The following is a 144,179-nucleotide window of genomic DNA, read 5'->3' as shown; positions in this document are numbered from 1 at the left end:
CATGTATCAATGTTGAGGAGATACCGTCCAGATCCAGGTCACATTATTCAGGTTGAAGAAGTAGAGCTGAGACCTGATTTTTCATATGAAGAGGAACCCATTCAGATCTTAGAGAGAGATGAACGAGTTCTTCGGAATAGGCGAATTCCAATGGTCAAAGTTCAGTGGAGTAATCGAGGCCCCTCAGAAGCTACTTGGGAGACATTGGAGTTAATGGAGACTCAGTTTCCTCAACTATTCTCATAAGGTAAATTTCGAGGACGAAATTTCTTGTAGAGGGGGAGAATTGTAACAACCCGACTATTTACAAAATAATATTAATTGAAATTGGAAGTAAATTGTGAAAATGGGTGAAATTAAGTGACTAAAGTATAATTTATGAAAACATGTATGCCATTTTCAAAGTAAAGGAAATTCAGGGACCAAGCCCTGAATTTCCCCTAAAAGTGTCGGCAGGTTTGGTTATAACTAACGTGTTTTCTGATTTCAATCAGAAAACACAAGCTTTTCTTAAATTTTCACTCCTCCCGTACCTCGACTTTCAAGTCCGATTCCGACGCCGTTCGACATCCGATCGTCAAATTGAAACCACCATCGTGTTCGTTATCGAGTCAGGAACAATCCCCTTAAATTAATTAAAGCGAAATGCTGCTAAACGTCGGGAATTTCAAGTCAAAGCATCGATGTTTTTTTTTAGCTCTATCGCCGAGAAAATCTCAAATTCACCGCCGATCGTTGCTCAGTTTACGACACCTCCTGCACCATCGTGTTCCTTGTGTCGTTTCGAGTTCACCGGTGTCAACCTTGTCCGCCGTAGACGGCGGCGCGTGAGGAGGTGGTGCAGTCAAAGATTCGGCCGATTTGAAATCAAGCTCTCCGCCGTTTAAAAATTTGAACCGATCGTTGTAAGTATCTCGAAATCGCTCAAAATAATATTTAGAAATTTTTCCAGGATTTGTAGGGCCCCGGAGGACGCCTCACATGCCACACGCGCCGCCGCAGGGCGAGTGGCTGCTGGAAACCGGTTCTGACCGGTTTCGACCGGTTCGAACCGGTTTGACCGGTCTGACACGACCGACCGACCCAACCCGACCATTGACCCGACCCGACCCGACCGTTGACCGTTGACTTTCTTTGACCAAAACTTAAAATGGCTTTGACCGAGCATTAAACGACCGTTAATCTTTTCTGAGTATACCTATCCTGATAGTTTTCGACGTGCCAAATCCGTTTCCGCTGTCTGTTTCATCAAATTCGAACCCGAAGGACTCCAAATCGATGGTCAAAGTAGTTGACTTTGACTTTGACCAAGAATCTGAATTTTCGAAAAGTCATACTTTATGTTTTTTGACGTCCTGATTCCGATTCTGCAATTCGTTTGGCCAAATTCAGACTTGAAATACTCCAAATTGATAGTCAAACCCAAAAAATGCTTATATACTTAAGAAGTCTAGTTTTGAACAATTAAATAGGATTTGGGACTGATAGATTATTATTGTTTGAAGGTACAAGAGACTCTCCGGATCGTTCGACAACTCGACCCAGCTCTTCTAGATTAGTTAAACCACGTGTGCCATTATTCACGCATTTGAAAACTGTAGCAGAGCGTGGTGAAACCAGCAATCAGTAGATTTGCTATTTGAACCTATTGTCGAGGTCTGTTCCCTACTTATTACTGAACTGTTTTATTGGTTTTAATATGTAGTACACCGAATTCATTGGTTATTGTTTTATGGATGCACCAATTTAATGTAACAATTTATGGAATATGGCTGCTATCTAATTTTTGTTTTGAAATGGTATATGATTACCATGTTTTTGGATTTATGGAATTTATGTCACGGTGCAATTGAATTTTGGAATTGAATTACGATGGAATAGCTCTGATCAAGCTAAATGGGCCTAATGTGACTCTTGAGGGCCCCAAGATGTTTCATTAGGTCGGCTTTCCTTTGCTGTGTGCTTTGGGTAAGCTATATGGACTTATTGACTTGGGCTTAAGGATACAAGCTTCAGAGCCTATCCTTAAGTCGGCTTTCTTTTTGCTATGTGCATAAAGTAAGCTATATGGAAAATAATTTTGGGAACTACTGATGGTGTACTAGAAAATGGTTTAAACTATGATTTTCAAAAGTTAAACTCTTTTATGAATTTGTGAGATTACTGGACTATGATTTGTACCTATTGACATTTTATGGAAATGTTGGGACACACTGAGCCTAGCTCATCTTTTGAAAATGTTTTCCCCCTTTCAGATACTGTTGGTTAGATACCTCGGTTCGAGCACTTGGAGGATCAACATATCTCTTGAAGTAAATCAGATTGTAATGCTTTTATCTTGCAAGTTGACTTTATTTTAGTGACATGGACCTTATTTTAAATATCGGATTTTATAATGATGACTCTTTTGCTATTACTGCTCGATTTATTGCGATTTTGAATTTGAAGACATGTTTTAAATTAAATTATTATTTATTGGTACTATATTTACGAGTTGGATTTTGATAGTATAATTTGTTTATAATTTCACGTTATTTATAATGTGATTTAATATTGATAGAATAACGATTTCGGAAAATGTCTTTAATAATCATAATGTGATCCACTAGACTTAGTCGAAACGCATAGGCCGGGTCTAGGGGGTTACACCCCCACGTTAGAATTTTAAATATGTTGTAATATTGTGGTATCATTGTCACAAATTAAGAATCTTGGCCAGTTATTGTTACTATTATTTATTGATCAATATTAAAATTTAAATATTCTTTATTTTCAAAAATTGTTTGTTTCAAAACAACTTGAAGTCAACTATACATTTTGAGTCAATCTTAGTTTCGTTATGAAAAATTATTTATTTTTTAATTTATATTATTTTGTGTTCCTTAGTAAGAAAGAATCATCTAAAATACATAAGAACTTGAAATAAGGATGATCATAACAACTTATTTCCATATTATTGAAATTCAAGACGTTTGTAGCTTTTATTTGTAACCCCCTAGACCCGGCCTGAACGCTAGACCCAAACCTAAGCGGTCACATATTTCATCCAAGGATTCTTTTTAATTTTTAAAAACAACATATATGATTACATATTTTAGAAAAAAACATATAAAACACATACATATCAAAATACCACAGAAAACCATATAAAACATTTACGGAACAAAATATCATTAATACGGACATATCCAAAACGATAGCAAAATAGATGTAACTAAATACAACAGGAAAAAATATAGATATATATGTTCGTACAAAGTAAAAGTAGTTGATCTCCCCTGGTGCTAAATCTGCTAGTTTACAGTCTGCTCTTATCTAAAAAGCCCAGTGTGCTCCTTACAGTGTATATATAAAAAACATACAGATAAAATATTTTAGTAAAATTAGTTTATCAAACATGTCTTTAAAATTATGAACACTACCCCCATCCGATCACTTCAGAATGTGTAGGTTCTCGAGAACCATACAACCCCTGCATAATAGTAAGGCTCTGAGCACAAAGCCGAGGAGCCTGCGTATATACTTCCTCCAACAATACCCCCAATGACCATGAATGTGTTCAAGTGAAAACGATGATTAATCCTTTAAAACATGAAAATGTTTCATGCTTGGAAATCATATACAGAAATACGTTAATTAGAAGTCAGACCAGTAACGTACGGTAAATCATATATCGGATAAGCCATATTCAGAAATCAGGTATAAAAATATACCGTAACCAAAAATCATATCAGAAGTGTGCCGTAAATAAGATATCAAATAAACATTATTCATATATGTATTTTAAAATAGTAAGGTAACAACTTCAGGAAACACACCTGTAACAGTATGAGAAATCAGATAGGGAAGCCTACTACTAGGTTTGTTGATCACGCTCTGTTGCAGCGCTAGATCCTACGAATCGGAAAAATCCATTTTTGAATCCTAATATGAATAATCTTAACCTTTATTTAAATAATTTACTGAAACCTACGGGTAATTATCGTAGTACGTGGTTTGGTCGGATCTGACGAACAGACAACACTGGACCTAACGGATCCTCGCTTAGGTGAAACATGAGTACCGTCATAAAATATCTTATTGGATCAATTTCATAATCATATCTCAAATAAATAATAAATTATGCTAAAAATACTAAGCATTTTTGGGTTAACGATCTCGATTCGGGGATTTTGGGTTAGAATATGGCAAAACGGACTTCGAAATCAAATTTAGGTCGTCGAAAAACATAAAATATGACTTTTCAAAAATTTTAACTTTTTCAGTCAAAGTCAACAGTCAACGGGTCAGGTCGAGTCAACAAGTCGAGTCAGATGGGGTCAACGGGTAAAACCAGCCCACTGCCCCAGCTGTTTCGAACTCCCCCAAGCGCAGAGGCGGTGCGTGGGGGCGCGTAGTACCTCCTACGAAATCGGAAAAATTACAGAAAAATTTTAAAAAATAATTTAAGCAATTTTGAGACACTTACGAAGCTCGGTTCAAAATTTTTAATATTGGAGATCTCGATTTCAACACGTTGAAAACCTTGATTGCTTTACCTCCCTCACGCGCTGGCGACGACGAAGACAAGGAGGATATCGGCAGACTCAAAATGACACAGGGAACACGATGGTGCGGGAGGTGTCGAAAACGAAGCAACGATCAACGATGAATTGAAGATTTTCCCGGTGGTGGTGCTAAAAAAAGTCAAAACTTTGAATAGAAATTCATGACGTTTGACAACATTTCACTACGATTGGTTTACGGGGTTTTGTTCATCGGTCTAAGATTAACACGATGGTGGCTTCGAATCGATGATCGACAGTCCGACGGCGTTCGAGATCGGGTTTGAAAAGAGGGTGCGACAGGAAGGAATTTTGAGCAATTTGTTTCTGATTTCAATCAGAAATGAATTGCACGCATATAATGCATTCATGCCAACACTATTTGGAAATATTCAGGGCTTGGTCCCTGAATTTCCTTCAACTTCTAAAACAACCTACAAGTTTTGGAAGTTTTTAATTTAATCCCCAAATTTCACCAATTTTCATAAATATAATTTTTCCTCGTGTTGTTACATTATTTGTTTTAATAAACACATTTTTTATAAACAAATTATGCTTGTGATACAATGATTTATACATAATAAAATTACTTTTTAGACCATCAGTAGTTTCAAATTTTGTGTTTCGTACTTATTAAAAAATATACAGTTGGTGTATATTATTTTAAAAAGATTTTTCAGATGAATATTCAATATAAGACCGGTGAATAAACTAATAAAGGAACTTTGAAACAATTAAAAATTAAAAATAATTGTTTAAGGTAAATGTTTCAATTCATATGATGCAAGTTAAGCAAGATGTATTAAAGAAATACAAATTTTAAAAACTAAAAATAGATTTACTAGTTGATGTTTTTCTATTATGTAAATTAATTTTATTCTTATACGACAAAATGGTAATAATAATTCTCAATATAATTGGAGGATAAGATTAGTAAAGCATGTTGGAGTGTAACGATGGTATATTTCTTAGCTTATCCTTATAATAAAAAAAGTTAAGTTATACGAAAACAAAAAATTGTTTGTACATTTAGTATCGATAAAAATATCTATAGGAATATAGTATTTGAATAGTAAATGCTAAATTGACAGTCCGAGTCAATTCCTCTTATGTTAAAGTTTTGTTCAATACACAAAATTAATTAGTTTTAAATTTTAAACCTCACATAATAGTTTTAATAAGGAAAATATGCTAAGTTTTAAAATTAATTCTAAAAATAATAAATAAATATTTTATTTTATGCTTCACATCATTTTTAAAAATAATGTTGCATCTTTTAAAGAAATCAGGCCCTAAAGTGATTATTTATGTTTGGTGATACTTATCCAATACTAATTCTAGTATGAAAGGTTTTAGTTTTGTCTTCACTTAAATTGCTTCGAGAATGTTATTAAAAATCTAAATCCATAATCAAAGTTGTGTGCTATTAAATCAAGATTACTAATATTTTGTTTTTCAATCACTGTATTCCCTTATTAAAATGTTTGTAGTTTATTGTGTACATAATTTTCCTTAACACGTTTTTATAGAGAATCAAACGAAAGATGTAAATGCCATTGCTTGACCCAATTCTATAGCTAAAGTAATTCAATAAGGATAAACAAATGGTGGTTAAATGTATGTTTTTAAATTATAATGTTGTCGTGTAAGAAATAACATTTAATGCAATTAACCTAAAATATAGAACGTTTTCTTTCATGCCCATGTCCTTTAGCTCTACCTATAAATGATAGTTTTCTTGCTAACATACCTCATTCGAAATTAATCTTGCGACCCACACTAAAGGAACAATACCATTCTTAAGACAACATGGCAATCCTCAATACTTTTTCTTTCCTATTGGTTTTGTTCATAAAGATTGGTGTAGTGATAGCCGTAAACAAGAATGATCGGATAATTAAGGAGAATAATTGTAAAGCTAAAATGGGCATGTCATGCGTCTTGGAAGTTTTTGATAGTATATTCGAAAAGGGGAGCGTTTCTAACAAGTGTATGAATTTTCATATAAAGCACTGAGTGTGCTAAAATGATAAGGAAATCATATTGAATATATGGATTTCCAGATAGGGCATTATATGTGCTAAAATGGTAAGGGAATCATACTGAGTGTATGGATTTCCAAATAAAGCACTAAGGGTACTACAAGGATAAGTAAATCATACTAATGGTATGGATTTTCTCATAGGGCATTTCATGTGCTAAAATGGTAAAAAAATCCTACTAATGGTACGGATATTCGAATAGGGCACTTTGTGTGCTAAAATGAAAGGGGAAGTATACCAAGTGTATGATCTTTCAGATAGAGCACTGAGAGTGCTAATATTAAAAATAAATTTCATGAATTGTATGAATTTCTTATGGAATGTATGGATTCCATTAATAATTGATAAATGAGGTTAATGGCATAAGTAATGCAGATTATAGTATATTCATTGGAATTAAAGATTCTGTGGAGATTAAATATCAGAACATAAATTGTAGGTAGAAATGTTATTTGTGAATAATTATGCCTCACTAAGTAATACTTAACATGTGTTTATTTCACGCGTAGGTTGAATACATCTTGTAAGGAGATATTTGGATATTCGGTCAAGATCGCCTCATCAGTAACCATACGACATAATAGATAGTTTTAGTCATAGTTTAGTCGACATGTAACATATTTTAATAATATAAAAATGTTTTAAATAAATTTAAACGTATATATGTAAATGGTAATTTTATACTGATGAAAGTTTAAGTTTTTATGAATTTATGTGTATTCTACGAAAAATACTGTAGCAGTGCATCGATGGACTGTAGCAGTGCATCGATACATAATTTTGATTCGAAATTTTTGTGCATCGATACACTGTTCACGTTACTGTAACAGTGCATCGCTACACTGTTCAATGTTCACGGTATTGTTCATTATTGTTCATACTGTATAGTACTGTTCATGAAAACATACTTTTTTTAAAATTTGTTTTATTGAAATATAATTCAACAATATATGATTGTATTTTCTTAATATAAGTTCAAATGTTCTTCTATTTGGTAAAAACGGTTTTAATAATGTCAATGTAACATCTCGGACTCGTATCCGGGTCAGATTTGGGTTGGGGTGTTACATTTCCTTTTTACAACGCCTCTCATACCCATATCCTTTAGCTCTACCTATAAATGATAATTTTCTTGGTAACATACCTCGATCGAAATTAATCTTGCGAGCCACACTAAAGGAGCAATACCATTCTTAAGACAACATGGCAAGCCTCAATACTTTTTATTTCCTAGTGGTTTTGTTCATAACGATTGGTGTAGTGATGTCCGTAAACAAGAATGATCAGATAATTAAGGAGAATAATTGTAAAGCTAAAATGGGCATGCCTTGCGTCATGGATTTTTTCGATAGTATATTCGAAAAGCGGAGTGTTTCTAACAAGTGTTGCAGTGAACTCCTATTTTAGGAAAAGTGTGCCACTCGGCATTGGTAAATATCACCCTTGAAAATCATGTAGTCAAACACGTGATGTAACCCCCTCATACCGATGTGGGTAACCCGATTCGATCTGGAGTTTCACATTAGGGCCACCGAAGTGACCCAATGTAAAAATATCAGAAAATTTAAAACTTTTATTAAAACATGTAACTCATAAAATGATTTATGAATACAAAATAAAATTTATCAGTATTCATAAATAAAACAGATTTTTAGACTCATATATAAAACAAAATACAATTACATGTCCCCTAATAACATGTACCATACACTACATGCAACCCCATAAGAACTTCTTTACTGATGTATATTGATGCATAGGTACGATTGTAGTCAAACACATGATGTAACCCCCTCATACCGATGTGGGTAACCCGATTCGATCTGGAGTTTCACATTAGGGCCACCGAAGCGACCCAATGTAAAAATATCAGAAAATTTAAAACTTTTATTAAAACATGTAACTCATAAAATGATTTATGAATACAAAATAAAATTTATCAATATTCATAAATAAAACAGATTTTTAGACTCGTATATAAAACAAAATACAATTACATGTCCCCTAATAACATGTACCATACACTACAAGCAACGCCATAAGAACTTCTTTACTGATGTATATTGATGCACAAGTACGATTCTTTTAATCTAAAAAGGTGAGTAACAAAGTGAGCTTTGGAAAGCTCAGTAATACAGAACTACCAGATGATACTGAAGAACGTGCAGATACAGATAAACATATATTTCCTTATTGGATCCAACATTTACATATTTTTATGCTAAGCGGAGATCCTACTGATATTTCAGGTGGTAACGGACAATGAGATTTCAGTTCAGAGAAACATTTCGGATGACTGAGTTCATGAGATCATAATAGGTTATCTAGCATGTTCCCATAAAACCAATAAAAACAAACATATCTTTTTTAAAATATATTTTTACCCCCCATCATTTCACAATCTGTTTGTGTAGGTTCCTCAGAACAATACACCAAACCTACACAACCTGTAAGGCCCTGAGCACAAAGCTGAGGAGCCTGTAGAAATACTTCCTTCAACAATACCTCCCAATTAAAACATTTTTCTGTCAGTAAACGGAGATATCAGAAATCAAAACAGAATTCAGATAAGATATCAGAATAGAATCTAGATCAGAAATCAGAACAGAATTCAAATAGAAAATCAGATAAAATATTAATGTAAATAGGGAACACACTAGTGTTTACAAATACTATTCAGAGATACTTGATAATCTTATTAGGTAGAGAAACAATGATTTTCAGTTTACCGATTGAAATTCGGAAGTTAGAATCACTATAGGAAGAATTCATTAACTGACGGAATCATCAATTATTCAGAATGAGATTTATCAGGATTATATCTTATTCCAACATTTTTCGTAAACTCTACATAATTAGAAGTGTATTCAAAATCCTTTACATCTGTGTTTCCTATGTTTTCAGATGTGACCAAAGTGATTTGAGTTGATAAGGTAGAACAAAGATTCAATCTATGTTGATTAATCAGATTATTGAACAACTCTGGTTGAACAACTCCAGAACTGATGCTTGTCGACTGGTCAATTCATTGTTTTTCCAAGGTATTCACTCTTTAATACCAAAATGCATATGCATAGATTATCTCCAGAATCATTGTTGAATAGATCTTCCAATGGTTTTTATTTCATTTCCACATTTTAATGATATCAAGAAATGCTGATATATTTGATTCGTGGTTTAATACCCATAGTAATTGTACACTATGTAAACTCGTCAGAGTTTCCAGATTTTTCCAAATCACTCACTTAATCCTCAGTCATTGAGTTTACTTAGTTCATTTAGCAGTCAAGTCCATTTTATTTACTTCGGGGTTTTTCAGAGTAAATCAGATGTTTCTGAATTTCTTATACATATAGTACTTTCGTTCAGTTCAAATTGGTCTTCGTGGTTGATTTGTCTAACAAATATCAAATTATTAGTACTGAATGCGATCTAGAGTTGAATTGAGCTGAATACTTCCAAAATTATCATCGAGCCAAACTTGAGAATATAAACACGCATTCAAGTGACATCTATGTCATACAGGTACTGATATAACACTAGCATTGATTGCTCGTCTTAATATGCGATCTATAACTTTTAGGGGTAGTACAACACTCATATTTTCTTGGATTCCTTAATTAATCCAAAACATTTACTTAGTCTAGGCCATAAGGGTATTTTGGTCATTTTGGTGTTTAGTTTTATTCAATTAATTCCAGAGCTCGAGGATATCCAATCATTCATGAGTTTGGTGTTATTCTTGGTCATTTCCATTGTAACACCCCAATTTAGGTGCTAAATTTTAGAATTATAATGTGGTGGAGTTAATTGGTATTTTGGGAAGAAAATTGATGATTAAATTGAAAATTTTCAAAGTTGGTAGACCGTAGCATCCTAATTTAGGGGCTAAATTTTAGTAATTTTAAAGTATTGGATTTAATGGGTATTTTGGAAGAAATTGGGGATTAAATTAAAAAATTTCAAAGTTGGCAGAATATTTTAAGAGGTACAGGAAATTCAGTGGCTAAACTCATAGTTTAACCATTTTTCTTATATGTTGAAAATATAAACTCATTTCCCATATGTTTCTACAGAAAATTTTCCCAATTTCCCTCCCCATTTGGCCCTAATTTGATCTCCGATCTACTCACCGTCCGGCCTCCATTTGACAAACCGAAACCACCATCATGTTCGTTGTCGACCGATGAACAAAACCCCTCAAACCTTTTGTCGTAAATCATCGTCGTTCGTCGTTAATTTCAATCAGAAGTATCGTCGATTTTAACTCAATTTCTGTTGGTTTTCCGTCGATTCACGTCGATCCAACCATCCATTTTTTACACCTCCCACGCCATCGAGTTCCTTGCATCATTCCAAGTACACCGGTGATCTCTGTGTCTTTGTCGTTACCAATGCATGAAGGGTAAGAAAGTAAAAGTTTTCGATGTTTTGGAATCGAGCTCTCCACTACTCAAAATTGTGAACCGATCTTGGTAAGTGTCTCAAAATGCCATAAAATAATTTTAGAAATTATTTTGGGAATTTTTGGAAACCCCACGACGCCGCAAGTGCCCTACGTGCATCTCCCTGCGCGTGGGGAAGTCTTGGCCGCAGATAAACAAAACTTGGGTACTAGTTTTATAAATATTTTTGTAATGGTGCCTAATATGTAATTAATGTATGTTAGGGTGATATTTGTGTTAAATAGTTTACCATTGACTGCGTTGATCGTTGACCGGCGTTGACCACCGTTGACCAGAATTTTGTCCTGCGTTAACTAGGCGTTGAACGCCCGTTGACTTTTTCTGGGTATACCTATCCTGACATTTTTCAACATCCTGAGTCCGATTCTGAAGTCCGTTTCATCAAATTTGAATTCGGTAAGTTGTTTTTCCCTGATTTATCATCTGATTCGATCCATTTTTCAGAATTAAGTCCCGTTTTTCGACGTGTATACCTCTTTATGCTTTAAGGAACATGTTGATAAGGGATAAATGCATGGACATATATATGATTGGTCTATTATGTATGTTTGATTATGGATGGATTCGAACCAAATACGGTTTAAGTGATAAATTAGTTAAGACTCTATTGAATTACAAGTTCTGTGATTGAGTGATAAAGGGATCAATCATGAATATGTAAATTATAGATGTACTTGGATGATAAATTATATGAATACTTCGATTAGGTAAAATTACAAAAATACCCTTATATTGTAAAACGACAAGAATTTACCCTGGAAGTTGGATAAGAAGTTGTAAATAAATATTGATATGATGAAACTACTGTTATGCATGGAAAATACTAGTTTTTCTTAGGAAATCTGGATAACTGATTTCTAAACCCAATATGGCTTGTACAAGATACTATAAGTTTGATAAGGAATATTTTAAAGTTTGAAGATTATCCAGAAAAGAGATAAACCCTAGAATCTCTTAATTATAATTATCTTCTTTAAGAATTTTAATACCGAAATTATAAGGTTGATAAATTAATAAATTACCCTTGAGAGGGAAAAGTAGCTCGAATTGACCCTGAATGGTAAAGTACTCAAGAAGTCATGCTTAAATCGATGAATTACTAGTTTCATCGTTAAGTTATACATTTATACAGAAAATTTCTGATAATCGGAAAATCTCTAAGTTATGAGTAAATACATGAAGAGTAATTTATCGATGGTGCTGTTTTGACATAATTATTCGAAATGACTGAAATAAATGATAATTTTGAATTTAATAATAAGATCAGATGGATAGAAAGGATTCAAATACACTAGATCTGTAAAATGACCAAATTACACCTGTAATGGAAATGACTCAAGAATATCATCAAGCCCAGGAATGAATGGATATCCTCAAGCTTTGAAATGAATAGAAAAATATTGAGCACCAAAATAACCAAAATACCCTTATGTCCTAGACTAATTAAATGTCTTGGATTAATTAAGAAATTCAAATAAACATGGATGTTTTACTGCTCTTAAAAGTTATGGAACGCAACTTAAGCCGGTCAACTAATGCTAGTGCTATAACAATACTTGAATGGCATAGGAACCACTTGAATGCTTGTTCGTCTCCTCAAGTTTGAATTGATGATAATTCTATAAGTACTCAGCTCAACGCTAGAGCACTTTCAATAGTAAGAAATGGATTTCCGTAAGATAAATCAACCATAAATACCAGAATGATTCTAGGATATGATTAAATTGAACTGAAAGGAAATGCAATGTGTATTTGAAATTCAGAAACGTCTGAATTCATCTGAAGTAACCGGGATATACTTGATTGTTAAACGAACTAAGTAACCTCAATGGCTGAGGATTAAATAGGTGATTGGATGAGTATGGAAACACTGTTGAACTTATACGATGAATTGTCCTTATGGGTCATGAATCATGAATCAAGTACGTCAATATTTTTTGATATAGTTGAAACATGGAAATGAAATAAAGACCATTGGAAGACCCATTCAGTGATGATTCTAAAGGTTATCAATGGACAAGAATTGTTAGTATTAAAGAGTGAATACTCTGGAAGGGTACTGAATGGACTTATCGACATGCCTTAGTTCTGAGAGTTGTTCAATTCTAATAGTTCAATAAACCGATTGATCAACACGGATTGTGAATGTCTTGAATCTCCGTTTCCCCTTTATTAGCTTAAATCACTCTGGACATTCCTGAACGTTTTCCTAATGCACATGAGAACGTAGCGGAATTCTAAAATATCATCCTTAAATGTCTGATTAGATCGGTTCGTAATCGATTCTCTTCAATAGGATATTGTTCCTGGAATCTGATCAAATTGCATAAATTTCCTATTATCCATACTGATGACTACAAAATGCCTCTGAAGAATACTTGAATCCTCTAGTGTGTTCCATATGAACTACATGACGATTTTATATGTTTTGAAATGAGTTTTAACGAAATTATTGATTTACTGGTTTATGAAGCATGGCATCATGGTATGTGATAACTAATTATGGTTTTCACCGAAAAATATGATTTTTTTCTTGATTTATGGAATCATGGAAACTATTGATTTATGAATTATGGTTACCTGAAATGTGTTATCAGGTTTCACTGTTTTCATTGGAATAAAATTATGGTTATTGATTTATGGACCATGAAATATACTGGTCACTAATGAAACTGTTTTATTGGGATATTATATGGGTAGACTGGAGGTACAGCTCTGATCAAGCTGGAAATTTTTTACGGACCAAAAGTGATCTTTGGGTAGGCTCTCGGGCCCCAAGGTACTCTTTTGGGTTAATCATTTGACTACTTATGGTGTACAGGTGGAAATTGGTTATACGCTTTATTTTATTATCTTGGTTAGGATATATTATTGGATCACGATCTATGTATTATGATTTACAGATAAAACTAATTTCTACTGGATTTTTATATGGATAGGAATCTAGAGTATGGAGACACATCCCTGATCCGGCTGTAAGTCCTTACGGACCTAAGGATATCTTGGGTAGGCCTAAGGCATATCCTTAGGTTGGTTCCCTTTGCTGTGTGCATGAGGTAACCCTACGGATCTAAGGATGCCCTTGGGTAGGCTCAAGGCATATCCTAAGGTTGGTTCCCTTTTGTTGTGTGCTTGAGGTAACCCTACGGATCAAAGGATGTCCTTGGGTAGACCCAAGGTATATACATAGGTTGGTTCTCTTTTTGTATTGTGCTTAAGGTAACCATACGGATCTAAGGATATCCTTGGGTAGGCACATAGGCCCAAAGGTATATCCTTAGGTTGGCTCCCCTTTTGCTGTGTGCTGAGGGCAAGCCCTATGGATGCAGTTCTAGGGAACTGCATAATGGAGTTTGGTTGGGGGTTCAACTATGGTTTTAAAATATTTATATCTTTTCACTAGTTTTGATTGGAACACACTAGACATTCTATTCGATCTCCTAAAAATGTCATACTTTGAATGCTTCCTATGAACTGTGATCTTCATGGCTTTTACTCGATGAACTACCAGTGAAAGCCTAGATTATCCCAAAAATGGTATATGTCTGATTCAATAAGGAAATTATATGGCTTTCCATTTATACGCATGTCCTATAGCATCACCTAGTAATTCTATATTACTGAACTTTCTGAAGCTCACTATATTACTCACCATTGCAGGTTAAAAGAATTGTACTAGTGCAGCCATTGACATCAATAAGGGAGTTCTTCCGGCGTTGCTTTCAAAGGATGGTACATGTGATTTGGGGGCATGTAGATTGTATTTTGTTTTATAGTTGAGTTTGAAAAACCTGTTTTATTTCTAATTAATAATAAATCATTTTATGATTTTACATGTTTTAAGAAATTTTTTAATTTTTTCGCTATTTTTACTGTGGGTCGCTCCGGTGGCCCTAATATGACACTCCAAATCAGATCGGGCTACCCGCATTGGTCTGAGGGGGTTACATTTAGTGGTATCAGAGATTAGGTTTGAGTCAAAATTTTTCCAAATAGACCGGCCGATCGAATTTAAAAAGATGTATGATCAGTACATGCCCCTAGACTACAATTGTACTTCTCTGAGCTAAAACTCCAAGGTTGAGTCCCTATCTGCAACGAGCAAACCAATTTTTTTATCCGTAAAGGCTTTACCTTTGCATAAAGGAATACCAGTAGAGTCTATTTGAATTCTGGAAAGTACCTCACGAGCCATGTCCAAGTTACTAATATGAGAAATTCCAAACCAACTCCAGAAATGAAATTTGGATATGTTACAATCCCATGAGCCTATTTTCTCAACCAAGGCTGAATTGATTCTTCAAGGAAATTATCGTTTGGATTCTTTTATTGAAATGAGGAAAAGTTCTGATAAGAATGTATGCTCAGCTGGTTAAGGATTAGTAAAGAACTCACATTTTTGTAAAAGTTACTTGAAAGTATGAAAGAACATATGGAAGTTTTATTTCTGCATTTCTGTGACATGAATGAATTTCGAGGATGAAATTCTTTTAAGGATAGGAGAATTGTAACATTCCAATTTAGAGGCTAAATTTTAGTAATTTTAAACTATTGGATTTAATTGGTATTTTGGAAGAAATTAGGGATTAAATTGTAAAATTTCAAAGTTAGTGACCATTTTAAGAGGTGTAGGAAATTTAGCAGCTAAACTCATAGTTTAACCATTTTTCTTATATGTTGAAAATATAAACTCATTTCCCATATGTTTCTGCAGAAAATTTTCCAAATTTCCTTTCCCCTTTAGCCCTCGTTTGATCTCCGATCTACTCATCGTCTGGCCTCTGTTTTACGAAACGAAACCATCATCGTGTTAGTTGTCGACCGATGAACAAAACCCCTCAAACCTTTTGTCGTAAATCGTCGTCGTTCGTCGTTAATTTCAATCAAAAGTATCGTCGATTTTAACTCAATTTCTGTTGGTTTTCTATCGATTCACGTCGATCCGGCCATCCATTTTCGACACCTCTCGTACCATCGAGTTCATTGCATCGTTCCGAGTCCACCGGTGATCTCTATGTCTCTGACATCTCCGGCGCGTGGAGGGGTGAGAAAGTCAAAGTTTTCGATGTTTTAGAATCGAGCTCTCCACCATTCAAAACTGTGAACCGAGCTTGGTAAGTGTCTCAAAATTCCATAAAATAATTTTAAGGAATTTTTAGGGAATTTTTTGAAACCCCACGACGCCGCACGCGCCCCATGCGCCACCCCCTATGTGTGGGGAAATCTTGGCTGCAGATAAACAAAACTTGGGTGCTAGTTTTGTAAATATTTTAGAATACTGCCTAATATGTAATTAATTTCTATTAGGGTGAAATTTGTGTAAAATCGTTGACCGACGTTGACCACCGCTGACAAGAACTTTGACCGGCGTTGACCAGGCATTGAACGCCCGTTGACTTTTTATGGGTATACCTATCCTGACGTTTTTCGGCGTCCTGAGACCGATTCCGAAGTCCGTTTGGTAAGTTGTTTTTCCTTGATTTATCATCCGATTCGATCTGTTTTTTTGGATTTAAGTCATATTTTTTTTATTAATTTTATATTGTTATGTATTTGAGGAATTATTGGAAGTTGAATTAAGGATCGAGGACATTTGAATGGAATTTAATGGTCGATCAGTATGGCATGAAAATCGAGGTAATACATTACTACCTCTTTATACTTTATGAAACGTGTTGATAAGGGATAAATGCATAGACATATATATGATTGGTCTATTATGTCTGTTTGATTATGGATGGATTCAAACCGAATACGGTTTAAGTGATAAATTAATTAAGACTCTATTGAATTACAAGTTCTGTGATTGAGTGATAAAGGGATCAATCCTGAATATGTGAATTATAATTTATCTTATTGAAGGTACTTGGATGATAAATTATATTAATACTTCGATAAGGTAAAATTATGAAAATACACTTATGTTGTAAAAAGACAAGAATTGACCCTGGAAATTGGATAAGAAGTTGTAAATACATATTGATATGATGAAACTACTGTTGTGCATGGAAAATACTAGTTTTTCTTAGGAAATCTTGATAACCAATTTCTAAACCCAAGATGGTTTGTACAAGATACTAGGAGTTTGATAAGGAATATTTTAAAGTTTAAAGTTATCTGGAAAAGAGAGACCCTAGAATCTCTTAATTATAATTACCTTTGTTAAGAATTTTAATACTGAAATTATAAGGTTAAGAAATTATGAAATTACCCTTGAGAGGGAAAAGTAACCCGAATGGACCCTGAATGGAAATGTACTTAAGAAGTCATGCTTAACAAGATGAATTATTAGTTTCATCGTTAAGTTATATGTTTATTTAGAAAATTTCTGATAATCGGTAAATCTCTCTGTTATGAGTAAATACATGAAGAATAATTTATCGATGGTGTTCTTTTGACAGAATTATTCGAAATTACTGAAATAAATAATAAGTTTGAATTTAATAATAAGATTAGATGGATGGAAAGGATTGAAATACACTGGATCTGTAAAATGACCAAATTACCCTTGTAATGGAAATGACTCAAGAATATCATCAAGCCTAGGAACGAATGAATATCCTCAAGCTTTGAAATGAATAAAAAAATATTGAGCACCAAAATAACGAAAATGCCCTTATGTCCTAGACTAATTAAATGTCTTGGATTAATTAAGAAATTCAAATAAACATGGATGTTGTACTACTATTAAAAGTTATGGAACGCAACTTAAGCCGGTCAAACAATGCTAGTGCTATAACAGTGCTTGAATGGAATAGGAACCACAAATACTTTATCTTTGCCTTTCGTTTTGCTAAATTCAAATTAAATGTCCTCAAGTTTGAATTGATGATAATTCTGTAAGTACTCAGCTCAGCTCAACACTAGAGCACTTTCAATAGTTAGAAATGGATATCCGTAAGATAAATCAACCACAAATACCAGAATGACTCTATGATATGATTAAATTGAACTGAAAGGAAATACAATATGTATTTGAAATTTAGAAACGTCTGAATTAATCTGGAAAACTATGAAGTAACTGGGATAGACTTGATTGTTAAAAGAACTAAGTAACCTCAATGACTTAGTATTAAATAGGTGATTGATGAATATGGAAACACTGTTGAACTTATATGATGAATTGTCCTTATGGGTCATGAATCATGAATCAAGTACATCTATATTTTCTTATATAGTTGAAACATAGAAATGAAATAAAGACCCTTGGAAGACCCTTTCAGCGATGATTCTAAAGGTGATCAATGAAAAAGAATTGTTAGTATTAAAGAGTGAATACCCTGGAAGGGTATTTAATGGACTTATCGACATGCATTAGTTCTGAGAGTTGTTCAATTCGAATAGTTCGATAAACAGATCGATCAACATGGATTGTGAATGTCTTGAATCTCCATTTCCCCTTTATTATCTTAAATCACTCCGAACATTCCTGAACGTTTTCCTAATGCACATGTGAACGTAGCAGAATTTTAAAATATCAACGTTAAATGTCTGATTAGATCGGTTAGTAATCGATTCTCTTGAATAGGATCTCGTTCCTGGAATCCGATCAAATTGCAGAAATTTCCTGTTATCTATACTGATGACTACAAAATGCTTATGAGGAATACTTGAATCCTCTAGTGTGTTCCATATGAACTACATGACACTTTTATATGTTTTGAAATGAGTTTTAATGAAATCATTGATTTACTATATATAAACCCTAGCATCATGGTATGTGATATCTGATTATGGTTTTCACCGAAAATTTGAATTTTTCCTGATTTATGGAATCATGGAAACTATTGATTTATGAATTATGGTTACCTAAAATGTGTTATCAGGTTTCCCTATTTTCACTAGAATAAAATTATGGTTATTGATTTATGGACCATGAAATATACTGGTCACTAATGGAACTGTTTTATTGGGATATTATATAGGTAGACTGGAGGTACAGCTCTAATCAAGCTGGAAATTTCTTATGGACCTAAGGTGATCTTTGGGTAGGCTCTCGAGCCCCAATGCACTCCTTTGGGTTAATCATTTGACTACTTATGGTGTGCAGGTGGAAATTGGTTATATGATTTATTTTATTATCTCGATTATGATATATTATTGGATCATGATACATGTATTACAATTTACGGATAAAACTGATTTCTACTATTTTTATATGGATAGGAATCTAGAGTATGGAGGCACAACCCTGATCCAGATACAAGTCCTTACGGACCTAAGGATATCTTGGGTAGGCCCAAGGCATATCCTTAGGTTTGTTCCCTTTGTTGTGTGCATAAGGTAACCCAACGGTTCTAAGGATGCCCTTGGGTAGGCCCAAGGTATATCCTTAGGTTGGTTCCCTTTTGCTATGTGCTTAAGGTAACCCTATGGATCTAAGGATGTCCTTGGGTAGACCCAAGGTATATCCTTAGGTTGGTTCCCTTTTTTTGTGTCCTTAAGGTAACCCTTCAGATCTAAGGATATCCTTGGGTAGGCCCATAGGACCCAAGGTATATCCTTAGGTTGGCTCCCCTTTTGTTGTGTGCTGAGGGTAAGCCCTATGGATGCAGTTCTGGGGAACCGTATAATGGAGTTTGGTTAGGGGTTCAACTATGGTTTTAAAAGATTTATTTCTTTTCACTGGTTTTGATTGGAACATACTAGACATTCTATTCGATCTCCTGAAAATGTCATACTTTGAATGGTTCCTATGAACTGTGATCTTCATGGATTTTACTTGATGAACTACCAGTGGAACCCTATATTATCCCGAAAATCAGTATACGTCTGATTCAATAAGGAATTAATATGGCTGTCCATTTATTTGCATGTCCTATAGCATCATGTGGTAGTTCTGTATTACTGAGCATTCCGAAGCTCACTCTATTAATCACCATTGCAGGTTAAAAAAATTGTACCAGTGCAGCCATTTACATCAATAAGGGAGTTCTTCTGGCGTTGCTTTCAGAGGAATGGTACATGTGATTAAGGGGTATGTAGATTGTATTTTATTTTATAGTTGAGTTTGAAAAACCTGTTTTATTTCTAAATAATAATAAATTATTTTATGATTTTACATATTTTAAGAAAAGTTTTAAATTTCCCATTATTTTTACGGTGGGTCGCTCTGGTGGCCCTAATGTGACACTCCATATTGTATCGGGCTACCTGCATCGGTCTTAGGGGGTTACACAGACCGTTTTATAAATTGTAGGAAATTTAGTGGCTAAACTCATAGTTTAACCATTTTTATTTTAGAGACAATTATAAGTGTCTTTCCCCGTGTATTTCTACAGAAAAATTCTCATTTTTCCTATCCCGATTAACGACCGACCATCCGTTTTTGACACCTCCCACACCATAGTGTTCCTTGCATCGTTCCGAGTCCACCGGTGATCTCCATGTCTCCGTTGGCGGCGGCGCGTGGATAGGTGAGAAAGTCAAAGTTTTCAATGTTTCAGAATCGAGCTCTACGCCGTTCAAAATTGTGAACCGAGCTTGGTAAGTGTCTCATAATGCTTTAAAATAATTTTTAAGAAATTTTCTGGGAATTTTTTGACACCACACGCGGCCCACCCGCTGCCCTCTGCGCGTGGGGAAGTTCTGACCGCAGGTAAATAGAAAGAAAATAATTTGGGTGCTAGTTTTGTAAATATTTTTAAAATGATGCCTAATATGTAATTAATTTCTGTTAGGGTGATATTTGTGTAAAACCATTGACCCGTTGACCAGTGTTGACCATTGACCGTTGACCACGTTGACTGGCATTAACTACCATTTACCAGAACTTTGACCGGCATTGACCGGGCATTAAACGGCCGTCGACTTTTTTCAGGTATATGTATCCTGATGTTTTTCGGCATTCTGAGTCCAATTCTGCTATCCGTTTTTTGAAATTTGGACCCAAAAACCTCAAAATTGTCAGTCAAACTCGTTGACTTTGACCGGAAAGTCAAAATTTTCAAGAAAGTCATATTTTATGTTTTTCAACGTCCTAAATTCGAATCCAAAGTCCGTTTCGCCAAATTCGAACCCGATTAATTATTTTTCACCTATTTATTACCCGATTTGATCTATTTTTCGCAATTAAGCTCCGTTTCTGATGTAATTTCTGTTGATATGTACTTGAGGAATTATTGAAAGTTGATTTTAAGATTGGGGGTGTTTGAATGGAATTTTTATAGTCGATCAGTATGGCATAAAAATCGAGGTAATACATTACTACCTCTTTATGCTTTATAGAACATGTTGAAAATGGAAAAATCCATGGATGTATATGATTGGACTATTATACATGTGTGTTTATGGATGGATTCGAATCGAATATGTTTTAGCGATAAATTATGAGAAATCTTCGATTAGGTAAAATTACGAAAATACCCTTATGTTGTAAAAAGACAAGAATTGACCATGGAAGTTGGATAAGAAGTTGTAAAGACATATTGAACTGATGAAACTATTGATATGCATAAAAATACTAGTTTTTCTTAGGAAATTTGGATAACTGGTTTTTAACCCCAAGAGGGTTTATGCAAGATACTATAAGTTTGTTAAGGAATCATTTCAAGATCAGAGAATGTTCAGGGAAGCAATAAACCATAGGATCTCTAAATTATAAGTATGTTCGTTAAGAGTTAATACTGAAATTATCTAGTTAATAAATTACGAAAATGCCATTGAAAGGTAAAAATAGTCCGAGTTGACCCTGAATAAGAAAGTACTTTGAGGATTCGTACTTAACTCGATAAATTTTGGATTTAATTGTTAATATCCTGTCTTTGTATAGAAAAATTCCAGATAAACTGTTAGTAACTTCTAAAAAGGCATTTGACTTGAAAATCTACGAGTTAAGAATAAATTTTTGAGGGTGCTCTTTCTGTCAAAATTGTTCGAAAGGACTTGAAAAGATAATACGTTTAAATTAAATAATAAGATTAGGAGGAAGGAAAGGATTGAAATACGTTGGATTAGTAAAATAACCAAAATACCCCTGTAATGGAAATAACTAAAGAATATCACCAAGCCAAGGAATAAATGGATATCCTCAAGCTTTGAAATTAATGGAAAAACATTGAGCCCCAAAATAACCAAAATGCCCTTATAGACTAGATTAAGAAAATGTCTTGGATTAATTAAGGAATCCAAATAAACATGGGTGTTGAACTACCCTTAAAAGTTATGGAATTCAGCTTAAGTGAGTTGACCAACGCTAATGATATGTCAGTACCTGAACAACATAGGTATCACTTGAATGCGTCTTCGTCTTCTCAAGTTTGGCTCGATGATAATTTTTGAAGTATTCGGCTCAGCTTAACTCTAGATCGCATTCAGTACTAAATATTGGATATTTTTCGATAAATCAACCACGAAGACCAAATTGAATTGAACAGAAGTACAATATGTATCTAAAATTCAGAAATGTCTGAATTACTCTGGAAAATCCCAAAGTAACTAAAATAGACCTAACTGTTAAATGAACTAGATATCCTCAAGGACTGAGGATTAAGTACGAGATTGGAATAAGCCTAAAAACTCGGATGAACTTACGTGATATATCATCCTTATGGATTATAAACCACAATCAAGTACATCGACATTTCTTGGTATAGTTGAAACATGGAAATGAAATAAAGACCATTAGAATATATGTTCGTCTACTTATGATCTGTTTAGTGATGACTCAGAAGATGATATATGGATAAGAATATTTGGTATTAAAGAGTAAATACCCTGGAAGGTTAATGAATTAAAAAGTTGATAAGTATTAGTTATGGGAGCTATTAATCTAGAGTTGTTCGATAATCTAATTAATCGACATAGATTGTAAAGGTCCTAAACCTTCATTTATTCCTTATCAGCTCAATTCACATTCTGAATAACTGATGATTTTGTCAGTTAATGAACTCTTCCAATAATGATTCTACCTTTTGGTATTCTATTGGTATATTGAAGATCCATGTTTCTCTGCCCAATAAGATTATCCAGTATCTCTGAATAACCTCTAAAAACTCTAATATGTTCCCTAATTACATGAATGTTTTATTTGATTTCCAATTTGAATTATGTTCTGATACCTGACCTAGATTCTATTCTGATTTATAATCTGGATAGTGTTATGATATCTGATCTAAATTCTATTTTGATATTTGATATCCCCGTTTATCAAAAGAAAAATGTTTTATTTAAGGGGGTAATGTTGGAGGAAGTATTTCTGCAGGTTCCTCGGCTTTATGCTCAGGGCCTTACAGGTTATGTGACTTGGGTGTATGGTTATGGGGAACCTACACAAACAAATTGTGAAATGATGGGGGTAAAAATATATTTAAAAAGATTTGTTCTTTTAACTGGTTTTATGGGAACACACTAGATAACCTATTCTGATCTCCTGAACCCAGTCATCCGAAATATTTCTCTGAACTGAAAGTTCACTGTCTGTTACTACCTGAAATATCAGTAGGATCTCCGTTCAGCCTAAAAATTTGTAGATATCTGAACCAATCAGGAATTGTTTGCAGAGTATGGTACATGTGATTAGGGGGTATGTAATTGTATTTTGTTTTATATACGAGTCTAAAAATATGTTTTGTTTATGCATATTGATAAATCTTTTTATAAGTTACATGTTTTAATAAAAGTTTTAAATTTTCTATTATTTTTACAGTGGGTCTCTTTGGTGGCCCTAATGTGACAACCCAGATCGGATCAGGTTACCCGCATTGGTCTGAGAGGGTTACATCCATTCCAGGGGTATTTTGTTCATTTTACAGATCCAGTTTACTACAATCATTTCCTTCCGTCCGATCTTATTATCGAATTCAAACTTATCATTTATTTCAGTCATTTCGAACAATTCTGTCAAAATAGCACCATCGATAAATTATTCTTCATGTACTTACTCATAACTCGGAGATTTACGGATTATCAGAAATTTTTTGTATAAACGTATAACTTAACGATGAAACTAGTAATTCATCGATTTAGGCATGATTTCTTGAGTACTTTTTCATTCAGGGTCAATTTGGGCTATTTTTCCCTCAATGGTAATTTTGTAATTTCTTAACCATATAATTTCGGTATTAACTCTTAACGAAAATAATTGTAATTTAGAGATCCTATGGTCAATTACTTTCCCGAACATTCTCTGATCTTTAAATGATTCCTAAACAAACTTCTAGTATCTTGCACAAACCCTCTTGGGGTTAAAAACCGATTATCCAAATTTTCTAAGCAAAACTAGCATTTCTTATGCACATCTGTAATTTTATCAGATCAATATGCTTTTTCATATTTATTAATCAAATTCAATGGATAATTCTTGTCATTATACAACATAAGGGTATTTTCTTAATTTATTACTTAAACCGTATCCGGTTCAAATGCATCCATAATCAAACAGGCATAATAGACCAATCACATATATATATCTATGCATTTATCCATTATCAACAAGTTCTATAAAGCATAAAGAGGTAGTAATGTATTACCTCGATTTTCACACCATACTGATCGACCACTTAAATTCCATTTAAACACCTTCGATCTTTAATACAACTTCCTATAATTCCTCAAATACATAAAAATAGAAATTTCATCAAAATCGGGGCTTAATTCTAAAAAACGGATCGAATCGAATGATAAATTAGTGAAAAACAACTTACCAGGTTCGAATTTGGCAAAACGGACCCCAAAAACAGACTCAAGACGTCAAAAAATGTCAAGATAGGTGTACCCAGAAAAAGTCAATGACCGTTCAATTTTCGGTCAACGTCAGTCAAAGTTCTGGTCAATGGGTCGGGTCGGTCAGTCGAGTCGGATCAGACCAGACGAAGCCCACTCTGAGGGGGTGGCACGTGGGGCACGTGAACAGTGTTACGGTGTCTGAAAAATTCCCAAAAAAATTCTAAAAATTATTTTAAGGCATTTTGAGACACTTACTAAGCTCGGCTCAAAATTTTGAATAGCGGAGAGCTCAAGTCTAAAACATAAAAACTTTGACTTCCTCACCCCTCCTTGCTCTGACGACGACGGAGACACAGATGACACCGGTGGACTCAGAATGATGCAAGAAACACGATGGTGTGGGAGGTTTCGAAAACGGGTAACCGGATCGATGTGAATTGACGGAAAACCAACGAAAACTGAGTTAAAATCGATGATACTTCTGACTGAAATTTACAATGAATGACAACCATTCACGACGAAAGGTTTGAGGGGTTTTGTTCATCGGTTGACAACGAACACGATGGTGGTTTTGATTCGTCAAACGGTGGCCGGACGGTGAGTAGATCGGAGATAAAAGAAGGGTAAACGGGAGAGGGAAATAGGGATCATCTTCAGAAACTCACGGGAAATGGGGGTTCATGATTCTCTCCAAAATAAAAATGGGTAAATCAAGAGTTTAGCGACTGAATTTCCTGCACTTTATAAAATGGTGTAATATTGTGAGAAATTTAAATAACCCCCAGCCTAGAATTTTAAATATGTTGTAATATTGTAGTATCATTGTCACAAATTAAGAATCTTGACTAATTATTGTTATTATTTTTTGTTGATCAATATTAAAATTTAAATATTCTCTATTTACAAAAATTGTTTTTTTTCAAAACAACTTGAAGTCAACAATACATTTTGATTCAATCATAGTTTCGTTATGAATGAAAAATAATCTAATTTTAACTTATATTATTTTTGTGTTCCTTAGAAAGAAAGAATCATTTGAAATACAAAAAAACTTGAAATAATGATGATCATAACAACTTATTTCAATATTATTGAAATTCAAGATGTTTGTAGCTTTTATTTGCTTTAATAAAAACATTTTTTATAAATAATTGTTGCTTGTGATACAATGATTTATACATAATACAATTAGTGTTTAGACAATCAGTAGTTTCAAATTTTGTGTTTCATACTTATTAAAAAAAATATACAACTGGTGTTTATTATTTTAAAAGATTTTTTAGATGATTAATCAATATAAGACCGGTGAATAACCTAATAAAGGATCATTGAAACAATTGAAAATTCAAAATAATTGTTTAAAGTAAATGTTTCAATTCACATGATGCAAGTTAAGCTCGGTGTATTAAAGAAATAGAAATTTTAAAAACTAAAAATAGATTTACTAGTTGATGTTTTTCTATTATGTAAATTAATTTTATTCTTATACGACAAAATGGTAATAATAAATCTCAATATAATTGGAGGACAAGATTAGTAAAGCACGTAGGAATGTAACGATGATATACTTCTCATCTTATCCTTATAATAAAAAAAAGTTAAGTTATACCAAAACAAAAATTGTTTGTACATTTAGTATCGATAAAAATATCAATAGGAATATAGAATTTGATTCGTAAAAGCTAAATTGACAGTCTGAGTCAATTCCTCTTATGTTAAAGTTTTGTTCACTATTCAAAATGAAATAGTTTTAAATTTTAAACCTCATACTATAGTTTTAAAATTCTTTCTAAAAATAATAAATATATTTGATTTTATGCTTCACATCGTTTTTAAAAATTATGTTGCATATTTTAAAGAATTTGGGCCCTAAAGTGATTATTTTTGTTTGCTCTTACTTATCCATTACTAATTCTAGTAAGAAGTAGAAAGTTTTTAGTTTTTTCTTCACTTAAATTGCTTCAAGAATATTATTAAAAATCTAAAATCCATAATCAAAGCTATGTGCTATTAAATCAAGATTACTAATATTTTGTTTTTCAATCACTATATTCCCTTAGTAAAGTGTTCCTAGTTTGTTGTGTACATAATTTTCCTTGACACGTTTTTATAGAGAATCAAATGCAAGATGTAAATGCCATTGCTTCACCCAATATTATAGCTCAAGTAATTCTATAAGGATAAACAAATGGTGGTTAAATGCATGTTTTTAAATTATAACGTTGTCGTGTAATATATAGCATTTAATGAAATCAAGCTAGAATATAGAATGTTTTCCTTTTTACAACACCTCTCATACCCATGTCCTTTATCTCTACCTATAAATGATAGTTTTCTTGGCAACATACCTCGTTCGAAACTAATCTTTCGAGCCACACTAAAGAAACAATACCATTCTTAAGACAACATGACAAGCCTCAATACTTTTTCTTTCCTAGTGGTTTTGTTCATAACGATTGGTGTAGTGATAGCGTAATCAAGAATGATCGGTAATTAAGGAGAATAATTGTAAAGATAAAAATGGCATGCCTTGCGTCATGGAAGTTTTCGATGGTACATTCGAAAAGGGGATATTTTCTAACAAGTGTTGCAGTGAACTCCTTATTTTAGGAAAAGTGTGCCACTTGGCATTGGTAAAGATGACCCTTGAAAATCATGTAGTCAAACACGTGAAGTCGAAGACAATCATGAAAAAGGGTGTTAGGATTTGGAATGACTGCCTCCAATTGACCCATTCACCCTCACCGTCCTTTTAAAGATATTCACTTGCTCTAGTTAACAAAGGATTATAAGACATAAAAACATCAAATATGTAATTTTGTCTTCGATATTGTTCCATGAACTTACAAAGTAAAGTTTAATTTAATTCATGCCATCAAATGGTTCTGTTGAAACTTATACTTAATAAAATAATATTTATATGTCAACAACATCTCTATGTGGCCATAAACAATATCTTATACATTAGCATTTGAAACTATAAACCATTCCAAGTTGAGTATTGAAGTTTTTATTGTGTGATTTTTATTTCCAAAAATATCAAGATTATATGTTTTTGATTTATTCGTATAAAATGAAATTAGTAATTCGATTAAATGCTGAGAAATTTAAATAACCCCCAGCCTAGAATTTTAAATATTTTGTAATTTTGCGGTATCATTGACACAAATTAAGAATATTGACTAGTTATTATTACTATTATTTGTTGATCAATATTAAAATTTAAATATTCTCTATTTACAAAAATTGTTTTTTTCAAAACAACTTGAAGTCAACTATACATTTTGATTCAATCATACTTTCGTTATGAAAGAAAAAGAATATATTTTTTAATTTATATTATTTTTGTGTTCCTTAGTAAGAAAGAATCATTTGAAATACATAAAAACTTAAAATAAGGATGATCAGAACAACTTATTTCCGTATTATTGAAATTCAAGACGTTTGTATCTCTTATTTGTTTTAATAAACACATTTTTTTATAAACAAAGTTTGCTTGGGATACAATGATTTATACATAATAGAATTACTTTTTAGACCATCAATAGTTTCAAATTTTGTGTTTCGTACTTATTAAAAAATATACAGTTGGTGTTTATTATTTTAAAAGATTTTTCAGATGATTAATCCATATAAGACCGGTGAATAACCTAATAAAGGATCATTGAAACAATTGAAAATTCAAAATAATTGTTTAAGGCAAATGTTTCATTTCACATGATGCAAGTTAAGCATGGTGTATTAAAGAAATAGAGATTTTAAAAACTAAAAATAGATTTACTAGTTGATGTTTTTCTATTATGTAAATTATTTTTATTCTTATACGACAAAATGGTAATAATAATTCTCAATATAATTGGAGGACAAGATTAGTAAAGCACGTAGGAATGTAACGATGGTATACTTCTTATCTTATCCTTATAATTAAAAGTTAAGTTATACGAAAACAAAAATCGTTTATAGATTTAGTATCGATAAAAATATCTATAGGAATATAGTATTTGATTCGTAAAAAGCTGATACTTATCCATTACTAATTCTAGTAAGAAGTTGTAACACCCCAATTTAGGTGCTAAAACTTTAAAAATTATAAAGTATTGTATTTAATTTGGTATTTTGGAAGAAATTGAGGATTAAGTTGTAAAATCGTAAAGTTAGCAGACCATTTTAAGAAGTGTATGAAATTTAGTGACTAAATTCATGGTTTACCCATTTTTACTTTGGAGAGAATTATAAACCCCCATTTCATGTATGTTTCTGCAGATTTTTTTCTAGTTTTCCTCCCTCTTTGACTCTCCTTTCAACTCTGATCTTCTCACCGTCCAGCCTCTGTTCGACGAACTGAAACCACCATCGTGTTCGTTGTCGACCGATGAACAAAACCCCTCAAGCCATTCATCGTGAATCGACATCGTTCATTGTTAACTTCAATCGGAAGTATCGTCGGTTTTGACTCAATTTCCGTTAGTTTTTTGTTGATTCACGTCGATCCGACCATCCGTTTTCGACACCTCCCACACCATCGTGTTCCTTGCATCATTTTTAGTCCACCGGTGATCTTCGTGTCTCCTTTGTCGTCGGTGCGTAGAGGGGTGAGAAAGTCAAATTTTTTTATGTTTCAGAATCGAGCTCTTCGACGTTCAAAATTGAGAACCGAGCTTTGTAAGTGTCTTAAAATGCCATAAAACAATTTTTAGAATTTTTTTTCAGGATTTTTAGGGGCTCGGAGGACGGCGCACGCGCCACCCCCTACACGTGGGGATGGTTCTGTTAAGGTAAACATAAAAAAAAGGAAATAACCAGTTTGACCAGTTTGAACAGACCCGACCCGACCCGGTCTGACCCGACCCTACTGACCGTTGACCGCGTTAACCGTTGACCACCGTTGACTAAAACTTTGACCGGCGTTGACCGGGCATTGAACGACCATTGACTTTTTCCGCGTATACCTATCCTAACATTTTTCGACGTCCTGAGTCTGTTTCACCAAATTCAAACTCGGTAAGCTATTTTTCACTGATTTATCATCTGATTTGATCCGTTTTTCAGAACTAAGTCTCGTTTTTTATGAAATTTATATTGTTATGTATTTGAGGAATTATTGGAAGTTGAATTAAGGATCGAGTACATTCGAATGGAATTTAAGGGTCGATCTGTATTGCACAAAAATTGAGGTAATACATTACTACCTCTTTATACTTTTTGGAACATGTTGATAAATTATAAATGATAAATGATAAATGCATGGATAAATATGATTGGATTATTATGTGTGTTTGATTATGGATGGACTCAATCCGAATTCGTTTAAATGATAAAATATGAGAATAATTTGATTAGGTAAAATTACGAAAATACCCTTATGTTGTAAAAAGATAAGATTTGACCATTGAAGTTGGATAAGGGGTTTTTAGAGACATATTGATATGATGAAACTACTGATGTGCATAAGAAGTACTAGTTTTTCTTAGGAAATTTGGATAACCGGTTTTTAACCCCAATAGGGTTTATGCAAGATATTAGAAGTATGTTAAAGAAACATTTCAAGATTAGAGAATGTTCGGAAAACAATTAACCATAAAATCGTTAAATTATAGTTATTTTCGTTAAGAATTAATACAAAATTATTTGGTTAAGAAATTACGAAAATGCCCTTGAAAGTTAAAAATAGTCCGAGTTGACCATTAATGAGAAAGTACTTTGAGGATTCATTTTTAACTCGATAAATTACAGAATTCATTATTAAGATCCTGTATTGGTATAGAGAATTCCTGGTAACCTTTGTAACATCTGAGAAGGCAGTTGACCCGAAAATCTCTAAGTCATGAATAATAATTTGTCGAGGGTGATGTTTTGTCAGAATAGTTCGAAGGGACTGACATAAATGATAAGTTTGAATTTAATAATAAGATCGAACGAAATGAATTATTGTAATACACTAGATCTGTAAATTGACTAAAATAACCCTAGAATAGGAATGACCAAGAATATCACCGAACTTAGGAATGATTAGATATCCTCGAGCTCTGAAATTAATGAAATAACACTGAGTACTAGAATGACCAAAATACCCTTATAGCCTAGACTAAGTAGATGTTTTGGATTAATTAAGGAATCCAAGTAAATGTGGGTGTTATACTACCCTTAAAAGTTATGGAACAACTCAAGTGAGCCTATCAACCATAATGATATGTCAGTACCTGAACGACATAGATATTACTTGAATGTGTGTTCGTCTTCTCAAGTTTGTCTCGATGATAATTTTGGAAGTACTCACCTCAGCTCAACTTTAAAACACATTCAGTACTAAGAAGTGGATATTAGTTAGACAAATCAACCATGAAGGCCAAATTGAACTAAATGGAAGTACAATACGCATCCAAAATTCAGAAACGTCTTAATTACTCTGAAAAACTCTGAAGTAACCATGATAGGCTTGACTACTAAGTGAAATAAGTAACCTCAATGACTAAGGATGGATGAGTCTGGAAATGTTAATGAACATACATGATGTAATGTTCTTATGGGTCATGAATTACAAATCGAGCACGTCAGTATTTCATGATATCGTGGAAGTGTGGAAACGAAATTAAGAGCATTGGAATATTTGTTAGTTTCCTTAAGATATATTCTACAATGATTCCGAAGATGATATATGGATAAGAAATTTTGGTATTAAAAAGTAAATATCCTGGAAGGATAATGAATTTACCAATCGATAAGCATTAATTCTGGGAAATATTCATTTGGAGTTGTTTGCTAATGAAATCAATCGACATAGACTATAAATGTCTTGAACCTTTATTTATTCCTTCTCAGCTCAAGTCATTTTTTGAATAACTGATGATTATGTAAGTTATTGAACTCTTCTTATAGTGATTCTAAATTCTGATATTCTATCGGTATACTGAAGATCCGTGTTTATATGTATGTTAAGATTATCCAATACCTCTGAATAATATCTATAAACTCTGGTGTGTTCCCTAATCACATAAATATTTTACCTGATTTCTGATTCGAATTCTGTTATGATACCTGACCCGAATTCTGATAGGATACATGACCTAGATTCTGATCTGATACTTGACCTAAATTATGTTTTGATTTTTGATATATCCGTTTACGGATGGAACATGTTTTATTGGGGGGTATTGTTGGAGGAAGAATACTTGCAGGTTCATCGGCTTTGTGCTCAGGGCCTTACTGGATGTGACGAGGTTGTATGGTTATGGGGAACCTACACATTTTGTTCGTGACGGATGGGGGAATTATTACGGTTTTTGAATTTTAAAAATATGTTTTAAAAAGATCTTTATCTTTTCACGGGTTTTGTGGGAACACACTAGATAACCTATTATGATCTCTTGAACCCAGCCATTCGAAATATTTTCCTCTGATCTGAAAACTTATTGTCTGTTATTATCTGAGATATTAGTGGAACCTAAACTCAGTCTAAAAAAATCTGTAGATATTTGAACCAACAAGGAAATATATGCTTATCTATATCTGCACGTTCTTTAGCATCATTTTGTTGTTCTGTATTGATGAGCTTTCTGAAGCTCACTCTATTACTCACCAATGTAGGTTAAAAGAATTGTACCAGTACAGCTATCGACTTAAGTAAGGGAGTTCTTCTGGCATTGTTTGCAGAGTATGGTACATGTGATTAGGGGACATGTAATTGTATTTTGTTATATATATATATGAGTCTGAAAATCTGTTTTATTTCTGAATACTGAAATTTTTTTTATAAGTTACATGTTTTAATAAAAGTTTTAAATTTTTCGCTATTTTTACGGTGGGTCACTCAGGTGACCCGAATGTGACACTATAGATCGGATCGAGTTACTCGCATCGGTCTGAGGGGGTTACATAAGTAGAAAGTTTTTAGTTTTGTCTTCACTTAAATTACTTCGAGAATATTATTAAAAATCTAAAAACCATAATAAAAGCTATGTGCTATTAAATCAAGATTACTAATATTTTGTTTTTCAATCACCATATTCCCTTATTAAAGTGTTTGTAGTTTATTGTGGACAAAATTTTCCTTAACACGTTTTTATAGAGAATCAAATGAATGATGTAAATGTCATTGCTTCACCTAGTTCTATAGCTCAAGTAATTCCAAAAGGATAAAAAATGGTGGTTAAATGCATGTTTTTAAATTATAACGTTGTCGTGTAATAAATAACATTTAATAAAATGAAGCTATAATATAGAACATTTTCTTTTTTACAACAAGCAAGTTAAGCACGATGTATTAAAGAAATAGAAATTTTAAAAACTAAAAATACTTTTACTAGTTGATGTTTTTCTATTATATAAATTAATTTTATTCTTATACGACAAAATGGCATAATAATTCTCAATATAATTGGAGGACAAGATTAGTAAAGCATGTAGGAATGTAACGATGGTATATTGCTCATCTTATCCTTATAATAAAAAAGTTAAGTTTTACAAAAACAAAAATTGTTTGTACATTTAGAATCGATAAAAATATCTATAGGAATATAATATTTGATTCGTAAAAGCTAAATTGACAGTCTGAGTCAATTCCTCTTATGTTAAAGTTTCGTTCACTATTTAAAAGAATTAGTTTTAAATATTAAACCTCATAGTATAGTTTTAATAAGGAAAATATGCTAAGTTTTAAAATTCTTTCTAAAAATAATAAATATATTTGATTTTATACTTCACATCGTTTTTAAAAATTATGTTGCATCTTTTAAATAATTCGGGCCCTAAAGTGATTATTTCTGTTTCCTGATACTTATGCATTACTAATTCTAGTAAGAAGTAGAAAGTTTTTAGTTTTGTCTTCACTTAAATAATATTATTAAAAATCTAAAATCCATAGTCGAAGCTATGTGATATTCAATCAAGATTACTAATATTTTGTTTTTCAATCATTGTATTCCCTTAGTAAAGTGTTTGTAGTTTATTGTGGACATAATATTCCTTAACACGTTTGTATAGAGAATCAAATGCAAGATGTAAGTTCCATTGCTTGACCCAATTCTATAGCTCAAGTAATTCCATAAGGATAAAAAATGGTGGTTAAATGCATGTTTTTAAATTATAACGTTGTCGTGTAATAAATAACATTTAATTCAATTAAGCTAGAATATAAAACGTTTTCTTTTTTACAATGCCTCTCATACCCATGTCCTTTAGCTCTACCTATAAATGAAAGCTTCCTTGGTAACATACCTCGTTCGAAATTAATCTTGCGAGCCACACTAAAGGAACAATACCATTCTTAAGACAACATGGCAAGCCTCAATACTTTTTTTTTCCTAGTGGTTTTGTTCATAACGATTGGTGTAGTGATATCCGTAAACAAGAATGATCAGATAATTAAGGAGAATAATTGTAAAGCTAAAATGGGCATGCCTTGCATCATGGAAGTTTTCGATAGTATATTTCGAAAGGGGAGAATTTCTAACAAGTGTTGCAGTGAACTCCTTATTTTAGGAAAAATGTGTCACTTGGCATTGGTAAAGATGACCCTTGAAAATCATGTAGTCAAACACGTGAAGCCGAAGACAATCATGAAAAAGAGTGTTAGGATTTGGAATGAATGCCTCCAATTGACCCATTCACCCTCACCGTCCATTTAAAGATATTCACTTGCTTCAGTTAAGAAAGGATTATAAGACATAATAACATCAAATATGTAATTTTGTCTTCGATATTGTTCCATGAACTTACAAAGTAAAGTTTAATTTAATTCATGCCAAGCTAGAGCATATTTCCAACTGTAAAAAAGAATAAAATGGTTATGTTGAAACTTTTACTTAATAAAATAATATTTATATGTCAACAACATCTCTATGTGGCCATAAGCAATATCTTATACATTTGTATTTGAAACTACAAATCATTCCATGTTGAGTATTAAAGTTTTTATTGTGTGATTTTTATTTCCACAAATATCAAGAATATATGTTTTTGATTTATTCGTATAAACTAAAATTAGTAATTCGATGAAATGGTGAGAAATTTAAATAACCCCCAGTCTAGAATTTTGAATATGTTGAAATATTGTAGTATCATTGTCACAAATTACGAATCTTGACCAGTTATTGTTACTATTATTTGTTGATCAATATTAAAATTTAAATATTCTCTATCTACAAAAATTGTTTTTTTCAAAACAACTTGAAGTCAACTACACATTTTGATTCAATCATAGTCTCGTTATGAAAGAAAAAGAAACTATTTTTTAATTTATATTTTTTTGTGTTCCTTAGTAGGAAAGAATCATTTGAAATACATAAAAAACTTTAAATAAAGATGATCATAACAACTTATTTCCATTTTATTGAAATTCAAGACGTTTGTAGCTTTTATTTTTTAATAAACACATTTTTTATAATCAAAATTTTCTTGTGATACAATGATTTATACATAATAGAATTACTTTTTAGACCATCAGTAGTTTCAAATTTGTGTTTCGTACTTAATAAAAAATATACAGTTGGTGTTTATTATTTTAAAAGATTTTTCAGATGATTAATCACTATAAGACCGATAAAAACCTAATAAATGATCATTGAAACAATTGAAAATTCAAAATAATTGTGTAATGTAAATGTTTCAATTCACATGATGCAAGTTAAGCACGATGTATTAAAGAAATAGAAATTTAAAAAACTAAAAATAGTTTTACTAGTTGATGTTTTTCTATTATCTAAATTAAAGGAATGTAACGATGATATACCGCTCATCTTATCCTTATAATAAAAAAGGTAAGTTATACGAAAAAAGAAATTGTTTGTACATTTAGTATCGATAAAAATATCTATAGGAATATAGTATTTGATTCGTAAAAGCTAAATTGACAATCCGAGTCAATTCCTCTTATGTTAAAGTTTCTTTCACTATTTAAAAGAATTAGTTTTAAATTTTAACCCTCATAGTATAGTTTTAATAAGGAAAATATGCTAAGTTTTAAAATTCTTTCTAAAAATAATAAATATATTTGATTTTATACTTCACATCGTTTTTAAAAATTATGTTGCATCTTTTAAAGAATTCAGGCCGTAAAGTGATTATTTCTATTTCCTGATACTTATGCATTACTAATTCTAGTAAGAAGTAGAAAGTTTTTAGTTTTGTCTTCACTTAAATAATATTTTTAAAAATCTAAAATCCATAGTCGAAGCTATGTGATATTTAATCAAGATTACTAATATTTTGTTTTTCAATCACTGTATTCCCTTAGTAAAGTGTTTGTTGTTTATTGTGGACAAAATTTTCCTTAACACGTTTTTATAGAGAATCAAAAGCAAGATGTAAGTTCCATTGCTTGACCCAATTCTATAGCTCAAGTAATTCCATAAGGATAAAAAATGGTGGTTAAATCCATTTAATTCAATTAAGCTAGAATATAAAATGTTTTCTTTTTTACAATGCCTCTCATACCAATGTCCTTTAGCTCTACCTATAAATGAAAGCTTCCTTGGTAACATACCTCGTTCGAAATTAATCTTGCGAGCCACACTATAGGAACAATACCATTCTTAAGACAACATGGAAAGCCTCAATACTTTTTTTTTTCCTAGTGGTTTTGTTCATAACGATTGGTGTAGTGATATCCGTAAACAATAATGATCAGATAATTAAGGAGAATAATTGTAAAACTAAAATGGGCATGCCTTGCATCATGGAAGTTTTCGATAGTATATTTCGAAAGGGGAGAGTTTCTAACAAGTGTTGCAGTGAACTCCTTATTTTAGGAAAAATGTGCCACTTGGCATTGGTAAAGATGACCCTTGAAAATCATGTAGTCAAACACGTGAAGTCGAAGGCAATCATGAAAAAGAGTGTTAGGATTTGGAATGAATGCCTCCAATTGATCCATTCACCCTCACCGTCCATTTAAAGATATTCACTTGCTTCAGTCAAGAAAGGATTATAAGACATAATAACATCAAATATGTAATTTGTCTTCGATATTGTTCTATGAACTTACAAAGTAAAGTTTAATTTAATTCATGCCAAGCTAGAGCATATTTCCAACTGTAAAAAAGAATAAAATGGTTATGTTGAAACTTTTACTTAATAAAATAATATTTATATGTCAACAACATCTCTATGTGGCCATAAGCAATATCTTATACATTTGCATTTGAAACTACAAACCATTCCATGTTGAGTATTAAAGTTTTTATTGTGCGATTTTATTTCCACAAATATCAAAAATATATGTTTTTGATTTATTCGTATAAACTAAAATTAGTAATTCGATGAAATGGTGAGAAATTTAAATAACCCCCAGCCTAGAATTTTGATATGTTGTAATATTGTGGTATCATTGTCACTAATTACGAATCTTGACCAGTTATTGTTACTATTATTTGTTGATAAATATTAAAATTTAAATATTCTCTATCTACAATTTTTTTTTTTCAAAACAACTTGAAGTCAACTGTACATTTTGATTCAATCATAGTTTCGTTATGAAAGAAAAAGAAACTATTTTTTAATTTATATTTTTTTGTGTTCCTTAGGAGGAAAGAATCATTTGAAATACATAAAAAACTTTAAATAAAGATGATCATAACAACTTATTTCCATTTATTGAAATTCAAGACGTTTGTAGCTTTTATTTGTTTTAATAAACACATTTTTTATAATAAAAATTTTCTTGTGATACAATGATTTATACATAATAGAATTACTTTTTAGACCATCATTAGTTTCAAATTTTGTGTTTCGTACTTAATAAAAAAATATACAGTTGGTGTTTATTATTTTAAAAGATTTTTCAGATGATTAATCACTATAAGACCGATAAATAACCTAATAAAGGATCATTGAAACAATTGAAAATTCAAAATAATTGTTTAATGTAAATGTTTCAATTCACATGATGCAAGTTAAGCACGATGTATAAAAGAAATAGAAATTTTAAAAGCTAAAAATAGTTTTACTAGTTGATGTTTTTCTATTATGTAAATTAAAGGAATGTAACGATTGTATACCACTCATCTTATTCTTATAATAAAAAAGGTAAGTTATACGAAAACAAAAATTGTTTGTACATTTAGTATCGATAAAAATATCGATAGGAATATAGTATTTGATTCGTAAAAGCTAAATTGACAATCCGAGTCAATTCCTCTTATGTTAAAGTTTCGTTCACTATTTAAAAGAATTAGTTTTAAATTTTAAACCTCATAGTATAGTTTTAAAAAGGAAAATATGTTAAGTTTTAAAATTCTTTCTAAAAATAATAAATACATTTGATTTTATACTTCACATCATTTTTAAAAATTATGTTGCATCTTTTAAATAATTCGGGTCCTAAAGTGATTATTTCTGTTTCCTGATACTTATGCATTACTAATTCTAGTAAGAAGTAGAAAGTTTTTAGTTTTGACTTCATTTAAATAATATTATTAAAAATCTAAAACCCATAGTCGAAGCTATGTGATATTCAATCAAGATTACTAATACTTTGTTTTTAATTCAATGTATTCCCTTATTAAAGTGTTTGTAGTTTATTGTGGACATAATATTCCTTAACACGTTTGTATAGAGAATCAAATGCAAGATGTAAGTTCCATTGCTTGACCCAATTCTATAGCTCAAGTAATTCCTTAAGGATAAAAAATGGTGGTTAAATGCATGTTTTTAAATTATAACGTTGTCGTGTAATAAACAACATTTAATTCAATTAAGCTAGAATATAAAACGTTTTCTTTTTTACAATGCCTCTCATACCCATGTCCTTTAGCTCTACCTATAAATGAAAGCTTCCTTGGTAACATACCTCGTTTTAAATTAATCTTGCGAGCCACACTAAAGGAACAATACCATTCTTAAGACAACATGGCAAGCCTCAATACTTTTTTTTTTCCTAGTGGTTTTATTCATAAAGATTGGTGTAGTGATATCCGTAAACAAGAATCATCAGATAATTAAGGAGAATAATTGTAAAGCTAAAATGGGCATGCCTTGCATCATGGAAGTTTTCGATAGTATATTTCGAAAGGGGAGAGTTTCTAACAAGTGTTGCAGTGAACTCCTTATTTTAGGAAAAATGTGTCACTTGGCATTGGTAAAGATGACCCTTGAAAATCATGTAGTCAAACACGTGAAGCTGAAGACAATCATGAAAAAGAGTGTTAGGATTTGGAATGAATGCCTCCAATTGACCCATTCACCCTCACCGTCCATTTAAAGATATTCACTTGCTTCAGTTAAGAAAGGATTATAAGACATAATAACATCAAATATGTAATTTTGTCTTCGATATTGTTCCATGAACTTACAAAGTAAAGTTTAATTTAATTCATGCCAAGCTAGAGCATATTTCCAAATGTAAAAAAGAATAAAATGGTTATGTTGAAACTTTTACTTAATAAAATAATATTTATATGTCAACAACATCTCTATGTAGCCATAAGCAATATCTTATACATTTGTATTTGAAACTACAAATCATTCCATGTTGAGTATTAAAGTTTTTATTGTGTGATTTTTATTTCCACAAATATCAAGAATATATGTTTTTGATTTATTCGTATAAACTAAAATTAATAATTCGATGAAATGGTGAGAAATTTAAATAACCCCCAGCCTAGAATTTGAATATGTTGTAATATTGTAGTATCATTGTCACAAATTACGAATCTTGACCAGTTATTGTTACTATTATTTGTTGATCAATATTAAAATTTAAATATTCTCTATCTACAAAAATTGTTTTTTTCAAAACAACTTGAAGTCAACTATACATTTTGATTCAATCATAGTTTCGTTATGAAAGAAAAAGAAACTATTTTTTAATTTATATTTTTTTGTGTTCCTTAGTAGGAAAGAATCATTTGAAATACATAAAAAACTTTAAATAAAGATGATCATAACAACTTATTTCCATTTTATTGAAATTCAAGACGTTTGTAGCTTTTATTTGTTTTAATAAACACATTTTTATAATCAAAATTTTCTTGTGATACAATGATTTATACATAATAGAATTACTTTTTAGACCATCAGTAGTTTCAAATTTTGTCTTTCGTACTTAATAAAAAATATACAGTTGTTGTTTATTATTTTAAAAGATTTTTCAGATGATTAATCACTATAAGTGTAACAACCCGATAATATCAAAATAATAGTTAAATGGAATTGAAGATTTAATTTTGAAAATTGGTAATTTTTAGGGACTAAACTGAAAGATTTTAAAACTTGTAGCTTGTTTTAGAGTTAAAGAAAATTCAGGGACCAAACCCTGAATTTACCCAAAAAAGTTAGGTATTTGGTTTTATATATGATATATGCGTAAATTGGGTTCTGAAAATCAGAACCCAATTCCTCCCAAATTTCCATTTCCTTACCTCAACTTCCGACGACGATTCCGATCGTCGTTTTGAAACCACCATCGTGTTCATCATCAAGCGAGGAACAAACCCTTCAATTAATTGAAGCGAAACGCTGCCAAACGTCGTGAATTTCAAGTCAAAGCATCGACGTTTTTTTTAAGCTCAATCGCCTAGAAAATCCTAAATTCATCGCCGATCGTTGCTCCTTTTACGACACCTCCCGCACCATCGTGTTCCTTGTGCCGTTCCGAGTCCGCCGGTGTCATCCTCGATCTCCGTTGACGGCGACGCGTGGGGAGGTGGATCAGTCAAGATTCGGCCGAGTCGAAATCGAGCTCTCCGCCGTTCAAAAATTTGAACCGATCTTTGTAAGTGTCTCGAAATCGCTCAAAATAATTTTTAGAAAATTTTTCGTGATTTTTAGAGCCCCGGAGGACGTCGCACGCGCCACACGCGGCACCGCAGGCGAGTGAACGCTGAAAACCGGTTTTGATCGGTTTAACCGGTTTTGACCGGTTTGACCGGTCACGACCGTTTACCCGTTTACCTGACCCGTCGACCCGTTAACCCGACCCGACCCGTTGACCGGTGACCGGTGCTATTATGGGAATTAATTCAGTTTTGTGCTATTCTGGGTGCTATTTGTGTAAAATGTTTGACAGTTTGTTGACCTCCTTTGACCAGAACTTTGACCGGCTTTGACCAGCTATTAAACGACCTTTGTTTTCGACCAAGAATTCCTATCCTGATAGTTTTCGACGTCCCGAATCCGTTTTTGGGGTCTGTTTTGCTAAATTCAAACCCAAAAGTCTCCAAATCATCAGTCAACCCCGTTGACTTTAATTTTGACCAAGAAATCGAAATTTCGGAAGGTCATACTTTATATTTTTCGACGTCCTGAATTTGATTCCGAAGTTTTTTCCAAATTCTGACCCGAAATTCCCGAATCGAGCTTGTAAACCCAAAAGGCTTAATATTTTAATATTTTGATTATTTAAATGAGATTTGGTCAATGATTTTTTTCAATAAAATATTTTATGAAGGTACTGTGTTTCACCTAAGCAAGGATCAATTAGGTCCGGTATTATCCGTTCGTTAGATCAGCCTGAACCGCGTACTACGAGAATTACCCGTAGGTTTCCGTATATTATTTAAATAATATTTAGATTATTTATATTAGGATTCCAATATGGATTTTCAATTCGTAGGGTCTAGCGCTGCAGCAGAACGTGATCGACATACCCAGTAATAGGCTTCCCTATCTGATTTCCCAGACTGTTACAGGTGTGTTTCCTAACAGTATTATTACTGATTTAAATAATTTATCTGAATACCGAGTATTTGATATTTGATTTGCTGTATATTCTGATATAATTTCTGAATTAAGGTATTTCATACCGATTTCATACCGATTTCCGTATTTCTGCATATGGTTCTAAGTATGAAAATTTGTTATGTTTTAAGTGATTAATCATTGTTTTCAATTGAATACATTCATTGTCATTTGGGGGGTATTGTTGAAGGAAGATTATCTGCAGACTTCTCGACTTTGTGCTCAGGGTCTAAATGGCATGTGCGGTTGGGTGTATGGTTCTGGGGAACCTACACAACTATGATGTGAACGGATGGGGGTAGTGTTCATGTTTTAAAAATAAAAATAAAAACATATTGCATAAACCGATTTCATTGAAAGATTTTATCTGTATATTTTTCTTATATACTGTATGGAGCACTGAGCTTTTAGCTCATTCTGTAGTTTTTACCCTTTTTCAGATAGTAGCAGACAGTAAGCTAGCAGATTTGGCATCAGTGGAAATCAACTACTTATTTTGTACGAAACATATATTTCTATGTTTTTTCAGTTATGTTTGGTGACATGTATTTGCTACAATTTTCGACATATCTGTATTATTAATATAATGTATTGTAAGATATTAAAAAAAAAACCTCTGAATGGGATATGTGACCACTTAGGTTTGAGTCTAACTACAGACCGGGTCTAGGGGGTTATATTTGGTGGTATCAGAGATTTCGGTTTTAAACATTTAAAGTTTTCTCGAGATCCCGGATGCTAATCTGACACATGTTTCAAATTTTTTCTGTAGAGCCTTATAGATCCAACGATGAATGCTGCTAGAGGCCGTAGGACAGGACGTGACGTGGTAGAGGGCGAGTCACTCGACCTTCTTTATGATAGACGATCCGATGTCAGCACGTGATCCTCCTGTTCCGCAAGTAGATACGACTCTTTCTCATGATGATCAGTTTACTCCCGTGAGAACCCTCCCGTCACTGAAGATGAGGATATGAGATGAATAAAGACGCCATTAATAGAGCTATCTTCCGCATGTTTCAGAGAGCTGCTAGAGCCCTAGTAACATGATTGCAGTGAGATTTCAAATTCTCTGGTTGCTGCTAGTGTAGTACCATTTGAGGGTATTACTGGTGGACCTCCGACAGACGTTGAGTATTGGCTGGAGGACACAGAGGATTATGGATGAGATGGACCTCAGACCTGAGCAAAAGATAAAGGGGGCCCTAACTATGTTAAAGAAAGAAAGCTTCAGATGGTGGCAATCCATTTATGGTAGTATTCCGAGGAACCAATTAACATGGGATCTTTCAGACGCGCTTCCGAAGTCGCTATCGGAGAGAGATATTGCAGGAGCGACGCCAGGAGTTTAGAATCTGGAGCAGGGTAATATGTCTGTATGGATTATGAGGTTGAATTTATCCGATTGAGCCGATATGCTCCTGGACTTGTGGATATTGAGACAGATCGATGCTTGAGGTTCGAGAATGGACTCAGGTATGAAATCAGGAGTCGAGTCGCTACTCACGAGAGAGGAATTTTGATGCTTTGGTTGAGATAGCCAAGACTGCTGAGGAAATAGAGCGACTGGGTATGGAGCACAGGAGAGATAGTGATCGAGCTCAAACCCGATTCAGGAGGCCTTCTGGTTCTGTTAATTCTTCTGCACATCCTAGCAAGAGAGGCAGGGGTGATTCCTTTCAGAGAGGCGGTGCGAGTGTCAGACCTGTTGCACTGGTGCTTCAACTTTTCAGTCTACTAGACAGGTGGATCTTCTGGTTGCAACCTTTGCAGACATGTGATTACTGTGGGAAACATCATCTTGGGAATGCAGAAGAAAATTGGGCACATTTTAGATTGGTTCTAGTGACCATATTATAAGGATTGCACAGTGTCAGTTTCTACAGTTCATACACCAGCTCGTACTCGCTCGTACTCAGAGTACTGTTCAGACTCCTGCGGGTGGTCGTACTAGGAGAGAGCACCTGGATCAGTTAATAGGGTCCGAGCATCTCAGAGTAGGGTCAAGTCAGATCTGAGGCCAGACAACCTGCATTGGTTTACACTGCTAGACTTCGACAAGATCGTGATGGGCCAAATGTGACTGCAGGTACTGTTACTATCATTCAGTTCCATACTTTGCATTGTTTGATAGTGGCTCTACAAATTCCTATGTATCACATTCCGTTTCTGAGGTCTAATATTCCTGTTGAGAATACTGAGCGTTCAGTGATAGTTCAAAGTCCCTTAGGCCAATCCATCGTGTGGTCGTATTTTAGAGAGTCCCTATAGATATCAATGGGGAGATTTTTCTGGCTGACCTGATGGAGTTACCCTTTAAGAGTTCGATTTGATTCTCGGCGTAGATTGGTTGGACAAACACGAGTAAATATTGATTTGAGACTAAGAGAGTTGTTTGAAGACCTCAGATAATCAAAGATTGTAATGATCGGGGAACGACGTGGATTTCTGACGAATGTGTGTCTGCTTTAGTAGCGGAGAAGATGTCAGAAGGGTTCCGAGGCGTTTCTTGCTTATATTTTGGACACTAGGAGATGCAATCCGATATTGAAGGCATCCGAATTGTCAAGGAATTTCCGATGTTTTTCCGAGGAGTTGCCTGGATTACCTCCAGATAGAGAAGTCGAGTTTGTGATTGAAGTCTATCTGGTTCCACCCCGGTTTCAATGGCTCCTTATCGTATGGCCCCAAAGGAGCTTAAAGAACTGAAATCCAACTCCAGGAGTTGTTGGACAGGGGATTTATCCAACCAGTGTATCACCGTGGGGAGCTCCAGTTCTCTTTGTCAAGAAGAAAGATGGGACATTGAGACTCTGTATTGATTATAGAAAACTAAATAAGCTAATTGTTAAAAATAATATCCTCTGCCCAGAATCGACGATCTATTTGACCAATTCGAGGGGCTTCTATCTTTTCAAAGATAGACTTAAGATCTGGTTATCAATTAAAGTGAAAGATTCGGATTTCGAAGACTGCTTTCGTACTCGATAGGGCATTATGAGTTTTTAGTGATGTCATTCGGGTTAACTAATGCCCCTATGCTTTTATGGATCTGATGCATAGAGTGTTTCGACCTTATTGGACCAGTTTGTAGTTGTATTCATTGATGATATACTGGTGTATTCTAGAAGTGAAGTAGAACATGAGGAGCATTTAAGAATTATTCTTCAGACTCTAAGGGAGAATAAGCTATACGCTAAGTTGAGCAAGTATGAGTTCTGGCTCAGCGAAGTGACTTTTCTTGGACATATCGTCTCTGCTGATGGTATTCAGGTGGATCCGAGCAAAGTGGAGGCTATTATGAACTGGAAGTAACCAGAAACGTCTCTGAGATCCGTAGTTTCTTGGGCTTAGCTGGTTACTACCGTCGTTTCGTTGAGGGGTTCTCCTTATTGCAGCTCCTCTGACGAAACTTGAGGAAGATGTTCCATTTGTCTAGTCTGGGACCAACAAGCTAGCTTTGAGAAATTGAAGACTGTTTTAACTCAAGCCCCAGTGTTGATTCAGCCTGAATCTGGGAAGGATTTTTCTGTCTACAGTGATGCTTCTCATCTGGATTAGGATGTGTTTTGATGCAAGAGAAGAAGGTTGTCGCTTATGCATCACGTCAGTTAAGGTCACATGAGCGTAATTATCCTACTCACGATCTGGAATAGCTGCGGTGGTTTTTGCTTTAAAGATCTGAGACACTACCTCTACGGAGAAAAGTGTTATATCTATACTGATCATAAGAGTCTGAAGTATCTGCTTACTCAGAAAGAATTAAATTTGAGACAGTGTCGCTGGTTAGAGCTTTTAAAGGACTATGATTTTGAGATAGAATATATCCAGGGAAGGCTAATGTAGTGGCAGAGCCTTGAGCCGTAAGGCGATATAGACCTCAGAGCCTTATTTCCAACTTGAGCTTATTTGATGATAATAGTTTGTTAGCAGAGTTACAGGTTAACCTACTTTGGCCGAGGAGATTAAGGCTAAACAATCCTTGATAACTCGTTGCTTCCCATTATTGAACAAGTTAAGCAAGGATCGAGTTCGGAGTATACTGTGGATCAGGATGGTATTTTGTGTTTTCACGGTCGTACTGCGTTCCTAAAGATGATGAGTTGAAACGGGTTATTCTTCAGGAGGCTCATAGTAGTCTTTATGCTATGCATCCTGGTGGGGACAAATGTACAATAATCTCAAAGAGCGCTACTTTTGGACTGGTATGAAGAAGAATATTCAGATTTTGTGGCAAGGTGTTTGACTTGTCAGCAGGTTAAGGCAGAGCACCAGCATCCGTCTGGATTATTACAGTCAATTAAGATTCCTGAGTGAAATGGGAGCGTATTACGATGGACTTCGTTACTGGTCTTCCTCTAACTCTTCCAAAAAGGATTCTATCTGGGTGATTGTTGATCGACTCACCAAGTCAGCGCACTTTATCCCTATTCGGGTTAATTATTCTCTGGATAAACTGGCTAAGTTATACATTTCTGAGATCGTTAGACTTCATGGTGTTCCGTTGTCTATCATATCTGATCGAGATCCGAGATTCACTTCTAGGTTCTGGAAAGCTTTGCACGAGGCTCTGGGTACTCGTTTGAATTTCAGTACAGCTTTTCATCCTCAAACTGATGGACAGTCTGAGCGAGTGATTCAGGTGTTGGAGGATATATTACGGGGTTATGTGATGATTTCGTGGTAGTTGGGAAGATTTCTTGCCGTTAGCTGAGTTTGCTTACAATAATAGTTATCAGGCGAGTATTCATGGCACCGTACGAGGCTCTATATGGCCGTAGATGTCGTACTCTATATGTTGGACAGAGTTACATGATAGAAAAACTTTGGGTCCAGATTGGTTCGAGAGACTGAAGATACTGTCAGACTGATCCGTGATCGTTTAAGAGAGGCATTTGATAGGCAGAAGTCATACGCAGATAAGCGACGTAAGGATATCGAGTTTGAGGTTGAAGATCAGGTTTTTTCAAGGTATCTCCATGGAAGAAGGTATGAGATTTGGACGTAAAGGTAAACTGAGTCCGCGATTATTGGGCCGTATCGTATTCTGAAGAAAGTTGGACCTGTTGCTTATCAGCTTGAGTTGCCTTCCCAGCTCAGTAGTATTCATGATGTTTTTCATGTTCTATGTTGAGGCGATACCGTCCAGATCCAGATCACATCATTCAGGTTGATGAGGTAGAGCTGAGACCTGATTTGTCATATGAGGAGGAGCCTGTTCAGGTTTTAGAGAGGGAAGAGCGAGTCCTTCGGATAGGCGTATTCCAATGGTCAAAGTGCAGTGGAGTAATCGTAGCCCCTCAGACAACAGGCGCAAAAATTTACTGAAGTAATTAAATGGAATTGAAGATTTAATTGTGAAATTGGTAATTTTTAGGGACTAAACTGAAAGATTTTAAAACTTGTAGCTTGTTTTAGAGTTAAGAAAATTCAGGGACCAAGCCCTGAATTTACCCAAAAAAGTTAGGTATTTGGTTTATATATGATATATGCGTGAATTGGGTTCTGAAAATCAGAACCCAATTCCTCCAAATTTCCATTTCCTTACCTCAACTTCCGACGACGATTCCGACACCGTCCGAATTCCGATCGTCGTTTTAAAACCACCATCGTGTTCATCATCAAGCGAGGAACAAACCTTCAATTTTGAAGCGAAACGCTGCCAAACGTCGTGAATTTCAAGTCAAAGCATCGACGTTTTTTTTAAGCTCAATCGCCTAGAAAATCCTAAATTCATCGCCGATCGTTGCTCCTTTACGACACCTCCCGCACCATCGTGTTCCTTGTGCCGTTCCGAGTCCGCCGGTGTCATCCTCGATCTCCGTTGACGCGGCGCGTGGGGAGGTGGATCAGTCAAAGATTCGCCGAGTCGAAATGACTCTCCGCGTTCAAAAATTTGAACCGATCTTTGTAAGTATCTCGAAATCGCTCAAAATAATTTTTAGAAATTTTTCCGTGATTTTTAGAGCCCGGAGACGTCACACGCGCCACGCAGGCGAGTGAACGCTGAAAACCGGTTTTGACCGGTTGACGGTCACGACCCGTTTACCGTTACCTACCCGTTGACCCGACCCGTTAACCCGACCCGACCCGTTGACCGTTGACCGGTGCTATTCTGGGAATTAATTCGTTTTTATGCTATTCTGGAATTAATTCGAAATGGGTGCTATTTTGGTAATTTTTTAAAAGGGTGCTATTTGTGTAAAATGTTTGACAGTTTGTTGACCTCCTTTGACAGAACTTTGACCGGCTTTGACCAGCTATTAAACGACCTTTGTTTTGACCAAAATACCTATCCTGATAGTTTTCGACGTCCCGAATCCGTTTTTGGGGTCCGTTTTGCTAAATTCAAACCCGAAAGTCTCAAATCATCAGTCAACCCGTTGACTTTAATTTTGACCAAGAATTCGAAATTTCGGAAGGTCATATTTTATATTTTTGACGTCCTGAATTTGATTCCGAAGTCCGTTTTTCCAAATTCTGACCCGAAATTCCCGAATCGAGCTTGTAAACCCAAAAGGCTTAATATTTTAATATTTGATTATTTAAATGAGATTTGGTCAATGTTTTTTTTCAATAAAATATTTTATGAAGGTACTCGTGTTTCACCTGAGCATTGATCAATTAGGTCCGGTATTATCCGTTCGTTAGATCAGCTGAACCGCGTACTACGGAATTACCCGTAGGTTTCCGTATTATTTAAAATATTTAGATTACTTATATTAGGATTCCAATATGGATTTTTCAATTCGTAGGGTCTAGCGCTGCAGCAGAACGTGATCGACATACCCAGTAATAGGCTTCCTATCTGATTTCCCAGACTTACAGGTGTGTTTCCTAACAGTATTATATTATTGATTTAAATAATTTATCTGAATACCGAGTATTTGATATTTGATTTGCTGTATATTCTGATATAATTTCTGAATTAAGGTATTTCATACCGATTTCTGAGATCTGCTTATCTGATATCTGAATTATTGATTTGAATTTGATTTCCGTATTTCTGCATAGGTTTCTAAGTATGAAATATTTGTTATGTTTTAAGTGATTAATCATTGTTTCAATTGAATACATTCATTGTCATTTGGGGGGGTATTGTTGAAGGAAGATTATCTGCAGACTTCTCGGCTTTGTGCTCAGGGTCTAAATGGCATGTGCGGTTGGGTGTATGGTTCTGGGGAACCTACACAACTATGATGTGAACGGATGGGATTTCATTGAAAGATTTTATCTGTATATTTTTCTTATATACTGTATGGAGCACACTGAGCTTTTTAGCTCATTCTGTAGTTTTTACCCTTTTTCAGATAGTAGCAGACAGTAAGCTAGCAGATTTGGCATCAGTGGAAATCAACTATTTTGTACGAACATATATTTCTATATGTTTTCAGTTATGTTTGGTGACATGTATTTGCTATAATTTTGGACATATCTGTATTATTAATATAATGTATTGTAAGATATTAAAAAAAAAACCTCTGAATGGGATATGTGACCACTTAGGTTTGAGTCTAACTCACAGACCGGGTCTAGGGGGTTACAACATTCTTATATCATCTTCTTTTGATTCTCATGTCATTCACGTTCGAATGGTTCTCGAAGTTCTTCGACGATAACATTTATATTCTAACATGGATAAGTGTGTGTTTTGCAGTGATAAGCTTATGTTTTTAGGCTTTATAGTTAGTGTACAGGGTATTCATGTAGATATAGAGAAGGTTAAGGCAATTCAAGAATGGCCCACGCCTACTTCCATCACCGAGGTAAGATCTTTTCATGGTTTGGCAAGTTCTACCGTCGCTTTGTCAAAGATTTCTCAACCATTGCTGCACCATTAACCGAGATCATCAAAAAGTCAGTTGAATTCAAATGGGGACCACTACAACAAAAAGTTTTTGAACTTCTTAAAGATAAGTTATGTTCTGCCCCTATTCTTCGTCTTCCAATTTTTCTAACACCTTTGAGCTAGAATGTGATGCTTCAGGCATAGGCATTGGTGCCGTCCTCATGCAAGAAAGACAACCTATCGCTTATTTTAGTGAGAAGTTAAAAGGTTCACAATTGAACTCTACCTACGACAAGGAACTTCTTGCACTCGTCCGAGCACTCGAAGTGTGGCAACACTATCTTCTCCTAAAGAGTTTATCATTCACACGGACCATGAATCACTCAAATGGTTAAATGGACAAGGTAAGTTAAACAAACGACATGCTCGATGGGTTGAGTTCATTGAATCTTTTCCTTACATCATCAAATACAAACAAGGGAAAGATAACATCGTAGCTGATGCATTATCCCGACGATACATACTTATCACTCGAATGCATGCTACTGTTCTGGGTTTGCACATATCAAATAACTTTATCCTAACGATCCAGATTTTTCTGAGATTTATAAACAATGTGTAAAAGGTGCTTTTAACAAGTTTTATCTTGTAGATGGCTTTCTTTTTCGCATGAACAGGTTGTGTATACCACAAAGCTCTTTGCGAGAATTCTTGGTTCACGAGTCACATACCGGAGGACTTATGGGACACTTCGGTATTCACAAACACTTGATATGGTCATGGAACACTTCTTTTGGGCCGCACATGCGTAAAACAGTGGAAAGATTTGTGCATCATGCATCACGTGCAAACAAGCAAAGTCAAAGGTAAATCCTAATGGTTTGTATACGCCTTACCAATTTCTTCTTCTCCTTGGATCGATTTATCGATGGATTTTATACTTGGCTTACCCCGCACTAAGAAATGACGAGATAGTATTTTTGTGGTTGTGGACAGATTCTCAAAGATGGCACACTTCATTCCTTGCCATAAAACGGACGATGCCACACATATTGCTAATTTATTCTTTCGATAAATAGTCCGCCTTCATGGCATTCCTCGCACCATTGTGTCCGATCGTGACACTAAGTTCATAAGCCACTTTTGGAAGGTATTATGGGGTAAGATTGGCACAAAACTTCTCTATTCCACTTCTTGTCATCCTCAAACCGATGGACAAACCGAAGTAATAAATCGGATTCTAGGATCTTTGCTAAGAACTGTGGTAGGTAAGAATACCCATAATTGGGAAGAATGTTTACCTTTTGTTGAGTTTGCTTATAATCGATCCATTCACTCCACAACAGGTTATTCTCCATTCAAAATAGTTTATGGTTTTAACCCACTAACTACTTTGGATCTTATTCCCTTACCTTTAGATCAGGTTGCCAGTTTAGATGGTGAAAAGAAGGCTGCCTTGTCAAAGACATTCACGCCAAAGCCAAACTCAAGATGGAGAAAACCTACGAGGCAATCGCAAACCGAGTTAACAAGGGCCGACGACATGTCACCTTTGAACCAGGAGATTGGGTATGGGTTCACATGAGAAAAGAAAGGTTCCCGACAAAGGAAATCCAAGCTAGACCCACGAGGCGATGGCTCATTCCAAGTTCTTGAACGAATCAATGACAACGCCTACCGCATTGATCTTCTCGGTGAGTATAACGTGAGTGCATCCTTTAATGTTTCTGACTTATCTCCTTTTGATATTTCAGATTCGAGGATGAATCCTTTTAAGGAAGGGGGAGATGATACATGCACCACATTCCCTAAAGCTAAGGATGATGAATTTACTATACCACTTGGCCCTATCACACGAGGCCGGACCAAACTTCTTAAAGACAGCTTCAAATCGCAGTTCAAGCATTCATCCGGAAGGGTCTAATAGCAGCAGATTTGAAACAACTTTTTGAAGGGGATCCAGTTGTTATCCGGTCGACATGTCTTCTGGTGATACAACCGTCTGTCTCTTATCTTTCCAACGGTTCTTGAATCGCATCAATCCGATATCGGGAACTCAAGATATGGTCATTTTACTGAAGACGGTGCATGCAGGAAATCCTATACGGGATTAATACGTTATTTTGTAAATATTACGAATTTTCAATATTTATATTGATTATTTGTAATATAATTTAATATAGGATGATTAATTATCTTTTAGGATCAGATTTATTATTTTATTAGGAATTAAGGTTGGGTTAAAACAATTTTTAGTTATTATTTTATTAGGAATTAGAGTTAAAACATGTTTAGTTTATTAATATTTTATTCTTTAGTTATTTAGGACCTTTAGAATTTAGCCCCTATATAAAGGAGGCTTCATTCAACTTTGTAAATCAGATTTCTTTGATCAATAATACAACAAGAATTTGTTTTTGCAAGTGCTGATTGCCTTGTGCCTTCGAATCTTCTTCTCCTGGAGTTCTTTCAAGTTCTTGTGAGGGAGATTAATCTTCACACTCCAATTTGCCTTTTCATCGCGACTAGGAGGGTTGGTTAGAGCCATATTATCGTGTTTGCCTTTTCATTGCGACTAGGAGGGCTCGATAGGACATTATCCATCGATTTTCCACATCCATCCACGCCATCAATCATCTTTACCGTTCACTTTCATAAGGGAGATCTTTGATTCTTGGTTATTTCTCTTTTTAATTCCTTTATCTTTTGTTTATCTTATTTTAATCTTGTTTCTTTTCTTGTTTCCAGCACTAAAAGAAACCCTAAAGAACCCTAGCTATTGCCGCCACCTTCCTCATTCATTCCTTATTGTTCTTCATCGAGTCTAGAGCTTTTCTAGGTTTGATTCTTCAACAAGAGCAACGTTCATCAACCCGCCACCGCTTCCCTATCAGTATCCTCAGTCGATGAAGAGCATAGAATACAAGTCCCATGGTTGCACTTACTCAGCTCGCTATCACCAAAAGTTCGATCACTTGGAAGCCAAGCAGTCCCCAGCCCCACCCATGAATAGTCCATGGGGTCGAACCATGCTGGTGTTGACTGAGTCATAGACTTGTGTCAAAACTCCTCCTTGGAAAACAAGCCAGTGAAAATCAAACCCCAGGCACCACATCCCCATGCAACTGTGTAGCCTCTAATGGGTCATCGAAGTTCAGTTTAAGTGCTAGCATATTTATCCCAATCAAGACCCAAGCTGCGATAAAACCGCAAACGATAGCAGCCCACGGCTCAACAACTGCACAGCCCGATGTTATCGCGACAAACCCTCCTAACACTCCATTGCATACATCGGGTGCATCCCAATGGCCCACTAGTAGTCTTCGACTGAACAACGTTACGATTCCGGCCATCGATCCAGTTAATGTGGTTGTGACCGTTGTCCGACCAATGGTGGTCCAATTACCCTGATCGGTTGTACTTGGATAGGCCACAAGAATTTTATCAAATGAGCCTGGATTGAACCCGAACTACAACGAGAACTTTCCGAGAACTACTAGCATTGCATTATGGCCACGCATCTGCATAAGCTTGCCAAACGCATTGAACCGACCCACTCTTGGACCTTCAATTAATGAACCCCAAAACCCAGCAACCGCACCCACCATATGCACCACGCCACCCCCTGCAAAATCAATAGCACCAGAAGCAAACAGTGGACTGCTTGAAGTAACACTGAGCCACCCACTGGATGACCAAACCCAATTAGGTGTGTTCACTATTCGGTTTTAACCGAATTAGTTCGGTTAATTCGGTCGACCACTGAATTAGTTCGGTCGGGGAACAATTAATGTTTTTTTAATATTCGATTAACGGTTAATTCGATTCGAAATCGGTTAATTAACCAAATTAACCGAAATTGTTAAATATTATATATATTATATAAGCTCAAACCCATTAAAATTAATGCCCGATTGTTTTTTTAATCACACTAGATTCATTAAATTATTAATACCTAATTAATTTGTAAGTCAAATAAAAAATATACATATATATATTTAAATTAATCTAATTAAAAAATTTCGGTTAGTTCGGTTAACCGACCAAAATAACCGAAATTTGTTTAGTTTGGTTAATATTTTCAAAGAAAAGTTCGGTTTGGTTAACGATTAAAGAATATTTTTTGTTAATTCGGTTAATGGTAATTCAGTTCGGTCGGTGGCCAAATTAACCATCTGAACACCCCCTAAACCCAATGAGCCACAACAGGGTAAACGAACCCACTAGGGAAAAATGAGAAAACTATGTAAGCACTAAATTGGGTTCTCTCAGCTATTGAACCACTGGTATCCGAAATGGCAAAAGCTCATTGGTAAGAAAGAGTAGTTAAATGAAGCATTAGGAACATCTCTGAGGGCAAAGAAGGTGGTGCCAATAAAAGGGTTGGAGTTGTCGCCAAATGCTAAGGCAAAGCCGAACAGATAGTAAGAGATGCTACCGACGACGGCATTTACAACACTAGTGAGCATAATGTTCATGGCATTCTTGGCACGGACTGAACCGGCACTGAGCATGGCAAAGCCAAGCTGCATGACGAAGACTAAGTAGGCAGAAAATAGAAGGTAAATGGTGTTGATAGAATAGGTGACTCTTTGCTCCCAACTGATCTCCATGATCGTTGGAGAGAGGCAGTGACTAGCGAGAAAGAGATGGTAGTAGTATTGGTTGGTTCTAATGGAAAAGGGAAGATATAATGCCAGTAGTTTTGGATGTAGTTGGTACTTGAATGGTAGATATGCTTGTAGAGATGTGGTGGTTGAGGGCAAATTGGGATAATGGAGATGCAAATTGCCATCTCGAAAACGAAGGGAATTCCATTTTGAATTATTATTGATGTTAGAACCTGGTGCAACTTGAATTATTAATGATGTTAAAACTGGTGCAACAACAAAATACAATAAAGGTCCTAGGTTCAAATAGTAGTGTACGTGCTAGGTTCAAATAGTTGTGTATGCAAAATGTGTATCAATGACTAAGAAATATTCTGAATAGATTCTACCTTATAATCATACTTGAGTATTCACATACTACCTTGCATTATGTCATTAAGGAACATATGCAACATAATTGCAAGTTTACATGGATATATATGAAGAAGTACAACTGACCTCAGTCATTGATATTAAGTTTTGATGCCGTATACTTGGCATGTTAGCTATAAATATGTATTACAAGTGCGGCGTGGATAGTTGTATGGGACTAATAGGCTTCGACGTATTGGCTCCGATCTTCAATTCGACTGTAAGTGAAGAGCCTCATTGTTACGATAGCAGATTCATTAGCTCCAGCTCTTATAGCAGCCCTTCCAGCTTCCAGGAACCTCTTGATTGCATCCTCTACATATTGGTTGGCTTCACCTACTCGCATGCTTTTCCCGATATATGGGTAAGATTTGAGGACATGATCACCATTGAGCTGTGATGCAAGCTGAACAAGTTCAACTTGGAATTCCGACAGGCTAGCATCTTCTTTTGGTCCCCATGGCCTCAATGATGTCGTCACCTCGGGAAGTGTTCTGCATCCGAATTCCAGAATATTGTAAACTATTTCAGGAGAGGTACAATCGGTTGAACTCTATATCTGACAATTCCGAGACAAGATAGGCTTTCAATAGTCAATTGGTAGCATCATACCGCACCATCAATTACTAATTTTCTTGCTTTAATTTGGGAGGCCTATGAGGATGAAGGGGGGCCATATTTCATGGATATATTTGATAGGAAGTCGATGGATTAATAAAGTGCAAAAGCATCTTGCAAAGAAAATCCAACTCTATGATCAAGGAAATTTGAACATACCAGGGCAGTCAGTACGAGGATACTCCTCAGTTTAAAATAATTCTCGAATGTACCACCCACGCATCCCTCTTTGTCAAGAAATTCGAATTCAGGTTGAAAAGCTTCTTCACCGTTGCAGGAATGGAAGAATGTTCAAACTGTGAAATGGTGTTGTCCAGTTGGCTCATGGATTACTGGTACCAAAACAAGATGAGTTAAACAGATGAAAGGATCAGAATTGCAACATAGTAAAAAAAACAGAGAAGAGGAGCAAAGAATTGAAGTAGCGACAGTGGAATGGAAAGGGTGTTTTGGGACATGCATTACTCAAACACCAATTCATAACGAAAACCAAAGAACAGGAACAATGGCATTATTGGTTTTACATCATTATAAAGGATGGCTCGACCTACTGAATAAGGGTTCAACTTCAGAACTGCTTCAGGTTGACTGCTCAAGTAACTTCTCTCTCTTATAAGGTCAATATCCTCATTTATTCTATACGAAAGATGCCATGTTTTGTGGATTCAACATGAGTTGAGCTACTGTTTTCACTTATCAACAAGAATCAGCAAGTGGAAACCAATTCCAAAACAATTTGTCGACCAGAAATAGACTGCAAGAACTTGCTATCTGCAATAACCCAAAGTGACTATCTCAAACCCAACCTGCTCGCTCTCGTCACACCTCAACTAACATTGTACTTAACGCAAGGCATCAAGGAGAAATCATACTAGATTTAACCATAGATCAATGAAAAACAAAGCTAGAAATTCGATTCACCCCGTGCCAACTTATCAACTAAATAATAATCCTCAATAGTCACTACTAATATAAAGACAAAAAATATCCCACCAAAAACATGGTATTATTAGAAGCAAAGCAATGTTCTCTCAATTATCACAAAAAAGACAACTTTAAAGCATACTTCTACGCAAAACATTAAGGGATAAACTTCCATCCAAACCTTAAAGACAACATTTTTCCATTGCCTTCAATTAGAACTAAATAGTTTTATCTTTGATTTGTTCTTTGAAAAGGACAACAAAAAATCAACACAATTAGGAAAAATATCTAAACTAATTTGTTCTTTGAAAAAAAAAAAAGGACTTACCCGTGCCTTGTCGATCCAGGAGAGATCATAGAGTAGGGACCCTAACACCGAGCCTACTGAACTTGAAATAACGGGTCGGGTCCAACTATTCCGTCCGGTTAGGCACACCTGAGACGGGAGTGGGCACGTGATCATAAAACCCCCGTGCTCATCGTAAGTAATCAAAAGAGCCATCTCTTTCCACTGGGACTACTCCTCAGTATCTCGTACACCTCCTTCACGAACCTCTGCCCAAGCGCCACGTCATGCGACGGGTGGTCGTCGTTCGCCGGAACAATCGACATCGAAGTAGCGTTGCTCCACCACCACGTAATTGGGATTTCCCGAGCCGCGCGTGGAGCCGGAACTTCAAAGCGTAGCTGTGGAATTGATCAAGAACTTCAATTTCCTTAGGCTTTTGAAGAAAAGGGTAGCCGGGATATTTTGGTAATAAATGCCGAAGCTGAGGCCATTGTCGTCCAACGAATCGAAAATCGTCTTTTGGGAAATCCATTGATGAGGTCTTTCCTCACATTACTCATCGCCCCAAACGACGTAGCTGAATGAACGTAAAATCGGTTCGGTTGAGTCGAAGCGGGAACCGAAGCGAACCACCGGTCGAAAACGCCGAACTCGTTCGCTAACTTCGAGTAAACCGGTAGCCGACCCGGTTTAAATCCCTCATCACGGTTTTGCTCATTCCTTCACCCATGCTCTCCGCTTGCTGGGCAAAGCCGTTCATCGGAGCCGGGTCAGCCGAGCTATCATTCGATCCAAAAATCTGTTCTCGGATCGCTTGAAATGAGTGACCTGGGTCGGAATCCCGAAGAGAGCATCGTCGGTGACAGATATGTAGGGGGGTTCGGTCGGTGAATTGAGTGGGTTTGACTCCTTGCCGGAGAGGCCGTCTATATCGGGTCGGGTCGATTTGAGCCAACAAAAGATGGTCGAAAGAACGGTTTTCCATGACGAGCACAACAAGAGTTTTGATGGGTCCTTTGATTTGTGTTTCTTTCGGAAGTTGTAGTTCGAACTAAGAGAGTTAGATGAAATCAAAAGGAAAAAGAAGAGAACAAGGGTGAAGGGTATTCGCCGGAAGGGACTCATATTCTGTTGACCGGAAAAAAACAGGGTTGCGGCTGTCGGCGTACGGTGTGTTATACAATCCTTTTGGCAGTTATTTGGTAGAAGACGAAACTAGTTTTTTTTTTAAAAGAAGTTTTGTTTTGGTACGCAATTCATTTCTGGGTGTTGAAAGAACCACAAAATGCCACGTGGTCAAATTTTATCTTGTTTGCATCCATATGCTTTGACTTTCTGATACTTCATTGAACAGGTAGAAACTTGTTTGAATTAGTCTCTGCAAATCCCATCTATTAATAAATGTTAAATAATAGTAATTAGTAAAAACTAGGGTAAACAACATAATCACATGGTCGGGATCACTATTTTTAAATTTATGTCTATATGACCATTAAACTATTAAAATAGTTTTAATATAGTCACTCGCCGTTAATATTTAACGAAAATGTTTGTGTGGTAGCTAATAAAATTTGTATAATTAGGGCACGAGTCCTTGTAAGTACATATTTACTGCACTGGCACCCTGCTTTGTTTTCTTCCATTTTGGCCACTACTTGTATATGATTTCCTTATATTTTCATTTAATGCAATTTGATTTCATAAAGAACATGATTAAAAAAATCCACTCGATCGTGTCGGAACTGTCAGGTTCGGGTCCCATGCCCATCCCTACACGTAAACACTTCCGTTAAATGTTAATGGCAGGTGGCTATATTGAAACCATTTAAATAGTTCAGTGGCCATATTGACGCAAATTTGAAAATAGTGGTCATTTTGCGACCCGACACTTAGTTATGTGGTCATTTATGTAGTTTACCCTAAAAACTAAAAATGTAATAATATTAATTTAACCTAATTTTGATATGATTTTATATAAAATTATCATTTTATATATAATTACTTGTGAGAAATTTTTTAAGGATTGTCTTATATGATCATTCTAGTCACTCAATATAACGGGTCGAGTTTAGGATGTTATGGCATAACGATTATAACATGGTTTATGTATGTCGAACAACAGCTTAATGCATTCAAGATGGCGAACGATCTAGGGTTAGTGATCGAGATGAGATTGGACTATAGGAATGATAGTGATGACCGATGCCATCAAGAAAACTTTGGAGAGGTAATAGACGGAGAAAGTGAAGTGAGAAAGAAAGTTGAAGGAAATGACAGAGACGACAAGAAAGAGTATAAATGGAAGGTGGATCTTCATTCAATTCACTTGCTTGTCTTTCATTCTTTTTATTTCATTTTCTTTCAGTCCAAACATAATGTAAGAATGGAATATTGCAGGGATACATGAGCATCAGAGTTAATGTTGTCCTTTTGTTAGTCTCTGGACACTGGAAATTGGTATCCATCAGGTTGTCTTGTTCTTGAGTTTCTTGGTAATTTCAGCAACATATTTACCTTGGTGAAAGGCCTGTTGGAGCTCTAGCTCGGTCAGTTCACAGGATCCTTCGGCTGCGAAAGTGCAGGCACCGTAAGAGGATCCACCCTTTACCTCGTTCATCTGCCACTCCCAAAAGTGTATCCAAGAGGCACATATATCATACCAAATTTGAACTTCTCTTTGCAGTTCCCTCGCCATGATCTCAACATGACGGTATAACGAGTAACACCTATCCGAGGTTATAGAATTCAAGGACGGAAAAACATAGAAGAAATTCATAGCAAATATGAAGTAATGCACATGGGTTGAGGGATCAACACTCACACTACAACACCTTGGTTGTTGCCATAGCTGCAATTGCGAAGGAAGTTGGGGTGATTCCAATATTTCAATCAATCCAGAGGATCTGAATAATCTAAATGATTCCCTTTGGAATCTGTGAAAATCGTAAAACCTTATGAAATTGAAAATTATCATCAGGACTTGAGATTTTACAGATTACTTGGGAACTTATAAAAACCTCCCCCCCCCCCCAATTAACACACAACTTAACCTTCAAAGTCAGACCCAGAATTTGAATCCAAAAAACAAAGCATCTTTATGATAATCAGCCAAAACACACAAGCATACCTTACCAAGTAAAGATGAAACTACCCATCTCCAGAAATACACACACACACACATATATATATGCATGTATGAAAGCTGCATCATAAGCATCATTATCAAGAATCCAAGATATTCCAAAGTCATCAACAGAAAACCAAGAATTAGAAGAGAAGAACAAGTTGAGAACACTTTACCTTAGTTATGTTGAAGAAAGAAAGAAGTGTGTCGTGAGCCTACACGGTGCCGTAAGGGAGATAAAGATGAATTTTGCGTGAACGACATTAAATGAATGGTTTGGATTTCTAATTTACGTGGCAATGACAGTGTTAGCTGTTGAACAAACAAGATTAAAATAAATTGTGATGATGATGAATTTATGATTTAAAAATGTGGTGTACAAAATTTATATGAGGGTAGAAAAACACACGAGGTAAGTACAGAACACATTGAATTCTTGTTTCTGATTCCAAGCGTACGAGGCAGTGACAACAATATATTTTAGCTGTTGAGGAATTATAGATAAGGGTTGTACAATTATGAGTTTGCCAATGTATTAAAAAAGCGGCTTCTTTGTAGATATTGATTTTTTACTTTCAATCAATAATTAAATAAAAATCTTAAGTGGTTGTTTTTCAAACCATAAGAAAATTGAAGGGACTGTTTTTCAAATTTTTATTAATTTTTTAAATTAATGATTTATTAAATTCAGAGGACGATGTAATGAATAACCAATCCTTTGGTTTGTTAAATAAATTTAATTTATGTCAGGACGATAATAAAAAAATTTACATTTTAATCTTGATTGACAACTAATAATCATTTTCCTTTATTTATATATGAAGAAATATTGTGGAAATGTAACACCCTAATCCAGTTAGACTCGAAGATCCATAAATTACAATGTTACATGGGACTATTGAATTAATGGCCCATTTTTTTTTTAAAAAAATTGCTTGTAATATATAAAATATAGGCATCCTAATGTAATAATAAACATAGTAATAAACGGGGTTTATAAATAATGGGGAGCTCCCAAAATACATCCAAAAAATAATAAAAAATATTGAGTTCCAAAAAGAGTTACGACTGAAATATAATACGGTCCATAACAGTACATGCCCTCTAAAGATGACTCAAGACATACTCTAAAAGGCCTTTGGGAATCTGATCTGCTATAGTAGAATGTCTGATGACAATAGCTCCCCACGATCTGCTCCCTATGAATATATGCACGAAAACACATTCCGAACGCTGAGCTTACGAGCTCAGTGCCTCACGAAAAAATGTACTTGTAACATCATCAATACCGGGTTAGTGACTAAATTGTAAAACTTCAGAATTTGGTGACTAAAGCATAATAATTGAATAGTATTGTAATTGGTATAGGGTTAAATTGCAAGGAAGAAGGAATAGAATGATAGATAGTTATTTGCATGGAAAGAATTAAATAAGAGATATTTTATATTACTCCACGTGGAATAGAAGAAAGAAAAACAAGGTTCCAGAGTTCTTTTCTTCTCTTCTTTCTCCACACGTGAAGAAGACAAAACAAAGGTGAGATTTCTTAATAGCTAATGGTTTGCTGAAATTTAAGTCTGGTTTTGATCCTTAGATGTTAATTAAGCTTATGGAAAGCTTAATTTGTTTTAAAGTAACAAGATGAAGAAGTTATAAGAGATTAAAGAAAATAGGTTTTTAAATGAATTTATGAAAAAGAGTTGATAAGTTGAATTTAAAGATAAATTTGACTTGTCATCATGCTAATTAAGGAATATGAAGTGTTAGAATTGTATTCAGAACATATTGAAATTTGAGTATGATTCTTGAATTATATAAGGGATAGGATTTTGAGGTTAAAGATGATTTTCATGGATATAAGTTGGTTTAAGTAATTATGGTTGAGTTTAATGACATGATAGGGTTTAAATAGAAGAATTGAGTGAAGAATTGATGATTTTTCGGGCTTAAAATACAAATTCTGGGTTGTGTGCATCGATGCACATTCAATGTGTATCGATGCACTATCAAATAATTGAACATCAAATGCAATTAGTGCATCTATGCATAAGGAGTGCATCGATGCATAAGGAGTGCATCGATGCATGAGGAGTGCATCGATGCACCTACTTAAAATACAAACTTCGAATGGGATTTATGCACCGATGCATAGATAGTGCATCGATGCACCCGTCAAGGGATGCATCGATACATGGTGTAGTGCATTGATGCATACATTCATTACAAGATAAAAATAGCTTCTTTTAGCCTAAGGAGTGATAGTTTAGAATATATCAATTAGTATATTGATATGTATCAATGTATTACTATATAGATATAGAACGTAATCTCGTTCCGGAACAATCGAGAGATTAGAATTGAGTCAAAGCAAGGCTAAGGTGAGTGCTCATACTGGATAGAATTGTATGGAGATAAGACTTGCGAAGTCTATCTCTTATAGTTGAATCCCTGATTTCATATTCATGTACATGTTCCATATATATATTGGATACAGTGATTCATTTATAGTTCATGTATGCTTTAATATGATATTATATGAAAGAATGAAATTGTCAGAGATCAATCCAAGTATGTGAAATAATGAAAGTGATCACATATGTGTATATGAAGTGAAATACATGTTTATATGAAAAGTGATGAGAAGATATGAAAATGAGAAATGTATTCATATTTAAGCCCATGTGAGTTAATATGAGAGTGTAGGTATAATTGGCATGCCAAGAGTCGAGGGTTCTATGTGGTCCTTCGGGACATATGTAATTCTGTAGAACATATATGTGGTACTTTGGTACACTTATTTGGTCCATTGTATTATGTATATGTTCTTAAGGAGTGGTCCTTCGGGACATATACAGTGGTCCTTCGGGACATAGTGGTTCTTCGGAACAATCAGTGGTCTTCGGGACAAATATTTAGTTCCCCTTGAGGGAATTATACGAGCTGTGGTGAATCATAGTGCACAACCTCTATGTACTCACATACGTTTGTTCTCAATAATGTACATGGGCAATTCAAAGATAAATTAAAGCGAAATTAGCATAAAATATGTCTTATATGTGCATACCATCATCATATATGTTATAGTATAATAATTATATGCAAGTTAAGATGTCATGATCAATGGTAAGGATGCATGTTCATAAATTCATTGTATACATGCGTATACATATATTTATGTTATGCCTTACTAAATCTATAACTTAGCGTGTAAGTGATTTATACGTAGGTACCAAGAATCGAGTAGAACCGAAATAGGAGTGGCAATAACAGCAGCACTGTCAGAAGATTAGATCAGAAGTAACTGATAAGTATGTATTTTGTGTGTATAGTATGTTGGCATGTAAGTAAAGTGTCAGTTATGATGCTCTGATCAATTTTGGTTGTTTTAGTCATGTCATGTAAGTAAACCGCTTTTATGTTAATGAAAGTTTTCAATTTCCTTGATTTTCGTCAAGAGTCAAAGGTTGAAAAGTCAATGTGACACCTCAGACTTGTATCCGGGTCGGGTACGGGTTGAGGGTGTTACATTTAATGGTATCAGAGCCACGGTTTAGTGATTCTCGGCATAAACCAAAGTCTAGAGTGTCCTATAAAGTGTACATGCCAACAAATAATGAAAACTTCTGATCTGATACAATAGTAAGTATGTTGTTTTGCTGATAGAATGATATGGGTATGTTTTTATAGATGTCCGGACATAGTAGCTCTAGAAATGAAGCGGGAGACAATAGACCCGCTGAAAGCAGTAATTCACCTGCCCTGGCAAGGCAGAGTGAAGATCAGGCACCCTTTAGAGTGCCTATAAGTGATCAAGATGTGTTCTTCAGAACACTAGACGCGGTATTGGCGCGTTTTCAACCTTCTGTTACTTCAACTCCGAGAATGAATGTTGCAAAGGAGTTGAAGGATTTAGGAGCACCAGAGTTTAGAGTGAAGCCGAACTTAATGATGTAAAAATAATGCTTGAGGGACTTCATTGTTCCGATCCAGAGAAGCTGGATGTAATAGTCTCATTGCTCCGAGGGCAAGCAAGGATTTGGTGGACCAACGTTACCTTGAGAATGCCCAGTGATCAAGTAACATGGTCTTTGTTTTTAGAAGAATCCAAGCATAAGTACATCGGAGATAAGTTCATTCGATAAATGAAGCAAGAGTTCACGAAATTGAAGTAATGAAATCGTACAATGTATGAGTACGAATGTGAATTCAACAAGTTGAGCCGCTTCGCTGCGGAATTAATTCCTACAGAGAATGATGTTTGTGATTGGTTTGTTGAGGGATTGCGACCTCGTCTGAAAGATATGCTTATTGTGTTGAATTTAACCTCATTTCAAGAAGTGGTAAATCGTTCTAAAGCTCTGGAAAGAGCTTAAAATGAGAGGTTTGGGGATTCCGAGTTCATACTTCAAAAAGATCAGACACATCATCGAGTGTTGCACCATCAAAAAAGGCAGAGATGTGAGTTCTCGACCCCAAGCGAGATCAGAATCGGTTGCATATTCTGCAAAGGGATCAAATCAGATGAGGGGTCAACAAACAGAGTCAGTGGGATCTGGAGCTAGGAGATCTAACCTGAGCCAAGTCAGACAATGTTCACATTGTGGAAAGAATCACTCGGGATATACAAGATGATTTCTGCATCCTGTTTTAAATGTGGGGACACTGGACATTTTGTTCGGGATTGTCCCATGTTACCTGGTGAATCTGCTCAGCAGAGAGGTCTGCCTCGGCTACCCAGAGAGGAAGAGGTAGAGGCAAAGGAAGAAGTCAATCAGAGTCGTCAGCTCCGCAAGAAATACGTTCTACAACTCGTGTGTATAATCTCAGGACTAGCGAGGATAGAGATGACCCAGAGATAATAGCAGGTATTTTCCAATTATATGACAAGAATGTGTTTGTATTGATTGATTCGGGGTCTACATATTCTTATATTTGCAGCAAGTTAGTGAAAGAATTGAATATTTCGTTAGAATCTACTAGCAGTAAGATAATAGTGACTAATCTGTTAGGACGTAGTGCTCGAGTCAATATGGTGTATCGAGGGTGTCCTATATGATTCAGGGAATTGAATTCCCTGCTAATCTGATGGAATTACCTTTTGACAAATTCGAGGTGATACTGGGAATGGACTGGTTATATCGTTACTATACTAATGTTGACTGTAGACTGAAAAGAGTAACGTTGAGAAGTTCAGAAGGTATAGAAGTTATTGTATTTAGTGAAGGATAAAACTCGTTGGTTAATGTAATATCAGTGATGTCGGTAAAGAAGTTATTGCTACAGGGATGTCAAGGGTTTATTACACTGGATGTGAGAGCAAAAGAGAGGGGAATTGAAGAAATTCCTATAGTCAGAGAGTTTTCTGATGTTTTTCCTGCAGAGTTACCGGGTTTACCTCCAAACAGAGAAGTCAAATTTCAGATTGAAGTCATGTCGGGGACTGTACCTATTGCCATGTCACTATACAAAATGGCCCCAAAAGAATTACAAGAATTAAAGATTCAATTACAAGAATTATTGGACAAAGGGTTTATCAGACCGAGTGTTTCACCATGGGGAGCTCCAGTTTTGTTCGTCAAAAAGAAGGATGGATCCATACGACTTTGCATTGATTATAGGCAACTCAATAAAGTGACCATCAAGAACAAGTATTCACTCCCCCGAATTGACGATTTATTTGATTAGTTAAAGGGAGCTTCAGTGTTTTCAAAAATTGATTTACGTTCTGGTTATCATCAATTGAAGATTCAAGATAAAGATATTCCAAAGGCGACATTCAGAATGAGATATGGTCACTATGAGTTTATCATAATGCTGTTTGGAGTTACGAATGCACCGGCTGCTTTCATGGATTTGATGAACTGAATATTCCAACCCTATTTGGATCAATTCATTATGGTATTCATTGACGATATTTTAGTGTATTCGAAGTTGGAAGAAGAGCATAGTTCACATTTGAAGATCGTTCTACAGACTTTGAGAGAAAAGAAGCTTTATGCCAAACTCTCTAAATGTGAATTTTGGTTGAAGGAAGTGACGTTCCTAGGACATGTGATTTCTGCAGAAGGAATTCGAGTGGATCCTCAAAAGATCAAAGCCATTTTAGAATGGGAAGTTCCAAAGAATGTATCAAAAGTTCAGAGTTTTCTAGGGTTAGCTGGCTATTACCGAAGGTTCGTTAGCATTACCCCTAACCAAGTTATTGAGGAAAGAGGTAAAATTTGCTTGGACTCTAGAGTGCCATGAGAGTTTTGAAAAGCTAAAGATGATTTTAACAGAAGCTCCAGTATTGATTCAACCCGAATCTGGCAAAAAATTATGTATGTACAGTGATGCGTCTCATAACAGGTTGGGATACGTGTTAATACAAGAAGGAAAAGTGGTGGCATATGCTTCGAGGCAACTAAAACCGCACGAGAAGAATTATCCAACGCATGATCTGGAGATGGTTGTGGTAGTTTTCGCTCTTAAGATTTGGCGTCACTACTTGTATGTGAACGATGTTATTTGTATACAGACCATAAGAGTTTGAAATACTTGATGACTCAGAAGGAGTTAAACTTAAGACAGAGAATATGAGTGGAATTCCTAAAGGATTATGATGTAGTGATTAGTTTTCATCCGGGGAAAGCGAACGTGGTAACGGATGCCTTAAGCCGAAAGACGTTTGCAGCTTTACGAGCTTTGGATGCTAGACTATCGTTAAGAGGAGATGGTGTCATATGTACAGAATTGACTCTCAAGCCATCATGGCTAGATCAAATTAAAGAATTGCAAGCTGGAGAAGAAAAGTGTTTAAAGAAGTTACAACAGATGGAGAGGCCACGAATTATGTAATGAAATGGGAACTTATATTATCAAGGGAGGTTGGTGATTCTCCAGTTTTGTTCGTCAAAAAGAAGGATGGATCCATACGACTTTGCATTGATTATAGGCAACTCAATAAAGTGACCATCAAGAACAAGTATCACTCCCCCGAATTGACGATTTATTTGATTAGTTAAAGGAACTTCAGTGTTTTCAAAATTGATTTACGTTCTGGTTATCATCAATTGAAGATCAAGATAAAATTCCAAAGGCGACATTCAGAACGATATGGTCACTATGAGTTTATCATAATGCTGTTGGAGTTACGAATGCACCGGCTGCTTTCATGGATTTGATGAACTGAATATTCCAACCCTATTTGGATCAATTCATTATGGTATTCATTGACGATATTTTAGTGTATCGAAGTTGGAAGAAGAGCATAGTTCACATTTGAAGATCGTTCTACAGACTTTGAGAGAAAAGCTTTATGCCAAACTCTCTAAATGTGAATTTTGGTTGAAGGAAGTGACGTTCCTAGGACATGTGATTTCTGCAGAAGGAATTCGAGTGGATCCTCAAAAGATCAAAGCCATTTTAGAATGGGAAGTTCCAAGAATGTATCAAAGTCCAGAGTTTCAGGGTTAGCTGGCTATTATCGAAAGTTCGTTAGCATTACCCCTAACCAGTTATTGAGGAAAGAGGTAAAATTTGCTTGGACTCTAGAGTGCCATGAGAGTTTTTGAAAAGCTAAAGAGAATTTTAACAGAAGCTCCAGTATTGATTCAACCCGAATCTGGCAAAAATTATGTAGTGCACAGTGATGCGTCTTATAACAGGTTGGATACGTGTTAATACAAGGAAAAGTGGTGGCATATGCTTCGAGCAACTAAACCGCACGAGAAGAATTATCCAACGCATGATCTGGAGATGGTTGTGGTAGTTTTCGCTCTTAAGATTTGGCGTCACTACTTGTATGGTGAACGATGTTATTTGTATACAGACCATAAGTTTTGAAATGCTTGATGACTCAGAAGGAGTTTAAACTTAAGACAGAAGATGAGTGGAATTCCTAAAGGATTATGATGTATGATTAGTTTTCATCCGGGGAAGCGACATGGTACGGATGCCTTAAGCCGAAGACGTTTGCAGCTTTACGAGCTTTGGATGTCAGACTATCGTTAAGAGGAGATGGTGTCATATGTACAGAATTGACTCTCAAGCCATCATGGCTAGATCGAATTAAAGAATTGCAAGCTGAGAAGAAAAGTGTTTAAAGAAGTTACAGCAGATGGAGAGGCCACGATTATGTAATGAAGTTTATGGGAACTTATTATCAAGGGAGGTTGGTGATTCCAGATGATGATGAGTTAAAGAAAGACTTGTTAACAAAAGCTCATTGTAGTCCTTGACTATGCATCCGGGAGGAAATAAAATGTATGGATCTCAAGAGTCGATATTGGTGGCCTATAAAGAGACATTACGGAATTTTTATCCAAATGTTTGACTTGTCAGCAAGTCAAAGCTAAATATCAGGTCCTATCAGGATTATTGCAACCAATGTCTATTCCTCAGTGGAAATGGGAGAATGTGACAATGGATTTTGTAACGGGGTTACCTTTGACTCCAAATAAAAGAGATTCCATTTGGGTGATTGTAGACAGATTGACTAAGTCAGCTCATTTTATTCCGGTACGAGTTGATTTTACCATGGACAAGTATGCAGAGTTGTATATCAGGGAGATTATACGTCTACATGGAGTACCTGTTTCTATTGTTTCCATCGAGATCCTAGATTTACTTCACGGTTTTGGAAATCATTACATAAAGGGTTAGGCCCGGTTAAATTTCATACAGCGTTTCATCCTCAAACCGATGGGCAATCGGAGAGAACAATCCAATTTTGGAAGATATGTGAGCTTGTGTTATCGAGTTTAAAGGATCATGGGAAAGGTACTTGCCTCTTGCTGAATTCTCATATAACAATAGTTATCAATCAACCATCAAAATGGCTCCCTATGAAGCTCTTTATGGAAGAAAATGTCGTACGCCTTTAAATTGGTTCGAGCTTAAAGACAAAGAAATTATGGGTCCGAAGTTGATCCAGGAAGTGGAAGAAAAAGTTCAAGTAATTCAAAGTAATCTCAAAGCAGCAGCTAATAGACAGAATCATACGCGGATTTAAAGAGAAAAGAGATAGAATATCAAGTTGGAGATAAAGTGTTTCTCAAAGTATCTCTATGGAAGAAAGTTTTGAGGTTTGGACGTAAGGGAAAACTTAGTCCTAAATTCATTGGACCGTATAAGATCGTAAAGAGAGTTAGACCAGTGGCATATCAGCTGGCGTTGCCACTTGAAATGGAGAAAATTCACAATGTCTTTCATGTCTCAATTCTTCAGAAGTATCAATTTGATCCATCCCACATTGTGACACCATAAGAGGTTAAGGTTCAACCGGATTTGACCTATGAGGAGGAACCGGTTAAAACCTTAGCTTACGAGGTTAGGCAACTAAGAAACAAGACCATTCCATTAGTTAAAGTATTATGGTGGAATCACAAGATAGAGGGCAACGTGGGAACGTGAAGGGACATGAGGATCCAGTACCCCCATCTCTTCGTGAAATGAAAATTCAAGGACGGATTTTCTTTAGGGGAGATTTGTAATATCCTCATACCGGGTTAGTGACTAAATTGTAAACTTCAGAATTTGGTGACTAAGCATAATAATTAAATAGTATTGTAATTGGTATATAGTTAAATTGCAAGGAAGAATAAATGATAGAATAGTCATTTGCATGGAAAAGAATTAAAGAAGAGATATTTATATATTAACTCCAAGTGGAATAGAAGAAAGAAAAACAAGGTTCCAGAGTTCTTCTCTTCTCTTCTTTCTCCACACGTGAAGAAGGCAAAACAAATGTGAGATTTCTTAAAACCTAATGGTTTGCTGAAATTTAAGTCTGGTTTTGCTCCTTAGATGCTAATTAAGCTTATAGAAAGCTTAATTTGTTTTAAAGTAATAAGATGAAGAAGTTATAAGAGATTAAAAAAATGGGTTTTTAAATGAATTTATGGAAAAGAGTTGATAAGTTGAATTTGAAGATAAATTTGACTAGTCATCATGCTAATTAAGGAATATAAAGTGTTAGAATTATATTTAGAACATATTGAAATTTGAGTATGATTCTTGAATTATATATGAGGGATAGGATTTTGAGGTTAAAGATGATTTTCATGGATATAAGTTGGTTTAAGTAATGATGGTTGAGTTTAATGACATGATAGGGGTTTAAATAGAAGAATTGAGTGAAGAATTGATGATTTTCGGGCTTAAAATACAAATTCTGGGTTGTGTGCATCGATGCACATTCAATGTGTATCGATGCACTATCAAATAATTGAACATTGAATGCAATTAGTGCATCGATGCATAAGGAGTGCATCGATGCATGAGGAGTGCATCGATGCACCTACTTAAAATAAAAACTTTGAATGGGATTTATGCACCGATGCATAGATAGTGCATCGATGCACCTGTCAAGGGATGCATCGATACATGGTGTAGTGCATCGATGCATACCTTCACTAAAAGATAAAAATAACTTTCTTTTTAGCCTAAGGAGTGATAGTTTAGAATATATCAATTAGTATACTGATATGTATCAATGTATTACTATGTAGATTTAGAATGTAATCTCGTTCCAGAATAATCAAGAGATTAGAATTGAATCAAAGCAAGGCTAAGGTGAGTTCCCATACTGGATAGAATTGTATGGAGATAAGACTTGCGATAAGTCTATCTCTTATAGTTGAATTCCTGATTTCATGTTCATGTACATGTGTCCATATATATATATTGGATATAGTGATTTTATGTATAGTTCATATATGCTTTAATATGATATTATATGAAAGATTGAAATTGTCAGATGATCAATCCAGGTATGTGAAATAATGAAAGTGATCACATGTGTGTATATGAAGTGAAATACATGTTTATATGAAAAGTGATGAGAAGATATGAAAATGAGAAATGTATTTATATTTAAGCCCATGTGAGTTAATATGAGAGCTGTAGGTATAATTGGCATACCAAGAGTCGAGGGTTCTACGTGGTCCTTCGGAACATATATGTAATTCTGTAGAACATATATGTGGTACTTTGGCACACTTATTTGGTCCATTGTATTATGTATATGGTTCTTAAGGAGTGGTCCTTCGGGACATATACAGTGGTCCTTCGGGACATAGTGGTTCTTCGAAAGAATCAGTGGTCCTTCGGGACATAGTGGTCCTTCGGGACATAGTGGTCCTTCGGGATATAGTGGTCCTTCGGGACAAATATTCAGTGCCCCTTGAGGTAATTATACGAGCTGTGGTGACAGCATAGTACACAATCTCTATGTACTCACATACCTTTGTTCTCAATAATGTACATGGGCAATCCAAAGATAAATTAAAGAGAAATTAGCATAAAAATATGTCTTATATGTGCATACCATCATCATATATGTTATAGTATAATAAATATATGCAAGTTAAGATGTCATGATCAATGGTAAGGATGCATGTTCATAAATTCATTGTTATACACGCGTATACATATATTTATGTTATTCCTCACTAAGTTTATGACTTAGCGTGTAAGTGATTTACACGTAGGTACCAAGAATCTAGCAGAACCGAAATAGGAGTTGCAGTAACAGCAGCACTGCCAGAAGATCAGATCAGAAGTAACTGATAAAGTATGTATTTTATCGTGTATAGTATGTTGGCATGTAAGTAAAGTGTCTGTTATGAATGCTCTGATAAATTTTGGTTGTTTTAGTCATGTCATGTAAGTAAACCGCTTTTATGTTAACGAAAGTTTTAAATTTCCTTGATTTTTCGTCAAGAGTCAAAGTTTGAAAAGTCAATGTGATACCTTAGACTCGTATCCGGGTCGGGTACGGGTTGAGGGTGTTACAGTACTATACTATATGCATTAACTAAATGAAATGACAAGTGACACAGGTCTGAGTATACAATTGTTGGGCTGTTAATCTATGGCTGGCATCAGAGTGCGATTGAGAGATTCTGCATCTCGGAGCTCTCACACCCCTCTAGCACTGCCGAAGCATCAACTTTTGGGTTAGATATGGAATTCTGCATCAGAAACGTGCACCCCATCGACTTACTCCATCGAGTCTTAGGGCATATGGTGCCCAGTCGGCTGTTGTAGTGTCGTGGCATTGACTTGGATCCACTGACTGTCATATTTCTGCTAAAAGGAACTCGGATGTCCTGATTATTCTCGAGCGTCAACAATGCTAGTTTTATGTAAACCTAGCTATTTTTGTTTCTATTGTTATGATATTAATTATTGTTCTTGCTTGAAGTCTTATTTGAGGATATACTGAAGTGTTAGGGTACCTCGAGTCAAATTCCCTTAAAAACTGGCCTTTTTGTCCAAAACAAACTAAAAGTATCGATACTAGCCCAAAAGTATTGATACTCTTGTAACATTTTTGATATATTATGTAAGTATCGATACTTTAAAGCGGCCTGTAATGCCCTGTTTCTATACTTTCTGGGAGTTTCAAAATTATGACCCAAAGTATCGATACTCTTGAAAGATTATTGATACTCTTGCCTAGAAACTCACGATTTTACCCAAGAAGAACAACAAGTTTTGATACTATCCCTCTAGTATTGCAAAGCACATAAAATAGGTACAAAAACTCATATTATACTATCCCAAAGACATTAGTGAGGTCCCCAAACATTATTAATGTTTTATGAAAATACAAAAGAGCATAATTAGGGCTTTAAAAATGTTTATAACTCTAAAACATGAAATCTACCATGAGAATGCTTCAAACTTATGCAACCTACTATATTTCATCTAAATGACATACATATGGTATAGTTGAGTCAAGAGTGAGTTATCTTAGATGTAAACTGCTGAAAACACCCAATGCTCAACCAAGTGTAATTTTTCCTTCCATTTTGCTTTAAAGTTCTCTCCAACTTCCCTCACTACAAGAGAATCAAATGCATTGATTACTAACTTATTTTAGGGGTTAAGGAGGGTTTAAAAACACTTCTTAAGACTAGAAATATATGAAAAATGGGTTGTAACCATCTAGTTTCTTAAACCCCTCTAAAACTAGTTCTTGAAACTATGGTGAAATGGGTGGTTTGAGAGCTTGAATCAATGCTTGAGATGCATGGGTTATGATTCTTACCTTTAGAATACTAATTAGGGACTAGAAAATGATAAAGTTCACACCTTTACCTTGCAAGGGAGGAGAAAAACGGGAAGAAGAAGATATGAAGAATACAAGGAATGAAGAAAACGATGAAGTTTTCTCAGACGGTGATATCATCAAATTTTAATGATATTCAGTTTTAATTTTGAGAAAGGGTAAATTGCTTTAGTCCCTCCAATTTTGACTGCAGATTAAAAACACACTTTTTAGTCACTATTTGGCTAAATACAAGCCCAATTTCACTTGTTTTTGGCTCAAAACTTCCTACAAACTAGAAATTTAATCCAAGACTTATCTCAAATTAGCCTAAAATTCCTAACACGAGATTTGGAGCGTTACAGGAAATGAGGAGTTGAAATCTCCCATGTGTATGGTAAAGCTAATTGATTTGAAGGGCCATGAATGTACGAAGAACCAGATTCTTCTGTCCATACCCTACCACTAGGGATGTAAATGAGACGAGACAGATAGCGAGTTAATTGAGATCGACTCGATCAAGGCTCGATAAATACTCGGATCGAATGGACTTGACTCGAACTCGAGCTCGACTCGAATTCTTAACGAGCCGAAACGAGCTACTTGATACTCAACTCGAAAAGCTCGTGAGCAACTCGAAAATATAATATATTAAGATTTTATTTTTTTTAAATTAAATTATTAATAATATTATTTGTGTGGATTTTTTTTAAAAATACAATAAGACTTTCATGTATTTAAGGTTCAGGTTCGAGTTTGAGTTTGAGAATTCAATCTTGTTAAGTTTAAGATTTTTTTTTTTATTTCGAGCCTTTTCGAGCTGCTCACGAGCTTTAGTTTAGGATTTCGAGTTCGAGTCGAGCTTAAAAATTTTAAGCTCGCGAGTTTTCGAGTCGAGTCGAACTCCATTTCATAGTTTTCGAGTCGAGTTGAGCTCAGGAATACTCGAGCTCGACTCGACTCGTTTACACCCTTACCCATCACATGTTTGGCATACTTTGATGCATTACGTGTCACTTTTCACACAATTGTACCTTGATTCTTTCTTTACTTTATTCATATTTATTTAATATCGGTAAATTATATTATATTTTTTAGAGAGTCTCTTTCATAGTAACATTATTTATGATAGAATAAAAGTTGTTTTATAAGTTGTTTTAATTAATCTCATGATTATAAGTTGTTTTGATTTGGTACCGATCATTGATTACCACGTTGTTACCACTTTTGGATTAGGGTTTGTTCCGTTTCCCACTCCATGATAAACATGGATAGTTTACAGTAGCCCTTTTTTTACTTATATGGTGCGCCTTTTGAACTGATCTTAAGGTTGGAGCTCCAGCACGTGTGGGTCTCGTTGCTCCAATTGATGTTGTTTTGCCCCTGGCAACACTGGCCTTGATCCTTCTCAAACATCCTTCTTTCAGGTATATATATATATATATATAAAGCACTTGATTTATGTTTGGATTTTCACAAGTTCTGATGTATGCTGTAATCTCACATATGTGACATCCTCTCATCAGGTGCTCAACATTCCGACCAAGATCAACAAGGGCACGGTCGAAATCGTGACAGCAGTGGAGCTGGTTAAGAAGGGTGAGAAGGTTGGATCATCTGAGGCGGCCCTGCTTTCTAAGCTTGGGATAAAGCCATTCTCCGACGGACTCTCCGTGGTATCCGTTTACGACAATGGAACGGTGTTCAGCCCTGAGGTGCTGGACCTAACTGAAGATGATCTTATGGAGAAGTTTGCGGGTTGGCTCTCCAATATCGCTTCCCTTTCGCTGGCGGTTTCGTTCCCGACTATTGCTGCCGCGCCTCATATGTTTATCCATGCCTACAAGAATGCTCTTGCTCTTTCTGTGGCTACAGAGTATACTTCCTTCAGGCTGAGAAAGTCAAAGAATTCCTCAAGGTTGATTTCTTACCAATACATTTCTTTTAGTTTGTTTCTGTTTATGCCTTGTGATTGCTTGACATTGCTGAGGTGGTTTTTTATGATTAAACGATAGGATCCGAGCAAGTTGCAGTGGCGGTTGGTGGTGATGCAGCTGCTCCGGCAGATTCAGGTGCAGCCAAGGAAGGAAGGTAGAGGAGGCAAAGAAGGAGGAGTCGGAAGAATCCGATGAGGATCTTGTTGCTGGTCTTTTTGACTAAGAAATGATGAATGAGTACAGATACTAGTAGTAACTAAACTTAAGAGGTAAATAATGATATGGGTTTTGCATCCAATGCTCCTCTTGATCCTTTTGAATATTATAGTAAGTTTTAGCATTAGCATTTGACTTCATTTGGTACGTACTCAATGTGTTTTTATTATAAAATAAACAAATAAAAGAACCAATATTACACATGAATCCCATCATTAAAGAAAGAAAAAAATACACACTATAATTGGAATTTACAATTTGTATCAAATTGCCAACAATTGCAAGTCCTGCTGGAAACAGTGGCCGAATAGCCAATAGTACCTTGTCACTCCCCTTACAGGTTGACATGGACTTAACCGTTGCAATGCTGAAGCGCACTAAACTTGACCACCACCTACGATTAATGACTCTTGTCTGTGCCACCATATCAAAGCTATCACAAGTCCTATATTACGTTTCTGTAAAACTACTGAAGACAGTTCCAAAATAATCGAACTCCCTGTTCAAGATAAATGGTTAATGTTAAGAATTAGGTCAATTATTCAACAAGTTAGAATCTTGTCTGTGCTGAATAATGAATCTATACCTGCAAAGCAAAGGATGTCAGCTTCATCAACTTTTAGCGTTACTCGTTTCAACTTATCATCACGAGACTGGCCCAGTTTAAACATCCCCTGTATTATGGATGAATCATGTCAACCTCCCTTTCAATATTTGGTCCAGTTAGATATAGTTTATGCCTCTCGCGAAAGGTACCTTATGAGCTAAGTTCAAACCTTAAGAGTAGGTATACTTATGTTACCTGGTCTTTTAACACTCTGCACATGCTTGAAAATTCCGAAATTCCAACTGGTGGGATCAGTGCTGATTTGCAGATATGATTTATTTAGCTGTAGAAAAATACAAACTATGTCAATTAATCAACTACTCAGTGAATCAGCACATCACTGTCAAACATTAAGAAAAACACACCTCCCCAATAGTTGTATCCTTCTTCCCACCACGGAAATACTTCACGGCAGAGCAAAGTATAATCTGCAGGCAAACTTGACAGCATTAGATAAATTGAAGCAGCAGAGACATGACTATAAGATGAACTATTGGATTGCTGTATTCCTTATTGGCTCCAAGCTTACTTGTTGATGCTGAGGAAGAGACTGTATGGTGTCAATGATAGGTGATCTGAATGTATTCGATAATGCAAGTGCCATATGATCAATCCTCACCTGAAACAATCACCTCGTGTAAGCAACTGTAGGAGCAGTGACGGGGTAAGTACGATGTGTAAGACAGATGTAACAAGCTCAAGCTTGGAAACAATAACATTAAGCTGTTGGACACACTTACAATACTATTTCTTGTGATGGACGGATTTCAAGAGCAGGTAGAGTCTGTTGACTGATGAGCTCCCCCTCTACTGATGTCAAACTTGAATTACTTGCAGCTTCCCTTAATTCTGCTTCAAGAATTTCAACCGCACCTCCTGGAACAACTTAAGAGCATTAGCTAATAATTTAAAACACCTACTCTATTCAAAGCAAGGAGGGAGATAACATATACATATCTCACAAAAAATTAAATTCCTGTATCACAGTCAATTTTAATATCACTTCTAGGCCTAATTGGCTAAAACTGAACTATATAATACTTCAGATTATTGTTAAGTTCCGGTAAAACACTGACCTATATAATACATATCTCACAAGAAATTAAATTCCTGTATCAGCAGTCAATTTTAATATCACTTCTAGGCCTAATTGGCTAAAACTGAACTATAATACTTCAGATTATTGTTAAGTTCCGGTAAAACACTGACCTACAAACAGAAAGAGCTTTCCGCATATCTCCAGATGCAGCTGCAACTTTCTGTTAATTTCAAGCAATTAGCAATTGATAGATTGATTGAAGGTGTGAAGAGGTTTTCAAAAGAAGCCGTATAACTCACTGGCACAAAGTTCTAATGCTTGCTGATGGAATACGATGTATGGAAGTGCCTGTTAGAGTAGAAAGCCATTAAAATAATAGTGTCGAGACGTTTATTTGCCCGGCGAAAAAACAAATTTGTACACACAAGTGTAGCTGTCTCGAAAAAATATAAGTGTTTATCTTCTGACATAAGATAAAACACTAATTTGAAGAGTCACCACCAATCATATATCGAGGTGTGATTGGTCACCAAAATGTTATGTTATTTAATAAAATTCATAAAAATAATATTAAAATAACAAAAAATGGTCTGGTTACCAGAAATGGGTTTGGGAGTTGGTTACGTGTGAGGAAGGATTAACACCCCACAACGCCCAAAATTAGTACATTTGCTTATTAATTATATCTTTGCAGTAAACTAATAAATTTGTATTTAATTTAATCATAAATTATACAAATAAAAAAATATTACTGGAAATACCTAATATATTAGATATTGTAAATATAAATAATCCTTAGTTATTTATATTTAAAATATTAAAGCTTAGGGAATAGATTGTAAAATATCCAAATTGAAATATCATGAAATATAGTTACTATTAGTGCAATTTTACCTAAATATTAATACAGGACTAAATATAAATTATAAAATAATAAGGACTAAATTTTACCTAAATATTAATACAAGACTAAAATATAAATTATAAAAATAATAAGGACTAAATATGCAATTTTACCCTAAAATATATGTAAATATACAGTTAGAGACTAAAATGAAAGTAAATAAAATACGGAGAAACCAAATTAAAATGCGTAAAAACTTGATTCATGACCAAAATTGAAGGATTACAAAAAACAAATGGATCACGGACAAGGTTAAACCATTACTGAAATTACACAAACAATCCTCCCCAAAACGACACCGTTCGGGAGGGTATTTATAGCCCAAAATCGGCCCAAGGGCCATTTCTCTCATTTGGCTTCTCTCTCTTAAATAGAGAAGCTCTAACCTCTCTCTAGGATTCCCTCACCGGAGGGAATCCGTCCACCTATCGCCGTCGCCGACCACATCCACGGTGGTTGAAAATTACCCAAATACACCAAAATGCTTGCCGGTTTTCTCTCAACCCAGATCTGGCCCTTATTCTCCTAAAAGCCTTTAGATCGCCCTAGATCTAAATAAAACCGAAGCTTTTACCTCGGTTTGTAACAACGTCTCCGTGGCGCGTGGAGGCTCCAGCGATTAGGTAAGTCTTCTCTCTCTCTTTGCTCGTTATTTCTTTATTTCTTTCTCTCTCTCGTTTTTTGTTCCCCTTTTTCTTGTAGGATCGACGACCTTTTATAGGGCTTGGAAATCGACCGTAAATATGGCTTTTCGTCACTGGAGCTATGGTGGTGACTCACCCTAGATCGATGAGCTTTGCGACTGTCTTCCATCTTCTGGATCCTTTCGTTGAGGTGGTGGTGGTGTGACAGCGTTGGATTGAAGCACCTGGAGGCGGCGGCTGGAATAGATCCTAGGGTGTAATGATAGGGTTTCTACTGGATAATCTATGGACCGTTGGATCTCTCCAGATCCAACAGTGATGGTTGCTGGCGGCTACTAGAGAAAGATGATAAAACCTAGATGGATCTTGGGCTTTTTGGGCCTGAATCTGCTTTTGGGCCTTCTGGATCATCTGTTGGGCTCTTGGGTCTGGACTGGATCGGTTCTGGGCCTGATGCGAGTTGGACTTGTAAAACGGGCTTTCGGGTCTTGTAATTAGGCCTTCGGGTCTTGTAATAATTTAATACTATAATAATAATATAATATAATATGTAATATATAATAAAATGAGAACGGATGAAAATGACTGTCGACAGCCCCTCTTTACTCATTTTTGTGTTAACAAGGATAGAGGAAAGATAAAAAGATAAGAAATTTTCATCCAGTTGACTTCATACTTTGATGAGAAATCTGTTCCACTACTTTCATGGAGATCAATTTTAATATGATCTTGCTTTCACTACTCTCCATGAAGGTTGGGTTGTTCTACTTCACTACTCTCCCGTGAAGGTTGGAATTGTATTACTTCGCTACTCTTTCGTGAAGGCTGAGAATGATTTAACTTCAATACTTTCCGTGAAGGTTGAATTGCATTACTTCACACTCTCTTCCGTTAAGGATAGGAATGATTGACTTCATTACTCTTCCGTGAAGGCTGAATTGCATTACTTCACTACTCTTCCGTGAAGATTAAAATTGCATTACTTCACTACTCTTTCGTGAAGACTGAGAATGATTAACTTCACTACTCTTCCGTGAAGGCTGAGAATGATTGATTCTTACTCTTTCGTAAAGATTAGATTCGAGTTTTTGCTTTTGCTTCAGGTATTTAGATCAATTTTTGAAGATGTATCTGTTCTTATTCATTCAGAGAAGATTAGACTCGAAGTTGATTTGATTCGCTACTTTTCCAGGAGGACCAATCTCGTTGTTGACTTCTCTTCACAAGGAAGTCAAGGATTGACTCTACTAGGGAGTCAGAAATAACAAAGGTTTGACTTCTATTCACAAGGAAGTCAATGACTTAATCTATTGAGGAGTCAGAGAAAAAATGTTAACTCAAGGAATAAGATTGAGTTTCCTATAAAAATGTTCCCAAAAAGCTATACTGAAGATTTTTAGGAAACAAATCAAAGAGAGACAAAAAGTCATCCAAACATATTTGCATGTATATATGAAATGTTTGATGCAATGACATGTATTATGTATAAATGCATGTTTTCTTGATCTGTGAAGGGATGGTAGTAAAAGTGATCTTCATTTTTTCCTTGTTTACTTTAATGAACGTTTTCGCCAGTATTGAACTGTGTCAATTTCTTCTTGCCCCAACAAATTCTTTCCCTTGATAAGATTGTCTTTCCTTTCCTGAACTTGTGTAGAAATCCAATAAAGCTCCTATCTTTGAAATAAGAATCCACCCTCTTGGGAGAGCATCATCTGTTCTGATTTGACTCTTGAAACACATCACAATGAGTATTTATCCTAATTCCTTTCATGTCTCCACATCTAATCAGATCTCAAACAAGGTTATTTAGACCATATCATGTCGAGATGTTTAACAACAACCTATGTTTAATCTTAGTTGGTTGCACTAATTTCTTGTTGTTAAAATTCAAGTGCCCCTTCTTTGAAAGAAATCTTCATCATTTTTTATTTCTAAATCTTGGGGTTGAAGACAAACTTCATCTTGAGTAATAGGAATACCATAGGACCGCAATGGGTTCAACATCATAATCACTTATTCGTAAAACATTTGACAACACTCATTTCATGTGGCTTCTGCCCAAATTACTTCAACTAGTGAAACTCTTTGCATAGTGTTCAGAGCTTTGTATGACATCATAAAGACACTAAAGAACAAAGCTCGTTGGGAATACAAGTGGGATTCTTTGACTTGTCAGCTCAATGTAGGTGAAATCACCAGAATAATACAACCATATGATGAATAAATGATCATATATGGTTAGTTCCATTGTCACTATTTCCATTTTCATTCTTCATACCTTTCTATTTCATTGGAAACATTTTTTCAAATCAATGATCTTTATGAATGATGATAGTCCTTAAGCATACCCAACAATTGCTGATATGAATGTTTAAAAATGCACTCAACATTTTCATACTGATGTGATCGTTCAAAATACCCTTCTTGGATCATTTTTGTCTAAAATAGGCCTTCAAAATGCCCCAACATTCTATTATGGTTGACATGGGCTTCCAGTATATCCCCAACATTTCTTCTGTTTATTTAATATGTCCCAACATTCTAAGTTGTAAGGTTCACTCTCAATGTCTGTTTGATTTGAATCTCGTGATCCACGAGATCTAACTTTGATAATGCCCCATCATGGGTACTCGTGTCTCTATTCGTGCCAAAATCTCTTAATCTTGAATGCCCTCATTCTAGTGCTACTAAACAACAATATTATTAAGTAACTTGAGGGATTCTTTTCCTTTTTCTTGACTGGTTACATTATTTCCTTTTTGCTATGCACTGAGATATGTTCCCCTCTTGAATAGGGTAATCCTTTTTGATGGGTTATCACAAAAGGAATGTTATAAGTTTAATTCTCCAGACTTTTTGGTTTCTCGGACCACTTGCTTCAAAGAATGTGAAATGCTTTATCATTTAGCTCATTGTCTTTCTTCCTTCCGTAGGGGTATAATGAGCATCAACTGCTTTAAAAGTTTTTTCATTTGAGACTGTCCTGTTTGAAAATGTTTTTCCTCATTTCTTTATCAAAGAATGAAAGAATTTTGTAAAAGATTGCCTCTTACAGTTTCACAATAGAATCAAATCATAAGCATGAATTCAAAAAATATCAAAAGAATCAACAACTCTTTAATGTTTAAGAGACATAATTCTTTGACAAGTATCAAGATTTATGGGTTAGTTTCAGGTTGACTTTCCTATTTCTATGGTTACATATTTAAGATGTCACTCTTCTCTCACTCTTATGAACATTGCCACATGCCTCACTTTCTTGACTTGGTATTTTAACCGGATGTAGACAAAATGCACTAGCATAGCCAGTTACTAGACTTTCTAGAATACCTCTATTTCGGTTCTCTAAAATCTTCCATGTAGACTCCTTTAACCAAGGTAGTGCAAAAATATCGGTCTAAAAATGAAATTTCTGTGTGCACGTGTGTGAAGTTGACTATAACAGGTGTTTCTCAATTCCCTTACAACAACTTCTTATACAGTAACCTTTTGCCATTTTGGCTAGCTGAATTTAACTTTATTGAAACTTGCCTTTATTGGGCTAGCTGAAGGGTTTATCTCATCATAAGTCTTCGACTTGACAATCACAGTGGAGCAATACTTGAACAATATCATGTTTTGAACATAATCTATTCATAAAGTTGGGGTTTTTGAGTTTCCTCTAAAACCAATTGCCTTAGTGGAATAGCTATGCTTTATTGAATATACATGGGTATATGGCTCCGACTTCTTAAGCTGTTAAGAAGAACCTGTTATAGTCTATGTGTTTGTTGAAAGTCAAAAAATCTCATCGTTAGAGTTCAATTCCCAAGCAACTGGCATCTAACGTCATCAATAGAAAGTAGTCTAGCAATGTTACACAAAAGATGCCCCATGTTGTCTGCTCCTATATGTAAATACCAAGTCATTTTTTCCTAATTCATTGCAATAGAGAAGGCTTTCTCATATTTGTAGGGTGGCATGGTGTTTGGTGTATTTCTTCTAAGGTAAGGTCAAGGTCCTTGTTTTACCAGTTTTCAATCTTGATACTTTGTCAAAGATTTGTATAACTCTAATCATAAAGAGTTTTTAATCCAGTAATATTCAAAGAACTGCAAGATTTTATTCAATGCTCATAACCTTAAAAGCAATATAAATTTATTTATTACAAAAAAGAAAGAGAAAGGAACAAACACTTCAAACAAGATGCTTAAAATGAAAGGTATTATAATGGTAGATAACAACTTCTACTTATTTATCTAACTGCCTCATTACTCTTAGAATGTTAGGTGTGTAATCGGACCAGGATCTTTGTTGCATTTACCCCCATTTCTTAATCATTCCTTGGGTAACATCTCTGAACAAACCTTCATATGCACAAATCTCTACTTCTTAACACTTTTTGATCAAATCCCATCATTATCTTTTCCTTCCCCGACTGGAAATTAGGCTCAAGTTTAGTTCCAAAAAATTTTCTTTGGTGATGATAGTTGTGTCCTGGTTCTAGACGCTCATCGCGGCTACAATCGGGTATTATTCAGCAGACTCTAAATTACCCCCTACCTCACTTGTTTTCAAAAAATATGATGGTGTTGAGGTGTCTTCAGGGTTGCATCCGCCCCATTTCTTCTCATATAGGCCAGTCTCGAATTACCACTTCTTCTTAATTTTGCCTTTTTTCTTTTCAATACATCTATTGTATGAACTTCACTTGCGTTGACCTTATTTGCTTCATTGTGGGGGTTGAATCCTAATTGTCTGACCCAAATGGATTGACTGTTAACATCTACTTCTATGATTCTATGAACTAAAAGGTCTCGAACTCGTCGTTTGAAGTTACCACAATTCTCAATGGAGTGTCCTCGGATTCCAGCATGATATTCACAAGAGATTTTCTCATTATACCAACTCGAGTAAGGAAGAAACAATGGTTTAGCCAGACATGGGGTAATAAGTTGGGCTTTGAGTAACTCGGGGTATAACTTGCTGTACGAGATTGAAGTAAACTTGGGTAGAATCTCTTTTGACATTACTGTCTCGTTACAATTGTTTACTTTTCTTTCTTGAAGACATTGTGACTGATGACCAAAATGTTTACTTTGAATGTTTGACTCTTGACCAACATCATGAGAGAGATGGTGATTTGAAGATCTCTTTTCCTCGACCAGTTTTGAGCTTCTGATGAGTTTAGGTTTTCTATTTTCAAAACATAACAACCATTCTGCAATAAGATTTTGGACCTTTAATCTTAGAATTATACAATTTTCCGTAGAGTGGCTAAAATCTCCAGAATGATAATTGCATGAATTTTTGACATCTTGGCACTCTGAACGCAAATAAGTAATAGGAGGAATGAGTGTTACAAGATTATTTTCAAAGAGAAAGGGTAACAATTCTGAATATGAAATAGGAATTGGAATAAGATGTGTCATATATTTTTTCCTTTTTGCTCTTTTTAGCATTCTTCAATGGTATTTGGTCCTCTTCCATGCTTCTTTTCTTTGACGCCAACTCAACTGTATTAAAGGTTTCACCCTTAATTTATGTTTTTTCCAATTTGATTTCTGTCGCATTTTCTGAGATCATACCCAATTTTTGGAGCTGTATTGGATTTCCACGTTCTTCTAAAAGTTCCTTATCATTTATCTTCCTTACCTTTGTTACACACCATCGTTTATAATTTCATCCAAATCCTTTGTAACTGGATCCTCTAAGGGTTTTCTCCATGAATCACGATATTCACCATGTCCATTAATTTGATCATTTGTTCTCTTGACTCATTCTGGAACTTTTCTGCTTGATCAATCATCTCTTGTTGAGTTTTTACAAGTTGCTTTTGGATTTTCTCAATACTACCCACTCGTGCTGATATTTCATTCACAGCTTCAAATCTTTTATCGATATGCCCCAGGAACTTCTGTCATATCATCTTTCACAGATTACTCCCATGTTTTCATGATTGACACATGTTATGCTTGTTATACAATAACTGTGAATGTAAATGCAAAAAATGCATAAATACAAAAATTATAATGCAAATTATGCAACACAAAAGGGTGTCATTCAAGAATGATCATCTTAAAACAGCTTTCATTGAACACAAAAGGTTTTTAGTACATCCAAAATAACTTTACATATAAGGGATAACTTTTCCTCCTAACTTCTCTATCTCCTTAAAAAGCCAAGTTAATTTCCATTCATGATCAAGAGTTGAGTTGTCAATCTGCTTCAATTCCCTTGTAAAGTCAGCCAAGTCTATCAGCTTGTGGGCCACATTGCTTGCATAGACAACAACTTCCTTCATGTCATTATCTTTTTCCTAAATCTTACATGCCATCTCTCGGAGTTGTAGACAATATTGTTCATTTTCCTTTATAAAAGAGCCTTTGTGTTCAAGAAGTTCTTGTACAAGATCTCCATAATCATTTACCATTTTCATCAATGTGTGGTTTTGGGCTCTATTGGCTTTTAATTCAGCATCAATCTTAAACTGGCAAAACTGATATGAAGCTTCCACATTATCTATAGTCTTCTTCATTATATGATTTTCAGCTTGACATTTTCCCAAATTGATGATGGTTGTATTGCGCATTTCTTCTGCAATCTGTAAGTCATAAGAGAATTTCTTTACTTGATCTTCATGTATCTTTTCATTATTTCTCCATTGCTCAACATCATTTTTCAGTTTACTGATCCCTGTTGTCCATTCTTCCGGGGTATTTCCTATGCCATCATTTTCAAAGGCTTGAATGACCATTCAAAAATCATTACGCATGGCTTCTACCTCTGTGTTCAATTTCTTGTTTTCATTCTTCCAAAAACGGGTTTGAGCTTCATAAAAACTTTCTTCTTTCTGAATGATTCTATTGATACTCTTACCGTAGAATACTTTTGGTACAAATCTAACAGGATCTTTAGGTACATAGCTTTCCACTTTTAGAGTTTCCTCAAGATACCAGTCCTTGGTTGCGTTATAATTTATTTGATAATGAAACCCTTTATCCATAATGAAAACCTTTGATTTCGATGATCACTCTTGAATCAACACTCTTGATTATACTATGATTATGCAATGCAAACAAAAGAAATCAATATAAACAATGTAGAGGAAAATAAAATGTATTTACATAATATATAAAAATAAAAAAAATGGTTAGTACCAATTAATGGAAAGGAAAAATTTTATCCATCATGGTATCTATACATTTATGCTTTCTAGTTCCATGCTTCGTTCAGAAAAAAATAAACCTAACCACATGATTTTAGTTCGCATGCATTTATTTAGAAAATAAAGTAATACTAAGTAAATTAAAAGACTCAACATGCTTTTCCTTGGGTGTTAACCTTACAAGACTCATTTGGGTTAGGCTCCGCCTAGATTCAAGTTCTAGGTTTACTACATGCTGAGTTATGACTCTAAGGTAAAAAGGATCAACGAATTGTCCTTTGTTGGTGCCCCCTTGGACTGCCAAGCCCTCAATTCTGGTCCATTACAGACTTTCGGATCGAGTTCAATTTGAAGGAACACACTTCCTTATGTCTATACGGAGGTCAAAACCACACGAGGAACATAAGGTGTGAGCTCAAGGAATGGTCCCCTATCCCATACGGAGGTGAAAACCACACGAGAGAATATTTTCTCATTCAAGCTAAATAGGATAAGAGCGGGGTTTTAGCTCATGTCATGAAATGCAGTGCACAGTGTGTGAGGAAAAACATAAAAAGAAAAACAATATACACCCTACTAATTTATTTTAAAGACCCTAATTAAATCTGAAAACATAAAAAACAAGTTAGTACAACTATTTATACAAAAATGGTTATTAAAACAATCAAGAGAAAAAACTAAATTAAAACAAATTTATAATTTAATTGCAAAGACAATTAATTAATAAACTGGTGGCTTGACTCTATTTTCCTGACAAAAAAACAAATTTGTACATACAAGTGTAGCTGTCTCGAAAAAATATAAGTGTTTATCTTCTGACATAAGATAAAACACTAATTTGAAGAGTCGCCACCAATCATTTATCGAGGTGTGATTGGTCACCAAAATGTTATGTTATTTTAATAAAATTCATAAGAATAATATTAAAATAACACAAAAATGGTATGCTTACCAGAAAATGAGTTTGGGAGTCGGTTACGTGTGGGGAAGGATTAACACCCCCACAACGCCCAAAATTGGTACATTTGCTTATTAACTAATTTATTTGCACTAAACTAATAAATTTGTATTTAATTTAATCATTAAATTATGCAAATAAAAAATATTATTGTAAATACCTAATATATTATATATTGTAAATATAAATAATCCTTTAGTTATTTAAAATATTTAAAATATTAAAGCTTAGGGAATAGATTGTAAAATATCCAAATTGAAATATCATGAAATATAGGTACTATTAGTGCAATTTTACCTAAATATTAATACAGGATTGAAATATAAATTATAAAAGTAATAGGGACTAAATATATTTTACCTTAAAATATATGTAAATATAATTAGAGACTAAAATAAAAGTAAATAAAATGCGAGAACCAAATTAAAATGCATGAAAACATGATTTGGTGACTAAAATTGAAGGATTACAAAAACAGAGGGACCACAGACAAGGTTAAACTATTACTGAAATTACACAAACAATCCATCCCGAAAACGACGCCATTCGGGGAGGATATTTATAGCCCAAAACCGGCCCAAGAGGGCCATTTCTCTCATTTGGCTCTAACCTCTCTCTAGGATTCTCTTACCGGAGGGAATCCGGCCGGTCACCTATCACCGTCGCCGTCCGTCATCGCCAGTGGCCGAAAATTACCTAAATACACCAAAATGCTTACCGATTTTCTCTCAACTCATATATGGCCCTTATTCTTCATACAAAGCCTTTAAATCACCCTATATCTAAATAAAACCGAAGCTTTTACCTCGGTTGTAACAACGTCTCCGATGGCACGTGGAGGCTCCGGAGGTTAGTTAAGTCTTATCTCCTCACTCGTTGCTCGTTATTTATTTGTTTCTTTGTCTCTCTCTCTTTGTTTTTTGTTACCCTGTTTTACTTGCAGGATCGACGACCTTTTATAGGGCTTGGAAATCGACTGTAATGATGGCTTTTCGGTGAGTCACCGGAGCTACGGTGGTAACTCACCCTAGATCGATTAACTGTGCGGCTGTCTTCCATCTTCTGGATCCTTCCGTTGAGGCGGTGGTGGTGTGACAGTGTTGGATTAGAGCACCTGGAGGTGCAGCCGGAATAGACCCTAGGGTGTAATGAAACCCTAGGGTTTCTGCTGGATGATCTGTGGACTGTTAGATCTCTCTAGATCTAATGGTGATGGTTGCTGGCGGCTACTTGAGAAGATGATGAAACCCTAGATGGGTCTCTGGCTTTTCAGGCCTGAATCTACTTTTGGGCCTCCTGGATCATCTGTTGGGCTCCTGGGTCATCTGTTGGGCTCCTGAGTCATCTGTTGGGCTCCTGAGTCTGGACTGGATCGGTTCTGGGCCTGGTGCGGGTTGGACTGGATCGGTTCTGGTCCTGGTGCGGGTTGGACTGGATCGGTTATGGGCGTGGTGCGGGTTAGACTAGTAAAACGGGCTTTCGGGTCTTGTCCTTTGGGTCTTGTAATAATTTAATAATAATAATACTAATACTACCACTAATAATATAATATATAATAAAACGAGAACGGACGAAAGTGACTGTTGACAGTTTGAGCAAGCGTCACAAATCAAACTCCAAGTAATTAAGAACCAGGAGTGAAAGTGGGACTAGTAATTACCAAGAGACTCTCCTGAAGCATTGAAAGGATTTGATCTTTAGAATAAGCACGGAAGGTTACCACCGTACGCTTGCCTAACATAGAGAAGTGGTAGTTTAATAAATTAGAATCACATCCAGAACAGCTAAGTATCCAATATTGCATCATTGCAAGTAGCTACTAATATATAAGGGACTAGAAAGCAATCGTTGAGGTTAATATCAGCAAAGCAATAAAATAACAGTAACAATTTAGAAGTAACCCCATAACCCCAGACCAGTAAATATAAGACCATACTCTAGATGCTTTCATTCTTAGCTCTGGTTCTTAGGAGGGATAACTAGGAAGAAGCCAGATGACAATTCACAATTTATAGTTGAACAAATAAGGACAAGCTAAAGTTATAGCTACTTCAGAAGAAAGGATAACTTCAAGAAAATAAAATTTCTATCATATAATCAAACTTTATATCAGTGTCAGCCAAAGTAATTAAAGTAAAGAACTCACAGTTCAATGATTTGAGTCTTGGAAGAAACCTATCAGCTAGATCAATGGAATTTGCTATTCCTGCAGCAAATAAATAAAAATAAAATCTTGAATGAATGTCGGCATGAATCAAGACAAGCGACATAGAAATAAGCATCTTCATAATGCATAGTTGGAATGAATGTAACCTATCAATATACATCTTGAGAAGGGAAAAGTTGTAAACATGAAAAGATCATGAAGTACTGCCCTATCCCTTGTAATCAAATAATCCAATTCATCAGCAATAATTAACCTGCAAAAAATAAAGGGGGAATTAAAATGCTTCATTCCAGAAAGGGCATTTTTCTCACATCATCTTTGAGTCCGATGGCACCTGCTCGTTAGAATACAGGTTTTGTAGATGTTGTAACGGTGATGTTGAGCCTGTAATTTTCTTCTTTGATTGGTGCATCCCAAGAATCTGCCAAGACAATCATCAGGCAAGAAAGCTTTAAATATTGTTAAGGTCTTGAAACAATACCTTACTAAAAATCACAGATGTATTTGCTAAAGAAGTGCAACTCAATGCTAATATTTCAGGTGGCTGCAAACCTTCCTGTTACAAAAAGGAATAACTGAAAATGATAACTCACTTCAATAATAATTCAAGGTAGAAGAGGCTATATACAATGAGCTTACCATTTTTGCCCAATCAATAACTCGCTGTTTTACTTTCTCCATTGATAAAAATTTCCCGGTCCCCGGACAGCCACATACATACAAGCTCCCAGCTTTCTCGTGTTCGACACATGGCTTGCAAAATCCAAAACCCTTTTTTGCTCATCTTCACGGCACACAACAGTTGATGGAGCTGTTGAAACATGTAGAGCTTCCTTCACAGCCCTCATTTGCTCAACATCTTGAAATAAAGTAAAGAAAAACTAATTCAATATTATTCATTGATTGCTCAAAATTAAAAAGGCACATTGGGGGAAAAGTAGCTACAAAGTTACCTCTCGGAGTCCAGCATTTTTTTCACCGGTTTTACGCTCAGATCTTCCTTAATTTGCTGTTAATACATGAAGGTAAAGAATATGAGCAATCTTTTAAACCTTGTCCAGTGCTTTTCGAGAACACGGATTTCATCAAACACTAGAAAGGAACGAAGCCATAAATAACTAGTTCTTATTTCAGTTCTTATATTAGCAATCTTTCTCGCATTTATAGCTTGTTGATTCCGGTTTTGGAATTGGGACAAGAGCTGACTTGGGCATGTAACAATGCTAAAGGATTGTGAGAAAAAGTATCACATAAAACATGAACGTACTACTATTATTCTTCATTGGGAATAAGCTTTTTGCACTCACACAATTTCTCATCTTATTTTGTATGATATGTAATGCATACATGTGATAAAAGTATTCCATTGATCATATCAATTATATATTTAGTTTACATAAATAATTCATGATAATAAAAATAAACAAGATTTGTATGTTATATGAGACAGATTATTTTATTGTTAAATCTATTTAATGTAATAGATATTGATGGATACCTTGCAAATTTTAATGAATAAGATTTCTTGATGACCAAGTAATATATTATAAATATATATTTTTTGAATTTAAGTAAATATTATCTTATTTTTTGTGTACAACCTAGAGACCAGGAGACGGTAGATTAATGGATCTCAACCGTTCCTTGACGGCTCCGAATTGATGAACAGCTTGATATTACATGCAAAAGGAGGGTTTGAGATTTTAGAAACTAAAGAGAGAAGAGTAGAAAACTCATTACTTGACGAGAAAGCATAAAGAAAAAAAGGGATCAAATTAATTGTTCTCTCTCTGTATATTATAAATAAGCTGTTGTTTTTATACCCCTTTTTTCAGTTACGACTCAATAACGTACTTCCGTTGTAAGGGTATCAAGTGTTCCCCCCCCCCATACTTTTGGGGTCTCCGATGGCGGCAATCGGTGTTTTAGAAGACAGAGGCTCCGTTTGGAGGAAACGGAAACGTATGAGAATTTCTGAAAGAAAGAAATTTGATATTAACGAAAAAGTTGAGGTAATGCGGCTATTCCCATTATCGTTATTTTTTTTTCTTCAGATTCTGGGTTGTAATTTTCTTGGGTCTCATAGAGTTTGCTTATTGTCGGGTTTTTTTTATTGATTTTTTTTTTGGAATGGTAGAATTGGGATGTATTCGGTTTTCTCTATTGATGAAAGTTTCGGATTCTTTTAATCTGTGTTATTAGAGCAGCATTCTGCTGTTTAATTGTTTATCTCATTGATAATGCGCGCATAAGCGTGGCTTAGTGTCTGTTTGGTTGCCATGCAATGTTCATTAGCATATTGTTTCAGATTTGAGAATTCTCGAGTCCTTGTTTTGATCATTTAAATTTTGAATATGAATATCTAATTGTTTCAGAATATGAATATTGTTTTGATCATTTAAATTTCGAATATGAATTTGAATTTTGTAGGTGAGGAGTGTTGAAGAAGGGTTTCAGGGTTCATGGCATCAAGGAACTGTTATTTCATGGGATAAGCGAGGGTGTCACGTAAAGTATGATCATTTTCTTCTTGATGATGGTTCTGATAGGCTTGTCGACATCGTGACTGTTTCTCCTGTAATGAATGTATTTTCTTGTCCGTGTGAGACTCGCCATAACTGTCGGGCAACTATGAGGAAATTGCCACCTAAACTAGAGTTCTGCAAATGGAATCTTTCCTACGGGCTCTGCATTGATGTATGGTATAACGATGCTTGGTGGGAAGGTGTGATTTTGGACCATGAATATGATTCAGAGAAGAGGAGAGTTTTCTTCCCTGATTTGGGTGATGAAATGACTGCTGAAATCGACAAGTTAAGGATTACTCAAGATTGGAATGACTTCAAAGAGGAGTGGCAGCAACGTGGAACCTGGTTGTTTCTTGAGTTGATTGAACAATATGGGCAAGAGTGGTTTCTTTCTGTCTCTGTGAAACAATTTTGGTATGATTTACGGGAGAAAGAGGATTTTCACAATGTTAGAGAGTGGACATTTTCTTGTGAATCTTTGTGGAAAGAGTTGGTCCTGGAAGTAATAAAAGATAACCATAAAATCACTGTGGATCATTTGGTCAAGGTATTAGGCCTTCCTGGTTCCTCCCAACCAGAATCAGAATCGCAAGAGGAGCTTGATATACCAGATGCAGATGTTAGTATGGGTACTGATGCAAATTTAGGTGACACTTTTGTTCTTGTTAAGAATCAAGTTAACATTACTTTGTTGAGTCCAGACACAGCTATAATTCCGCCGAGTCAAAACAAACCTAGTTCTGGTCAGTTGATGCACGTTTTCAAGGATGGTAACAATGTTTTGGCCAAACCTAACGAACCCTGTGTTGATAATTCTGTCTGTAGTTTACCTGAGGCTTTGATGGTCTCACCTTCTGTTGCAGATGGAATTTCCTGCATCTGTTCTGTAACTAGCAATGAAGAATTTTCTGGAACTGATACAGATATGGCTGAAAGGAGGGCTAAACATGCAGGGCTCAATGTAACTGCAACATGGATGCCTGCGGACACTGAGCTTGTTTCTAAAGCAGAGTCATGTCCTGATGCCATTGCCAAATACATTCATGCTGGTAAGAAACCCAATAATTCTCTGTTAACTAATGTTAGGAAGCATCTTCTATATCAGGGATGGAAAATGGAGTCTAAGCAAGATGGAAAACTTATCAGATGGCGATACGTCTCACCTACTGGGCACCTTTATTACTCTCTTTATCAGATCTGTTTAGATCTGACCGATCACTCAAGAAAGCATATTTGTTCAAACACCAAAGATGTTGAACCAAACATCAACCATCTATGCGATATTGAACCAAACATCAGGCGACTTTTTGTTGAACCAGAATATTGCCCTGAAGCTGTTTTGGACTGGTCTAAGGCTGAATTGGATGAGATTCGCAGATGCAAGAGAAGTCATATGACAGTAAAGGCAAAAAAGCATCTCTCATGGTTGGGTTGGGTGGTTCACTATGCTTCCAGTAATGGAAGGCTCTATTTGTGCTACACTTCACCAAGAGGAAGGACGTACCAGTCACTTCGGGAAGCCTGCAAAAACTGTATAAAAGAAGGTGTAGTTTCTCAAACTGATGCTACTCCTAAACCAGTGGAAAAGATTAATGCTGTTGAGGAGATTGAATGTCAGTTAGCAAGTGAAAAGCTTTCTTCTGCGCTTGCAATTGTGGATATCCAGAGAAGCTCAATGCCATCAAATACTGAATCTGGAAACTGGTCCAAGAAGTATTATTCAAGATTTGAGAGAAGAAATGTTGTTGAGAAAAGTAGAGTCAGTCAGAGAACTCAAAAGCCTAAAAGGAAGAGAAGGGATAGTTCATCATTTCTTGCATTTGACTTAAAAAAAGGCCGAGCTGACTTACCTGTTAAATACACTAGCATCTCAAGATTGAAAGGTGAAAAGCCACCTGCGACATTGGTCAAACTAAGAGAGAATCTTAAAGGTAGTCAACATAACCGTGTGCTACGATCAACCAAAAGAGTGCAGCAGATTGTAACTCCTAGTTCACTGCATCAAAATCCACGAACTGCGCTGTCTTGGTTAATAGATAAAAAATATTGTTTTGCCACGGTCAAAAGTACATTACTGGAGGAAGGGACAGAGGTTAAAAGCAGAAGGGAGGATAACTCGTAATGGAATTATGTGCAAATGTTGTGGCAAGGTATACACTCTTGGTGGTTTCGTAGCACATGGTGGCGGTGACAACCACAGACCAGCTGCCAAGATATTCTTGGAAGATGGAAGGTCTCTATTGGACTGCCAGATGCAAGTAATAGAAAACAGTAGAGTGAAGTTTGGAAAAAAGATGAATTCCCAGTTGACACGCAATCGCCGAATGGACAAGAATGATGACATTTGTTCTGTTTGTCAATATGGGGGTGAACTAATTTTATGTGATCAATGTCCATCCTCATTCCATAAAAACTGCCTTGGTTTAAAGGTATCACTTTTGTTTTTATTATCAGTTCATTCTCATTGTAATATGCTTTTATTCCATTCTCTTAAATCCTACAGATCTTTGATTTCGTGTTTTGAAATTGTCTGTCAGACTGTTCCAGATGGTGATTGGTTCTGTCCATCATGTTGCTGTGGGATTTGTGGTCAACACAATCTTAAAGATGGTGCAAATATGGTGGATGACAGACTTTTCATGTGTGCTCAGTGTTCGCATAAATGTAGGTTAATTCTGTATTTGTTGATAACTCAAAGTCCATTAGTTTATTTATAATTTTTTTTGTGGATTTGATGCAGATCATGTTGGCTGCATAAGCAGTGCACGGGCAGATAGGTTGGGAATATGTGCAAAAGAAAATTGGTTTTGCAGCAAAAAGTGTGAAGAAGTACTTTCAATCAGCTTTATTTTTTTAATTTGTGTAGTGCATCTTCGAGTGATGGCTACTGCTATTTCTTTCTTTCTTGGGGCACAAGTTATTTCTCGTCTTCAGTAACTTTTTGAGTTCTTACAATTGTTTTTTCGTTGCAGATATCTTTGGGCCTTAGTGAGCTTTTAGGGAGACCAATTCCTATTGGATCAGACAATCTAACATGGACATTAATTAAATCCGTGCAGCCAGAGAGTCATGATCTTGATCCTTCAGATAATGAAACCATGGTTGAGAATTATTACAAACTTAGCAATTCGCTTGAAGTGATGCATGAGTGTTTTGAGACTGTCAAAGACTCTCGCACTGGCAGAGATCTTGTTGCCGATATTATATTCAGTAGAAGGTGTCTTATTCTTCTGCAAATCATTGCTTTAAACTTTGCATTCATTTGCAAGTCACATTTTTATGTGGTTAAACTTGAGTGTTTTAAATTTATGGCTGGAGTGACTCGTAATAACAAACAGTGGAGTATGATGTCTATGTCGGCACCCAAGGGGAGCAAAATTATCTCCTCTGTGTGATTCGTTTGATAGTTTGAATTAGCTAATTTTAAAGATTTCTATTAAATTAACTGCATTTAATCTTTCTTACAGCTAATCTGGTAGCAATTCAGTTTCTATGCCAGTAGGCCATAATAACCTACCGCTGATACTTGAGCTTCATAATGTTTTATACTGTAGTTTCTTATGATTTATTCGAATTTTGTTTGTTTAATGCAAGCAAGTGGCTTAAATGTCTGATCCATTTGGTTTCTGAATTTTACAGCTCAGAACTTAACCGCTTGAACTTCCGAGGCTTCTACACAATACTTCTTGAAAGACACGATGAACTCATTACTGTTGCCAATATTAGGTAAGCTTCTTTAAGTAACAGTAGTTTGTTGTATAGGAACGAAGGCCTTGGTTAAGAATTTTTTTACATTTTCCTTGTTAATAATGGTAGTTTTTATTTCTATTTTCCCACTCAAGGGTTCATGGAGAAAAGGTGGCTGAAATGCCTTTGATTGGTACCAGGTTTCAACACCGACGACTCGGAATGTGCAGCATTTTGATGAACAAACTTGAGAAGGTTAGCTATGTCATGTTTGGATGGTTTCTTTTACTAATGCTTTATATCCACTATTGTTCAAATTTCTGGGATTAGATATCATCCATCCTTCCCATGCTAAAGGCATGAATCTGAATATTTCTAACCATTGCTTCTTGCATGATTTCTTCAGATGCTTATGGAATTAGGAGTAGAGAGGCTGATATTACCTGCTGTACCCGATGTGCTACGCACATGGACCAGTTCATTCGGATTTTCAGAGATGACGCCATCCGAGAGATTAGAGTTTGTAGATTATACATTTTTAGATTTCCAGGGTGCTACCATGTGCCAGAAGCTTTTGCTCAAGAACCCTTTACCTGAATCAAGCATATCATTTGGTATTTCCAATTCCCTACACACCTAGTTCAAGTATCAATTACTGCAGTGAGTCACATTTTAGTTTTCACTATTTTTTTCAGGATCCCAGTTTGAACTTCATAGCGATAATGTTGATGATGATCGGTCTGATTCAGTCCATGAACTAAGACAAATCGAGGAAACCAAAATCATGATTCAAGCACTACTGCAGTACGTCTCGCCAGATTATAACTGCTTAAAAATCTTAAATCATTAAATTCAAGTCCTTATGACTTATGACATGTGCAAGATAACAATCCTTGTAGAAATGCTCTGCACTAATATTGCTTTTAGTATTTGGAAGAAAAATAAAACATGTATTTGGTGCATATGCTTTGCCATAATTCTCTGTATATCCTCTTATACATTGGATTGTGGGGTTTAATTGCAAAATTGATGACTGCTGTTCCTGACCCTGTTTTCCAATTGCAGGTAAACCAACAGAGTGCTTAGTGGAGGGGTAAAAAAGAAAAGGGGTTCATGGCAACTTTAGCAGGCTGAGTTTTGGATTCATGGATACTCAATGTGGCATAAGGTTCTTGGTAAATATGTGGAGAGCTGGTTACCTTTTAAGATGAATAATGTTGTGGTCATTTTGAGTATCCTGTATCCATATTAATGGTTGTGCAAGTTGCAGGATCACCAGTAAAACAATATTTTCCATCTATTTATGGTGCTGCCATTAATGGTTGTCGCCACCAGTCTACTCTGGACCCTCCCTAACACCTTTGTTTAGTAGATAATTCCCCCAACTTGCAATACAAGAAGCTTATAGGTTTGTATGAACCAAACGACCTTTAAAGGGTTGATTATTATTCCTAAAGATTTCAGGTTTTAGCACCTCGTTTGTAGAGATGTATGAGCGGTCACTATCAAATAGTAAGTTTTTCCGACCTTATCATCATCAAACTAATAAAAAAAAACCCATACACATTTTCAAATAGTAGAGATATATTACATTTTCAAGATAAATGTCAAGATTTGAATCACACGAAATAGAACAATACGAACATCCTTGATCACTCTATCAATTAATTAATCTCGAGATTTGTCATTCTTTAATAAAAAGTTGAAAAAAAACACAACACATTGCTTTGGTTAATGGTATTGATAATAAACTAGTATCTTCTCTTTTGACAAATCATCAAACAACATTCAAATTTGTTTCAATTTAATCAAGGACTAAAAACACAAAATTTAAAAATATAACAACTTTAAGCATTAAATGAAAAATTTTGTTAAAAAATATTAATAGTTTGTAAAAACCTTTTTAACTGAGAAAAATTTCGTTTTTTAGTACAGGGACTAAAATGCAATTTTTGCTATAATATAGAGAGATTCATATAGTACTTTTACCATCTTTTATGTGAGTTTTCTAAATTTGGACGATTTTAAACAACAGTCATGATTTAGCCACGATTGAATTATCAAAGAACCCAAGAAAAATAAAAAATAAAGACCGTGTGGAAAACACAGAAATTAGGGGACCCCGTGAAAATGGAACAAGATAAACTTGCAGAAAAGGAAGGGTCTACGATAAGAAGCAAAGAAGCTGCAGACATGGTTAAAAAGTGTCTAAATCAAGCAACCCATATTGACTTTCACCGCAAAGTTAAGCTCACCTTCCCCTTCACATGCACACCCTTTTTATCTCCTATAAACAAAAAAAAAAAAAGACTCCCACTTTCTTTTCATACATTGTCTTCTTCTGGCTCTTCTCTTACAGGACTCTGCAAAATGCCCCTTCTTTCATGGCTACTACCCTTTGTTTTACTAGCCTTGTTTCAGTTTCCGACAGGTTGGAGCTTGAAGAACCACCATGGAAAGCGAATGTTCCAAACGAACCAAACCACCTGTGCATTGTTCTCCGGCACTTGGGTCCGTGATGATACTTATCCGTTGTACAAATATTCCGACTGTCCACTCATTGATGCTGAATTCAACTGCCAAATGTACGGGAGACCCGATTCTGATTACCTCAAATACCGATGGCAGCCTCACGATTGTGTGCTCCCGAGGTTCAATGGGCTCGTGTTTTTGTCGAAGATGAGAGGGAAACACGTGATGTTTGTTGGTGATTCTCTGGGAAGGAATCAGTGGGAGTCTTTGATTTGTATGATCTCAGCTTCAGCTCCCAAAATGCAGACTCGGATGAGCAGAGGAGATCCTCTCTCCACCTTCAAGTTCGTTGTAAGTGACTATATTATTTTGGCATGCAAATTGGACAAGTGTTTTTATTGATAACAAATGCAGGACTATGGTTTATCGGTATCGTTCTATAGAGCTCCATATTTGGTAGACATAGATATGGTTGGAGGGAGGAGAATTCTCAAGTTAGACGACATACATTCACATGGAAACGCCTGGAGAAACGAAGACGTGCTGGTGTTCAACACAGGCCATTGGTGGAGTCATAAAGGATCCCTCCAAGGGTAGGCAAAAACAGATCATTTATTACAATGCACACACATCCTGCTTGAACAACATTCTCTTTTACCGCATTTTCTATGTTTGGATTAATTATATGGTATATTATACGTATGTTACAGGTGGGATTTGATCGAAACGGGGGGTAAATATTACAAGGACATTGATCGTTTGGTTGCATTGGACAAAGGGTTGAGAACATGGGCTAATTGGGTCGACAACAATGTCGACACAACTAAAACCAGAGTCTTTTTCCAATCAATTTCCCCTACACACTATGAGTAAGTCTCTCTCTCTCTTTCTCTCTCTAAGATTATCGAATAGAGTGAGCCATTGGCAACTTGCAGACATTGCTATAATTACGTCATAAATGTAACCAGACAAATTGGAGGAGTTAGAAACCAAACTCCCGTCTCAAAAACTAACTTTATCAGCTACTTGTTCATCAGTTGTTCCTTGCTATAATAAACAATGTCTTCATTTACCAAAATGTTTTAAACTGGCAACAACTGAAAGAAAAAATCATTGCACAACTGTGGATCCTTCATGTTTATCAATATTACCCTCCACATGTTCTCACCTTATCTTCCCATGTTTCATGAGATAGTTAAATTTACTTTAATTAATTAAAGTGTTCAGTTGATTTTAACTGTTTGTTTGTTTTTTCTTTCACAATCCGTGAAGCAGTGAGGAAAGTGTCTTTCTTACCCACTCTTTGTGTCGGTGGGAATTTTACCCTTTATTTTACAGTTGAGAAATAACGCAATCAAGTACGACAAATTTTGGTGGACCACTGCCCCTCTAGTATAGTCTCTCACAAAATGCACATGATGTATGAACGACAAAAAATTTGTATGTATGATTTGTGACATAAGTTATATGATCTTTGATGAAATGATTTTGACAGTCCGACTGAATGGAGCGCTAGAGCAACCACGGTGGCGACGAAAAACTGTTACGGAGAAACAGCGCCAATGACCGGAACTGCCTACCCCGGCACGTACCCTAACCAGAAGAGAGTGGTGGATGAAGTCATCGGAGAAATGCACGCCCCTACATATTTGTTGGACATAACCATGCTTTCTGAGCTCAGGAAAGATGGGCACCCTTCAATTTACAGTGGTGGTTTGAGCCCTGCTCAGAGGGCTAAGCCGGACCGCTCAGCTGATTGTAGCCATTGGTGCCTCCCTGGATTGCCTGATACTTGGAATGAACTATTTTATGCTGCCTTGTTCCATTAAGTTGCTTGTGGTTTACGTATTGTATAATTAATAACTAGTACTAATTGTGATTATAGGTTTGCAGACGGTGCAAAACTGCACTCGACCCTGTATTTATAGTGTTTATGAAAGAAATAAGCTTATTTCGTGCTTATTTATTCTGATGGTGATACGTATTAGTTATTTCAAGTCAAATCTGATGTTATCTTCAAGATTTAGACAGGTTAAACGATGCTCCATTAAACTAGTAGGGACAACATGTTTCTTGTTGAATTATTGTTTAGTTCCAATTTATCTGATATTACAGTCTTTGGGGTGGGAGCAAGATTTTTGTAAAGGAGAAGAAAGCTCAAGATCTTTCACATTACACCAACAAAAGGGAAGACTCTCATACATGATTAACTTCCACCACAGAATATCGATTACACACGTAGAAAACATAGGAAACAATAGCCTTGATGATAACAAAGATGATCGGACGATTTCGGAATCTTTTAGTACCGGTATACATCGCCTATATTATACAGCAACGCATTCCGAAGTTCGATGGACATGCCACACAGATTCTACTCCCTTATTATAAGTCGACACGATTTGATTCCTTTAAGTAGGCACTAGCTTTGCATGGCAACACCAGGAATTTCCATCGTACTATCTATAACCTTGGATGGCTTGTTGCTGAGAGGAGTTTCGGCATCTTAAGGAGAGAGATGAACGCCCAAAGCAGCCCGGCCTGAGGGGTCGAGGTTGTTTTTCCAAGCAGCATCTCACTCAACAGCTTTAGCAGTGCTGCATGCCACACTAGCTCCTCCGGGGACGGTCAATTTAGCAGAGTTCTGTTAGTCCAAGCAAGGAAAGATGTTCAGTGAGCACTTCAGTAAACCATTGTGTTAACGTATTTGATGTTGAAAATTTGACTATGCACCGAAAGTGCACAATTAATGCACCGAAAAGTAGTGGAAATTGTTGAATTTTGGCATGGTAAAATCACACATTTAGTTTTTGAATTTTAGAGTATTTACAAGATTAATTTCTAAGCTTCAACTATAAACACCATAACTCATTTAGTTTCAAAATCATCCCAAATCATTTTAGCTTTCTTCCAATACTAGAGAATTTAGAAAGTTTTCTTGAAAGTTGTATTCTCCTTTTTATCAAGAGATAATTGCTATTGTTTTCTTCTTGTTAGATCGAGAAAAGTTGTAATTCATATTTTCTCATAGTAAAATTCTTTTACCGTTACACATGGTTTTACCCTATATTATTTAGGGTTTTACACGTAAAATTTGTGTCTTCTTTATCTTCATTTTTATTTTTTCAAATTATCAATTACGATTTTGCTCTATCTAATATCCATATTCCGCAACATTTGAAACTGCGAATTCGGAGAATCACCTGAGGGAAGAACCTCTCGAAAATCATCCAGTAGTAATACGCTTCTTTTGTAGTCGGCGTGTTGTGAGGGAAGATGTTAGAAGCATTGAACATCATCTTATCAGTCACCTGGAAGATTGTAATTGTTAAATTATAAACAATATACTCAGCAAAAGCATACAAGAGAAAACGAATTAGAATGACATTTACATTTGTGCAGGATGGGCTTTAAGACCATCAATCCAACTATAACCGACGCCGTCACTGAACTGTTCCTTTTGTCTGTACCATCTTCGCTTCAGGGTCGATAGACATGGCAACGTTGATAAATTCTTTTTCTAAGAAGGGGACTCGAGCCTCTAATCCCCATGCAGATGTTGCTTTGTTAGCTCTCAGGCAATCATATTGGTGAAGGGCTTTGATCTGCACAAATATGTATCAAACCACACCAGATCTCGTTATGTGTGTTCCAACTCCCCTACTTGTAAAGTGCCGAATAAGACGATGTATTACCTTGCGGCATGTTTCGAGGTGGAATTCATCCTTGTTCGGTGCCTTGTGGAAGTACAGATATCCACCAAAGATCTCATCAGATCCTTCACCAGAAATAACCATCTTCACTCCTAGTGACTCATCTTTCTTGACATCAGAAACATAGGAGTGCTTGCCCTGATAGAGGTTACATCGTAAGTTTCGATGTGATAGATGACATCCTTGATCGCATCGATTCCATCCTGCCAGATTAAAGAGTAAATTAGCTTGTTATAGGACTATAAGAACAGAAATTCTTCAGCAGAAAATGTTATTAAAAAGTTGAGTCAATACTTGAACAGTGAAATGAAACTCATGATGGACAGTGCCCAGATAGTCTGCAACCTCCTTTGCTGCCTCCAAATCCGGCGAACCCCGCAGAGAAGTTGACAAACATGTTTGAAGAACCATTTAAATACTCTACATCTATACTTTTCGACTTACCTCTAGGCCAACACAGAAAGAATGGGGCTGAGCTCCCCACTGTTTGGCTGCCTTGGTGCCAGCCAAATACTTAGTGGTAATCGAAGCAACCAGTGACGAATCAAGGCCTCCAGATAGCAAAACACCGAAAGGCACATCGGTCATCAGTCTTTTGGTCACGGCCTGTAAAAACATATCCGCTGCTATCCGTAAGCCAAAATAACAGGATTAAAATAAGTGTCAAGTTTTCCTTGGGTAGCAAGTCATCGATCTTACATTCTCAAATGCACGTCGAAGAACAAGGGGATCATATGGAACAGATGGAATGGCCTCGGAGAACCAAGGTGGGTTGTATCACCTCCTAAATCCTCCTGATTTGCTAGAATATATATGGCCAGGGTGAAAGCTTTCAAAATGCTCACAGTCATCGTTCAACCCTTTCAATTCCGATGATATCCAAACCGAACCTGATTACACAAAGTCGAAAAGGAATTAGCAAAAACCAGTTTTAACCCAAATTTCTATCAACTGAGCAAAAGCAAGATTTAATATACCATCAAACCCCCAGCCAATATAGAGGAAGGTGACACCAATAGCATCGCGAGCAACGATGAAGCTGTTGTCACGTGTGTCCAGCAGCACAAATGAGAAGATTCCATCCAACATGTCCACAAAGTCTTCCCCATACTCCTCATACTATCATATAAATTGAGTTTAATAATAATTTTTTACACTTACTAGAACAATAATTCCAATAGTTTTACCATGGAAACTTTATATTAATGTGTAAATTTGATCAAAGGTTTAAGGTTTTCTTAAAAATCAAAGGAGAAATGTCAATTTTAAAAAATTTTGTAATATCCACAAGTGTTGTAATAGGACGTTGCTTTCGATGCGGAATATAAGGACCAATGGTAGTCATGATCCCTCAAAATTTTAAATAAAAAATTATAATCTAGACTTTTAAAATTTCAAAAAATTTAATTTGGTCCTCCAAAATTTACAAAAATTCAGATTAAACTATAAAATTTCTAAATGTTCTTAATTACACCCATTTCTATAATTTTTAAAAATTCTCATTAATAATCTCAATTTTTCAAAAATTTAATTAGACCCTAATTTTTATTGAAAAATAAATAAATTAAACTCTTCAAAATTTTTAAAATTTTAATTTAAATCTCTGACTTTTTTTTACGGTTTAAGTTGCCCTCTCAAACTTTATCACCAAGTTTTAGATGTTAAATGGATTTAGTGTTATGACACTTAGGGGCCGTTTGGTTCCCGACATATGGGATTACCAGGGGAATGGAATCCTCATTCCCCCGTTTGGTTGGCCGGTAATCCTATTCCCCGGTAATCTTTTTTTACCAACGGTGGATTTTTTTGGGGTATATTATCATGAATGTGATTACCTCATTTCCTTAGGTATTGTTGGATTACCGGTGTTTTGGACTAAAATATCCTTAAAATTTTTCTTTTCAAGTTAATCATTCTTCTGTCGTTGAATAAAAAAAATTTACGAATGTTAAATTACAAATTTATCCTTAAACTATTTTAGATTTACAAAAAAAGTCCATAATTAGAATTTTATATGAAGTTCAGGGGTTAAAATAAAATTTTATCCTTTCATTAAATCCATTTATCTTTTTAATTTTGTAAAAAAATTATATAAATTTTATGAATTTAAAATTTTTAAAGAAAATATATATTATAGTAATATTATAGTAGAATTCAACTTGTTAAAAAATAAATATATAATAAGGATAATTTGATAAAATATACATTCCAATAATCTTTTATTCCTTTAATCAAACACTGTAATCTTACATTTCTGCTAAACCAACTAAACACAAAATACAACATTCTCAGTAATCATATTCATTGGTAATCTTTTATTCTCACTTGTAATCTTACATTCTGTGAACCAAATGCATCCTTAGTTTTAACATGTATTATCATTTTACTGGTGGAATAAATCAATTAAGATGATAACAAAAATAATAAGTTAGAAATTTAGAATTATTATATTAGATGGGTTGTTATTTTCTTTAAAAATAAGTGAATGATAAAAAAAACACGATGATAAATGACGACTAAATTCACAATATTTTCCTTTAATATATTTTAAACCATAGACTCAAATCACACGCATAATATAAAAATCAGAGATACTATTTACCCAAAATTAAAAAAGAAGTCTTCGAGTGGACATTGTCCTTTTCTTTTTCTGATTTTGGCTGTACTTTTATTTGTAATTCTCTATATAATGGCTGAAGATACTCGTTTTTTTATCTATTTGTTTTTATTTTAATTTTTATTATTAATCTATTATATTATTTATGATTATTATTATTATTAATAAAAAAATATTATTACATTTCAGGCCATTTACAACCTATTGGCCCAACTAGAGCCCAATAACCAGGCTCATTTTATACAACCCGAACTAACCCATATCCAGAAGCCTAAAAGAAACCCTAAACTAGATTAGTGTTTATACCTCATCTCAACCAGCCGCCAATGATCCCAGCCGTTGGATCTGGCAAGATCCAACGGCCCACACGCATCCAGAACAAACCCTAAGGTGATGATACCCTAAGGACCACGCGACGCCGCCTTTACCTCCAGCCACCCCACGTCGACGTTCCAGCTGCTGTCGCCCTCACCAGAAGCCTCCAAAAGACTTTAACGACCGTCCATGTCGCAGCTATGAGGTGAGTCACCACATAGTTCGGTGACTCACCGAGAAATCCCTTTAGGACCGGTTCGACGAGAGCCTCATCGAAGCTATAAAGCCTTGGTTCACCTGCAAATAAGAGGAAAAACAGAGAGCAACAGAGGAGACGGAGAGAACAACCAACGCAACAACAAAGAGAATGACAGCAACCCAGCAAGCATACAATAATCAACAGACAGAAAGCAAGCAAAAACCCGAGAGCAAATACAAACCGAGAGAAAAGAAAAAAAACCGAGAGACTTACCACCGAGCATAACTCTAAACGTCGTCGGAAAATCAAAAAAACCGAATGTAGTTTTTTAAGATTTATGTAAAACCGGGACTATTTAAAGGAAACAGAGGTCTAAATTGGTTTTAGGTAGTGCCGATCTATCTTTTGAGGGTTTTTTCTTTTTCGGCCACCGCATCCGATGCCCGGCGGTGGTGGTCGGCACCGGAGCATGGTTGCCGGCCGGAACTCTAATCCTTCCGATAAGGGATTTGAAGAGAGAGGCGAGAGAGAATGTTAAATTCTCTCAGTTAGAGAGAGAGAGGGGAAAGGAAAAATGAGAAGCAATGGTCATTTTGGTCGATTAAAAGGGTTTATATACCCTCCCAAACGACGCCATTTTGGGAGAGGGGTATCTGTGTAATTTCAGAAAGGGTAAACCCTTTCCGTAACCCTTATAGTTATGTAATTCTTTAATTTAGTCACTAAAAGCAATTCCTGGTTATTTCATTTCGGCCTTATAATTTTAGTTAAATTATGATTTCGTCATCCCTAGTATAATTATATATTTAGGTTAAATGCCTTATTTAGTCCTTTATAATTTTTATAATTTATATTTTAACCCGAATTAATTAAATAATGTTGAATTACATTAGTAGTACTTAGATTTATTTATTTATTCAAGTTAGAGCCTTTAACTTTGATAATTTTTATTTTAATCATCGATTAATAATTAGGGTTAATTACACCGTTAGTAATTATATTTTTTAATATTAAATAAGGGCTATAAATTTTTATATTTTATATTTTAATCCTATTATTTTAATTTTATATGTTTTAGTCACTATTTAATTACAATTTAATTTGTATTATTATCATTCAATTCCAATATGTTAAATAATTATTTTAATTATTATTTTATAATTATATTAGTCATATAAATATATATATATATACATATTTGTTTAATTAATAATATTTATTTATTTTTCAAATATCGAAGAAAATGACAGTCTTAAAGCAACTAGATGTTCTATTCTGGTATTTTAAAAATAAATAAATATCTTACTTATAAAAACCATAAAATACATATTGTTTTATTTAAATTATTTTCTATGAAAAATAATTATATTTTAAATATATATTTTTCAATATTAAGAAAGAACAATCTTAAAACAACTGGATGTCCATTTTCTGATATTTTTAAATAAATATTTTACTCTTATAAATTATAATTTTAATAAATGTTTTATTAATATTTATTTCTATTTTAATATTAAGAAAAGAACTGTCTTAAAGCACCTAGAAGCTCTTTTCTAATATTTCTAAATATTTTATTTATATATATATAAATTAGTAGATTTTCTTAAAGTTATATCAATAAATTTGAAATAACAAGATTATGAATAAAATATATTTTTGAATTTTTAAATTTCTAATAATAGAGACAATTTATAATTAATAAAGTACCAATTTTGGGCGTTGTGGGATGATAATCCTTCCCCAAACGTAATCGACTACAAATATTTTTTTATTATTGAAAAGAACGAATTTTTGGTTAAAACGCAGACCAGTTTATCTTTTAACTGATGTTTTCTTAAAAACTCTTTTAAAAGATGATTTTTTGGTATTCGACCTACTTGACCCAAAAGGCCGATGGCGACTCCCTAAACATAAAAAAAAACCATTTATTCAAATTATTTTCTGTCAAATAAAAATTCGTGCCCGGGCAAAAACGGGTTACGACAATGGCAATTGGTCAAGTTGGAATAATTAAGGAGTTGAAATTAATTAGCTAAATATATTTATATTCCCATTATTTGTTATTATTCTTATAAATTTTGAGCTCGACGTCTACACATTGTATGTATTTTTAATGATTAAAAAAGTATATATATATATATATATTGACGCCTTTTGTTTTCTATTTTTCCACCTTATGATAGTGAAATAAGTGTGGTATATTCCAAGAGAGTTTCGGAACTGTTATATATACATATAAGCTCAAGGAGGCGTAGAGCAACGAGCAATATTACTTCAAATTTTATAACTTTTTTTTATTTTTATAAACATCAAATATGAATATTAAAATTAAATATATACAAAAGAAAATAATGAAATGAAAATTTGATAGAGTTTAAGTAAATAAAATTAAATATAAAAATATTATTTAAATTATATAATAATTTTAATATTTTATAAAAATGATTGTTCCCTCTCTCTACCCCTACATAGATGGGACAAAAGATTTTAGAAAATGTGAGGAGCAGGCATCGTCTGTTGAAAAAAATGGTGCACATGGCTTTGTCAAAGGGGAGCACCGAAAAGTGCTGTTTTTGTTGAAAAAAAATGGTAAAATCCTAAATTTTAGTCATTGTAATTTAGGATATTTACAAATTAGTCCTTAAGTTTCAACTATAAATACCCCTAGCTCATTTAGCTTCAAAATCATCCCAAAGTATTCTAGCTTTCTTCCAATACTAGAGAGATTTCAGAGAGTTTCTTGAGAGTTGTTTTCTCCTTTTTATCTAGAGAGAATTATCATTGTTTTCTCCTTGGTAGATCGAGAGAAGTTGTAATTCCTATTTTCTCATAGTGAAATTTTTCTACCATTGCCCGTGGTTTTTACCCTAAATATTTTAGGGGTTTTCCACGTAAATTTTGTGTCTCTTTTATCTTCATTTTTATTTTCTCAAATTATCAGTTGCGATTTTGCTCTATCCGATAGCCGTCTTCCGTAACAATTGGTATCAGAGCCAGATTAGAGTGTGTAATATCTGCTTATTGTTTTTGTGGTACCCACCAAAAGGTGGATCCTCCAACATAAGAAAGTAAGAAGGTATTACCCATTCTTTGAAGGTTCCAGAGAACTATTCACGATAGTGAAATAGTGGGAGCTATCCGTAATAGAAGCTATGACAACGAAATTTGATATTGAAAAATTCAATGGGAGAAATTTCTCACTGTGGAAATTGAAGATGAAGGCCATCCTGAGGAAAGACGGGTGTCTAGCGGCTATCAATGAAAGGCCGGTGGATTTCGCAGATGACAACAAATGGAACGAGATGGACGGAAATGCTATGGCAAACTTTCATCTAGCATTAGCAGATGAAGTATTGTCAAGCATCGAGGAGAAGAAGACAGCTAAGGAGATATGGGATCATCTCACCAAATTGTACAAGGCCACATCGTTGCACAATAAAATTTTCCTTAAAAGGAAATTGTACACTCTCCGTATGCCAAAATCTACTTCAGTGACAGAGCACTTAAATACACTGAACACCTTATTTTCTCAGCTTACATCCTTAAGCTGTAAAATAAGAGAACAAGAACGTGCTGAACTTCTACTTCAAAGTCTACCAGATTCGTATGATCAACCCATCATCAACTTGACAAATAGTAATGTCACCAGTCTAGTCTTCGATGACGTTGCAGCTGCTGTTCTACAAGAAGAAAATCGGCGCAAGAACAAGGAAGACAGACAAGTAAATCTGCAACAAGCAGAAACGTTGACAACGAGAGGGAGATCAACAGAACGTGGCCAAAGCAGCAGTCACAAACATGGTAGATCGAAGTCCAGAAGCAAAAAGAATTTAAAGTGCTACCACTGTGGAAAGAAGAGTCACTTGAAGAAGGATTGCTGGAGTCTCAATAAAAACTCCAATCCACAAGGTAATACCGCAAACACTTCAGATGATGGAGATGTTCTATGCTGTGAAGCGTCAACTACCGTGGAAGGCAGAAAAAGATTTGCAGATATATGGCTCATTGATTTAGGAGCAACATATCACATGACCTCAAGAAGAGAATGGTTCCATCATTATGAACCTGTCTCAGGAGGATCTGTCTATAGTTGCAATGATCATGCCTTAGATATCGTTGGCGTGGGAACCATCAAATTGAAGATGTATGATGGAACAATTAAAGTTGTTCGAGATGTGCGACATGTGAAAGGCCTGAAGAAATTTATTATCCTACGGATTGTTGAATAATGCAAGCAGATTGAAACACAGAAAGGATCATGAAGGTGTTCCGTGGAGCTCTTGTGGTGCTGAAAGGCGAAAGATAGCTGCAAACTGTACATGCTGAAGGGAGAGACTTTGCTAGAAGCAGAAGCCTCTGTTGTCTCATGTAGTTCAGATTCTGCAATGCTATGGCATAAGAAACTTGGACACATGTCAGAACAAGGAATGAAAGTCCTTGTGGAGCAAAAGCTACTTCCCAGCTTAACAAATGTATCACTTCATTTGTGTGAGCATTGTATAACAAGTAAGCAACACCGGTTGAAATTCAACACATCAAATTCTAGAGGCAAAAGTGTTCTAGAATTGGTTCACTCTGACGTTTGGCAAGCACCGGTTACATCCCTAGGCGGAGCAAAATACTTTGTCTCATTTATTGACGACTACTCCAAGAGATGTTGGGTGTACCCTATTAAGAAGAAGTCAGATGTGTTTGCAACTTTCAAAAACTTCAAAGAGCGGGTGGAACTTGATTCTGGAAATAAGATCAAGTGTTTCAGAACAGATAATGGAGGAGAATACACAAGCGAAGAATTTGATGACTTTTGCAAGAGAGAAGGCATCAAAAGACAGTTCACAGTGGCGAACACTCCTCAACAAAATGGAGTGGCAGAGCGGATGAACAGAACCTTGTTAGAAAGAACACGAGAAATGTTGAGGGATGCAGGCCTAGAAAAATCATTCTGGGCAGAAGCAGTCAATACCGCCTGTTTTTTGGTGAATCGAGCTCCATCAACTGCAATAGAGCTGAAGACACCAATGGAGACGTGGACTGGTAAACCAGCTGATTATTCAAACCTCCATGTATTTGGAAGTATTGTGTACGTGATGTACAACTCCCAAGAAACTTCAAAGCTGGATCCAAAATCCAGGAAATGCAAATTCTTGGGGTATGCTGATGGAGTCAAGGGGTATCGCTTGTGGGATCCCACTGCCCGCAAAGTGATCATCAGCAGGGATGTTATCTTTATAGAAGATAAACTACAAAGAAAAGAAGACAATGATAGCACTGAAAAGTCAGAGACTACACAGATACACGTGGAAAAGGAGGTTGAACAAGGAGATTCTTCTGAAGCAGAACCAGCACATGATGAAAAAGAACCAGAGAGTTCTGAAGCTCCAACAACTCGTCAATCAGATCGTATGAGAAGGCGTCCCAATTGGCACTCAGATTATGTTATAGAAGGTAATATTGCATACTGCCTTTTAACAGAGGACGGTGAGCCATCAACATACCAGGAGGCAATAAACAGCTCAGATGCTTCACTGTGGATGATGGCGATGCAAGAAGAAATCGAAGCCCTTCATAAAAATAATACATGGGACCTTGTGCCCTACCACAAGGAAGGAAGCCATTGGTAACAAATGGTCTTCAAAATCAAGCGAAATGGTGACGATCAAGTTGAGAGGTATCGTGCAAGACTGGTGGTCAAAGGATATGCTCAAAAAGAAGGTATTGATTTCAATGAAATATTTTCTCATGTGGTTCGACTAACAACAGTTCCAGTAGTTTTGGCAATGTGTGCTACATTGAACTTACATCTAGAGCAACTAGATGTTAAAACAGCTTTTCTTCATGGAAATCTTGAAGAAGAGATTTACATGCTCCAGCCTGAAGGTTTTGAAGAAAAAGAAAAGAAGAACTTGGTTTGCAGGTTGAACAAATCTCTGTACGGTCTAAAGCAGGCGCCGAGGTGTTGGTATAAGAGATTTGATTCCTTCATTATGTGCCTTGGATACAACAGACTTAATGCAGACCCTTGTGCTTATTTTAAGAGGTCTGGTGATAACGATTTTGTTATATTGCTGTTGTATGTGGATGACATGTTGGTTGCAGGACCCAACAAAGATCATATTGAAGAATTGAAGGCACAACTGGCTAGGGAATTGAAATGAAAGACTTGGGATCAGCAAACAGATTCTAGGGATGCAAATTCACCGAGACAGAAGTAATAGGAAGATTTGGCTTTCATAAAAGAATTACTTGAAGAAGATCTTGTCACGATTCAACATGCAAGATTGTAAGCCAATTTCAACCCCTCTTCCTATTAACTTCAAATTATCCTCCAGTATGAGTCTTAGCAGTGAAGAAGAGAGGATGGAGATGTCTCGAGTACCGTATACATCAGCAGTGGGAAGTTTAATGTTCGCTATGATATGCACAAGACCAGACATTGCACAAGCAGTGGGAGTGGTTAGTCGATACATGGCGAATCCAGGCAAAGAGCATTGGAATACAGTAAAGAGGATCCTGAGATACATTAAAGGGACCTCAAATGTTGCATTATGTTACGGAGGATCAAACTTACTAATCAATGGGTATGTAGATTCTGACTATGTAGGGGATTTGGATAAAAGCAAATCTACTACAGGATATGGGTTCAAAGTTGCTGGTGGAGCTGTAAGCTGGGTTTCAAAATTGCAGTCAGTTGTGGCTACATCCACAACAGAAGCAGAATATGTAGCAGCTACACAAGCCAGTAAAGAAGCAATTTGGTTGAAGATGCTATTGGAGGAACTTGGGCACAATCAAGAGTATGTCTCTCTGTTTTGCGACAGTCAAAGCGCCTTGCATCTAGCAAGGAATCCAACATTTCATTCAAGGACAAAACACATACGAGTTCAGTACCATTTCATTCGTGAAAAGGTGGAAGAAGGGACGGTAGATATGCAGAAGATCCATACCAAAGACAATATAGCAGATTTCATGACGAAGGCGATCAACGCTGATAAATTTACCTGGTGTCGATCCTCTTGTGGCCTGTCAGAGACGTAAGCAACATAAAGGTACAAGGTAGAAAGAATGGTGTGAAGATATGATTGTTCCAATCAAATCTTCAAGTGGGAGATTGTTGAAAAAAACGGTGCACATGGGTGCACATGGCTTTGTCAAAGGGGAGCACCGAAAGGTGTTGTTTTTGTTGGAAAAAAATGGTAAAATCCTAAATTTTAGTCATTGTAATTTAGGATATTTACAAATTAGTCCTTAAGTTTCAACTATAAATACCCTAGCTCATTTAGCTTCAAAATCATCCCAAAGCATTCTAGCTTTCTTCCAATACTAGAGAGATTTCAGAGAGTTTCTTGAGAGTTGTTTTCTCCTTTTTATCTAGAGAGAATTATCATTGTTTTCTCCTTGGTAGATCGAGAGAAGTTGTAATTCCTATTTTCTCATAGTGAAATTCTTCTACCGTTGCCCGTGGTTTTTACCCTAAATATTTTAGGGGTTTTCCACGTAAATTTTGTGTCTCTTTTATTTTCTCAAATTATCAGTTACGATTTTGCTCTATCCGATAGCCGTCTTCCGCAGCATCGTCTATGTAACATTTTTATAATTTGAAAGAAAAATATTATTCGAGTTTTACTCTACTATATCAGTCGTATAACATTTTTATTACTCCAACCACTTTAGTTTAATTAGAAATAAATTTTATGATTCTTTTTGTGTAAAGTGGTAGTGTCGTACTTTAAAATTCTAGTTATTATATCTATTCTAATTAAAAATAAATATCTAATAATTAATAAAAATGATTTTAATATGATAGAGAGAGTATATATTTTTTGGCTTAAAACAGAGCAATGAATTACAATACCTATATAGATAATAAACATTAATTTTTATTAATTATCATCTAAAAACCTTTTTTTATATAAAGACAAAGAGTTGAGGATTAAATTGAATGAATCAAATTTGCCCATTTACAAAATAAAAAGAAAAGGTAAAAACTTACCAGAGTTTGAACCGCACCGGTCCCATCAGCACAGAAGATTCGAGGGCCGAACCACAACAGATGCAGCAAGATATAAAACCAGCACTGTAAACTAATAACTATATCTGACGGGGTAACTCAGCCACCACAACCTCGGCTCACATTATCGTAATCTTCATCTCTCGCCCACGCACCCACTCACTCACTAACTGCAAGCTGCGACAATAGCAGCCATGGCAGCCCACGCTTTTCTCGCTACAACCCCATCTCACATCTCTCTCCTTTTTCCTTCCTCAACTAACCCTTCAAACCCACCGTTTTTCTCTCTCCTCGTTTCGCGGCGTCTCTCTCAAGCTCCCCCGTCAATCCCTCTCCCTTTCAGCTTCTGTCCCCAAGAAGCCGTTTTCTGTTTTCTCTGTCACAAAGAATGCAGTCGCTGTTCTCAAGGGTGATTCTAATGTTGAAGGCGTTGTCACGTTGACCCAGGAAGATGATGGTCGTTTTCCCCCTTTTTAGTCCCTCCCTTTTGATCCATTTACTTACTTTCTAATGCATTTTGTGATTTGGGTTTTTTTGGTTTTGTTTCTTTTTAATGGGGAAATTTTGTCTCTTTTTTGGCTTTTGGGTAAATTTTGCTTTTGGGGGTTTTCTTATTGGCGATTTCATTTCCAAGTTTTATTCTTTGAGAATAGGGTTTAGGGCTTTTTCGTACTACCAGGGTTTTCTTCTGTTTTTTTCAAGTTGATGTTGATATGAATTACTCAAAAAAAAATGTTCAAGTTCAATTTGCAATGAACGATATCCCGGAACATATTTTAGGAAATAAAGTCAATGTTCTGTCTTTGCTGTTTAACAAGGAAGCTAGAAAAAAAGTTAAGCTTGTATGTCTATTATCATTTTAGGAATCAAATATTTCTATCATCTGAGAATGCTTGTTTGTGAATGAAATAGGTCCTACAAACTGTGAATGTTCGAATTACCGGTCTTACTCCAGGGCCTCATGGGTTCCACCTTGTGAGTATTTTCGGCTTTAGCCGCATGTTTCCTGTGGATTTTAGTACATAGAAGCTCTTTGAAATGCATGATTTTGATCTTTCTTTTTGCCTTTTGTGTAGCATGAGTATGGTGACACAACAAATGGATGCATGTCAACAGGTATAACTTATTTCATTCGAATCGGATGCCAGATGTTGTTCTTAAGTTTCAATTTGTTTATATAAATCCTTTATTTTTAAAAATTTTACTTGGAAGAGCACATTTCAACCCTAACAAGATGACACATGGTGCTCCTGAGGATGAAGTACGCCATGCGGGTGACCTGGGAAACATAATTGCTAATGCTGATGGTAATACATTCTTTTATTTACCTTGTTTTTTTTTCTTTGCACCAGTTGAATTGATTCATTGGCAAAAATGCTTGGTTATACAGGAGTGGCAGAGGCAACAATTGTGGACAATCAGGTGATGCTCAAAAACTCATCTTTCTTTCCGTGCAAGTCTCCGGATAAGCATATTCTTGTGTGTCTGTGCATGAAATTTTCCTTGTTCGGCATGAGCGGCTCTAGATCATGTTTCCTTTTTTGTTACTAAAACTTGACTCTCTTGAGCAGATACCACTAAGTGGCTTGAATGCAGTCGTTGGAAGAGCATTTGTGGTTCATGAGCTTGAGGATGATCTTGGAAAGGGTAACTATTTGGTTTGCAATTCTCACAGCTCCTTAACGAGTTAACTACCCTCGTAAGTTGTGGACAGAAAAGTGACTTGTAGTGGCTGTTTATGCTGTTAGGACAGTGCAATTTGGTTGTAGACTTGTAGGAATAAAGTTTTTTTTTTTTGTTTAAACTTACGTTCATGCTTCATCATAGTTGATATTGTTAGCATTGGCATATTTTGCTTTCTGGTTTCAGAATTTCCCTCTTATTTACTTGTTACTTTCCTTTTGCTTATATTTATGTTTTATCATGCATCTGCAGGCGGACATGAACTTAGTCTAACCACTGGCAACGCTGGTGGAAGATTGGCATGTGGTATGTGCACATGTACTTTTATCTACATGCCTATATGTTTACAGAGCAGACAAGAAATTCATACATTCTCCAGATTGATCCTTGTTTTGAGCATAATTTATTTTAGTTAAGCCAAATGTGCATTAGAAACTTGGAGGACACTGCCGCTTGTTCCAGTTTCCAGTGGCCTTCATTTCATTTTGATGTTTTACCCTTTGTTGTCTCAGTCAAGCCTTAATTTTGCTTGAGGGGACAATGATGCATTTGATTCATATTAGTCTATTAGATCCTTCAGATCCTTTCAATTCCATCCATCCACCCATCCAGTGGACTCTTGAACTGTTTGAAGTACTCGTACATCCATGGCTTTGCAGTGAATGTTGTGTATGAATCTATATGCTTTATGTTGGACACGGTATCGTCGATTCTGCTGTATGGGGATTGAATGTTTTAATGTTGGACTAAGTGATCTTTTGTACCAGACCTTTGACATGCCTATGTCAATATTCATTCCAGCATACATATCAAACATGATATTGAATTCATAAGTTCCTCTTGTATTTACCTTTTTTCTGGTAATCTCTCTGCAGGAGTTGTGGGCTTGACTCCGATATAAATCTTTTCAGTTTCGCACCAGTTGGGAGGCAGCTTCTCATATAGAGGCGCATTTGATGTTGCTTTCAATGTTGATAGCCTGTTACATGAGATTGTGCAGACTAGAAGTTTTAGTGGAACAACATTTGCAGAGCTTTATTATCTTTGTTTCTCAGTATTCCCTATGCAATAAAAGAATAAGTTAGTTGCATGTATTATGGCTTGTGAACTTGTAGACGTAACCTGCTGTTTGTGAGCTAATAAAAGAGAATCGTGTTAACTAAAATTATACTTTAAACTCTTAAGTGCTTGAGTAAGGACTAAATTGATTATTCAAATAAATATTAGAAATAAATTTTATATAAAATTCAGTAATCACATGAATCTTAATGATATTCAAATAAATAAAGTTGAATCTTAAATAAAAAATAAATGGTACCAATATTATATATGAACCAATCATCACCCTTATTACCATTCACTATATAATAACCCCATTTCTACCTTTTGCTTCATAACTATTTTTGTTGTTTTCTGGCTGCTACTCATTTCTTTTTCTTGGGTCTTTGTTTCTTTACTACAATTTTGTCTTTTTTAACTCTTTCATATTAATCCCGGCTGCCTTTTGGTTTCGGGGAAGGGGATGGTATGCAAGCCCAAGAGGGATTTTTGGGGTCTAACACAGGAAAGGCAAGCGTACTAAGCACCAAAGGTCATCGTCCCCGTTCGGTGTCACGATGACTTCTAGCTCATCGAGCGGTGGTAGTGATGGTGGAGGAGACAAGTGCACCGAGGAAGAAGAGGAGATGGCCATTTGCCTACTCATGTTGGCACGAAGTGATGGTCCGAAAAGGAGTGATGAGTTTTATTTCTACGATTGTAAAACTTGCAACCGGTCTTTCCCTTCGTTCGAAGCACTAGGAGGGCACAAGGCAAGCCACAAGAAGCCGAAAAGCGCATTACGGAGCACAAAAAAACCACTAGTTTTGGCAGTTGATGATGCTGGCATTGCTTTACGAGTAAGTAACAAAAAGGGTAACAAAATTCACGAGTGTTCGATACGTGGCTCCAAGTTCGCATCCGGTCAATCTCTCGGAGGTCACGTGAGGCGGCACAGGGCTGCTGCTGCGAGCAATCGATCCGCCATGGATGTTGCTTGAATTAGCATCAATACGTCAAGGGACTCCAACAAGATATTGTTGGATCTTAATCTTCCAGCACCAGAAGATGATCTCAGAGATTCTCAGTTTCAATTTGGAACACCCCAACAACAAGCTATTGTTTTCTCCACACCGGCTTTGGTAGATTGTCATTACTAAAAAAGGGAAAATCATGAAATCAAAGTGAATTTACATAGTGATGTTTCAACTCCTAGTAATTTTACTGATAAATAAAATTATATCAATTACTATTTTCTTTATTTACTCCCAAGAGTTCTGATTTCTGATGATGCACATGTTCAAGTTGAATGCCTTCGAGTAAGTGGCTAGTAGTTTTGATGGCTGCCTTTCATTCACGAAAGGAAAAAAAATGATAAATTGTTGCTGCCCAGGATCGAACTGGGGACCTTCAGTGTGTAAGACTGACGTGATAACCACTACACCACAGCAACTTGTTGGTTCTTCAATTGTTTACTAATTAAAATAACTATAAAATTGTAACCCAAAATCCCACCTCGACAAAGTAGAAACAAAGTTGGGCAATATACAAGACGACATGAGAACCACAAGATATGCCTTTTGAGCCCCCTCTGGAATTTTACAAACCTTACATGAAGAGATTGCTCAGTTCTCTCACGTAACATGGGCATTGTATTGAGATCATATAAGCGCTATTTTGACAGAATTTTTCTTTCAAATATTTCTTCATTTTATATTCTCAGTTAGTTTCAAATTTTCTGTATACATTTAAGGATAGGTCAAATTTTATGCGTAATCCTTGTATTTTACTCAACTTAAAGCATTACTCATGTTACATGAAATATGTATGGAGGTTGAGAGTCATACAATGATTAGAGTTAAGAGAGGATGGTTAGGTACTTGGGAGAGAGGTAGTAATTAATAACTGGGAATTTAGTGAGAGTCTAGTGTTGATTAATTGCTGGTCCTAGGGAATTATTTATAGATTATTTTATAAGGAATTATTACAAAATATTTATGGATTGATTTTTTTTTCCAAAAATGCACCCTACTTTTTAAAAAAAATTCAATGTGGTTCCCGTACTATTTTTTTCTTTTAATGTTACACTCCAACTCAAAACAAACTCACAGAAATGCACTTTTAGTGACAATGCAAATATCACTAAAAGCATTAAATTTTGATATTAAAATACATAGTGATAAAATTTTCAAATCATCACTTGTGTTGTCTCTAATAATCCCGTCATTATTATATAAGTGACAATTATTCTAAAAATTATCATAATTTTACTTTTTTGTGACCACCTATTTACACAATTATCAATATAAATTGTGATGAATTTGTTTGACACTAAAAATATATTTTTTGATCATCAATATTGTCACACTGAGTATTTTTAGTGACCAAATGTTCGATATTATTATCAACAGAAATTTTATTAAATTTATTTGACACTGAAAGTATACTTTGTGACATCAATATTGTCACTAAGTGTTTTCTTGACCAAAATTTTGACACTATTATCAATAACTCCATCACTATTACATTAGTGACGACTCTAATGAATTTTGTCACAATTACTTGTATTTTTGGTGACTAAATTTTTTGACACAAAAAGATTAATAAACTGACAAAAATTTAGACATTAATATTATTCTTATTAGTGACAAATATTTTATCACAACTACAAAATTAAATTGATTAATTAAAAATTCATTATGAAATCAATTATAATAGATACTACATTTTTAGTTCATGCATCTTCTTTAAGAACTTCGATTACAATTGTTGTCATCGGTTAGTTATTCGTTAATAATAGATGATGTGACATCTTCACATATTTTTTTTGTATAACCAAAAGTATCTGATTTATTAATCGACTAATTCAGATCGGGGACTACATAGGCAAAGGCGACTCTTTAGACTAATTGGTTGTTGGTTTCACATGTTTTTTTTTATAAATTAATATAATGCATGACTTTTAAGATGATCAAACCTGAGACCTTCAGAGAAAGATGCAAAGCCCAACTACTATGCTAAGAAAGAAATATTTGTTGTTAACAAAAAATAATATTTAGGTTAAACTATTGTTATTAATTTTATAATTAGGTTGTTTTAAAAAAATTAATAACCGAATATATTGTTGCTAAAGGAAACTAAAAGTATTTTATTGGAGACATTAGATGATAGTAAATTCTAGTTAGTCAATGACTTTGATTTCATGACTGCAGATGTTGTGGGTAAAGCCGTGGTGTGAAATAAAGTCTTGTTTTCAATCGAGGATTCTATTATAAATATGAGGTTTGTTTGTGTGATGGGGAGTTGGCTAAGCACATGTATGACAATTACAATTTGTTTGCATTTATACTTGGTGTTTTCTACTTGGTCAGAAATAGAAGTGCGAAGAGTGTTCCATGGAATTCAACGAGTTCATTTCGTTAGTAGATTGTTTGTTTTACCGATGAAAGGGAAGTAGTTTTCTTGGTTTGGTCCGATGAAGGTCAGATCTCTAGTGGATGTGTTGTGAGGTCTTGGTAATGGGAATTTTGAGTAAATTGATCTGATGTCTGTTGTTTCGGATCATGCTCCAGTGTTTTAGTTAATGGCAGCGTTGTTTGGGGTTAAAAACCATTTAGTTTTCTTAATTGGATTGCTTAGGAAAGAAGGATGTCGAAAATTGATTCAAATGGAGTTTAAAAATTAACCAAGAATCAGATTCGAGTTTGACTTCAACTTGTGGAGGTTGAAGGGCGCTTTAAGAAGGTGATTTCTAGTTCTTGCGAGAACTTTCGTAAGAAGGTTCTTGCTGTTGGAGTTTGTAATAGGCATTGTTTTGAAAACCGGACCGGACCGGTCGGTTTAACCGGAAATCGCTATTAGTGAACCGGCCAGAACCGTTGAACCGTTCAAATCGGACCGGCTGAAAACCGGAAAAAACTAAGAAAAACCGCAATTTTTTTTTTTTAAAACAAATTAAACCAAACGACATCGTTTGTTAAACGAACCAAGTCAAACTCGAGTATTGCTTAGCTCGACTCGAACTTGAAAAATTTAAAAGTAAGCTCAACTCGATTCAAACTCACGAGTTAAAAATTATAAATTTAACTCGAACTCGAAATATAATATTGAAACTTGAACTCGAAAAGGCTTGAACTCAAAAAAAATTTAAAAGCTCGATTGAAGCCTAAAATTCGAGCTTGATTGAAGTGAAAGAATAGTTCACTCAATGCTGACCAAAAGGCTCCATGATTTTGAATGCCAAATTACTCTATTATTTATAGAAGTTAGTTGAGATGATCTTCTATGTTTCTTAGCAATGTGGATTGTTTTAAAAAAAATTAAACCAAACAATATCATTTTGTTATGATTTTTTTAGCCCAATTTTTTTTTAATTATAGTTTATAATTATATTTATTATTTAATATGTTTTACCTTAAATATTATCTTGTAGTTAATTTGAATCATTTTGTTTCACTTGATTTTATGGTTTTTAACTTATATATGTTATGACTTGCTTTGAATATGAATTGTGATATAAAAATTTATTTTTATTAAATATTTTTGGTATTTTTATTTAATTTTTTAAATAATTATGACGTCTTTCGATTCTTCCGACCGATCGGACCGATTTCGACCGGTTCAGTGAACCGGTAGCATGGCCGGTTCGCTAACCGGTCCATGGTAATAGGGTCATTTTGATTTGTGTTGTGTTAATGTTTCTGTCTCTGTTCGGTCTGATAGCGAAACTGTTTCCGTTGTTGTTGGTTATGTCTTGTTCGCTGTTGTGTTGGAAGAGTATGGTCTGTCTTGTTGATACACATTAATCATTTGTTGTGTGGGTGTCTCTGACTTAGAACAGTTGGTTTGAGACCTGTTAAGGGTTAAAATGTCTGCTTGAATTTTTGTGGGGGTTTTGCGGTCTGATTTTTCTTACAGGTTTTGTCTTGTTTAGCATGATGTATCAGGTTGGGTTTGCTGAGGTAGGTTTGTTGCGCTTGTAGTTTGTATGCCATAGGTTTAGGGAGGTTTTAATGAGGCTTTGAATTAGGTTGGCTCTTCTTTATTATTAATATTAATCTTTTGCTGATAAAAAAATAGATGGAATCAAATATGTAGTAGTTACAGACAAAAGTATTCGGTTATTGAAATATTAAGATTCAAATCTAAAATAATACCAAGTATCCTTAAATTATATTTAAAAAAATAAAATAAAAATATTTGACAATGTATTGTTCCTTTTGATGAAAGTATTAAATTAAAAAAATAAAGTACTAATGATGTTTTCAAAATTCGCATATATCTCAATAAATATCATAAATTATCTAAAAAGCTAATCAATTTTTTAAGAAAAAACTAATTATTTTGAAGATTAAATGATATTATTAAAGCATACAGTGTCGTCAGTCATTTATTTAGTTAATAAAAATAAAATTCATAATAATATAAAACAATATATTTAAAAGGTTAAGATAATTTTATTAGTCATTTATTAGTCATATAGTCGTTGTACATTTGAATTGTTAATGAAATTTTAAATTTTGAAATGTATACAGACTAAAATTGAACAAATTAGAGCATAATAATTAAAACTACGATTTGCACATAGTATAAAGACTAATAACAAAATTTACCTTTTGACAAATTAGTTTATCTTCACAACAATTTTAATTATTATTGATGTCAATATTTAGCACGACAAAAAGTAAAATTTTAAGTGACAAAAAATTTATTATAATAAAAAATGTCAAATAATAGTGATAACTTTATATGTCGCCACTATCATATCATTTCTCATCAATAAAATAATTGGTGTCAATTTGTGTATCCTAATAGTATCAAAATTTTTGTGAAGACGAAATTTGTGTCACAAATATATACTTATAGTAATAATTTAATTATGAGAAAAATTTAATCATCATAGTTATTATTATAAAAGTGGCAAAATAAAAATACACCACAATTATTTTTATTAATAGCGTCGTACAAAAATTTTGTCACCAAAAGTATAATATTTATAATAAAATTACTAATAGCCAGTATCAATTTGTCAATAAAAATATTTATTTTTGTAGTGATACTTGTGACATAATTTAAGATTGTCACTAATATACCATTATAAAATGATAAACTTGCTAGTGAATAAATGTTATTGTCATAATTATGAATAATAATAGTGACTACTTAATATGTTGTAACTATTACATCATTTTTTGTTAAAAAATTTATGTAAATCCAAATATTTTATTAGTGACCAAATAGAAGTATGACATGACTATTCACTTCAATAGTGACAAAAATAATTGTTGTCACAAATGACCAACTAAAATTAGTGAAAAAAATAATTGTCGTCACAAATCATCAACTAAGACTAGTGACAAAATGTTTTCATCACAATTATGAATAATAATAGTGACTACTTAATAATTGTCACAATGCAAAAAATAAGTTAGCGTCAATTCGGGCATGATATTGGTGACTAATTGATAATGCCAACCTACATTGGTCACAATAAAACACTGTTAGTGACAAATTACTTGTGATGAACTTTAAAATTGTCACAATTATTATATAAAGAGTTACCAAATAGAAATAAGTCACAATTACTCATTTCAAAATTTACAAAATTTGGATTTGTCATAGATAATAATATACTTTCAGTGACGAAATTCTTTAGTGTCATAATTAAATGGTCACCTAACAATCTTAATTCTTGTAGTGTCAATGGAGCCATTTGACTAACGTTTTTCGTCATTGACTGTTATAGTGTTGACGTGACTATCCACGATGCTGACATGATAGTCAATTGTGCTGATGACATGCAAATGACATGAAAGATAGGCTAAATTGGTTTTTTGGTTTTGTTCAGGGCCAAATTGATTTTTTAAAAAAGTTGAAGGTCTTATTTGTTTAAAAAAATATATTTTAAATTATGAATATAAATTATTTAAATATTCAAAAAATTAAATATAAAAAATACTAAAATAAAATTTAATTATTAAAAAATTGAATATTCATATTGGAAATATTAAAAGTATTATAAAAAATTAAAAAGAATTTGAATATATATCATAGATTATAAATGATAACTTATAAATTATCAAAAAAAATTAAAAATATTTTTAAAAAATTATATTATACATAACATATACATGTAACATATATACATATTATCAACACTTATACCAAGTATTGCTAATGGATAAATCGATCAAATTTTAGATTAGTTGAGATTTTAGTTTTTGGATTAGTTAAAAGTTATTATGTTTTCTAATTATATTTTGTGTAAGTCTAGACTAATTTTTAAAAAATATAATTATATAATAAATTTTGAAATAAAACATAATTAGAATACATAGTAAATTTTGACTAATCTAAAATTTGTAAGTCTGGACTTATTTAAATTTTCTGAATCTCGATTAATCTAGTAAAAGTACTTTGTATAAGTGTTGATGATATGCATATATATTAAATGTATATATTATGTATAATATATCTTTTATAAAATATTTTTATTTATTTTTTGATAATTTATAAGTTATCATTTTATAGTCTATGATATATATTCAAAAATTTTAAATTTTTTATAATAGTTTTAGCATTTTTAATTTGAAAATTAAATTTTTAAAAAAATAATTTTTAGTTTTAGTGTTATATATATATATATATATATATATATATATTTGAATATTTAATAATTTTATTTATAATTTTAAATATTTTTATTTTTTTAAATTAAAAATCCCTTGAACTTAAAAAAATCAATTTAGCTCATCTGTCAAGTCATCAGCCACAGTGGACTATCACTTCGACACCCACCATGGACCGTCACATCAATACTATAACAGCCAACTACAGAAAACATTAGTCAAAAAGTCATACTGAGTTTGTTTTTAAAGTTGAAGGACAACATTGAGAGAGAGAGAAAATAATTCGAAGATTACATTAGATTTTTTTAAAGTACATGGGTTTGGAATATTTTTTTTCAATTCAAATATTTTTTTAGAGTATCCAACCTCACCAACAATTTCAATAAGGTGCACACTAAAAAAGAAACCCAAACATTATGGAAATGGTTGCTAAAATCTGTACATAATATGGGTTAGGTTTTCAGTTTACTCGTATTGATTGATATTGTCACCCCCTTGGAACTTTAAATGCCTCGAACGCGTGACCTTAGTCGCTTCTTCAAAGAATGAGGCTAAGTTAACCTAAAATAATCCAAGCAAAGATGCTTAGATTAGAAGCAGAAACAAAAGAACTTTGAAAGAGAAAGCAAGCATAAGAACAAGACGAGAATTTGAGAGAATGCACTGTGATTTCTCAACATAAACAAGTGAGTACAAATGAGGAGAGGCCTCAATTTATAGTTAAGTCTCCCCTCAATTAACGACTAAGATCTAAGTACATTGACGGACCAGATAAAATACAATCCCCCAATCTAAGGAATCATAATTACAAGATCTCTCTAACTGAGAAAACTATACAATGACTTTGATAACTTGCCTTAGAAAGAAGATTACAAAAAATATAAAGAATCAAGATGATCCTGCATTAACCAAGTGATTCTCCTTCTATAATTATGCATGGCTCTTCATCCCCAGGAAACGGGCCAATCTAAAGGGACTGGCAAGGCCCAAAACGCCACCAAGGTTGCCATGGGCTCTTTTTTGCGTTGTAACCTCGGCCATGGCCTCGTGGTCCGTGTCATTCTCCCCCATCAGATCTAGTGACACCCTTGTCACTTGTTTGGAATGGAACTGGTTTATCTTGGTTCTGAATTGCCAAAGTCCCTCGACATGCTCCCAACTGCCTTCCCTCCCAAGAAGTCATTTCCACAAAACAAAATACTTATGCCTCGGGCAGTGTCCTGGTCGTCAAATGACTCTCTTCACAACTTTGAACGGACCCTCGTAGATTTGCACAAGCCCTTTGTGCACCGTCAGGTTTCGCAAGATTCCATTAAATTTGGTAAGGACTAGATCACCAACTTGGAAATGCAAGTCCCTCATCTTTCGATCTGTCCACTTTTTGGTCCACTTACCCGCCTTGTGTAAACAAGCTCGGGAAAAGTCAAGATGCTCTTGCCATTCATTGGCAAATTCATGTGCTGCTAGACTCAGGCCCTCATACTTGGTAGCAATCGTGTTGGGTGTTAACGGTTGTTGGCCGGTCATAATCTTGAACGGACTTTGGTTTGTCGCCTCACTCCATTGCAAGTTGTAGGAAAACTAAGCCACATCCAACAACTTTGGCCAGTCACGTTGGGTGGTACTCACATAGTGCCTCAAATAAATCTCCAACAAAGCATTCACTCTCTCAGTTTGCCCATTGGTTTGTGGATGCACAATGGTAGAAAAGTTCAAGCTTGATCACATCAATTTGAATAACTTGGTCCAGAATCGCTCTGTGAACTACGTGTCTCTGTCACTAATGATGGTTTTCGGTACTTCCTAAAACTTCACCATGTGCTTGAGGAAAATTCGAGTCACCTCCTCGGCTAGACATACTTTAAACGTCAGAATGAACGTCAAAAACTTGTCAAACACAACCATGATACTCGAAATCCCATTAGTGATTGGAAAACCAACTATAAAATCCACGAATATACTCTCCCATAGGCGCTCAGGAATGGGAAAAGGTTGTAAAAATCTCGACGGTATCTTCATCTCGATTTTATCTTGTTGGCACACAAGACAAGTCCTCACATAGGCTTGCACATCTTCCACCATGTGTGGCCAATAGTACTGCTCTATAAGTAGTATTGAATTCTGATAAACTCCTAGATGTACCGCCCACTTGGAATCATGACATTCCTTCATGAGCTCCTTGCGTAACTTCCCATACTAAGGCACGTAAAGATGATGCCCTCAAGTATAAAACAACTCCCTCTCTATCCGGAACTCTCTGGTTATCCCCTTCTTGGCGCCTTCAATCAAATTATTGGCCATAGGGTCATGGGGAAAACCCTTCTTGATCCTCTCGAGCAAAAGACCCTCTATAATATCAATGGAATAACTTCGACTTAAGCATCTGCAACACAGTTCAGCTTTCTTTGCTTGTACTCTATGAAAAAGTCAAACTCACAAGAAACTCTTATCATCAAGCCTGGTTAGGAGAAAGCTTCTTTTGGGTGAGAAAATAATAATTTACTATATTTTTTTGTATAAACAATAAACCTAGAACCAAGCAAATAGTGTCGCCAAGTGTGCAAACAATGCACCACCACGTCATCTCATTCTCATGAACTGAGTTCCTTATCTTGGTCTCATTAAACTTCCAGCTTTTATATACATATGAATGTACCTCTTGTATAAGGCCCACCAATGGCAACGTCGGATGCATCGGTGAAAACAACAAACAGCTTGGTGCAATATGGCAACACCAATCCCATGCCTTGTTCTTTTTGAGCAACTCGGTCAAAGGTGTGGCCATCTTAAATAGCCCTTCATAAACCATCAGTAATAGTTGGCTAGTCCCAAGAATGCTCTCAACTCAGACACCTTGATGGGCAGCTTCCACTCATCAATGGCCCGAACCTTGTCCCCATCCATACGAAGCTTGCCTCCTCCGACAACATGACAAAGGAAAGGGACCTCCTTTTGGGCAAATGAGCACTTCTCCTCCTTGAAATAGAAATCATTCTCACGTAAGACTTGGAACACCTTCCTCAAATGCTCAACATGTTCCTTGAGAGTCTTCTTACTATACACCACGATGTTATCAAGTTAAATAACAACGAATTGATCAAGAAAGGGTTGTAATACTTTATTCATCAATATGTAAAACATAGCGGGGGAATTCGTGAGGCGAAAGAGCATCACAAGGAGCTTGTACTAATCATAGCGTGTAACACAAGCTGTTTTTGTTTCATTACCCTCAACTATCCTGAGTTGATAATATCCAGATCGTAAATCCAACTTGGTGAACCAACTTGCACCACCAAGTTGATCAAACACAAGTCAATAATCAATGATATTGGGTACTTGTTCTTAATAGTAAGCCTGATAGTTGATGCATATCCTAAGAGAGCCTCACGCTTCTTTTGGAACAACACTGGTGCACCAAAAGGTGCCTTAGATGGTCGGATATACCCTACATCAAATAGCTCTTTCAATTATCTACGTAACTCCTCTAACTCGAGTGGAGCCATAAGATAAGGTGTCTTAGCGGGTGACTCCGCATTTGACACAAGCTCGATCTTGTGATCCACCTCCCCCTTAGGTGGAAAATACTTCGGTAACTCTTTTGGTATAACATCCCTAAACTCCATCAACACTTGTCCCACTTCAGTCGGGACTCTCTCAGTCATTGAGAGCTCATCTTCTATCAACATTGCCAAGTATGTTGGTTCCTCCTTGCGCACCCCCTTCGAGAATTGAATTACGAACACCATCTTGGCCCCAATTCCAGCCTCTCAGTTCATACGAACAATGCACTGATACCTCGGGTCAAGAATGCACAAACAATTTGCAAACGGTGCCACGAAGGCATTAATCTGGTCAAGGAAATAATTTTAATCATAAATTCAAAGTTATTAAGTGAAATTACCTTGGTACTTTTTTTACCGGTCTAGCCCCCAATGTTTAGCTCTTCTCCTTTTTCTATCCTTGCAATCAGAGCTTCATTGGAATTGATGGTTTCAATAAACACAGTTGCCTTCTCCACCGGAAGGTCAAGTCTTTTAGTGGCCAGTTCGGACATGAACAACTCTGAGGCACCCATATCAACTATGCACTCATCTTATGGCCGACCACGATGATGTCCATAAAATCAGGCCCTTCTTTCCATGACCCTTCTTGACTCCTATGGAACTCAGAATGGAGCCAAGCTTCAAGGTCTCATTTTTTCCCATCATCATCCTTGATGGCAGCAACCTTCACACGTTGAGGACAATCCCTCTTCTTGTGATTTCCTCTAAAATTGAAACATGCCATGACACTCGACTTGGTACCCTTCTTGGCTTGATATTTCGATCTCTCATTACTTCCTGATGGTTGTTGGATCCTCTCTTGGCCTTCTCTCCCCATCATTATCCTTAGACTTTGGCTTTGGTTTAGAAGAGTTTGCCTTCTTGACTTTAAACGAGGTCAAAGACTTGGCCACATCCATGGCCTCGGACAGTTCCTTCACTCCCCTTCGCTGGATCTCAAACTTCACCCATTGTTGTAACCCATCGATGAAGGTAAAATAGCCCTCTGAATTACCCAAGTCTGGAATTTGTAACCGAATCTACATGAAGCTCTTTATGTACTCCAAGAGAGAACGACCATGCTTCAATTGCTTCAACTTTTCTTACGCCTCGAGCTGAGCATTCATTGGGTAGAAATGCTCCTTGAGTTCTCCCACGAAATCGTCCCATGTTTCGACCGAAAGTGACTTGTCTTTCACCTCGGAACATTTGCGTCGCCACCAACATCAATAACATAATTGGAAGTAATATTTACCTTGGTGGTCTCATCCTTGATGCCACTGTATCGGAAGAACTGCTCCATACTCTAGACAAAATTGTCAAAATCCTTAGCAACTCAACTCCCACTAAATACCTTTGTCTTAGGGACGTCGATCCTGGGCCTACACAACAACCTTGTAGACCAATAACTCACTCCTGAGCTCCTTCATCTCCCTCATCAGCTCCGCCATCATAGAAAAATACATGCTCTCGATACCCCTAGTCCGCTCATCCAGTTTCTCATACAAATCATCGATTTGCTCTTGGGTCTCCATACCTCCCTCATCGGGTTCCAACATGGAAAGCTGAGACTCGGTTGAATCCTGAGCCTTCTTGATCTCGTTGTATAGATCTTCAATCCTACCAACCCTCTGTTCAAAGGATGCCACCATATCCTTCAAACTAGCTTGCTTTTTCATCGCAATTGCACGGGTCTCAACACGTCAGCAATAACCATGACCTTGTCTTGGTTTTGTGGTTCTGTCTCATCTAAAAACCTTGGATCTGATACACTTGTCATGCCTTTGAAACTTCAAATGCCTCGAACGTACGACCTTAGTCGCTTATTCAAAGAATGCGGCTAAGTTAGCCTAAAACAATCCAAACAAAGATGCTTAGATTAGCAGCAATTCAAAAGAATTTTAAACACAATAACAAGACAAGAGAATTTGAGAGAATGCTCTGTGCTTTCTCAAAATGAAGAATTGAGTACAAATGAGGAGGAGAGGCCTCAATTTATAGTGGAGACTCCCCTCAATGAACGACTAAAATCTAAGTACATCGATGGACCAGATCGAATACAATCTCCTAATCTAAGAAATCATAATTACAAGATCTCTCTAGCTAAGGAAACTATATAATGGCCTTGATAACTTGCCTTAGAAAGAAGATTACAAAGAATATGGAAAGAATCAAGATGATCCTACATTAACCAAGTGATTCTCCTTCCATAATTGTGCATGACTCTTCATCCCCATGAAATGGGCCACTCTGAAAGGGTCTGTCAAGGCGCAAAACACCACCTAGGTTGTCATGGTCTCCTTCTTGCGTTGTGATATCAGTCATGAGCTCGCCGTCGTGACAAAACGTTGAACCATGAATTTCTTCATTAACTACTTATTTAATTTCCCATTGAAATTTCCAAGGAAATAGAGCACCCAAATCTTATCCAAGTGAATTTTGAATACTTCAACTTCTAGATACGTGAGAAACATGGTTTCCAGGATTAAAAATCTTTGATCCGTGGAAGAAAATAGAGAAAACTAAGAGTTTAGCATGATGCAATCTAACTTGTCCTACATGTATTAAGATATAATATTTTCCTGCCAAATATAATTCATTAGAGCAATAGGGTTAAAAAATTTGTTACAGCAATAAGTTTAATTTTCTTAATAAATGACTAATTTAATATAAAACTATGAATTGAACATGTCTGCCAGCTTTCATCATTTCAACGTTTCTTTATTTAAAATTTTCATATGCTGAAGATAAATTAGGGTAAGTATCTTAGTGAGGTCTTAATTGGGGATGAACACTAGCTCTTAAACTTACCTTCCATTTGTCTTCAAGCATATTTCTTCTGTTCAACTGATCTCAAACGATGAAACATTAAATCTTGGTTCCGATCGAGGAGGACAAAAGGCAAAGCTTGATCCGACTCGAAATCCAAATGTTTTGAAAATGATTTCGGAGGCGAGTACTTCATGTTTCCCCGATGTGTCGCAGGAATTGCCGATATATTCCATGTCTGATCAAGACAATATTAATGTCTCATATTCTGGTTCAGGCTTAGATCAGGCTCATTCAAGCTCTCTCCTCTGTAATCTCTCCATCTTGAAAGATAAAGTTCTTCAGGTTGAATCACTTGTTAGCATTTTAATCACCTCGGATGGAGTCCACCCTGAGTCAACCTGGTCTTTAGCCATGGCAAGCATGGGTTCTTTGGTTCAAGACATCATCGTATCCGCATCTTCCATGATAGTAGTTTGCCAACAAATGTCTCATGGAACCATTTCAGGTAACAACAATTGTAGTAATGATAATGACATATCTAAACAACTAAACTTTAGTGATAATTGCGAGCTTTATCCTAGTAATGATCAAATATCTAGCTGGTATGATCGCAATAATGACATCCGAACTTTGCACGAATCGGATGAAATGATTCGAAGAAGCAAAATCAGAGAAGGGTCGCAAGGGAATATTTCGGATACGAAATATGATATTGTCTAATTGGATGTGGAGGATCTGTTAGCTAAGTACGCGTATTACTGCCATGTTTGTGGTAAAGGGTTCAAAAGAGATGCGAATCTGAGAATGCACATGAGAGCTCATGGTGATGAGTACAAGACCAACGCTGCTTTGGTTAACCCCATGAGGAGAAGTAATAACGACGGAAGGGGAAACTAATCGACGAAATTGCCAAAGAAATATTCGTGTCCTCAGGAAGGTTGTAGGTGGAACCAGAAACATGCAAGGTTCCAACCTTTGAAATCCATGATCTGCGTGAAGAATCATTACAGGAGAAGCCATTGTCCTAAGATGTACGTTTGCAAGCGGTGCAAGCAGAAGCAGTTCTCAGTGCCGTCGGATCTGCGTACTCATGAAAAGCACTGTGGTGATCTCAGGTGGCGATGTTCTTGCGGAACCACGTTTTCGAGGAAATATAAGCTGATGGGTCACGTTGCTTTGTTCGTTGGCCACAGTCCAGTTGGTGTTAATGTTTTTCCAAAGCATGGGAAGTTCCAAAACTAAGCCTCCACTTCAACAAGATAATACAGGTAACATGGAGTACTTGCTTTTCTTTCTATTTATCACACATTAACACTTTCAAACCCTGATTATCCTAACGTTTTATGACTAAATGAAATAAATCAACAAAACCGATAAAGACATATTTAGGGTATAGGTCATTACTAGTATTTAGCATTTAGGTTTATTAGATGTATAAATGCGACATTTTAAGATCATCGTAATCAAAATTAACCTCATATAAATGTCTACATATGCAAAATTAACGACAAAAACTAATAATTATCCTTGATGTTGTTGAGCATTTAGAAGTTCTTTAAAATGACGAAAGATCATCAATAATTAAGTTTCAAGAAGGTTTTAATCATATGCTGCTCATGTATATTTTCAGGTGATTACTGTGTGCGTATAGGCCATTCACCATGGTCTGTTATTGTTTAGATTTTGCCCCCACAAAAGATTGGAATTTAATGTAAATGTTTTAAGGATAGATTATGCGTGTTCACGTTATATGATTGTGTATAAGAATTTGAAAGAATAGTAGACTTAGCCACACTAACAAACTGTATAAATATGTATCGAACGATGTCCAAGTTTCTTTTTAATGTTTTTGTTGTAATTTTCTGTAATATACATGTTTTATTGTAAAAAGGTAACTTTTACCCTTATAGTAGACCCAATTTATCACTTTTTCTCCTATCGTATTTTCGAATCAATTTAGCACTCGAAGTTGCCCAATTGCATCATTCTATACATACTTCTAACTTAAAGCCCTAAATTATAAATATTAAACCCTAAACCATAACCCATAACCCATAATTCCTAAACTCTAAACCTTAAACTCTAACTTAAAATTTATAATTTAGAGTTTTAAGTTGGGATAGAGTATAGAATGATGCAATTAGACAAAATGAGGGCTAAATTGATACAAAAATACAATAACAACAAAAATGATAAATTGAGTGTACTACATGACAAAAGTGACCCTTAAACCCTATTTTTTTTATTTGGACAAACTCACACAGTTATTATAAATAATATTATTTTAACCTAAATAATTAAAGAAAATATACTTGAATTTGAATAATATATAAATTAATTATTTGATATCTTGATGATTGAGGTTTTCTTTATCTTTTATATAAGATCATGTCTATTTAATTAATATTTAAATAAAAGAATAAATCATGTTATAATGGATTAAAATCACTTTTGAAGTTCACCCTCTTTTTCATATCAAATGATAGTCATAATAATAATCCTAATGTATATGCATTTTTCTCTTATAGTTCTAAGTCTTTAACCCATATTTTTACGAAGATACTTGACCATATTATACTTATTTTGTATAAACAATCAGGCATGATAATTATGAGAAAAAAATAAAACTAGTTGTACTTCATCTCTAACTTTCGTTACTGCATCCAAAAGTTTCACTGTTGCGTTCTCATACTGTAATAAAAAATTGTGAAGAGTTGTTGCCTCTATGAGTGATTCATTCTACATAATTGGTTGCAAATGCATTGTATCATCTTCAGTTTCATCCTCAATTAGCTACAATTTCTTTTAACTTTGGACTTTGAACATGCATCATTCTCACTTGGGTAATCCAAGAAGTGATTGGCATTCATTATGTTGTGGTACCCAAGACCATAAATCATCGTATCAAGTTCATAATTAATGTCTTCTTCAATAGTTCGTTCATTTAAATTACTTGAGACTACTTTATCTGGCTAACGTATTTTGCATTGTCAAAAATAATTTGTTATTGTCTCTTACTGAACATTTACCATCCAAACTAAGACTACAAAATTAATGACATCTAAAACATTAATCTTTTCTGGATTATATTCATCCAAATCGTATCCCTTTAATAGCCTACAGTAAAATCTCCTGCGATAGTGCAACTTGAAAGTTTTTTATTATCCGTACATCATATGATTGGATTTTTGATGTCATGTGGTGGCAAAAAATACAACTCAACAATCCTTCAATATTTTTTGGATACACTGAACAATTATCTACTATCAATAAAATTCTTTTACAATGCATTTTCTTGTCCAACCTATAACCCCTAAACCCGACTTAGACATTACGATCGAATCTAGGTAGTCACATGTCGTATACATAAATCTTTTCAGTAAATAAAATATACAAAACAGTAAAAATATGAAAATATACAATGGTAAAGTTCATATGGTAAACATATATATATACACACACACACACCAACATCGGAAGTCTGCATAAAACATGTCCAGAAATAAAATATCGGTAATACAGATACGTAAGAACAGTAGTAAAAAATCTTGTCAACAAAATATAACAGAAATGTGCATATAGAAATATACAGTGGGTACAAAATATAGAACAATCGATCCTCCTGATGGAAAGTCTGCTAGCGTATTGTATGCTAATATTTGAAAAGTTAAAAATTTAAAGAGTGAGCTAAAAAGCTCAGTGTGCTCCTTGCGGTAAATAAAAGCATTCAAATAATTACTTTATTAAAATTATTTTATGAAATATGCTTTTAAAACATGAATACTACCCCCATCTGAACACCAGAATATGTATGTTCCCCTAGACCATACACCCATTTGTACACTCGATAAGGACCTTATACTAATAGCATAAGGACTAACAGTAAGTACTTTCCGTGTGCACAAAGAATATGAGCCTACGGTAAGGTCTTACAAGTCATAGATTAAGCATGAGATACTTCCTCCAATCCTACCCCCAATGATAGTACATATGTATGTATTTAAGTGAAAAACAATAGTTTAATTCATTAAAACATGCAAATATTTCATATTCCAGAATCAAAAGCAAAAATACAATAACTAGAGATCATGTTGAAGTATACGGTAAATCAAATATCAGAACTCAATATATACGGTAAAAAAAGATATCATGAAATCAAAATGTTTCATATCCATCATAATTTCTAAATAGTTCAAATAGGAAAATTCAAAACAATACTGCAACACTAATAAGAATACACCTATATCAGTCTGAAAAGTCTGGTAGAGTAGATTATTATTGGGTCTGTCTATCAAGGTCAGTGGCAGTGCTAGATCCTATGAGTCAGAAAAACTATATCAAAATCATAATGAAATAAATAATAGACTATAGTTAACCAATTTACGAAAACCTACGAGTAGCTCCCGAAGAACGTGAATTGTATGAATATGATAGACAGGAAGCATCGGATCTAGTCAACCCTCAATTAGGAGAATCACGAGTACTTTCATGAAAATATATTCCCAAATCAATTTTATATCCAATGCTCAAATAATCATACATAAACACTAAGCATTTTCAAATTAACGGGCTTATTTTGGGGCTTTCGAGTTATAATTTGATGAAATATACCACAAAATTAGACTCAAGACAAAAAAAATGTCAAGAGAGAAGTTTTCCAAAAAGTCAACATTGATCAACGGTCAAAGTCAATATAGGTCAACAATCAACATTGGCGGTCAACAATCAACAGTCGGCTCGGATCCGGTTCGACTAGACTAGTTTGGTCTGATTTGGTATTGGGCCATTTTGGGATTTGAGTCGATTCAGATTATGGGTTGAACGGTTAGATGGGTCAGATCACAGGCGGGTTGGGTTAGACAGGTTAGTAGGTCGGGTTGACCCGCCTCTAGAAGCCAATCAGGTGATGGACAAGTACCATGAGAATAGTGGTACGTGCGGAGTCTTGAAGCATCAGAAAATTACTAAAAATTCTATAACTCATTTTATGGAGTTTTAAGACACTTACCAAGCTTAGTTCAAAACAATGAACGAGGGAGAGTTCAATATCGACTCATAAAAAACTTGCACTATCTCACCCCCTTCACACGTTGACGAAAATGACTACAAGGTGAGCATTTGTGGACTTGGTACGACACAAGGATTCCAATGGTTTTGGTGGTGTTGAAAACGGAGCTACGGTCTACGATTGTCGATAAAATGTCTATTAAAGATTCTTGAAGAAAGTTGCCAAAAAAATAAAGTTGGAGATGGGGGTTTTGAGTTTTTAAAAGTGGAAACTTTCATATTTTAGGGTTTTAAACCCATCAAAAAATAGTATAATTACACATAAGGTCCTTTAAAATTACATATCTTTGAAATTTGGTCTGAATTTAATTAAAAATCATTTTACTCCTTGAATTTAACTGAAATATGAATTTAATCCACGAAATAAATTTAAGAGAAATTTAGCACAAAGTTGGGGTGTGACAACTCTCCCCCTTAAAAGAAATTTTGTCCTTAAAATTTACCTGGTGTGTACAGATGCAAAAATTGAACCTCTATCGACTACAATGTCTCTCAGGTATCTTCTACAGGACTGCAGTTGTTCCACTGAACCTTGAACATCGAAATCCACCTGTTCTGAAGAATTCTCTCGTCCTGGTCTAAAATCTGAATAAGTTCGTCCTCATAGGAAAAATCATGCCTCAAATCCACATCCTCAATCTGAATGATGTGACTTGGATCCTGAAGATATCACCTAAGTATATATACCTGAAAAACATCATGAATATGGCTAAGCTGGGAGGCAACTCTAATTAATAAACAATAGTTTAACTCTCTTCAGAATATGATATGACCCAATAAATTTCAGACTTAACTTACCCTTGCATCTAAGTCTCAGCAACTTCTTCCACGAAATAGCTTTAAAAAAATGGATCCCCAACCTCAAACTCAATATCATTCATCATTTGATTATCATATGATTTCTGTCTATTAAATGCCTCTCTTAGGTGATCATGGATCAATCTGACAGTATCCTTAGTCTCTCAGACTAACTTTAGACCCAAAGTCTTCCTATCATGTGACTCAGTCCAACATATAAATGTACTACATTTACGTCCATACAGAGCCTCATACGGTGCTATATGGATGCTAGCTTGGTAGATTTTATTGTAAGCAAACTCGATTAATGACAGAAAGTCCTCCTAACTACCACAGAAGTCAATCACACAAACTCGTAACATGTCCTCCAGAACATGTATCAATCTCTCAAACTGACCATCATTCTATAAATAAAATGTTGTATTAAAGTTCATACAAGTTCCTAGAGCCTTATGTAGAGCCTTCTAGAATCTAGAAGTGAATCTCGAATCTCGGTCATAAATGATAGACAACAGAACACCATGTAGTCTGGTGATCTCAAAGATATATAACCTAGTCAGCTTGTCTAGAGAATAATTAACTCAAACAGGAATAAAGTGAGCTGACTTGGTGAGTCGACCGATAATTACCCAGACAAAATCCTTTTTAAAAGGATTCAAAGGCAAACCTGTAATAAAATTCATCGTGATTCGCTCCTATTTCCACTCTAGAATCTTGATAGGCTGTAACAGACTAGATGGATGTTAATGTTCTGCCTTGACCTATTGACAAGTCAGTCACCTAGCCATATAATCATAAATATCCTTCTCTATAGTAATCCAATAGTAATGATCATTGAGATTCTTGTACATCTTATCCTAGCCAAGGTGCATGGTGTTACAATAAGGACTACTATAGGCCTCCTGAAGAAAACGCCTCAACTCATCATCCTTAGGAACACAGTAACGGTCGTGAAAGCATAGAATACCATCTTGATCAAAAGTATAATATGAGCTCAATCCTTACTCAACTTGCTCAATAATGGAAAACAATGAGCTATTTAGAAGCTGCTTAACCTTAATCTCCTCAGCCTAGGTCGACTTAACCTATAACTCTACCAACAAACTAACATTATCATACAAACTTAGCCTCAGATCATATACCTCCTTACGTCTCAAGACATCGGCCACCACATTGGCCTTGCCTTGATGATACTCTATCTCACAATCATAATCCTTCAGAAGCTCCAACCAACGATGTTGCCTTAGATTCAGCTCCTTCTACGTAAGCATATACTCCAGACTCTTATGGTTAGTATATATACAAACTTCTCTCCATAGAGATAATGTCTTCAGATCTTTAAAGCAAAAACTACTATAGTTAACTCTAGATCGGGGGTAGGGTAATTACACTCATGCGTCTTTAATTGACGGGACACATAAGCTATAACCTTCCCATCCTGTACCAGAAAACATCTAAATCCAAAGTGAGAAGCTTCATTGTAATCTAAAAAATCCTTCTTGAACTCAGGCTAAATCAATATTGACAGTTCAGTCATAACAATTTTCAGTTTTTCAATGCTTGATTGTTGATCCTCAGATCAAAAAATAGAACATCCTTCTGCATTAGCTTCATCAGAGGAGATGCAATGATAGAGAACCCTTCCATAAAACGAAGGTAATAGCCAACGAAGCCCAAGAAATTATGGATCTCTAAGACATTCTTGGGTTGCTTCCAATTCAGAATAGCCTCCACTTTACATGGGTCCACTCGAATACCCTCAATAGATACTATATACCCTAAAAAACAACCTTGTTGATCCACAGCTCATACTTGTTCGACTTGGCATACAACTTATACTCTCTCAAAGTCTATAGAATGATCATCAAATATGCATCATGCTCTACTTGTTTATGAGAATACACCTATATTTCATCAATAAACACGACCAAAAACTTGTCCAAATAGGGTTAAAACACCTGATTCATCATATCTATAAAGGCAACATGGGCATTAGTTAACTTCAATGGCATCACTAAAAACTCATAATGCTTATATCGAATATGGAAAATAGTCTTTATGATGTCATAATATTTTACCTTGAGTTGGTAATAACCAAACCTTAAGTCTATATTCTAAAAGATGATAGCCCTTTAAAACTTGTCAAACAGATCATCAATTTAGGTAGTGGATACTTGATTTTCGCCGAGAGCTTGTTCAGTTTTCGATAGCCAATACAAAGTCTCAGTATCCCATGTTTCTTCTTGAAAAAGAAAAAGAAAGCTCCCTATGGTGAAATTTTAAATTGAATGAATCCTTTATCCAACAACTCCTGAAGTTGAAATTTCAGTTCCTTAAGCTCCTAAGGGGCCATACAGTAAGGAGCCATAAAAAAAAGCATAGAACCAAAATGGACTTCAATCTCAATCTCAAACTCAATCTCTATATCTGGTGGAAAACTAAGCAACCCTTTGGGGAAAACATAGGGGGATTCCTTAATAGTCAGGATAGATTGGGAACCCATGGTATCTAGAATATAAGCAAGAAATGTCTTAGAACCCTTCTTGATTATCTTTTAGCTACCAAAGCATACACAACATTTTTCAAGAACCCACAATGTTCCTGATCATCACTATCTTCATGTCATCAAAAGTCTTCAGAAAAGCTCTCTTGGTCTTACAATCGAGATTAACTCAATGCTTATCCAGTCAATCTATTCCAAGAATCTAGTCGAACTCTTCTAAAGGCAACTCCATTAGACCGATCAAGAAGATCTCCCCATGAATCTTTATAGGACACCCTTTATAAATTTGATCCAACTCTATGGATCGACCTACAAGACTGAATTATCATGGCACCTCATATTCTCAACCTAGATATTAAGACCCACATATATAAAAATTGATATATATAAATAGGAGAACCAACATCAAATAAAGCAAAGTATAGAAATTAATAAATAACAACAATATATGCAATTACATCAGACTCATCAAGGTCCTATCTATGTCTAACAGCATAAATAACCCATGCTATTTGTCCTCAGTCTGCGTTGTACCCCTACTCTTAGAAGGTAGACCTCTACTAGCACAACTATATGTTCTTTGCTGACTACGACCCCCAGTTGGAGTTTAAACTGTACACTGAGTACAAACATGAGTCTAAACTGGTGTCTGGACGATAAGAGCTCGCTCCGTACAATCCCTTAAGAAATGGTCTCTAGATCAACATATGAAACAAGTACCCATCTTCTTAATGCACTCACTAAAGTAACGTATCCCATAATGCTCATAAGTGGGCAATGATGGTACCTAGAAAACCACCCTAACTAGAAACTAAAACCGTTGGAGTAGTTGACGTTACAGGTCTCGAACTTATACCACCACTTTGATAAGACTCACCTCTACCTCTCTTATTAGGACTCACAAAAGATTTAATAAAACCAAAAGGCCTCCTAAATCAGCCTCGATCTTTATATTTCATATGCTTCATACCCACTCATATAATCTCCTCGGCAGTCTTGGCTATATCAATCAAGGCATTAAAGTTCCTCTCCTGGTGGGTAGCAACTTAACTCATGATCTCATGTATGAGTCTATTCTCAAATCTTAAACACCGATCCAACTCGATGTCCACAATCCTAGCAGTATAGCGACTCAATCTGATGAACTCAATCTCGTGAGCCATAACAGACATGTCACCTTACTCTAAATTCTAAAATTCTTGACGTCGCTACTGTAAGTATCTTTTTCCTATATAGTGACTCTAAAAATTTTACTTGAAAAGATCCTAAGTCGAATGCCACCATCTAAACCACTCATTCTTAAGCATGGTTAATTCTCCCTTTAACTTCTTCTTGGGCCTCAGCTCCATCTTATCCATAATCTTCTATGTATCCTTCAACCAGTACTTAGCATCTTTCAAAGGTCCCCAAATATGCCCTCAAAATAAACTACTCTAGCAGCCACCAGAGACGACAATATATCTACAATAGACATATTAGCATGAGCTCTAACAGTCCTCTAAAACATACGATAGAAAACTTTATCAATAGAATCCTTATCCATCTCAGTATACTCATCCTTAGTGAAAGAAGGGTCTCTCACAAGTGTAATCGGATCCTATCAGGAAGTAGACGAATGAACATATATAGCAGAAGGGTCTTTAGCTAACATCAAGTCCTTCATAAAATATAAAGAGCCGCTCGATCACGACCATGACCACGACATGGCCTACGACCTTGAGTGCTCATTGGAACGACCTACTAATCTCTATAAAAAGAATTTAAGCCCAATTTAGATTGATATCAGAAATCTCAAACATATTTAAACTCGTAAAATAAGGTGACATTATTTATAAATATCGGAAAATCTCTTAAAAACACAATATTTACGACTCATCCAAAGTCCGAGTGTTTAAAACCAAAAACTCTGATACCACCGAGTGTAACCCCCTAAACTCGACTTATACATTACAACCGAATCTAGGTGGTCACATGTTGTATAAAGAAATATTTTTTGGTAAATAAAATATATAAAACGATAAAAATATAAATATATACAATGGTAAAGTTTATACGGTAAATATGTACATATATTAATATCAAAAGTTTGTATAAAACATGTCTATAAACAAAATATCGGTAATACAAATACGTAAAAACAATAGTAAAAACCTGTGTCACCAAAATATAACAGAAATAAGCATATAAAAATATACAATGAGCACAAAATGGAGAAAGATCGATCCTTTTGAGGCTAAGTCTACTAGCCTATTGTCTGCTAATATCTGAAAAGTTAAAAATTTAAACAATGAGCTAAAAATCCCAGAGTTCTCCTTGTGGTGTACACCTGATAAGGTCCTTATACTAATAGTATAGGACCAGTGGTAAGGACTTTCTCTATGCAAAAAGCAAATGAGCCTATAGTAAGGTCTTACAAGTCATAGACTAAGCTTGAGATACTTCTTCTAATGATACCCCAAATGATAGAAAATATATATGTATTTGAGTGAAAATAGTAGCTTAATTCATCAAATAATGAAAACATTTCATATTATAGAATCATATACAAAAATAAAGTAACCAAAGATCATGTCAGAGACATACGGTAAATCAAATATCAGAACTCAATGGATATGGTAAAATAGATATAATGAAATCACAATGTTTTAATCCATCATAATTCCAAAATATTTCAGATAGGAAATTTAAAACAGTATTGTAACACTAATAAGAATACACATGTATCGATTTGACAAGTTTGGTAGGCTAGCTTACTGCTAGATCTACCTATCACAGTTAGCGGCGGTGCTAGATCGTATGAGTCGAAAAAATAATATAAAAATCCTAATGAAATAAATAATAAACATACTTAACCAATTTATGGAAACCTACGAGTAGGTCTCGAAGAACACACACACTACACATATCTGCTAGATGGAAAGTATCAGATCTAGTCGACCCTCGATCAGGGAAATCACGAGTACCTACATAAAAAATATATTCTCAAATTAATTCATACCCAATGCCCAAATAATCATACAGAAATACTAAAAACACTAAGCATTTTTGGAATAATGAGCATATTCCAGGGCTTTTATATCAAAATTTTACGAAACGAACCGTAAAATTGGACTCAATACATCGAAAAATGTCAAAAATGAGATTTTCAAAAAACGTCAACGTTGATCAACGGTCAGAGTCAATGCTGGTCAATGATCAACGTTAGTGGTCAACGATCAACGTTAGCGGTCAACGATCAACAATCAACGTTTAATTTTTGGCTCAGCTCAGATTCGATTAAACTGGATCGATTTGGTCGATTTACTATTGGGCCAGTTTGGGATTTGGGCTGATTAAGATTTTGGGCTGGAAGAGTCAGACTGGTTGGATCATATACAGGTCAGGTCGGGCGGTTCAAAGGGTCAGGTTGACCCGCTTCTAAAAGTCCATCAAGTAGTGGACAAGCACCACTCGCAACGGTGGTACGTAGGGGCGCGTGTAGGTCTCGAGGCGTCATAAAAAATACTAAAAACTCTACGATTCATTTTATGGAGGTTTTAGACACTTACCAAGCTCGGTTCACAACGATGAATGACGAACAGCTCGATATTGACTCATCAAAAACTTGCACTATCTCACCCCTCCACACGTCGGTGATAATGACCACAAGGCAAACACCGATGTACTCGAAACGACACAAGGATTCTAATGGTGTAAAAAATGGAACTGAGGTTAGTGAAGAAATGTCGATAAAGGTTCTCGAAGAAAGTTGGAGAGAGATAGGGATTTTGGGTTTCCATAAATGAAAACTTTCATTTTTTGGGTTTTGAATCCATCAAAAAAGGTAAATGGTATAATTACACATAGGTTCCTTCGAAATTTCTTATCTTACAAAATTGGTCCAAATTTAATTAAAAAATTCATTTTATCCCTCTAATTTAACCAAAAATTTAATTTAATCCCCCATAATAAATTTAAGAAAATTTAACCCTAAGTTGGGGCATGACACAACCAATGAACATATTCATCAAAAAGCACACTAGTCATCCATGTTCTTGTGTTAGAACAATATTGACAATTCAAGATGTTCATGTTGACATTTTTAAGCATTGTGGCTTTACATACATTCCAATAACCAATAAAGGAATTTTTTTCAAAACCATTCTCATTGCAACAGATAACAATTGTAAGCTTTTCTTTGCTTTGTTTTTTTTCTTTCAAGTTGTTTCGTCTAAGAGAATAATCAGCTTATAACCTTTAAAACAAACTAGTTTCATCTATTTTAAAAACATTCTTCATTGGATACTAGTTTATTTTTTCCTTATAGCCATCAATTTGTTCTCCATGTCCTCATGTCAACAGAATCACTCTCTCCAAAGCGATGAAATGACTTGATATCATGTCTTAGCTTGAACTTCTCAAGCTAACCTTTAGAAAATTTGTGCGAGTTAGGAGATTGTTGAGGGTATAGAAATTTCATTGTCTCTATTACCTTATCCAAAATTAGTTCTTTGGACATGTTTATACGTTATTAGTATTGGAGAAACTACTCATAAAGAATCTTCTTCATTTCTGGATATTTTGCAAGTTTGTGTTGCTTGTTATCCCCTCATTTTTCTAAGTTAGCAGAAAGATACTCAGATGATTGCTTAAGTGTGTTCGATTTGTACTTTGAATAACTTTCAAATGAAAATTTTCATCAATCCATTGTTGTAAATCTTTTTTAGTGCATATGGGGTTATATCTCTTATACTCACATAGTGCTTTACATATTTTATTTGTCATGGTTGATTTATAAAAATCTTTTAGGTATGAAGCCATGGTTTGGTTCATTTTTGATTGATTAATTAGGAATATTTGATGTTGTTTATATAATGGTTGATTTTCTTGTCATATAAAGACTTGCATTAAGTTTTAACTAGTACTACGTATTACAATGAACTTTATTTTCTATTGGTATTATTCTATTTAATTAGTCACATTGTACATGAACATCATTCAATTAGTTAATACATTATATATGTTTTATTCATGAAGAATAACATAGGTTCGTTGAAACGAAAAATATCTCTTTAAATTAATAAATTATTAATTTATCAATTAATTAATACATATTTAAATTAATAAAAATACCTAATTCCCACATTATTAATTAGATCAAATGCATTTAAATAATTGGAAAAAAGGGTAGCATTTTGAACAGAAAGATTAAAACATATTAAGTAATTTATGTTAATAAATTTAAGGGTAAACTACTTCAAATATCACCAACCTTTAAGCTTTGACTCATTTATACCACCAATGTTTCAATTTTAGCACTAACGTTTACTTTTAAGTGCAATTATACTACTCTGTCGTTAATGATTTAACAAGACGATGACATGCAGCTTCGCGCCGTGACGTCAATGACGTGGATGACTAACCAAAACGATGCTCTTTTGATGTGACTATTTTGATGCCTAAAAACCCAAAATGACATAGTTTTACTTGAAGATATTTAGTTAAAATCTGATTTTAGTGGGATTTAAACTTCAGACCTTTAGAAACAAAGGCTAACACTTACCCACTTAACTAACTTAAGATTTTGGTTATATTCTTACAAATATAGTATAAAAATATATTCTTAAAAATAATAATTTTTCAAAAAACACCTAAAATTTTCAAAATTCCCAAATTACCACAAAACCCTAAATACTAAATCCCTTATTTCACCAATTATCCAGTCGAAACAATGACCATCGCCCACCACTTTCGTCAGGAAACCCTTACCACCAGTTATCCCATTCTCCAGATATCGGAAATTGAAGAATAATGTGTTAATAAAATAATAAGTTGGTTTGGATTTCTTTTAGATGGCCATGTTATTGATTTAATGAATGTTATAATATTTCCAGTCTATATACATATTTTGTTCACTCTTTTATTTCTTAGATTTATAAGAGCTTTCGAAAGTTAGCCTTTATCTATGTTTGATGCTTGATATTTAGAGAGTTAATCTTATATCTACGTGAACAATAGAGTGGAGCTGGGTAGCAAAACTTTAACTAACTTTAGAAGGTTAAAGTTTCAACAACTAAAGGAGTAGAGCTTATTCGATAGTATATGTTAGGGTTCACGCTGAGAAATATTGCCTTAACATATTCACTTTCAGGTTTCTTACTAGAAATAGCTTAGAAACAACTTAGAAAACTCTATCGAGTAATGTATTAATTGGAAATCATTAATATTCACTAAGGGAAATACATAGAATTCAAATTTAAACCTAGCCTTTTAGCCTTATAGAGAGTTTCACACGTGTAAGGTCATACCGTTGTCTTATCTTATGCACCATTTCTCATTACAAAATGTTGCTAGAGTATTTCTTGTTTTACTTTTCACTACAACATTTTACCTATCTCAGCTTCAACACAACATTTCTAACAATTGTTCATACCATTTTATATTCATTGGTTTATATTTTAGGTGCTTAAACTTTACTTGAATTTTCCTCCAATCCCTGTAGAGACGATACTCACTCATTACTTTATTACCTATTCGATGTGTACACTTGCACAATTTGTGTTCATTTTCTAGTACACACACGCAACAAGTTTTTGGCGTCATTGTTGGGGATTGGAAATTGGTTATTTTCACTTAGTTTTTGAACAGTATTTTAGACAAAGAAGGCATATTCAAAGAGCCATATATGCGGGTCTAACCCGAGGAGGTCAGCAGGTCGATGATTTGGAAAATCTTGATGCTGCAGCAAATCTCAATGAGGGAATCATCGCTCGTCCATGAGCCATTAGAGATCATCTAACTCCCATCTTATACGACCTCAATCCGAGAATTATATCTCCGTAAATTCAAGCAGCCCACTTTGAGCTCAAACCAGTGATGCTCAACATGTTGAACTCAATTGGATAGTTTGGTGGAGCATCTCATGAAGATGCTAGGTAACATATTCAAGCATTCTTGGAAGTATATGACTCGTTTAGACAACAAGGAGTGCATGAAGATATGTTAAAGCTTAAACTATTTTCTTACTATTTATGTGATCGAGCTAGAGCATGGTTCAGTAGAGTTCCATCCAATTCGATGGAATCATTTTGCTACGGTATAATCCACCCACGTGAACACCTAACTAAAGAATGATATTACTTCATTTCGTCAAGCGGATGACTAATCCATGTACAAATGTTGGGATAGATACAAAGGACTACTTCGCAAATACACAAATCATGTGTTTCATGATTAGACACAAGTGATTATGTTCTATAATAGAGTCAATGCCCCAACACGAATAATGTTTGATGCTTCAACAAATGGCACTCTATTAGTTAAGACACCTAACGAGGCTTTTGATATTCTTGATCAAATTGCAATTAATGATTATCAATTTCGTTCTTCGAGGCTTGGAACGGGAAGGAAAGAGCAAGAACAATTAAACAGAAACTGAGTCTTTAACATCCAACTCATATGTCCCCTGCACTTTCCTTCCCGTTCCAAGCCTCGAAGAAGGGAATTGATAATAATTAATTGCAATTCGATCAAAAATGTCAAATGCCTCGTCTGGTGAATTATCTAACAGAGTGCCATTTGTTTAAGCATCCAACATCATTTGTGTTGGGACATTGACTTTGTTATAGAACATAACCACTTGTCAATCCCCGACAACGGTGCCAAAAATTTGTTGCATGTGTGAGTGTACTAAAATTGAAATGCAAACTGTGCAAGTATACACATCGAACAAGTAATAAAGTGATGAGTGAGTATCATATCCACAGGGATTGGAAGGAAATTCAAGTAAAGTTTTAGCACCTAAAATATAAACCAATGA

At 35.1% G+C, this 144,179-nt stretch overlaps 1 protein-coding gene, 1 long non-coding RNA gene, 1 other non-coding gene and 8 pseudogenes across 3 annotated transcripts; 5 read left to right on the top strand and 6 right to left on the bottom strand.

Annotated features, from left to right (window-relative positions):
• Positions 1 to 4,309: 4,309 nt before the first annotated feature.
• Positions 4,310 to 53,827, bottom strand: LOC120199413 (annotated as a pseudogene).
• A 549-nt stretch (positions 53,828 to 54,376) lies between these two features.
• On the bottom strand, positions 54,377 to 57,261 carry LOC120199407 (annotated as a pseudogene).
• Positions 57,262 to 63,527: 6,266 nt separating this feature from the next.
• Positions 63,528 to 74,467, top strand: LOC120199397 (annotated as a pseudogene).
• Positions 74,468 to 74,719: 252 nt separating this feature from the next.
• Positions 74,720 to 88,783, bottom strand: LOC120199387 (annotated as a pseudogene).
• A 7,519-nt stretch (positions 88,784 to 96,302) lies between these two features.
• LOC120203717 (protein PMR5-like) lies at positions 96,303 to 98,418 on the top strand. The gene is made up of 4 exons (XM_039203909.1): positions 96,303 to 96,849; positions 96,913 to 97,091; positions 97,209 to 97,367; positions 97,994 to 98,418. Exons 1-4 carry the CDS (start codon positions 96,397 to 96,399, stop codon positions 98,325 to 98,327), a joined length of 1,125 nt encoding a protein of 374 aa, XP_039059840.1. The 5' UTR covers positions 96,303 to 96,396; the 3' UTR covers positions 98,328 to 98,418.
• A 252-nt stretch (positions 98,419 to 98,670) lies between these two features.
• LOC120203710 lies at positions 98,671 to 99,888 on the bottom strand. Its single transcript, XR_005523891.1, has 2 exons — positions 99,702 to 99,888; positions 98,671 to 99,142 (listed from the first exon to the last, which is right to left on the bottom strand). It is a non-coding gene; the product is annotated as an uncharacterized LOC120203710 (long non-coding RNA).
• LOC120199378 lies at positions 99,887 to 103,625 on the bottom strand (annotated as a pseudogene).
• A 7,824-nt stretch (positions 103,626 to 111,449) lies between these two features.
• On the top strand, positions 111,450 to 114,116 carry LOC120203703 (annotated as a pseudogene).
• Positions 114,117 to 114,560: 444 nt separating this feature from the next.
• Positions 114,561 to 115,236, top strand: LOC120197733 (annotated as a pseudogene).
• Positions 115,237 to 115,451: 215 nt separating this feature from the next.
• On the bottom strand, positions 115,452 to 115,524 carry TRNAV-UAC. Its single transcript has one exon. It is a non-coding gene; the product is annotated as a tRNA-Val (tRNA).
• A 12,657-nt stretch (positions 115,525 to 128,181) lies between these two features.
• Positions 128,182 to 129,308, top strand: LOC120199001 (annotated as a pseudogene).
• Positions 129,309 to 144,179: the final 14,871 nt, after the last annotated feature.

This window comes from Hibiscus syriacus, unplaced genomic scaffold, assembly GCF_006381635.1.
Source record: "Hibiscus syriacus cultivar Baekdansim isolate YM2019G1 unplaced genomic scaffold, ASM638163v2 tig00000340_pilon, whole genome shotgun sequence".
Taxonomy (NCBI): Eukaryota; Viridiplantae; Streptophyta; class Magnoliopsida; order Malvales; family Malvaceae; genus Hibiscus; species Hibiscus syriacus.
Note: the sequence above shows the minus strand (reverse complement) of the source record. Positions and strands in the feature narration are given on the sequence as shown.

What these genes read in the sequence shown, in the direction of transcription:
- LOC120203717 (XM_039203909.1), top strand. Translation starts at nt 96,397, where the DNA reads ATGCCCCTTCTTTCATGGCTACTACCCTTTGTTTTACTAGCCTTGTTT. An exon ending in TCTCCACCTTCAAGTTCGTT is followed by an intron (nt 96,850 to 96,912) that starts GTAAGTGACTAT and finishes TAACAAATGCAG; the next exon opens with GACTATGGTTTATCGGTATC. An exon ending in ATTTCCCCTACACACTATGA is followed by an intron (nt 97,368 to 97,993) that starts GTAAGTCTCTCT and finishes TGATTTTGACAG; the next exon opens with TCCGACTGAATGGAGCGCTA.